General features: G+C 46.7%; 3 protein-coding genes and 1 non-coding gene across 9 annotated transcripts; 2 read left to right on the top strand and 2 right to left on the bottom strand.

Annotated features, from left to right (window-relative positions):
• Nucleotides 1-6,588: 6,588 nt before the first annotated feature.
• Nucleotides 6,589-51,511, top strand: FBXO34 (F-box protein 34). Of its 6 annotated transcripts, XM_086612985.1 has the most exons (4): nucleotides 6,589-6,629; nucleotides 22,286-22,364; nucleotides 37,796-37,995; nucleotides 48,704-51,511. In XM_086612985.1, exons 3-4 carry the CDS (start codon nucleotides 37,919-37,921, stop codon nucleotides 50,892-50,894), a joined length of 2,268 nt encoding a protein of 755 aa, XP_086469111.1. In that variant the 5' UTR covers nucleotides 6,589-6,629; nucleotides 22,286-22,364; nucleotides 37,796-37,918; the 3' UTR covers nucleotides 50,895-51,511. The 6 variants fall into 6 exon arrangements, with proteins under 6 accessions (XP_086469111.1, XP_086469112.1, XP_086469113.1 ...); XM_086612986.1 differs by lacking the exon at nucleotides 22,286-22,364; XM_086612987.1 differs by lacking the exons at nucleotides 6,589-6,629; nucleotides 22,286-22,364 and adding an exon at nucleotides 36,700-36,714.
• Nucleotides 51,512-55,690: 4,179 nt separating this feature from the next.
• ATG14 (autophagy related 14) lies at nucleotides 55,691-75,147 on the bottom strand. The gene is made up of 10 exons (XM_086612998.1): nucleotides 74,918-75,147; nucleotides 69,486-69,548; nucleotides 69,308-69,350; nucleotides 68,817-68,898; nucleotides 63,580-63,817; nucleotides 62,935-63,164; nucleotides 62,359-62,476; nucleotides 61,168-61,258; nucleotides 60,972-61,057; nucleotides 55,691-57,790 (listed from the first exon to the last, which is right to left on the bottom strand). The coding sequence occupies exons 1-10, from the start codon at nucleotides 75,145-75,147 to the stop codon at nucleotides 57,484-57,486; spliced, it is 1,488 nt and encodes a 495-aa protein (XP_086469124.1). The 3' UTR covers nucleotides 55,691-57,483.
• A 3,615-nt stretch (nucleotides 75,148-78,762) lies between these two features.
• Nucleotides 78,763-88,554, bottom strand: TBPL2 (TATA-box binding protein like 2). The gene is made up of 7 exons (XM_086613692.1): nucleotides 88,504-88,554; nucleotides 85,204-85,616; nucleotides 84,069-84,156; nucleotides 83,315-83,406; nucleotides 82,252-82,419; nucleotides 80,585-80,679; nucleotides 78,763-78,842 (listed from the first exon to the last, which is right to left on the bottom strand). The coding sequence occupies exons 1-7, from the start codon at nucleotides 88,552-88,554 to the stop codon at nucleotides 78,763-78,765; spliced, it is 987 nt and encodes a 328-aa protein (XP_086469818.1).
• Nucleotides 88,404-88,475, top strand: TRNAG-UCC (transfer RNA glycine (anticodon UCC)). The gene has a single exon. It is a non-coding gene; the product is annotated as a tRNA-Gly (tRNA).
• Nucleotides 88,555-120,934: the final 32,380 nt, after the last annotated feature.

The raw sequence follows: 120,934 nt of genomic DNA, 5'->3' as shown, positions 1-120,934 counted from the left end.
CCGGCGGCGTTGGAGGGTGGCTCTGCTCCTCAGGGATTGTAGCTGTTGGAAAAACGTCACCCCACGGTTCCCTGTATAGAGTGCTGGGGGAAATAGCAAAGATTCCCAAACTTTGGACATCTGGACTAATCCTACGATCAATGATTTACTGTAAGATAATAAAAGGTTAGTATGGGAGTTACTGACTGCTGCCAGGTTCCCCAACGGTACGGAAATGATCCCGTTAAACAACAGGAGTTCATATTTGTAGGCTCTGCCCACAGAATCCCATCCAACGCAGTCCTCAGTGTTCACTGATTCCGTTACTCCCCTTTTTCTCCCACGTCAGTGGAATTTGAGGGCATTTAGCGGTTCTACCTTACGGTATCAGGATACAGTCCAATGATGCAAGCCATGCTGAGTTTTAGGGGAAAAAAATGAATTCAGCAGTGTCTTCCTTTCACCTAAAAATCTATTTTTCTTACTGCATACCTGCTCTGAAGGACTCCTTCACGCTGAAACAATACTTGTTTGCTCCCTGGAACACCTAGACTGGCACATCTGCTAATTTCCACTCCTGTGGATGTTGATAATTTAGGAAGCCTGGCAGCAGTACAGCCGGAGCTTTAATCTCCCCGGCTCAAATAACGCCATCGGCGATATTGCAGCGGTACGCACTTCAGGGCACACTGGTAACCTGAGGATCTGCCTCGGGTCCTCAGCAGGCCGAGGCTCTGCCATGCACCTTCGCTGGCTGTTACCTGAGCTAGTAGCCAGGTCAAAGCCAGAATGGGTTTCCTTACCACGCTGCAGTGGCACGTTCCGCTAACGGTATCTAGGTCACCACAAGGGTCTTGGTGGATTTGAATCAGACTGGATAGTTGGGCTGAGGCCAATGGCATGAGCTTTAATAAGGCCAAGTGCAGAGTCCTTCACTTGGGGTATAAAAACCCCAAGCATCGCTATAGGCTCGGGGAAGAGTGGCTGGAGAGCTGCCTGGCGGAGAAGGACCTGGGAGTGTTGGTTGACTACCGGCTTGATATGAGCCAGCAGCGTGCCCAGGTGGCCAAAAAGGCCAATGGGATACTGGTGTGTATCAAGAATAGTGTAACCAGCAGGAATAGGGAAGTGATCCTGCCCCTGTACTCGGCACTGGTGAGGCTGCACCTGGAATATTGTGTCCAGTTTTAGGCCCCTCGCTTTAAGAGAGATATTGAGCTCCTGGAGCGAGTCCAAAGAAGGGCGACTAAACTGGTCAAGGGGCTGGAAAATAAAACTTATGGGGAGCGGCTGAGGGAGTTGGGGCTGTTTAGCCTGGAGAAGAGGAGGCTGAGGGGAGACCTGATTACAGCCTACAAATACTTGAGAAAAGATGGTGGGGAGGTAGGGGAAGGGCTCTTTACATTAGTGATGGGTGATAGAACAAGAGGAAATGGGCATAAGCTTAGTCAGGGGAGATTCAGGTTGGATGTTAGGAAGTATTTCTTCTCTGAAAGGGTTGTCAGCCACTGGAATAGGCTGCCCAGGGAGGTGGTTGAGTCCCCATCCCTGGATGTGTTTAAGAATAGGGTGGATGATCTACTTGAGAATATGGTTTAATGAGGATTAGGGATGGTTGGACTCTATGATCTCTAAGGTCTTTTCCAACCTAGAAAATCTATGAATAATGCCATGATTTTCAAGTATTGCAACGTCACCTTAAGATAAAGCACGGTAATCGGGTGTTTTCCAACCAAATTCCTGATTGCTGCTGATTTTATTGCATTAGGAGGAATAAATGTATTACCATTTAATAGAGCTAATCAAGCAATATGAATATATGAAGTCATTGTGCTGTACAGATGTTATACATGCCTGAAAGGTTAAACCTGCCATCCTCACACATTTCGGATGGTTTTGTGATAATATGCCTACATTTTAGCCATTGAAGCTTTGGGAACCGATTCGAATTTACCTGTTTCTTGACAATGTAACTGTCATTATCGGATACATTTTGTACTGAGAAGATCGTTTTGTGGAAATCTGCTGACTTGCTCTGTCTACTCTTGAGTTGTTCACATGGGATATTGTTCTTTGTGAGGGCGATTCTTGCATAAATGCACCTTACCGAAGAGCAATATGGAGCACGTAGGGAAACCTATTGCCAAATTTAGCCCTGACATAATTACGATTTCTGAATATATTTTTGGTGAAAGTTCAGGCAAATGGAGTTACAAAGCTGTAGCCCACAACACCACATACTTGCCACTTGCACGGGGTCAAAGAAAAGCCTCTGTATGCAAACTACTGTATGTGGAGCACAGCCCAATGCTGCAGAGGGCATGGAGTGGTTCTCCTGCCAAATTTAATTGATAGCCTCTGAAGTATTGAGCAGCAAAACCATTATGGCACATTGGCTCTTGTTCCCACTTCTGCTTGTGCTTTTCATCTGAACTGGTCGCTAGTTTAAAAACCAGAACGAATTCTAGGAGCAGAAAATGAAGCTGAATTCCTGTCTTACAGCAGCTAGGAAACGCAGCTACACCTCGTGCTGCTTTTTCTTGCTCTGTTCTTTGGGTTTCATTTTGCAGAGTAGCATGTTTTTAACAAGAGAGTGAGACAGCCACCCACCAGACCCGTAATGCCTCAGGAGGAGGGTATGGTCTGAGCAAGTAGGAGAGAGATACATTTGGATTCTCACCAGGATGAGCTTGGAGAGCGTCTTCCCTTTCCTGGGTATTTGCTCTGCTGCCCAGATCAGCACATACAACAAATGACATCAGAGGCAAGCCCTGCAACCCACAGGGTTAAAAAGAAACTGGCAACCTTGCTCCATTCCTTCAAAGAGCACGTACAGACTCCTAAACCTTCAAAGAACACGTACAAACCCCAGATGTGTGGGCCTGGGATCCCGAGCCGACAGAAACACCTCCACGCTGGCTATGCAAAGCAAGTCTCATACATCCCTTGTGTGATGTTTCCTACAACCACGTCTCTGCTCGGCAGGAGGGAGGTTCCACTCGCCCTTGGGACGTGTCTGACACTCTCCAGGCTATAAATGGAAACATGAGGTACCCGACTTTGGGTATGATATTGCACTCTGGCAGCCTGACACCCAATAGCGAGATGCTGTGGCACATTTATGAGCTCCCAGCTTCCACTGGGGCTAATCTAAAATGCAAACTAGCAATCTTAAAATGCAAAGTACAGTTGGAAACAAAGTCTGGGTAGTTTTTATCTCAGCGTTTCTTTACATCCTCTGTTATTTACGGTGCGTTTACATGGAATGCTCCCTGCTGTTACAGATTTTCGTCAAAAACACGCACCAGCGCTACAGGTGAAAGCATCCTGCAGTGGTTTCATCCTCCAAGGCCCAATGCCACATTCTTAAGGAAATGGCACTTGTTTCCAAACAGGCTCAAACCTTCTTGGTTTTCTTCCATGGGGAAGAGAGGAGCAGGAATTAACCCAAGAACAAATACCAGATTCAACCATAAGCCACCGCTGAGTTGAGACCAAACTTTTTTGTTGTTTCCAGGGACTTTGGTGTGGGTTACTGTGGGTGAACTGTACTTTTATCCCCTTTAGCAAAAGTGGACGAAGAAACCACTTAATGTGGTGGGTCTTAGACTATGTTTCAGCAGCACTAAGGTTTCTAATCGAGTTAGGTCAGGACCATTGCATTTTTGTTTGAAAAGAGCATCCTTTTCCCTAGTTTAGACAAGACTTCTAGTAATTTTTTCTTTTCAGGTAGTGGGTAGGTTAAAAAACATATGTATTTTTTCTCAGCATGCATCTCCTTTGTATCTCCATTGCCCAGAAGCAGAACATCTGCATGGAGGTTGGATGCAACTGCTGGAGTTAAGTGTTTCATGGCTAAAGCAAACACAAAGGTGATAAGGAATAACCCGGTTTAGAGAGGACAACACAAAGCTTTGAGTAACATGACCGTTAATTAAGATGGAAACAATAAAAGAGCTATAATGACTTGGTTAATCCTATGTACTCTGACAGAGTTAAACTTCTCCAGGTCTCCGATTAGATAGGACTCGTTTTCTTTATTGTTTTTTTTAGTGTTCAAGGCTACTGAAATGCAAAAGTGCCAGATGGCCATGTAAGCTAAACAATGTGCAAAATCTTTCTTATATTATCACTAAATGCCCTGGGGGGGTGGGGGGGGGGGAAAGGTTATTTAATCATTAGAAGTCACTTAGCAGCAAATGGCATTTAGCTGTCTTTATCGACTTACAACAAAAGATTGGGTGTCTGCCCTTGTGGGGCCTTTTTCTGATATGACAGGGCACATGTTTTATTCCCCTTTAAGTCATCTGTCAGTAGGTCGGGGCAATCCCAAGCACAAGTACAGGCTGGGCGGAGAATGGATTGAGAGCAGCCTTGAGGAAAAGGACTTGGGGTGATGAGAAGCTCAGCATGAGCCAGCAATGTGCGCTGGCAGCCCAGAAAGCCAAACATGTCCTGGGCTGCATCCAAAGCAGCGTGGGCAGCAGGTCGAGAGAGGTGATTCTGCCCCTCTGCTCTGCTCTCATGAGACCCCACCTGGAATACTGCGTTCAGCTCTGGAGTCCCCAACACAAGAAGGACATGGAGCTGCTTGAGCGAGTCCAGAGGAGGGCCATGAAGATGATCCGAGTGCTGGAGCACCTCTGCTATGAAGACAGGCTGAGAGAGTTGGGGCTGTTCAGCCTGGAGAAGAGAAGGCTCCAGGGTGATCTTATAGCAGCCTTCCAGTACTTAAAGGGGGCCTACAGGAAAGCTGGAGAGAGACTTTTTACAAGGGCGTGTAGTGACAGGACAAGGGGCAATGGATTTAAACTGAAAGAGGGGAGATTTAGATTAGATGTAAGGAAGAAATTTTTCACTCTGAGGGTGGTGAGGCACTGGAACAGGTTGTCCAGAGAAGTTGTAGATGCCCCATCCCTGGCAGTGTTCTAGGCCATGTTGGATGAGGCTTTGGGCAACCTGGTGTAGTGGAGCGTTTCCCTGCCCATGGCAGGGGGGTTGGAACTAGATGATCTTTGAGGTCCCTTCCAACCCAAACCATTCTGTGATTCTATGATTCTATAATCTTGCATGTCAGTGTGTGGCACTATGGTAGTAAAAAGGTTTTTTTTCCCACATGCATAAAAAAAATCACTATGGTCCTATCCCAAAACCCGGAAGTGTTCCCTGGCACACATGAAGTTACTGTGTCAGCAGCAGCTAAATCCTCTTGTTGTTCTGTGGTTTTGTTACGGTCCAGAGGAGAAAGTACTGGAGAGATGAGGAACTGGAGGTTCTGTTTTCCATCTTGTCACTGATCTAATATTTGACCTTCAGCAACTCATTTTACTTCTGTCTTCCCTCTCGTCCTCGCTTTGTCTTTGCATGTAGTGGCCGTAGTCAACAGGGACTCCAGAGACTTCGGGAGATTCATCTCAGCCATCTGAGACGCCATGTTAATGTGATCCTGCTCCTTGGCTAATTAGCTGTGCCCCTCGTCAGGACTACTGCGGCACAGTGTTGTGCTGACACACTTAGACTGCTTTTTAGCTTGAGAATGGTTTCAAGGATCTTCTCACAGTATTGCCTTACACAGAGTAAGTCACGTCTCCACTGCTGCCCTCCTGCAGGTCAGAGGAGCCAGGCCCATTCGGTGTGCTAGCCCTGCTCTCACCCTGGGTCATCTGTGGTCCCCGCGGGGACCTGCATCCCTCCTCGCTTCCCTCTAAGCAGAAAGGAACTGCTGAAACCTTCTTTTGAGAAGGGGGGAGGCTCCTTCTTTCAAGAACCCCTTAGGCTCAAGCTACCATCTGGTGCCACCGCTTAATTCCCCTTTTCCCAGTGTGTTCCCTTTGCATTTCACTCTCGTTCTCAATACCTTTGGTTTCGGAGGACTTCTCTGGTGCCCGTCTCTTTCTCCCTGCAGGCTGAGGACTTTGGGAGGACGGCTGGGGTGGTGGTTGTGTCGAGAACCATTTCCCGGGATCTGCGCAGCCATGACTCCTAGGACATGTCTACACCAGGGACAGCAGCTCATGTTTTCTTCTGCACAGAAGATGGAAAAGGGGATTTAGTGATTGTCCCAGGGAGGAAACACTGGCGAAACAAGCTAGCTGGCAAGGCTGGCGCACACTTGGTGGGGTCCCAGTACCCAGAAGGACACCCCTCCACACTCCCAGTAGCCTCCCAGCAGCTCTTTTGGCCCTGCAGTCAGGAGTTAGGTACATTTTAAAGCCAGAATGTCTATCAAATCAGCTTCTTTGGCCTCCTGCGGAGGCCCATATCCATTTTTATGCTGTTACCACTGTTAAATCCGCTCCTAAGCTGCTAGTGCCACGCAGAGGGCTGCAATCTGCGGACGCCGCGACCCCAGCAGCCCCGCCCGCGGCCCGCAGCGCCCGCCCGGCCGTGCCTGGCGCGGCGGGGCGCCCGGTGCCTGGCACGGCGCGGGGGCGCTCGGCGGCGCCTCGGCCCTCCCCGGCGGGCCCGGGCCCGCCCCGCTCCGCCCCGGGCGCGGATTGGCGCGGCCGCCGCGGCTCCTCCCGCCGCCGCGGCTGGGCGCAGGGGGGATCCGGCCGCGCCGCGCCGAGCCCAGCCTGGCGGCTCCGCGCAGCTCGCCGCCGCCGGGACGCCCCCTCCTCCCCGCGGGAGCGCGGCCGGCCCCGCTCCGGGTAGGCTTCTCGCCGGGCGGGCGGAACGGGGGGGCGGCGGCGGCGCGGCTCGGCTCGGCGCGGGGCTGCGGGCCGGGGCGGGCAGGTGGGCGGCGAGCAGGCCCCGCACGCAACGCCCGCTCTCCCGGCCGGCCATGGCGGCTCCGGGGGCCGCCGAGGGGCCGCTGGCCGTCCGCCGGACGGGGCTGCGCGGCGCCAGGCCCCGGGGAGGGCACCGGGCCTCGTCGCTCGCCCAGTGCGTCGCCTCCCCGCCGCCGGCCGCCCCCTCCGGGGTTTATTTTATTTTGTTGTGTTCCCGGTGGTCCCCTCCGCGCCGGCAGCCTTCCCCCGTACCGGGGCAGTGCGGTGCCGGGGGGGGCCGCCTCGCTGGTGGTGGTGGTGGTGGCGGGGGGGTTTATCGCGCTTCCCGCGCTGTGCCCCCTCCGCGGCTCCGCTGGCAGCGCTCCCGTGGCCTTCCCGCCTCCCGGCGGGCTCGGCCCGGCGGGTCCGACAGCGTGAGCCCGCTGCGGCGGTGGTGCCGGTGGCGGGGGAGGACCCTCCCGGGACCCGGCCCCCCCCCTCCCGGGCCCGGGTGAGGCGTGCGGGTCGCGGAGCATCTCTCCTCCCCGGCGGTTGCATAACGCGGCCGTCCCGCGGGGCCGACCCACGCGGGGCGGGGGTCGTCCGAACCCCCCTGCTTTTTGCGGGTCGCGGTCTCTTTGTGGGCCTGCTGGCAAGCACGCAGGGTTTTTCTTTTTTTTTAAAAAAAAAAAAAAAACAAAACCCCAGCAAAACAAAAACCCTGCCTGTTTTTCCCCGAATTTTGATCTTCTGAGTGCTGTCACTTCCTGAGCGTGTTTTTCTGCCTGGCTTACCCTGTGCTTCGTACATCTCTCAGGCTTCCAGAGGGAGGGATTGTGGAGCTCGGCAAACATAAACAGTGATCCAAAGAGAAAGCTTTAATCGTTATTAGGTATTGTACATGCTGCTTCTAACAACGTCTTCGCGTGGGGATGGTGTAAGAACCTAAGGAAAGGTTAAAAGTACAACTGCGGTGGAAGTGATTTCTTCTCAAAATTACTTCCTCCAAGGCCTTACTCGAAACAATAAGCGTAGCTTTGAATTTCTTCAGTAAGCCGAGGTTATTGACTTGTGCTGTGTGGCTTCCAGTTGGAAAAAATCTCCTTGTATCGGCTGGAGAAGTGGATCTGACGCTTGTTCTGCGAGGTGCTTTGTACGACGCCCGACAGCAGCGTACGTCTCTCTGCTCTGCTTCTAAATAGCCGGGTTGGATGGGGCTGTGAAGCGCAGCCACGGCAGCTCGGGGTGTAAAACACGCCTGCAACACCGTGTAGACACTCTGGTGGTTCACCCCCCTGCACTGCGTGCTGTCTTGGCTGTGCCGGGGCTCTCGGTATCTGGTTTTGGTGGCTCGAGATAGCCGGGCTGGCTTTGAGCCGGCTAACGTGCGACGCAGGCTCGAGTCACAAGTCTTAATGAGTGTTTGCGTAGCGCTCCGTGTTTTCTCGGATGAAAGGTTTTACATAATTGGCCATTATAATTGTCTGTCAGCCCTTGAGAAGAGCCAAAAAAAAAAAAAAAAAAAAAAGAAAAAATAAGCGTGGAGGTAGGCAGTTGTTTTGGAAGTCCAAAGTCTAAACCCATAAATGCCTGGAGGTTGTTACTGCTTAACGCAGAGGTAGCAAAATGACTTGACTACAAAAATTAATCTCGTTCTGCTCTCCTTTCGAGCCGTTTGAGCAGCATCCTCCGGACAAATGACATCCTGCTTACGTTTGAGCTACTTGTTCTCCAGTGCCCAGAAGAATTCCTGATGCGACTCCGGTTGTACCGGAGTTGTGGGTTTTTGTTGTTTTTTTTTTTTTTCTCTTGAAATCTTAACTGGAAGCCTTTTACAGTGTTTTGATTCCTTTTTAATAAATGGCTAATCCCTTGCTGCAGGGAATGGGAGTGTTTTGCGTGCAGCGTTTTTGGGTCCTGAGGGGAGGGGGAAGGGAGCGTCTTGTGTTGCTTTCCAGCAGCCACCCGCCTTCCCCGGGCCTGACTGAAAGAACCTTATTGACTGGTTTTGAAGGTAACGTGCCCGATTCTCCTCTTACATGCTAAAAACCATAAATTTGCTGGAGTGCAGAGCCTTTGAGGGGAAGAAATGGAATGTGAAGGAGCCTGGGCTTCATCGCGAGCAGCCTGGTAACAAAGGCGGTGGCTGTTAATTGCATCGCGCTTATCAAAATCTCCCCTTCTAATGACAGCGTTCCGTTTTAATAGGTGTGAAAAGTTGTGGGATTTGATTTAATATCGGTGTCTGAAAAAAACATCTCGCACGCTCCGTATGACTAAGTTGTCGCTTCCATATTTAATTGGAGAACGCGCAGAGGTGGCGGAGGAAGCTGCGTACGTTTCACTTGCACTAAACGCTCTTGAAAAATCTTTTCTCCGTTGAGATAAGGATCGTGAAGGAGCGTGAGGGACTTGTCAAGCGCGAAGCTGCCACTGATTTTCTCACAGGCATCTAAAACATCTTTCCGTGTCCCTTAAAATCGGAAGCTCATCTTGTGGCATGCTGCGGGCTGTACCACGGTGTTGGTGAGCTCTCTGCCGGCGTGAATAGCAGCGAGAATGTGCGTTCCTAGAGATTTGCCCGTCGTTCCTGTGCCAAGAAAGGCTGCGGTTTTGGGGTACAGAGGTGCCAAGGTCGATTTCTGGAGCTGTGAAGTTGAATACGGTGTAGTAGACGCACGATAGTATCTAGGTACTAACTCTCCCTGAGGTTCCAGGTGTCAAGGTATTTGCTGAAACATGTTATTTTCACTTCTTGTTGCCCTGTAGTGTAACAAACACGTGATTTGGTATAACCCTCACATGTTGACTACTTCATTATGGCAAATATGGCATATTTCAGTATTCCTGTTGCTTCTTTTCTTCCCTTTCTTCACCAGAGAAGTGCAGGTTTGATACCTGGTAGCTTTTCTCACACCCAGTAGTTAAGTCTGTAAGGAAAATGTAGGATTGCTCCTAAGCCTGTGATTAAAAATAGTGTAGCTATGGAAGCATGCCTCTCTCTTGTCCCTGTCTGCTGCTTTTTCTGGGTCTTGTGGATTGTTTGGTCGTTGGATGTAATACTAGGTGTTGCTATCTGTACATTTTAAGCCTTTGAAGGGGATCTTACTTTAGTGAAAGTTGCTGGTTAGAGATCAACTTCCCAGTTTCGTAAGCTGTGCAGTAAGGAGGGCACAGGAATGCTGCTTTGGTATGTGTGGCTGCTCGGTTTTTATTTGTACCATATTTTAGCGGTTTTGTTTTCTAAGCTATTTTTATTCTATTAGCTTATTAAAGTTGGAATCTATTAAAGTCAGTGTGACAGACTTTTTTTGACATCTGAAGGTTGTCCTTTTTTTTTTTTTTTTTTTAATGTAATTCCCCCCTCCCCAAAATATGAATCGGGATAATTGCCCATAGTGCAAATGCTGGCTGTAGTTGTGAGGTTTGTATTTGGAATTTGTATTTGCAGTTGTGGAATTTGTGTTTATTCCCCAAATAACTTTCCCTTTTTGTCTTGTTGTGGAAGGGCAATATCTGCTGTATCACTTGCTAATCCTGCTGTTGCAGTCTTATGCCTAGAGCGTAACTGGAGATGTGTTTACCGCTGTAGGCATGGTGGTTAGTTTTTATCTAGCTATTTTGGGTATCAAATGCAGAGAAACCGCAGCAGGAGTGGCTTTGGTATAGGGTGGGCTTGTGTGACTCCCATCAACTCGCTTGGGCAGCCAGTTGGTCTGCAGCGTCATTGCAATGGGTATCGGAGGCAGATGGATAAATATAGCTCAGATATGCCTAAACATGTTGCAGTTTACCTCCTGTTGCAGTACAGAGGTAATATGGATGTTTACATAGATCACCTTCCTACACATCGGAGCTTCAATTATATCTGGTGGCGAGTTGCTGCTGGGCAGGCGCATCACTACTTGATACTGTTTTGAGAGTGAAAATGCATCGTAGAGGGACGCAGAGATGGCTGTTCAGAAAAACGTCAGCTTTTAAAAAAATATGTATGATTTGGAAATGGCTGACTGGTATCTTGGGGTGCACAAAGTAGCATTATTTTCCATGCAATTAAAAAAAAAATAGTCCCTCTTTAGAAGCTGCTATGCCTGCAGTTCCTAGCAAAGTAATGGCATTCAGGTAGCACAGAGACTGAATTTCTGCCAGTTAAAATCTCGCTGTCCTAACGTGCCGTTCTGTACAGCGCTTGGAAGCTAATGTACAATGTTCTTCTGCCTCGCAGCAAAACAACTAGTGATTAAAAATTCAGCAGATATTGTGGTTCACTTAACTGCTTGTTCTTGCATCATTCAGGTCATATCACACAATTAATGTTGCTAATATTCAATCTAGCTTTTTTTGTTCTAAGGATGGAAATTATCTGAACTGCCATGGGATTTACGGAACTGTTTTGGCAGGAACTGGGCTAAGCAAAGTAAATTATTCAGAACTGCTTTTTTTCCTTCTCCTGACTTGGAGAATCTTCTTTTGATTTCTCAAATATTATTTGTTCGTGCCAAACAAGGCTTTCGTTTCTGCAGCTTTTCTCACTATAAAAATTGAAGTGTTTTCTTTTGATTGCTTTGAGATAAATGAGACTCCCTAGTTGAGAAGGGGTGGGAAAAAAAAAAGCACGATAGGTATAAGTGATTGCTTTCTTACTTAAACTCAGTATTTAATTTGGCCACAAAAGTATTTTTGTATGAGAAGTCTCGTTTTGTTTCAGGCAGGGTTTCTGCTGCTTTCAGTGTATCTACTTTTAATTTGCACAGTTTTGGTTAATAGTTTTCAATCCAGTGTGTCACTTACTTGACTTTTGAATGGGAGTTTCACTTACCTTTCCGCTCCTGATGTTCCTTTAATTATGTAGGTTTGGGGTTCTTTCTGCAGCACACGCAAGTTCTGGAAATCTTTTCTGGGCTACCCGGAGCTACAAAGTGATGTTGGTGTGGCAAGATTTGCAGTTTATTTTCCTTTCCTTCACCACCTTTCTGTTCAAAAGCTGGTGCCTTATGGCACAAGAAGAAGCCCATCCTCTCTCTTTGTGTCGAGCGCAGTAGCTGTGGTTTTGGGATGCTCCTAGTTGGGTGGCTTCTAAACTTGACATACGTCTTTATGGATCGTGGTGCTATAAGCATGATATAAATGCCAAGGTTAAGGCAGGCAAACAACTAAAAAAATAGCTGGGTCTTTCAGTGTCTTTGAGAGTAACTTGCTATACTGGGGCAGGTCTTGGCTCAAGTGCTTAAGAGAAACTAAATTCGGGATGTGGAACGCAGGTGGAGTATTTTGGTCAAGGGCACGCGCGAGGTTCAGCCATCGCTCAGCACGTTGCTGCAGGTAGCTTGAGAATAGCAGGGCTCAGGAGAAGACTATAGCTCTTAAAACATGAAGTGGCAAATCAGTAACAGGAATGGAAAAGATGAATCTGTGCGTTACGATATACGATATATGATGCATATGCCTGTTAACCAGGTTTTGGGGAGGTAATGGGTGAAAACTGGAGACTTTCAGTTCATGCAGTGTTGTTTAAACTTGCAGTTTGGATGACTTTTTGTGATCTGTCAATTAGCACATCAAGAGGATGTATTTTTAGTCAAGGCAGACATTTTTCTTTGGAAAAACCTGTTTGGGCTATTAATGCTAATGTACTTTGAGGGAACTTGTTTCAACTAAATTGTCGGCAGCTAGTAAATCAGTTTGAAAAATGAAGTATTAAATATGTAAACTCTCCCCCACCCTCTTTAGTGTCCTGTTTAGAATGATGGAAAAGAAGGATTCAGATTGTTTTTTGCATATTCCTGATACCATGTATGCGTGTATCCAATATGCTGTACTTGCAGAATTGATATTCAGGATAATATGTTTAACCTCCCATTGCAAAAAATAACTTCACACGCAGCTAATTCCATCTGTTGGAAAAATAAGAGCGAGGCTAACTTCATCACTTTTTTGGGACCTGCTCTTTGCTGTGCTCATTACTATGTATGAACTTTGGAAATATGCATAATTTTTTGGCAAACCTAAGCGGCAGCCATTTAATTTAGAATTTTATTAACTTTAGACATCCCTAGCAACTCCTGAGCTACTTGTAGTTCATTTTGTGCTTTTGCTGTTTTACAAGCTTTGCTTTAGTAAGCTTCAGTAACGTGTTTTTTTTTTTTTCTCCTTGCAGTGACTTTATGTAACAGCAGCTTGCTGCCATTTCCAGTAACTTTCAACCTGCAATCTAACGCAAAATTCCTTCTGTCGTTCAAGTAAAAGAAAATGTTGAAATTAAATTCTTGTAAAACGAATGCTAAAACAGTAAAATTAGAAGTTAAGTTTTGGTCGCTCTTCTGCAGCGTGAGAAGAGCACTTGAAACATTTTAAGTGTAGACGGTTTTCAGAAAGTAACCTTGGGGAAACTGGGGCATGTTAAGTCTGGTCCTAATTCTGCTAAAAGCTGGTCTCATGATGTGAATTTTTAAGCTCCAAAGAGTTTGGATATAAAATCATCATTGCAGAGAGCTACTAGATGTTCTCTCTCACTAAAAGGCTGGGTTTTGACACGTTTTCAGCATCTCAAGGTGTCTAGAAGTGCTTTTTCCGCTTGGTTTGCTTTTGTTCTTGTGACCTCCTCCTTTTACTGATTTTGCTGGTTGGCAGTCAGTGGAGGCGTATAATCGGTGAAATATTAAAACGATTGGAATTTTATAGTGAGAAATACTGTCTGCTTTATTGGAATGCTGTTATTTACTGGGTGATTTGAATGCCATAGACTGGATTAATTTTAAAATCTGAACTGTTCTGTGTTATGGTCTGAGCCCACTTTCTGTCTCAGTACTGTAAGAAACTTCCTATTTCACTATGTGAAGCTGCAGTCCCTTGTCTTTTTTCCCCCCTCTTTCCTCCTCTCTCTTATTCCGTTGATCACTTAAGAATGCAGTTTCTTCCTTGGGATGAACAGGGTTATATTGCTAGGCTCTTTAATTCCTCTCTCCTTGGCGGAAAGCCAAGCGTAAAAGCTCGTTCATAAGTCACTCTAGAGATTTCTTTGTACATGCTATTATTTTCTTTGCATGCTAACATCACTGAAAAAATATATATATATAATTTTTTTTTTTTTCCCTCCAAGTCTAGACTGGGCATAATTATGTTCTTGTGGATGTGTAGGCTTGGGTGTTGCTGCTCTGCAGGCCAGCCAGCAATTTGAAGTCCTTGGGCAGTTTAAGACCAAAATTTCTTGTAGCATCAAAGGCAGCAGCTATCCCTCTGCATCTAGGTAGGTGAAATAATTTCTGTTGTGTCTGAACTTCAAAGACTTAACTCATGGCTTGTGCCTGTGGTTTGGCTTTCTGCAATGTGTCGTACTGGAGGCTATATTTAAAAAAGAAGAGTTTGGACACTGGGTTCAAACAGGACTTGCTGTGTATCAAGTGATAGTAGCTCGTGTTGAATTGGGGTTTGTGTTTGCCAGTTCACGTGCTTCCAGAGGCAACCTGGATCCCTTTTGATTTATAAAGCTCTTCACTGAGGTCTTGGTTCTGAACTTTGCCTCACCTAAATCTTCATTGCAAAGCATAAAAATCCTTTCCATCATGAAACCTCTGCTCTGGCGCTGGATCTGCTGTCGTAATGTATTTATGTCTTCAGACCTTTTGTGCATCCTCCTGTCCTGACTCCTGAGGTTGGGAGAAGCTCCCTGTAAACATAGATGCAAAGCTGCCCCTTACTCTCTTGCTGGTAGGCTTCTCTTGCTTTTGGTATCGTGCTGCCTATCACACTGACTGTGACTTTTCTCATTAATTTGCCTTCCTGACCACTTGCACGTGTCCCCGTCCTGGGGAGAGGACGGCTGTCCCTGCGCAGGATGCTTGTGCCCAGGGCGATCCCCGCTGAACAGGGCGTGCAAGGCATGCTTGCTTGGGACAAATGTCAGGAACTTGGTCAGTGAACTCTGAAGTAAACCTTTAAGGAAAGCCTGTCCTCTGGAAATGGGTTTCTGAACCTTGATTTAACCATCAGGGCACCAGAACTTGCCATCGAGTGTGGGACAGACTGTAGGTTTCTTTCTTTTTCCCCCCGCCTCCCCCATTTAATTTCCTTTCTAAAGGAGAATGGCACTCTACCGTTGTTTTTTGAAAATGAGGTAACTTTATCTTAATAAACACATGAATGAAGTGATGCAAAGTGTGCTTGTTTATGCATCTGAAATCTAAGTAAATCTGCCGCCGCTTCTGAAATTCAGGCTGTGGGAGGATTACTGATGGCAACGAATCCGTGTTCCATGGTGTTGAGAAAAAAATCCTTGTGTTTCTCTTAGAATGCTTATGGATTATTTTTTTTTTTAGATGCAGTAGGGACTGCAGATGTCATATGAAAATGTATAATAACTTGCTTTGAATTGGTCTCGCAGTAGAAGCAGTTGGAGACGTGGCTTTGGTACGAGTTCCTGGGAATTCTCTGTTGATGCAGCTTTACAGCCTGTGCTCAGAGTGGTTTGATCACGCTCCCTCCATGGCCGGTGCATGGGATGCCACTGACAGCCGACTAAACCAGTTTTCCCAACAACTGCTTTGTTGGGCTTTAACAGCGTATGGGATTGTTGAAGTGATGTGTCAGCTGTAGGCTTCGGGGTAAATTATAGGATAAATAATAGTAGTTTACGTACCTTTGAAGCATGTGTCTCTGCAGCATTCTGCGTACCTTGCCTTAAAAGTTTGTTTGTTTGTTTTTCCCCCCCCTCTTTTTCCTCTTTTGGATCAGTAGATGTAGCCAGTGAGGAAGGAGTTGTGTGTGGATTTTGTGAAGTTAACACGGCTTCATCCCTGGCCTGACTGAATCCAAGGAAGCGAAGGCACCCAGATGTCCTGTGGGGATGACCTGTTCCTCTTTGGGAAAACATTTTTAAGAGGTTGGGAAGATCTTAACTCGGAAAACAGTCAAGCTTAAAATTGTTGCATCCATAGTGGAGCTATACAGAACAAGTTCATTGATGTTGCCGGTTGCTGTAGTACTGGTTGTACAGTTTGAGGGGTTTTTCTCTTTTTTTAATTCTTTTTTAGGGCTGGGGGACAGAGGGGATCGGCTCAGCCCTCCCTTGTGTTACAGCACACCAACAAGGAATTGTTTTTCATCAGGTGGCTGTCCAGGTAGAACATAGGCAGTTAAGGACTGAGGAATCTGTCAGGCTGGTTTCCGTTTGAAGAAGCCTAGAGACTAAAAAAAAATAAAAATATATATATAATAGAATCATACAGTGGTTTGGGTTGGAAGGGACCTTTAAAGATCATCTAGTTCCAACCTCCCTGCCATGAGCAGGGACACCTTCCACTACACCAGGTTGCCCAAAGCCTCATCCAGCCTGGCCTTGAACACTTCCAGGGATGGGGCATCCACAACTTTTAAGTTGGTGATGACAAATAAAGAAACTTTACTGGGGTATACGTGAGGCAAAGGCTTTTGGGAGAGGGAATGTCTTTAATTAGACCAGCTGGTGTTGGTGCGGTGGAGGAGAGGATGGATGAGCTTTTTGAGTGTGAATAAATGTCAACATGTGTTTTATCAGAATTGCAGTTTGGAAGAAGGGATTGACCGTGAGTTGCCATTTGGCTTTGGGGTCGTTGCGTCTTCCATCCCTCAGTCGCGGTTATGGAAGAAGCTGTGGGTAACACTTTCCGAAAATAAAGCACAACTCTTTAAGGGAAGGCAGGGTGCAAATTTCTCCGGTAAAATGAGCCAGCGTTTTGAGGCTGGAGTCAGTAAAGCCAGACTGAGTGCCGGCGAGCAATACGTGTGTCCTGAGTTTAATATATTCACTTCCCAGTGGTCATGCCCGGGAGGATTAGTGAGAGATGCTTTAACTTAAAGCTGGTAACAACAGCAGTGCTTTTTTTCCTCTGAAAAGTGATGTGCCTTTACTGGAATAGCTAAATGCAGACGTGTTAAGCTTAATACATGCATGTGTAGGTAGGTACCTGAGAAAACATCCCATTAAGTAAATCAGTAACTTTCTTATAGAATCATAGAATGGTTAGGGTTGGAAGGGGCCTCAAAGATCATCTAGTTCCAAGCCCCCTGCCATGGGCAGGGAAACCCTCCACTACACCAGGTTGCCCAAAGCCTCATCCAACCTGACCTTAAACACTGCCAGGGATGGGGCATCAACTTCTCTGGGCAACCTGTTCCAGTACCTCACCACCCTCAATGTAAAGAATTTCTTTCTTATATCTAACCTAAATCTCCCCTCTTTCAGTTTAACTTTTCCCCCATTCTTTTGGGGACATGCTGAGAATATCACCTTTGCTTCCAGTTGGGGCCACGCCGGGCTTGTTAGCACCTTGTAAGCAACAGCCCTGCTTTGCTTTGTAGGTATTTTAAGTGATGAGGGTAGCAGAGCTAGAGGGAGAGGTGATAACGTCCGTGCTGCTTTTTTTTTTCCTTTTTAGAGGAGGAGGTGGGACTAATTGCATACCTTCCAATTCCAGTTACTTCATTGCTGAATAATCGTTGGAGCAGCCCTGCAGTCTGCTCTGATAGCAGATAAGTGGCGTGGCTTGCGGCACTTTAATCTAAACAAAACTTAAGTGCTTTTTCCTTTTTTCCCTGGAGTGAAACTGTAATTTCGTTACGTGAATGTAAGCCAGGACAAAGTATATATATATATATTTTTTTTTTTTTTTTTTTTGCAGCTGTCATGATGCTTCTCTGGGCTTTGTGCATGTTAGAGCTGTGTCCCCAGTGTACGTGCTAAAAATACCCTAAAATACTGCATTCCCGCACCTGGCAGGTCCAGTTGAAGGTTTTCCAAGTGTTTTGCCAGGGGAAGATCTGTTTGGCATTTAGAGATATTTCCTTTCCATAGTGATAAATGTTAATTAGTTTCTCTGTCTGCATTAGGAGTAGTGAAGTAAAACAGCCCGAGCAGACCTCAGCTACCAAGTCTGCTGCTTCGGAACATGAGTCCCTGCAGTGACAGTGGTCATGTTGATGAGTTTGGGGCAGAATTGCGTAGTTCCGATTCTGAAGGTTCAGTGGCCTTACATAGAATCATAGAATGGTTTGGGTTGGAAAGGACCTTTGAAGGTCGTCTAGTCCCCTGCATTGAGCAGGGACATCTTCCACTAGGTCAGGTTGCTCAGAGCCTTGTCCAGCCTGACCTTGAGTGTTTCCAGGGATGAGGCATCTACCACCTCTTTGGGCAACCTGTGCCAGTGCTTCACCACCCTCTGAGTGAATAATTTCTTCCTTAGATCTCATCTGAATCCATCCTCTTTCAGTTTAAAGCCATTGCCCCTTGTCCTGTCACTACACACCCTTGTTGTATCGCTACACACTGTGTCCAAAGCCCCTCTCCAGCTTTCTTGTAGACCCCTTTAGGTATTGGAGGGCTGCTAGAAGGTCTCCCCGGAGCCTTCTCTTCTCTAGGCTGAACAACCCCAACTCTCTCAGCCTGTCTCCATAGCAGAGGTGCTCCAGCCCTTGGATCATCTTTGTGGCCTCCTCTGGACCCACTGCAGCAGCTCCATGTCCTTCTGATGTTAGGGACCCCAGAGCTGAACTCAGCACTGTAGGTGGGGTCTCACGAGAGCAGAGCAGAGGGGCAGAATCCCCTCCCTCAACCTGCTGCCCGTGCTGCTTTGGATGCAGCCCATATGATGCAAAAGAAAATTATTGGTCAGAGGTTCAGAGAGGGTTTTTGTCTGTCTTTGAAGGAGAACAGAAGTGCGTTTGTGCATCGGGTTGAATCCTGATAAAATACCTTCTTGGGACTGATGTTTCTGAAAGGTGGTGATGTTGAGGTACTGGCTTAAGGCTGTGAGAGCACCACAGATGAGTGCCTGGATTTTGCACAGCGTAGTACTGGGCAAAGCTTAAACTCTCATCAGGCAAACTTCTTCTGGACTGCCAGAGAACCGCTAAATCTAATGTATTCCTAAAAAAAAGACAGCTGACTGTGCAGTCTGAGCCACATACAATTCTTTGTCTCTGCTTTTGACTTGAATGGAAAAGTCGTTTGTTTTCGCAGTAAATCGAACTGGCCTGTCGCTGCCCCAGAGGGGGTCTGTTCTTGCAGCTCTGCGTGGACTCCGGAGCAGAGCGCTCTTGGCTCTCGCCGTTTTGTGCTGGAAGCACGGTAACTCAAGTCAGGGTGATGGGAGGATGGTAGCCCACTAAGGCAGATATTTTGTTGACGAGTAAAACATCTTGGGGAAGGAAATGTAATATGCTTTTTTTTAATGTTGATAGTTTTTGTAAGTTTGGGATTGGTTGTGTTGGTTGTAGCTGGGCCGGTGGGGTTAATCATGTAGAGCGACTCCGTATGGATCCAGCTGCGGTGTTTCTTAGGGTGTAGTGATAGAGAATTTCAAAGAATTAAAGAGTATGAAACCCCTTAGTTGGGTCTTGTATTTATAGGGTGGCTTTCAGAGGGAAAGACCCAAACATGCTTTGTGAACTGGCCTGTGCATCATGCACTGGAGTGGATCCATGCTTTGTTAGGAACAATATGGGTTCTTTTGATGAGATGAACTGCATCACCTTTTTTTATGGAGGTATTTATTCTTATAGGGGGAAAATACTTGATTCTTGTGAGCATCTGTAGTTGACCAGATTGCTTCATCCATTTTTAGCCACCTATACTGCAGGAACAGGAGGCTGGTAGGCTGGATTGGGTTTTGCCTAAATAAAAACTAGGTTCAAGCCTGAGATGTTACCTGGCAGCAGGGCTGCCTGAGCCCCAGCCCTCTGGACAAGTCAACCCAGCGTCTTCTTTGCCACGGTTTCCTTGGGAGAAGGTTGTAGGACATAGGAGTCTCATGTGGGAGCACGAGTGCCACGCAGCCTTTTGAGAAGAGGTCAGGGACTTTGCCTTTGTAGGGAAAAGAAGCTAAAGGATGGGCTGCAATAGCTGTCTCATGCTAGCCAGCCTGCTCTGAGGGTGATGTAGGTGGAGAGGGACTCACCATGGACAGGAGGTTCAGCTGGGTATCAGGAAAGGTCTGCAAAGCACAGCACCTTCCTATGGGTGGGCAAAGCTTCTCCACCTCTATGCTTGCGATGAGGGTAAACACCATTGCTCAGAGCAAGAGCTTGTCATCTCCTGTGCTGAGGTGGCCTGGTGGCTGATAAAACATCTTACAGGTGTCTGATACTCACAGTGCTGGATTTTGCGTTGTCAGTTGTTGAACGATTGTGTGTGGTTGTGTTCCCTTTCTCCTGTAAAAAAGCTAATCGCACATCTCAAAATGGTACATCTGCCTCCCCGGTGTTGCACTTACTATTTTGGAATCACCCTTGAGTCTGTGCAAGTTGACAAGGCTCCTGTGGCCATTTGAGGTGGTGAGCAGCCTTCCAGTACTTAAAGGGGGCCTACAGGAAAGCTGGAGAGGGACTTTTTACAAGGATATATAGTGGTAAGACAAGGGGTGATGGCTTTAAACTGAAAGAGGGGAGATTTAGATTAGATATAAAGAAAAAATTTTTCACTCAGGATGGTGAGGCACTGGAACAGGTTGCCCAGAGAAGCTGTAGATACCGCATCTGTGGAAGTGTTCAAGGCCAGGCTGGATGAGGCTTTGAGCAACCTGGTGTAGTGGAGGGTGTCCCTGCCCATGGCAGGGGGGTTGGAACTAGATAAGTCCCTTCCAACCCAAACCTTTCTATGATTCTAAGTTGCCTCTCCCACATTCTGCTTCTCCTCTTGGAAGTTTGTTAACCAAGCTTCCATGGCAGCCACCCAGTCTTGGATCTTCTCTGGCTCTTTTTGTAGCTCTTAATGGTTGAAGCATGCCCTCCGTACTTCCTCTCTTTCTTGTGTTTGTCTTGGGGGTTTGATCACCGGTTTGAAGCAACGTGTTTGCTTAAGTCGGCACACGTGACTGGGAGGATAGATGATGAGTGTCCACAGGTCTTTGCACTGGTGTGTTCACGAGCTGGGATGGGTGTGCTGGGGCAACTTGTGTGCTTCAATATCCAGTACTTAGTTATGATTCATTTTGACCGTAGGAAATGAATTGAATGCGAATTATCCAGTACTGGAGACTTTTCTGGGGGAAAAACGTTTAAGCAGTACCTGAAGGGCCACAATTGTGTAGATTGTGTGTGGTGTCATGTAGCTGTGAGCAAGTTTTCCTTATAGCAGAAGCTGGATTGATTCCTCAGGGCTGGATAGCATCTGATCTTTATGCAGAGGGAGGGGGGGAAAAGCTGTCCGACTTTAATGTGAATTTACTAGGTAGTTAATAAGAAAGACCTCTGCCCTGAGTAACTTCTTCAGCCTGTGTTATGTTGCAGGAGCTCCATGGAGATGAAGCCTGCTGGCTTTATTTTGCACTGAAATCCATTTGGCTTAAAGTTGCCTCCATAATCTCAGCCCCCACAGCACTTCAGACCTGCAGCTGGGTAACCTGCTGAGGTTGGGGCAAAGCCTGGACACTTTGGTGGCTGAGAGGTGACATTGGCACGTGGAACTTGTCATTTAGGCGTCCTCATGATGAGAGCGGTGTGCCTCTTGCCTGTCTCTTCTTCCCTTTATAACTTAAAATTTGTATTTAAAAGTAAAGGGGTTTAATATTTGTTTTCTGTGCAGTTGTGGTCCATAGGAGCAATTAACTGTCGTGGTGTTTGGCACTGGAGATGCTCGCGGTGGCCGATTGCGTAAGCTGGTGTTGCTAAACCGAGCAGGGAGCAAGTGAAGGTATTTGCAGCAGTCATTTAGAAACTGGTATAATTCAGCTTTGAATCAAGCTCAGGCTCAAACAGGTTGTGGAATTTATTTATACAACACCACTGGGCTGCGTGGCATTGGAGAGACAAATAAATGGTGGTTCCCAGCCCTGAGGCTTGTGTTCAGTGTTAGATAACGAGGCATGGGGTAATTATAGCCAGGGACCTGGGTGGAGGGGTTAGGAGAGGGTGAGGGTTACATCCGTGTAGAGAACATGAAATGTTCCTTGTTGTGCCTGCAGCTCGTTAATGGCACTGTTAAGAAATTGTGGGTGCGTCGGAGGTTATCGGAAGGATGGAGGTCAGCTTCGCAGGAGGAAGCGTTGAGTGAGTTATAGGAGACGCGTGGATTAATGCGAGAAAACGGAAGGAGGTGAACTGAAGCCAGTCAAGCGTACGGGGAGTGGCTGGGTTTGCACGGAGACTGAACACGCACAAGCCATGGCACTCGGGGGTCTTGGGGAGTTTGGGTGTTAGAGCAGCGACTGGGAAATCCACACCCACACCCCTAAACACGTGTGCTTGATGTGAATGGAGGACCAGGTAAAGAAAGGGGTCCAGCGTGGTTATTGAGAGCTTTGTGGTCTCCCTCTTTGCTGTCCCTGTGGCCTGGGCTCCTGCGATGCCAAAGCAGCTTCTGCCCACTCAACCCAGCAGGATTCTCCTTGTGGCAGGGCAGCCACCTTCGGCTGTAGGTGCTGGGCTCTTCTTTGGGGTGTACTTGGTCAGTCGGCACCGAAGATCTCGAGTTGGCGGTGCTCCATGTGTCAGCAGCGCACTGATCGTTGTTGCCACGTGCCCTTTGCGCTGGGCGATCTGAGTCTTTGGGTGTGAAGAGCTGGTTGGTAGTTGTAACACCGTTAACGTGTAACTAATTTCCTTTTTCCTTCCCTTTTGCTCTTCAGAAATGCCATTCTCGTGAGTGTGCAAGGAACCTACAGAACTGTAATGTCTAACCCTACATGGAATAACAGCTCTTTGAAGGTACCACCCTTTTTTAACTACATGGCTTTGTTATAGGTTGGGTTAACGATGCACTGATCTCTGCTTCAAAGCTCGAAATTGAAGAACCGTGTCTTATGTAAAGATGCCTCTTCCAAAGAGGGAACAGTGCTGTGACACCCCGCTGTCTCTGGTTTCCAGAAAAACTGCGTGTGACCCAGCACGTGATCCGGGGTGCCAAGGGACCATCCCTGTTTCTCTGTGAACGATCTCTTTAGGCAGGTCTGGTGTTGTCTTAGGAACAGATGGTGGTTTCTATTCAGAGAGCTGAGCTGAGCTTTCTTCATACTTGGTGGCCATCCTTGGAAATGCACTGCCCTGCTTTTTAGTGGCGCATGGTGGCTTGCCTGTTTGTCTTCAACTTAATGACCTTCTGGATCGCCTCTCTTGACAAGAGGCTTCTAGCCGTGTTTAGGAAGAATATCGTGATAAAGTGCAGTTATACTTTAACGTTTGGATTGAAGTGTCCTAGCACTTTGTGCTGCGTTAACCAGCTCTCGGGCGTTGGCTTGCTCTGCTGTCTGATCCCGCAGTGATGCCATAATACTGAATTTTGGACTGCCCTGTACGTTACCATGGCAACAGACTGATGTCACAGACTCAAGGACATGACTTCAGCGTATGATCATGCAGAGGCACGATGAGATTTGTGAAGGAGAAAGCTGACTAATGCACATCTCAAAAGCAAACAAGGGGAATGCAGGTTACAGCTGACCAAGCAAGGTGCTTCGGTATGAAAATTCCCCTCTTAGGCAGAGGAGGGGCTGATCACGTCTTTAAGACAGGAGCAGTCATCGTGATGAGCTTCTCTTTACTGTGGATAAGCAGACATCTTGCAGGTATCCTGTATCTTTTAAACAGGTGGTGTTCTGGGGTGGGGAGACTTGCTCTCTGCTTTCGGAGCTCTGAAAGGGCATTTTCTTGTTTTAATTCTCAAGAACTTCTCAGTGGTCTTGTAAGCACACTGAGAGCGCTTTGACTTGCTTAATGTTGTTCAAACAGTTTAATTGGTTTTCCAAAGCTTTTATTTTATCCATAACATTGGAAGGTGAAAGGGGAACTCTGCATCTGCATTATGGTCACATTTTCCTATATCCTATTAGCAGATTCCAAGATTGTTTAATGTGATCTCCACCCATTTCATTTGGCTGCAACCTTTGCTCCCATGAAAACAAGGCTGATTGTTCTGAATTGCTGCGTGTATGTGCTTTGGCACGGCATGAAGGTACCTATAATAACACAACCATTGTCTGGAAAAAAAAAAAAGCACTTTTCAGTAATAACTACAAATAAAAGGGTGCAGTACTGGGGCAAGACAGATAATGGTCGTTTTCTCACCCATTACGTACAGCAGATTCTGGACATGGACACCCCTCGGCATGACAGGGATGTGGGCTTTAATGTAGTATGTGAATATCGGGAATAAGGGACTGAAATATTTGCATGTTGTTCCAAGTTTCTCTTTCCTGGACTCAGTTCCATTGCTCGTATCTACGGATGGGGAGGCTGAATGACTTTTGCACAATGCAGTGTTTTATTTGCATGCTGTGAGCAGTTTAACAAGTGTGTGTGCTAAATGAAGCATTCCCACTTTCAGTTAGCAGCTGATGCACCCTTAAAATTAAAATAAAAAACCAAGTTGAACAGTGGGGTTTTGAGGGTGACATTGTGCTGTGTGTTTGAGCGGATGGTCGGTCGTGCCAAGCCTGAATGTTAACTTGAAACACTCTGGGATTCAGCAAAAAAAAACCAACTAAAACTCCTTTGTGCTGAAGTAATTTTTGCTCATCTCTGCGCGTTGTGGAATAAAAGCTGTTACAGCGCAAGGTTGGGAAGCAACATAACAGTTTTAAATGTTCGGTGTCGCAGGAATTGAGGATATTTAACAGAAACTGGCATTTCTTACAGCAGTTTGGTTGCCTCCCAGGACAGGAAGCTGCAGAGTGTTAAAAAGAGGCAGAGAAGGGGTTTGACAACCCTCTCTCTAAATCAGGATGCTTGGATTCGGTGCCTGGCCTTGAGCTGAAAGGGTTGGAAGCTCCGCAAGAACCAGTGATTCACGCTGCCCAGTGGCAAACAGGAAGATAATGGTGATGGACGATGGAGAAGGCAGCCTTGCTAAAAACAGAGGCTTTGTGATACGGTAAAGGGGAAGGAAGTCTGGAGAACCTAGAAAAGGAACAGATGTTTTTGGAGGTGGGGAAAAACTGAACTATCCATGTAGTTTGCTCTTGCAGCGGAGCCAGCAGAAGGAACTTGATACCAAACAAAAAGTAGGCACACCCAGTATTTAGCACAGGAACCCTGGAAAGCTGCTCTTTGGTGTCGTGATGCTTCTCTGCTTGACAAATACGTTGGACAGTGACATCTTGCAGAGCCTGAAGTGAATAATAAAAGCACTTGGGAGTTTGTGCGAGGGTACGTACGTGTAAAAGAGGTTGGAGCTCTTTGATGCTTCTCTTTAACAATAAAAGATCCCAAACATGATGGATGTTGAAAATGCTGCTCAAAGCCAGAAGCCAAGAGGGATGCTGTTCCCTGAGAAGGAAATGATGACAGAAGATGCATTAAAAAAGAGGGAGAAGTTGCTTGTAGGGTGTGTTTATGGACTGTGATGACTGCGAGTGTGATAAAACAGATCGCTGATCCTGTGTATCAAAGTACTAGTGGCAGTGATTTTTCAAGTTGTTGAAACTTGCATCCCCCCAAAAAATATATTTTGCTCTTAGTAATAGGTTAATCCACTGTAATTGACTGTGAAATAAACCTGGGGGAATTTTCCCATCTGTATGTGAGGCACAGCCTCTTTGCTGTCTACTTGGCAACAGTACCTTCAGATAATTAAAAGCTGTTTTTTAAATCCGCTCTTCTTTCAACTGTTTGGGGTTTTTTTTGCATCTTACTACTTCTCTGAGAGCTGTCAGTCACTCTTCTGGCTATGGTGTAAAAACCAAGATAATGTGGTTTTATGAAAGGAATTTTTTTTTTTAAAGAAAAAACACAAAAACTACAAAACTGGGTGAATGCATGAGGCTTTTTAACATGCACATCACTGCTCCATTTCTAAAAATAATTTAACTTGCCCAATCCAGTGTGGAAAACTGTAAGTTCACTTCGACTTTCTAAGATCTCATGCCACTTGCCCCTCTAAAATCAATAACCAAACCTCCATGGCTGCCTTTGTTTAGGCAGCAGTTGTAATTACCCCGAAATTACAGGAGTTGTTCAGCACAGGGATCCTCTGGTTTCAGCACATAGTTTCATCACTCTGTAGTGTTTTGAGAGGCTGAAGGGTGGGATGCAGCTACAATGAGTTCCCAGATTCCTAACAGTGTGAGGGACTGTTTTTAATAGTGATGATAAAAACAGCTATTCCCAGTTGGAGGTTAGTCAGTGGTACAATTATCAGAGCTATGAAATAGTGCAGGGATGGCTCGGAATGGAAAAACTAAGGCTTGGAACTTATTTTCTTGAGGGAGCTGTTATTTCCTGCAAGCTCATAGAGAATTAGTGAGGGATGTTAAATGATGAGAGATCAAGCTGATGGGGCTTGGTGATTACTTGGGTAATTTAGTTTTCAGGCTGGCAAACTTCAGCTGGCCTTTGGGAGAGGGATTTGGTAGGGATTTGTTGACGAAAGGCAGCGTGGTGAGTAGGAGCTCTGGAGCTGGCGTGTTTGATTTGTAAGCTTATGGTCTTCTGCTGTATGATGTGCTCACACCAGCTGGGGAGCCTGAAACTGGGCTGAGTGTTTTCACAGTGCAGCAACAGTCCCCAGCTCAAAATCTGTTTCACTTAAACCACCCTGTTAAAAACGCAATCGTGAGTACCTTATTTTCTGCTTAGTTTCCTGCTGATGTGGTGGTTCTCATTCATACTTCCTCTGGTTTGTCCAAGAGAAGGAAACTTGGAAAAGAGAATATTGATTGTATTGGAGAGGGAGCAGTGGGGAATACTGAGTTAGAAAGTGATACCTTTATTTTTCCGTGTCTGTCTTGCTTAGAAAGCTGGTTTTGCATTAATAAGTCTAAAAGGAGTGTGAAACAAACCTGAATCTGGTATTTTCAGATGAACTTTTCGGAAAGTTTGTACTTCTAAAATGGTTGTTACCTGGAAAGTATTGCACCCGAATTATTTCTGGTGTCCTGTTGCTGGTCTAAGCTACTGAATTTTGAAGGTGAAACATGAAAAGTGAAAGATTTGCAGCAGAAGTTCTCACAGTCGTTAACAAGGCACTTGAGCGTGCAGAAGCTACTCTTTACTGAAATTCAGATGCTATTTTGGGGCCTTTCTTTTTTTTCTTTAAAGAATGAATTACAGCAGAATTCGTGCTATTCTTGGAATTTCTGAAAATTTAATTGTGTTAGTTGCTAGGCGTGTCAACTACAAAGCTCTGAAAATATAAAACTATTTTTTTACTTCAAGTAACTCTTGAGTTATTAATGGAAAAAAAAAATCTTTAAAAACGTAGCCAAAAAAAGATTAAAGATCCATGGGATTGGTAGGTTTCAAAATTAGCTTAGATCTTAAAACAGTCTTTTGAAACAATCATGCAAGAAGATACCAGATTGAATGGTGGTCTCTACTGCAGGTTACCTGCCAAAAACCCAAGCTTATCTGTACCTGAGTTAGTTCAGCAGATGATGTTCTCTGTGTGTTCTTTTAAGAATTTGTGTAAAACCAAGTGGATACTTTGGCTGGGAAAGATTTTTAGTGTGTACTATTGCCTGTCTTTTGGCTTCATCTTAAGCAATTCAGCCTCAGCGTGTCACCGGTCACACGCCTGTGCTTTTGAGTGTTCAAAATCCTTTCTGGTCTCTCTGAGCAGGTTCTGTGTTCTGCAGGCTGTCAAGTGGTGGTGAGAAACATCTTTTGCCTCCCGATGCTGTTTCCCAAATGGTTCACCTGCGTTTGCTTGGCCCCAGCTCCGCTCCGCGACGCGCCGTTTCCTCCCTGGGCTTGCTCCTGCTGAGCCGTGTGCTCTTGGACGAGCTCTGCCCTGGGATGGCTGCAAGCACCTGCTTTTGTATGATGGATAACTAGGGGGTCTCCTTGGATTGTGACATTGTGCCAAGTGCTGTTGTGAGCCTCATCTGCATTGCTGTGGTATTCCTTCTGCACTGGTTTGGATTCCCTCTTCTATTTCGCTGACGTTGACACCCTGCTGTCCCATTTCCTTGCCGTGCACGTGCATGGCTTCGTGCTGCAGGCCTGGAGCTGTTGGAGAGATGCTAGCCCAATGCACGACGGTAGGCAGAAAATACACTGTTGGATTGAAACGATGGGGCCTCATCCTGCCTGTGGTGAGCAAATGTCTCCGGCACCGTGGCAGATTAATCTTCTAATGAAGAGTGAAGATTGGCGGCCTCTGATGTGCAGTCTAATTGAAAATGTGTGATTCTTACGTGTGGTGTCAGTTAAACAGCATGAGCCTTTAAAGGCAGAGTCAAGTAACTTTAATTTCTTTAGATTTTGTGAAAAGTTGTGCGGTGAGTTACCTTTAGCCAACAGCCAAACGCCTACCCAGCTGCTCGCTCACTCCCCCTCCTCAGCAGCACTGGGGGAGGATGGGCTTAGAAAGCTTCTGGGTCCAGATAAAGTCAGGGCAAAACAGAAAAATTAATTTATCGCCAGTTAAAGTAGATTTAGGCAGTGAGAAACAAGAAGATAAACATTGAACCAACACCTTTGCTCTCTTTTGCTGCAGGAGAATACCTGCCCTGCCACGGAGCACTCCTCCCTTTCCTTCTCTGACCTTAGCAGGTCCCCCCCCTTTCTGTTGAGTGGTTTTTTGCCTTTTCTTAAATATGTTTTCCCAGTGGTGCCAGTCGCCTGACTGATGGGCTTGGAAAGGGCATGGGACAGCCATGACTACCTCCTCTTCCCACAGAGGCCGTGTTAGGACTTGACACTAGTTAGTGTTTTGTTTTTTTTTTTTTTGTCTTAGACTGTAGCCTGTTCTTTGGCGGCTTTTTGATTTGTTTTGTAAGACACCACTGGAAAGACCAGTGAATCCAAAGCTTGTTGAGAAGGTGTGAGTGATGGTGCGTCTTGTTTGTGGGTGGGTTGTTTTTAGATTCTCCTAATGAATCTGTTCTAATAGAAGTTTTCTGTCCTCAGCAGAAGTAATGATGCATTTTGTTACAAAATGTTCCATGAAAAAATAGTTGGAGCTTCCTTTTAGATGAAATCTGTCCTGAAGTTGGGTGTCCTTAGTATAACTGTTTTCCTAAGTTTGCAGAGCACATTTTTTTTTGTAAACTGCTGCTGTATAAATTTGAAATTTCAGTGGTTTTTGCATTGTCTTTGCAAGACGAAAGATAGTTTTCTCTGAAAACGTGATGTTGGGGCATCAGCAGTGTCCTAGTTTAAACAAAAATTTCAAAGGATTTCAGATTTCACGACAAATCACGAGACATTGGTGCAAAACATTGTGGAAGATGCTCATACGTGAAAACAGGATGGGTTCAGGAATATGATGGAAAAATTTGAGCATTTTAAATTAGAGAAATAATTGCAACTAATGATACAGTTACTTATAAAACTTTTTTTTTGAGTACTGTTACATTTAATCTAGGTGTTTTGTGTTGCTGAGCAAGGCTTCTGGTTGTTGAGTTTGGTTTTGGAGACCCTTAGGAAAAAAGTGGATGCTTTAGAGATTCCCAGTGAATATTGTAACCTCTCAGCTCCACAGTGGATTGGTGAAATGAATTCATATGGACAAAATGATGTTGTTCTGCTTTGAGTCGTGTTTTTGTGTGTGTGGTTAGTGTTTTGTTGGTTTTTTGTTGTTGTTGGATTTCTTTGGGTGTGTTTTTTTTTTCTTCTTCTTTTGATTTGTGCCTGGGTTTTGTTGGGAAAGTATCCAGTGGTACAGGACCGAGAAATCTACAACATAACTTTTTGGATAAAGAGTAAGATTCCACAGAAGTAAGCAAAAATGAATTACACCTTATTGTGCTAAACTCTTCAGCGCAGGACTTGTGGTGGGGGTATCTGGGGCGGTCTGTGTGAAAAGAGAACTGTTGTCTCAAAGAATAGTCCAAACCAGTTAGAGCCATGTTTAATTCAGTGAATTAATTTTCAAAGCTGATAAATTTAGTGTTTAACATTGGGTCACCTACGGTGGGGTTTTCCTTATTAGTAAAATACTAAAGAAGGAACCGTATTTTTATTTTAGGATATTTGAAGTTAGCTGTAGGTTTGCTCTTCTACTTTAGAAGCTGTTTAATACCCCATGGAGAGATGTACAGCAGCAATTATTTCTGTGTATTGTGTGCCCTGGTGAAGAGGAACTTCTTGCCTACATATTGTCGACTATGAGCTTTTTGATTTCCTGCTGACTTTTTATTTTGCGAGTATGTGCCTATAACATAGCCAATCCTATGCTGGAGTGCATAGATTCAAATATACGCTGGTAATCGGAGGAGTATCGCTAACGGGTTTGTTCTCACCGTGTTGTAAGAGCTGCCACAAAAAAGGCAAAGAAAACTAATTTTAAGCATTAGAGTGGGTCGTTATGTGATGTCAATGTATTAGCTGTCGCAGCAAAACCGAATCTACCAAACATGTGCCAAAATGAGTCAAGTGGACCTCTCCAGCCAGAATCCTGAACATCGGCGGGCGAAATACGGTGATGAAATTATTGTTGACAATCCCAATCTGCCACGTCAGTGTCGTAATAATAATCAAGATCTTCTTTAGCAAACTTAGCGTTGTGTTCTTGAAAAAGATGGGATTCTTCTTGCTGGTTTTAACTGGCTTTCCCTCAAGGTGGGACAGGTTGGCTCTCTATTTGCGTTCAAGCTGATCTCTTTCATGTTGGCTGGCTGGTATTTGTCCTCAGTCATGGTTTAACCCCAGCCAGCAACGAAGCCCCATGCAGCCACTCGATGGGATGAGGAGGAGAATTGGAAGGATAAAAGTGAGAAAACTCGTGAGTTGAGATAAAGACAGTTTAATACTGGAATACTACGTTCAGTTCTGGAGTCCCCAACACAAGGAGGACATGGAGCTACTGGAATGGGTCAAGAGGAGGCCACGAAGATGATCCAAGGGCTGGAGCACCTTTGCTATGAAGACAGGCTGAGAGAGTTGAGGCTGTTTGACCTGGAGAAGAGAAGGCTCTGGGGTGATCTTATCGCAGCTTTCTAGTACTTAAAGGGGCCTACAGGAAAGCTGGAGAGGGACTTTTTACAAAGGCATGTAGTGATAGGACAAGGGGCAACGGCTTTACACTGAAAGAGGGCAGATTTAGATTAGATATAAGGAAGAAATTTTTCACTCTGAGGGTGGTGAGGCACTGGGAACAGGTTGCCCAGAGAAGTTGTGGCTGTCCCATCCGTGAAAGTGTTCAAGGCCATGTTGGATGAGGCTTTGGGCAACCTGGTGTAGTGGAGGGTGTCCCTGCCCATGGCAGGGGGGTTGGAACTAGATAATCTTTGAGGGCCCTGCCAACCTGAACCATTCTATGATTTGAAAAGGTAAAGCAAGAGCCACCTGCACAAGCAAAGCAAATGAAGGAATTCCTTCACCGCTTCCCTTTGGCAGGCAGATATTCAGCCATCTCCAGGAAAGCAGGGCTTCACCACTCATAACAGTGACTTGGGAAGACAAATGCCATCACTCCGAATGCCCTCCCCTTCCTGCTTGTTCCTCCAGCTTTATACGCTGAGTATGACGTCATATGGCATGGAACACCCCTTTGGGGTTAGCTGTCCCAGCTGGGTCCCCTCCCAACTTCTTGTGCACCCCCAGCCGCCTCGCTGATGGGGTGGGTGAGAAGCAGAAGAGGCCTTGGCTCTGTGTGAGCACTGCTCAGCAGTAAGGAACACATCCCTGTGTTACCAACACTGCTTCCGCCACAAATCCAAAACACGGCCCCATAGCAGCTACTGTGAAGATTAACTCTGTCCCAGTCAAAACCAGCACATCCTAGAACTCCCATTTAATGCCCCTTCTGCATTTTGCAGTCATTTCTGCTATTCTTTGCGTGTACGGGAGCAATCCAGCGAGACCTCAGCCTTACAAAACGAGGGCACAACATCTCCAGAGCCCTGGGAGTGCTTCTCTACTATTTTTGGAACCAACTCCATTGCTTCTATAATAGGAGGGCTTCTGGAAGCTTTCTCCTTCCCTTCTCCCCAAGAAAGTAGCCTTTCAGCCGAGCTTTCATTAACTCAGAATCTGCGTGGCAAAACAAATCTAGTTTTATAGGCCGAATAATTCCGATGCGGCTCGTGCATCGCGTGGCCTCGAGCCCGCAGCGTTGCAGCGAGTATCTTCACCCGTACCCGGTAACCCAAGGGTGCAGCAGCTGCAGCCCCGCTCCGGGGTGCTTAGCTACCCGCTGTTTATCATTCGGGGCACAGCGTGGATAATGCGGTGACACGGAGCGCCAAAGGAGGTGGTGGCTTTCTAGAAAGCAGAGTATAGAATCAGAGAATGGTTTGGGTTGGAAGGGACCTTAAAGATCATCTAGTTCCAACCCCCTGCCATGGGCAGGGAAACCCTCCACTACACCAGGTTGCCCAAAGCCTCATCGTAGTATGAGCAGTGTGTGATCTGGGTGCGTTTGTCACCAGCGCTGCAGCAGCCTTGGCAAGTAAGGGATTTACTGGTTTTGTTTCCCTCTTGGATCAGGCAGAACAAATCTAATGAGCCAGTTCTTAACTTCTTCCCACTTGAGCAACAGGTGATGTCCTTACCCAAATTGTGCAAGACAGCTGAAACCTTTCAGGAATAGTTGAACAAGGGAAACACTTGTGATATTATTTTTTTCCCGGTATTAAAACACAGGGTTAACAAGATGCAGCAGAGCTTATCTTTCCTTTTTCTTTTTCCCATTCGAGATTTTTCTTTCGAGGGGAGAGCAGATGACTTAGTCCTTTCAACGCTAACCACACCTAGAGGAGAGAAATCATGACAGCTACATAGCCGAAACTTTTCATTCTTTATCGATGTGATCTTGGAAGCAAGACAGGTCCACCCTGTAGTGATTCATTAGAATAAGCATTTCGTATGCTTATCGGTGCAGCAAGTAGTGGTGGTTGATGGCAGTGAAGAGTCACACGTTGCCTTGGAGCCCTACATTCTTGTCTCCCCGCTTCCAAAACTCTCTGCATTTTGCACACTGTGCATTCAAAAATGTTCCTTTTTGCTGACTTGAAAGAAGCTAAAACCCACTTTTCAGCGGACACCTTTCCTGGCATGATTCAAGATGCAGATTGGAGACAGCTGAGTCCAGCCTGAGTTGCTGAGGGCCTTGTCCCACCGGGCTTTGCTAGTGCCTGCCACATCTGGGAGTAGGTGAGTTCAGGGAGTTGACCTCTTCCAGGTTAATTTTCTCCTAGTTCAGCCCCTTGACCTGCTTCAGGTAAGAAATCAGATGGGAACCAGTGCTGATGCTGGAGAAGGGCTGGGAGGAAGAGAGGGATGAGACCTCAGTGTGGCAGGAATTAGTGACCGAAATGGCTGTGGGGCTGTGTGGTGTTTGAGAGCATCCACATGCTCCCTGCTGACATGGATGCCCAAGCTCAAATTTCCATGGGAATCTTCAGATTTCAGTTAAATAACTGCTCTGTCTGGTGTTATCCCAGGGTACAGAGTGTGGATGGGAGCTTGGTGGAGCTTTGAGAAGGGCTGGAGTGAATGTGGTGGGGAAATGAGCCAAGTGCTGTGGTAATGAGGTCCTGCCCCTTGGCCAGCTCTGATTGCTGGTGCCTAGAAGAAGCAGTATCAGCAGGTTTTGGTGCGTAAGCAGAGACAGGAGGCTCCCCCTCTGTTTATTCCAGCTGGAGCCCCTGTGACAGCTGTATTGCTTTTAGATTAGAATCATAGAATGGTTTGGGTTGGAAGGCACCTTTTAAGATCATCTAGTTCCAAACACCCCCTGCCCTGGGCTGGTCTTGAGCACTAGGGGGTATCTACAGCTTCTCTGGGCAATCTGGTCCAGTGCCTCACCACCCTCGGAGTGAAGAAGTTCTTCGTAGATCTCATCTAAATCTCCCCTCTTTCAGTTTAAAGCCATTGCTCCTTGTCCTATCACTACACGCCCTTGTCCAAAGCCCCTCTCCAGCTTTCTTGTAGCCCCTTTAGGTACTGGAAGGCTGCTGGAAGGTCTCCCCAGAGCCTTCTCCAGGCTGAACAGCCCCAACTCTCTCAGCCTGTCTCCATAGCAGAGGTGCTCCAGCTCTCAGATCATCTTTGTGGCCTCCTCTGGACCCACTGCAGCAGCTCCATGTCCTTCTGATTTTAGGGACCCCAGCGCTGAACGCAGCACTGCGGGTGGGGTCTCACGAGAGCAGAGCAGAGGGACAGAATCCCCTCCCTCAACCTGCTGCCCACACTGCTTTGGATGCAGCCCAGGACACAGTTGGCTTTCTGGGCTGCCAGCGCACATTGCTGGCTTATGTTGAGCTTCTCCTCAACTAACACCCTCAAGCCCTTTTCCTCAGGGCTGCTCTCAGTCCATTCTCCGCCCAGCCTGTACTTGTGCTTGGGATTGCCCTGACCCATGTGCAGGACCTTGCACTTGGCCTTGTTGAACTTCATGAGGTTCTCACAGGCCCACCTCTCCAGCCTGTCAAGGTCCCTCTGGATGGCATCCCTTCCCTCCAGCGTGTCAGCCACACCACACAGCTTGGTGTCATCTGCAAACCTCCTGAGAGTGCACTTGATCCCACTGTCCATGTCGCCAACAAAGATGTTAAACAGTAGTTCTTTAAGGTGTTTAGATGCTACATGAAGAACAGTTAAGAAGAAAGGGCTGTGTTCCTATTGGTGGTTAAAGGACTGAGTATGGGGACCAGATGTATCATCTCGCTGTCAGACCTGGTCTGGGAGCTGCTGTGGGTTGCTGGTTGTGACCATGAAATGGGGAATGTTGGGACTAGGGAAAGCTTTCTGCCAAAGCCTCTTGCTCAGGAGAGTCTAGTGCTGTTATAGGTGTCCCGAGGGGGTGTTTGGGGAGGGAGGGCTGGCTTGGCTGGGCAATGGCAGAATTGCATGTCTGGTGAAATACACTTTGGGGCAATATCATGTCTTCACGTCTTCAACTTCAGTGGAGTGGCAGGGGAATGGACAGGCAACTCTGTTCTTGCAAGAAAACAACGGAAAAACCCACATGGAGATCTCTATTATAAAGCCTCAGCACTTGCTAGCTAGCTATTTCTTTATTTATCTATTTATTTTAAAGGATTACCTGTCCCTCATAAAGACTGTGTTTTGGTATTAACTCTCCTGAGTTCCCCTCTGAAATATTTGCCGTTGCTTTCTTCCGCATCCTGAGCGCGCTGATGCGCGCTCCATTGCGATGGCCCATGCAGAGCGTCCTAAAGCTAACCCTGCCTGGAGGTGGAGTGGTCAAACGTGTTCCTACTACACGTTTTACCACCACGATTGGTGCTCAGAACCAGTCTTGAGGCCATGGCCTCCTTCCTAGAAAGCAAATTTTCGGAAAGGACGTGCCCATCCTTTGGACTCCTTTGGTGATCAGTTACTGTTGTGACCGTTTAAAACACACTTGACTCCTGCAGGAAAACTTCAGCTCTCAAAATACCAAGAGCTGTAGTGTGGTGCTGCACAGATGAAGAGACCTTGACCCTCCCCATGTCCACGCTGGTTAATACATTTGTTTTCCTGAACCGCAGCAGCGTTCAAAACGGACGATAAGACGAGGAGTTTCGTGGGATCGTTCAGGGAACTGCTGCCCGTTGCTGAGCGGACGTGACGCTTACTGCTGCCAAAATCTGCGTCCTTCCCACACCTTATGCATAAAGGCATATGTTTGGGGGTGGTTTCAGAAAGGGAGAACGACACGATTAGGTTTTTTTAACTTCCTCTTCTGTTGTGTTTCTCTGTGCATCTGTATTTCAGTTTTCGGGCTGTACCCAACTCTGTGCAAAACTAACAAATCCGCTGAAGCACCTACTGATAAGGATCAGCCTTGGTAAAGAAAATACACAGTGGTAGTTAAAAGGGAGTAAGTATCTCTGCGCTAGCTTGGATGCTGATTTTTTTTCCTTTTTTTTTTTTTAATTCACAAGCACAGCTTTTCACTACTTACACAGTAGGAATTTGTCAGGAGCTTGCTGGCATTAATAGTCTATTTCAGCTCTTTTCTATAGCCTAGCAGCCAGAGGAGGGGGGGAAAAAGCATGCTTTGTATGGAACTGTGTTGGGATCTGTGCTGCAGTGCCCATCTGAACTTGTCTGCCTCTATTCCATCAGCTTTTGCTTCCCTCTAGTAGGTGCTGGTCCCTTTTTAAACGCATGACATCACACCACACGATGCCTGTGCTTGGATCAGGGTTGTGGCTGCCCCTGAACTGAACGAATTCACTTGATGGTTTTGCTTCTCAAGCCCTTTACTGCAAACAAGATGATTTTTAGTTTTTTTTTTTTATCTGGCTTTTTATCATGTACTTCTCAATTGATCTGCAAAGGAGTAGGACAGAACACCTGGTGCTCCTAACCAGGGATACATGGAAAGAGTTTTAGGTGTTGAAAAAGTGACTGGCATTCTTGAAATTGTATGGTTGCGTTTATTTGGGTGTGGATGTAATCATGTTTCTGTGATACAGTTCCTGCTGTGTCTGAAATGCTTGTGTCAGTAAAGCCAGAAGGAGAAGCCAGACAAAAGCCTGGATAAAAGTCAGAATTTCAGTGCCTCTTGCTGATGGTTCGTGGGAGAGTAAGGATTTTGTGTTTGACTTTCGATTTTCATAAAGCATGAGGCATAATGCTTTTTTTCCTCTATGCCGGTTGGTGAATATACATTTTACAGCTCACAAAACATCAGAAATGGCTGATTTTTGTGTCTAGGTTTCACTCTTGTAGGTAGGTCCTTGTTACAGGCTCCAGGAATGAAAATGGTGTTTAACTACAGTTTCCATTTCTGCTGCTGTTTCTGATTGATGGAGCAGAGGACACCCTCTCATCCTCCAGCTCTGCCGGTGCAGCGCCTCCATCTTCATCCGACGTGTTTCTTTGCCTTGCTTAGAGCTCAGCAGAGATTTCTTCATGAAGACAGGAACGTGTTTATATAATATTTTTATATATTGTTTTAGGCTACTGCTTACTCAGATGTAGGCAAACCATTAACCTCTCATTCACCGTCACTGAAGGAGTTGTGAAATTGCTAAGAGCAGACATCAAGGCAGCTGGATCTAAACGAGCTTCTGTTTTCCCCACCTGGAAAGTCATCCTTCATCACTTTCTTGGCGAGCATGGCTACCAAGTCGGAGCAGGCGTTCCAGGCCAGGAATGTTTAGTGGCAGCGTTGAGTTGTAAACCACCTCGGTCAAGCAGTGGTTAACTGAGCCGTGCGTAGGTAGGTGCTCCGCTGCGTGGGAGTTTTTTCTCTGGCAGGTGTTGTGAAAGGGGTGATGTGAGCAGCTCCTTCTCGGCAAGAGCTTGGCTGCCGGCAAGGACAAAGCTCTGGCGAGTGCCTCTGCCAGGCTGCACGGTGGAAATGCCGCTGTAGGAATAGGGCAAAGCTGCCGAAAAGGAGCGAGCAACCCGTGACCCTCAATCACAAATCCCCTGAGGTCCCAGCTCTGTAGTTAGCATCTTCAAGTGGCGTTCCTTTATTACAGCATCGTTGTTGCATTAAAGCAAATGATCTTTAGAACAAATCTGCTGGCAACTCAGGCTCGAGTATTTTTTTGCGTTTTTCCAGGGCTCTTTTCCTGTGTCTCTTTTTCCTTTTGTGTTCCAACTCAAAGGTGGTTGTTCTTTCTCCGTCAAAGCACGTTGAAGCGCCGGTAATAGTGTCTACTCCAAGGACACGGCGTAGAAGGCGGCAACCTAGCGCGGACGAGAGATACTGCGGAACGGTTTTGTTTTGGTGAAATCTGCTCTCTTATCTGCATGTGATGCAAAGACGGGGCGGTGTTCACGAGGCTCGAAGGCTGCATGGTGGCATGTTTGTTGTCCTTTGTGAAATCCGCTGCGTTGCTGTGATTAGAACGCTAACGTAACTCCCGGCAGCGTCAAACCTTAACTGCTAGCAGCGATTTCCCTCCGAAGCTCGATGCGGTGCTAACGAGCAGAAGGATCTCGTGCGTCCTGTTCGCACGGAGCTTGGAGGACAGCGTGTTCCGTGGGAGGTGCCAAGGCAGTGCTGCAGTCGTATATAAGGTGAAAAAGCGTCGTATGTGCTGTTGTGCGGGGCGTTAATTTGTATTTTAACGGTGCTCAGAAACTCCAGCTGCAATAACGGCATGATGATGTTAAGTTCTTTTATATTTATGTATATATTTTTATATATATATGTATGTGTATGCGTGTATGTGGTGTGTGTATATATTTATTTTTTTCTCTCTTGGGAAAGAGTCCTCGTCCTGATCATCTGTGCTTCAATCACTGCTGCACTTGAACGCGATCTCCTTATGTACCTCTTGTTTGTTCAGTTTCTAGGTGGCAGAGACACGGTGAAGCTGTGTGTGGGGCGAGGAAAGCTGATGGGGGAGCCTCGTGCGTAACCCAGGATGGACTGGCTGTGACGGCGTGCCTTAGCTGGAGAGGTAGTTACGATGAAGAGTTCCTGCAGAGCTGGCCTCCACAGGGAACCGCTCAATTCCACATCCTCCACCTTCCATCAAGTCAAACGGTATGAACAGACCGGCCGGGCTGCCTATGGTTAAGTATTTATCACTGGTTTAGCCTTCTCCTTACTTCCCTATTGTCTTGCACATCACTCAAATGTTTGGACTAAACTCTTACTTTCAGATAGTGTTTAAGTGAAATGTTGGAACGGCTTAAGGGCAAAAACGTTCTTTGACATTTTTATTTGATAATGACAACTACAGATTCACTACAGCTGGTACTGTACTTGGAGAAATCTTTGGGTTTTTTAGCAACAGCTGTAAATTAATTTGGGAACATGACTTCGAAGTAAAACTTAATTGGAGAACGGCTCGTCATAGTAGGCTTTAAAACATGCAGTCAGCTTAAAGCGGGCGGAAATACTGGCAATCATTGTTGCGGTTTGTCTTACTGTGGAGTAAGTAATTAGATTAGTTTAAGCTCAGATTTTTTTATTGCTCACTCTCCTGTGTCTCTTATTAAGAAGAAATGCATGATTGATTTCAAACACTTGTGCTTATGTGACAATTAAGTGAACGCCTCTCACTGTGTCTTGTTATAGGAACACCGTACAGAACAACTTGTCCTTATGCAAATGCAAGAACATGCCAGTTCGTTTGAGTTCAAGCTACTTGAAAATATATGTCTTTTTTTTCTTTCTCTGAAACCAAGACTCTTAAAACTTCCTTAGTCTGGAGGAAGAGCGCCAGCTTTCTCGTTTCCAAAAGCTGTGTGGGTTTAAAGCAGACTTTAACCTTTGTTCTTTGTGGTTGTGTAGACAGCATATACTTGCTATGTTGGTCCCGTGTAAGTCTCTTGCTAATTTAGTGCTGGAAAAAACTTCCTGGATCACCCAGCTCCTTGCTTTCCCAAGCAGTGTCTCATAATCCCTTTTGTAAATTTAGTCTAGCCTAAAAATGACTACACCTTTTCTTCTCTCCTCCTGTAGATTAAGCCATTACTGAAGATGACAGATCTAGCTGTGCAATTAGGAACCTTCTTTTGATTTCCAGGCTGAACCTTCATGCCAACTTATATACTAGTTTGAACTTGTGTTGCTTTTTTTTGCGTAAGGACGGATGTTTATTTTCAGTGGTTTACCTCTTTTGCTGTATTCTGTAAAATGTGGTTATGTACCCTCACCTGTGGTTTTGCTGTGCTGAATGACCCAAGTGTTATCTAGTAGCTGCTTGAATAATGACTGTCATCGTCATTCTCTGTCTGCGTGAATCTGCTGCGACTCGTGATAAAAAGTGTGTGCTGCACTCCAGAGCAGATCTGGCAGGACGACTTTTCATAGAATCATAGAATGGTTTGGGTTGGAAGGGACCTTCAAGATCATCTAGTTCCAAGTCCCCTGCCATGGGCAGGGACACCCTCCACTACACCAGGTTGCCCAAAGCCTCATCCAACCTGGCCTTGAACACTTCCAGGGATGGGGCAGCCACAACTTCTCTGGGCAACCTGTGCCAGTGCCTCACCACCCTCTGAGTGAATAATTTCTTCCTTATATCCAATCTAAATCTCCCCTCTTTCAGTTTAAAGCCATTGCCCCTTGTCCTGTCACTACATGCCCTTGTCCAAAATACCTCTCCAGCTTTCTTGTAACCCCTTTAGGTACTAGAAGGCTGCTGGAAGGTCTCCCCAGAGCTTTCTTTTCTCCAGGCTGAATAACCCCAGCTCTCTCAGCCTGTCTTCATAGGAGAGGTGCTCCAGCCCTTGGATCATCTTCGTGGCTTCCTCTGGACAGGCTCCAACAGCTGTATGTCCTTCTGGTCTTGAGGGGCTCCAGAGCTGAATATATCACAGAATGTCTTGAATATATATCTTGAATATATCACTGCTGCCTTGAATGTATCACAGAATCACCTCCCTCCACTTGCCTCTGTTCCATCAATGTCTCTGTGATGGCCAATGCACCTTTCTCAGTTACCTCCAAAACTTAACTGGTATTGAGGTTGCTGGTGCATCACCAACTCTATTTCAAAACTCTTCTCCACGTCTGTTACTCGGTGCTTTGTGCCTCTGCTGTATTGGCAATGTCTTAATTTCTGTGGGTGCACCTGTAGTACTTGTGCTGAGGTCATTCCTAACAAAATCACATGTTCCCGAGGCTGATTCTTGAGGCTTGTCTTTGATTTCCAGGCTGGTATTTTCTTTCTCAGCATCATCAGGGGCTGTCTGCTGCTAAACCAGCTCCTTTGTCTGTTTTCCCATTCCTCTCCCAATCTGTCTTAACCAGTAAATCTCCTTGTTCCTTTGGGAGTCCATGTAAGTAAGATGTAGTACATTTGTCTGAAAAGATCACTTATTTGAGAACCTTCATGTTAATCTGGCATATTGAACTATTCCCTCTTCCTCCTTTTTCTCTGATGTTGCCTTAATCCTCTTTGCTTGCAAAGCACCTTTATATTGAAGTCAGACTACCAGGCATGGAGAGGCTGCAATCTCTCTCCCTTATCTTTCTGCCCTGCAGTGCCACCTCCAAAGTGCCATGTGTTTTATTAACTCATATTGTTGCTTTTCAAGAGGTTTATAAATCTTGCTTCGTGGCCTGCAGTTTATGAGCCTGTCTGTTTTGGATTCTAAAACAGAATGAGCTGCCCCTCGCGATTTTCATTAAGCTTTTTAATCTTCCCCCTGCCAATGTTCTTGTTCAAATTAACCCCTGGGCTTTTGTTCTCGTGGTCGCCCTTATCATCCCTCTTTAAAAACGATGCAAAGTCAAATTTTAGTATTTTTTGCTCTACCTAGGGTACTCATAATCTCTGCCCTGACCTTGGTTGAAGCCCTGTTTCACTCCCTGTCCTTTCTCACAAACTGAAGAACCTTTTACTGTTTCTTTGTTTTTAAATATCTTTGCAGGGAATTAAGGCTGCAGCAGTTCTCATCTTTATTCCTAGACTTTTTAATCTCTAAGATACAACTTTCCAAGTGATGTGAGCTGGTGACTTTAAACCTGTGCCTGCTTTTTGTGTCCTACCTGAAGAAGGAGCGTGTTCAGTTGGAGTTTCTTCTGCCCTTGTTTGGGATGTGTTCTTAATAACGAAAACACATTTTGACTCCTGGAGATTGCCTGCTGGGTTGTGCCGTCTGCAGTGAAATCCTCTGCACTGCAGTACGGCTGACTCCACGAACCAGTTCCTTTCGGTCATGGAGTTGCAAAAGAACAACCTGATGGCTTGCCTGCAGATCTGCTTTGGCTTGTTCTTTCTTTTGAACTCCAAGTCTCTTAACGATCATGTGGCCCAAGGTTAACTTAGAATCATAGAATGGTTTGGGTTGGAAGGGACCTCCAAGATCATCTATTTCCAACCCCCCTGCCATGGGCAGGGAAACCCTCCACTACACCAGGTTGTCCAAAGCCTCATCCAACCTGGCCTTGAACACTGCCAGGGATGGGGCAGCCACAACTTCTCTGGGCAACCTGTTCCAGTGCTTTGCCACCCTCAGAGTGAAGAAGTTCTTCCTTAGATCTCATCTAACTCTCCCTTCTTTCAGTTTAAAGCCATTGCCCCTTGTCCTATCATTACACACCCTTGTCCAAAGTCCCTCTCCAGCTTTCTTGTAGCTCCTTTAGGTACTGGAAGGCTGCTGGAAGGTCTCCTTGGAGGCTTCTCTCTTCGAGGCTGAACAGCCCCAACTTTCTCAGCCTGTCTCCATAGCAGAGGTGCTCCAGCCCTTGGATCATCTTCGTGGCCTCCTCTGGACTTGCTTCAGCAGCTCCATGTCCTTCTTGTGTCGGGGACCCCAGAGCTGAACGCAGTATTCCAGGTGGGCTCTCACGAGAGCAGACTAGACAGGCAGAATCTCCTCCCTCCACCTGCTGCCCACGCTGCTTTGGATGCAGCCCAGGACACGGTTGGCTTTCTGGGCTGCCAGCGCACATTGCTGGCTCATGCTGAGCTTCTCATCCACCAGCACTCCCAAGTCCTTCTCCTCAGGGCTCCTCTCAGTCCATTCTCTGCCCAGCCTGTACTTGTGCTTGGGATTGCCCTGACCCATGTGCAGGACCTTGCACTTGGCCTTGTTGAACTTCATGAGGTTCTCACAGGCCCACCTCTCCAGCCTGTCAAGGTCCCTCTGGAACTTCTGCAACCTTTCCTGTGTTCTGATTATGTGTACACAAGAATGAAGACTAAATAGCATCCTTTTGTGTTGGTTCGTTAGCTGTTTGAAGAAATGTGTTGCACCACAATATTAATAAAGATCTTGGTCCTCTCAAAGTTAATAAATTGGAAAACAAATGAGGAAGAGAAAACGTTTCCAGAAGGAAACATGTCACTATCTGTGCTACTCTGGGCAGCTTTCAGCAGAAGCCCTACAAAACCACCACTTCTTTTTGGTTTTGTTACTGTCCTTCTGCAATTTTCTTAGCTGGTTCCACCACAGGCATGCTTGCTCTCCCATCATCTTTAAGCTAAATGTTTTTGGAGCAGCTAATAACTTTGAATACCAAATCTTTCAGTTTATTTTGTTCCCTTCTGCTTTGTCATCCCTATGTCTTCTGTAGCGTGGTTGGGAAGTGGGGAGCACGGGTTTGAGCTTCCTCGGGCTGAAAAAAGAATCGCTTCTCCGTCAGTGGCTTCATGGTGAGTGCTTTTACACAAAAAACTGGGAAAGCAGTGGCACTTGTGTAGTGTTTGGACAGTAACCCAGGCTGCTGAACGGTGTATATGTGTGTGCGTTGACTTCAAAATGTGTTCAAAGCTTATTCGTGGGTGGGAGCCCTCAAACTGGAGTTAGTCTGTGCGTTGGGCTCGGATGTGCAATCTGTGACCCGAAAGCGCTGCGTGGTGAAGGCGACGGATTTTACGCACGACGGATTTTATAGCTGCTCCTGTGCGCAGCTGTATTTGGGTGTCGTCTCCCCCGAAGTCAGGTTATTTGAACACCTGACGTGGGTGAACAAGTGGTGGGGGGGGTCTAACGTTAAGAGTTAGGTGCCTGTTTAGTTCCTCAGCTCTTCCGGGCCAGCTGTGCCTGGTGGGTTTGGCTTGCTCCTGCTTCCCCCCAGGCCGGCTGTTTCAGCAGTCAGATACCTCCTGTTCACCCTCAAAGCCTGCGATAATCCTCTCTTGCTCTCCCGACTGATGCAAGAGGCAGTTTCGCAGGCGTTGGGAGGTGGGCTGGGAGCAGTTGCTTTAATTTGAAGTTAGTGCTACGAGGGAGTGGGTTTTCTAGAAATCGGATGCCTCTGCAGCTGCTGAAGTCAAACCCGCCCCTGGTCTGGAGCATCGTGCTTCCCAACCCGCCTTTCTCCGAGCTTGGACACTTGCCACGCACCAGAACAAGTTTCAGTGAGTAGCAGAATGTCGTCCATCCCAGCTGCTCGACCGGGACTTTCCCGCCCCGACAGAATCCATGGAATGCCTTTGAAGCAGCTCTCTGTCTGCTTTGCATTGCCCCAGCAGTGCAAAGGGGATGGAAATGGTATTGGAGATGGAGCCCAAAGGACCCACCAAGCCCTTCCAGAAATAACAAGTGGTTGACCATAGTTTAACTTGCATTCAGTACTCAGTCCTTCATAATTGTCTGTGTCCTTTACAGAGGAGCTAAGCTTTATAGACGGAGAAATGGGATGCCAGAGAAGAGAAATGCCTTGCCAGAGGTTATGCTTGGTGTGGGTTTTCATTGTGGTTGTTTTTTTTTCTTGCCTTTTTTTTTTTTCCTTTGGCTTCTGCCTTCTGTTAGTGTGTCCTGAGGGTTTTTTCAGAGTTGTAGTTGGCACCGTGTGTGCAGTCAGCAACACGAGGAAATTTTGTTGACTGGAGTTAAGTGTTTACAAAAAGAAATTCGCAGGAAACTTTAGGGTTTTGATGGAAATTTTCTTCTTAATAAAACCTTCCAGTGCTTTGCCTGGAAAACTTGCAGTGTGATTATGTTGTTTGAGCAGATTACACTTGTTTTTGTTGTTGTTGTTCTTGCTGACCAGCGGAAATCTTTGGCTTTGCAGGGCATCCTGAGAGTCTGTGACCCAATTGCAGTGAGGGGCATCTAGGCTCTCTGTGGACCTTAGGAGTTGTGAAAATTGAGCTTTTTCTACCAGTTTTCCTAAAACTTCAGAGCTTCCACTAAAGGAAATGTATAATTTTTTTTTTTTTTTTTTAGGCTGCTGTGATTTATAAGATATATAAATACAAAAGGATGCAGAAAGATTCTGGCCAGCTTGGCACAGTAGCTTATCTGGGGTGCCCAACATAAGAAGCACATGAAGCTGTTGGAGCAGGTCCAGAGGAGGCTGCAAAGATGATCCGAGGGCTGGAGCACCTCTGCTATGGAGACAGGCTGAGAGAGTTGGGCTTGTTCAGCCTGGAGAAGAGAAGGCTCCGGAGAGAACTTCTAGCAGCCTTCCAGTACCTAAAGGGGCTACAAGAAAGCTGGAGAGGGGCTTTGGACAAGGGTGTGTATTGATAGGACAAGGGGCAATGGCTTTAAACTGAAAGAGGGTGGCTTTCAGTAAGATCTAAGGAAGAACTTCTTCACTCTGAGAGTGGCGAAGCACTGGAACAGGATGCCCAGAGAAGCTGTGGCTGCCCCATCCCTGGAAGTGTTCAAGGCCAGGTTGGATGAGGCTTTGAGCAACCTGGTGTAGTCGAGGGTGTCCCTGCCCGTGGCAGGGGACTTGGAACTAGATGATCTTGAAGGTCCCTTCCAACTCAAACTGTTCTATTATTCTATGGGTCTTCCCTTCAGTAGGGAGAGGAGGGATGTGTGCGTATCTGTGGATGTATAAAGGCATATACGTCTCTATCAATCCCATGTAGTAACTAACTTGATAAAACTGTAGTGAAAACAAGCTGTGGTTACAACTTAGAAAAACAGCAGTGTCATTCCAGGAGCGTAAGTATCCTGGTTTTCAGACACAGCTGATTAGAAATAGAAAAAGTGGGCTTTTTATTTCACCAGCTTAAGAATGGAATAACAGTATAAAGGCAGCACTGCCAGTTGTTTCAGTGCTGATCATTCCTGGCAGAATTCTCTCTTATCAGTAATTCAAAACCACACGTTAGGGATTGAAAACCTTTTATGCTTACTCCATGAACTTCTGAAGAGTCGTCATCTCTAAAGATAAAATTAGAAAGCTTGATAACTTAAAGGGTGGAGGAAAGCAAACAGAATTATTCTGGAATTAAGTATCATAGGGAGTTGTCGCTGACTTCACCTTTCAACAGCTATTTTTGGTGTTTTTAAATATTTAAAAAACTTACCTGCAGCTGCCACCGTTCTCCGCTTGCCAGCACTGAAATGTTGCTGAAATAAGGTAGTCTGTGGGTGGAAATTGGGCTCTGGTTCATCTTCAAAGCAATTTCTGCTGGGGAGCCTCGTTCCAGTTCTAGGAGCTAGAAACGAATTGTGCTGCTGACGTGCAGGGAAGACGCTATGCGTGTCTAAAACTTATTTCTTAATGTTCATAGCAAAGCGTGTGCAGAGTGGATGTTGGGTATTTTAGTTTTGGGGTTATTTTCCCCCATTTCAGGTATGGTCCATCACTAACATCCCTTTTAAAATGGAAATTCTCTTCCCCACTGCCCCAGAACAGGGAGGCACGGCGGCACTGCCATTCAGCTCCTTTCTAGCTGTCTGAAGTTGTTAAATGAAGATTTTCTTTAAATCTGGATCCATTAAAAAACAGTGCAACGATCTGAATGCTGAATTCAAATGAGGCAATTATTCTGGCGGTAAAACTTCTGACTGAGGCATAATTGTGTTACGTAAATTATAACTTTTCAACCTTAAATGGCATTGTTGGCCGAGCCAGAGACTAACTGAAACATAGGAGGAAATATAACCTTAAACGAGGAATCTGTAATAGGTGAGGCATAACTCTACCCTTTGTCTTTCTCCATAGACCAGAAATAGCTGGGAGCAGCTGAACCAACTTTGCTGGCTAAACATGTCCTCTAAGCATGTTGGGGTAACCAGTTTGGTCCTGTTTTCATTTGTACAGTACCTGGTCTCACCTTCATTTGCAGCTTCTCTTAATGGAGGGTGTTGAACCGATTGTGCTGCTGGATTCCTGAGAACTGCCTGAAGAAAGCCTTCTAAAAACGCATTCAGCTCATCTTTCAAACACCTTGGCATGAAAACTCATGAATGAAATTTGATCTTCTGCTCGTAGCTCGTGAGATTTCGACGTGCAAAGTGGTGTGTTTAATTGTATTCACCCCTTCTCCCCAGGGTACCGTGATGGGCAGCCATTGGAGCTTTTTCTCTCTCTAGAGTGAAAAGCATCGCTCCAAAATGCCCGTCTGGATGGGGAAGGGAGGGCTGCACGGCACCGTTCCTGGCAGCTGCTCGCTGCTGTGGTTCACCGGCTGTTCTTCTGGGCTGGGCTCTGGCACCAGCGCGTTGGTGGCCTGTCCCTGCTTAGCTCTAAAGTGCCACTGAGGTGAGGCAGACCCTATGGAAAACGAGGCTGAAGCAAACTACAGCAGCCTCGATTTCCTCTTCTCTCTTTATTCAACTGTTTCAGCACCTTGAAGTTCTATTTTTGTCAGGTTATTTTAGTTGTCAGCATCCAACTGAGAAGGCAAACAAAATAGCTCGGGTTCGTTTTGCAGAGGAGACTAAATTGGGAGGTGACCCAATTCCAACACGAGCTGGAATTAGCACGTAGAAGGCATGGGGAGAGAATTAACCCAGGGACATGGTGGGCGTATCTGCAGTAATGGGAGCTCTCTTACCGCCGCAGTCTGTAGCTGAATTGCAGATGGTTTTAGCACTGGTTGAAGAGTGACGTGATGATCTTCCTAGAAAGTCAGGAGAGACAAGGACATAACAGCATCCTTTGCAGTGTCTGCCTCCTGGACTTCAGAACACTGCAGGAGACCAAAGGGGTCCCCTTGGTTTTATGCACGTTTGTAGAAAGGTGAACTAAGCCCTTCCTCTTGAGGTACCTCCCCGAAACCCTCTCTGCCCACACTTGTCCCCCATCCCCTCGCTACTTATCACCGGGGCCAGAAGGAGGAGCCAAAAACCTCAGGGGAAAGCCACGGTTAAGCAGGGCAGGAGAACTCTGCTCGGGCAGGGACAGGTGGTGCCTGGCCGAGGTGTTGTCCTTGTGTACTCATGTGTTGTGTGAGCAGCTGGAAGTGGAGCATCTTGCTTTCAGAGCCTTCCCTCAGCTGGCTCCAGTGCTCTCCGTTCTGCCGTTGGTTCCTGTGGAGGGTCTATAGCCCTGGCTAATCCGTGGAATTATGAAAATTCCAGGGCTGCCTGGAAGGTCCCCAAGCCGCACTCTGGGTTGCTTGTACAGCACGTCCATGTGTGTTCTTGGTCAGCATCTGCTGTTACGACTTTCTTCTTGCAGCCATCCTGTGCGCTCTGATGGGTCTGCTCGAGGGGTGGGCGAGCTGGGTTCCCCCTTCCTCGTGTGCCAACCCCACGGGTACCCCGTGTGGCACTGGCGAGGGTGTCTCGAGGTAGGTGTGTGTCCTGGTCGCGCTGTGGCACGGCGAGAGAGAGCCCAGCTGGATTCTGGCTGCGTCTGTCCGATACAAACCTATCGGGCGTGCGAACTGCAAGTGTTAACGACTGTAAATTTGTCTGACTTTGTAGATGTTACGGCTTGAGGTTTTTAATTAAAAGCTGTTTTCAGGCTTGAATCGCGGCACTAAAGCAACTGCTTTGGCGGTGGCTGTCAAGGGAAACGTATTCAGTGTCCGAATGTGTCCGTATCAGCTCCTGATAAATGCGGCGTTGAACCTGCTGCTCTTCAACTGGCAAGCATGGATTATCCCCGTTTCAAAAAGGAGGCTTTTTCATGTAACAATTCAAAGATTACCATGGAAACATCACCTGTAGTTAGTTCTGTAATATGCTTATGCGATACTCTGGGGAGAAGAGCCTCAAGCCTCCTGATAATTGCATCCTGTGTGGCAGTGCCCGGGGCTTGCGCGTTTTTGAGCTGTGAATCGAAGATTATTGCGAAGGTGTGATGGGAAAGAGGAGTCGAGTGCCCGGGACTGCCGCAGGAGTGGTGCCGCTGCGGGAATGGCAGCAGCATCCGAGTGTCTCCTTCACAGCTCTTAAATTCTGAACTATAAAAACCTGTACTTGGAAGTGGTTCTCTTCAGCTGTGTGTGATGCTTCTGACACTTTGGGAGGGGAATCTGATGTGTAGCGTAAGGACTGGTATGGGAAGGTACACCAAATTCGCCGTTACTGGTACACTGAGGGATAGATTTCGTTCTGGGTGGTGTTAGGAGATCAGATATCTGCTGAGATCTCTGATGAATATAATTACACTTGCTAATTTCCCTTTTCAGCTTTGACTGTACTTTTATCTACTGAAAAGGGAAAAAAATACATATTTGGTAGCTAATGTCAAGATAAACCGTTGGACCCTCATGTGCCTTACAACTGGATTAAGAAATGAACGGACAGAAGGATGGCTCTAACTCTAGAATGAACCTCTAGCTATGTTTGCACAACGGAGAGAACTTAAATGTTAGGATTTCTCCTTGCAACTCCCTGGAAACAGATTTCTCTAACGGGAAGATCTCTGCTATCCTTAAGATTGTAATCCTGTTGCAAGACGTGAGTAGAAACTCTCCGGGGGTGGATGTTGCAGCCTGGTTGCTGCTTTTCCTTTTTCATGTGGTTCCTTTTGAGGTGTGGGCTGCTTGATGTAGAGTAGGAGGCATGTTGGTGCCTACTCTGGGCCACCTTCTCTAATTCCAGGCAGGCATATTTTGCAACTATAACTTCTTCCCTTTCTGTTTTTCTAGGGTTTCTGGTATGCACTTAAAGCCATATCTCAAGTTACAGAAGAAAGAGCGATCTCCAGATCTAAGCCAGGATTCCCTGAGAGGCCCACCTGCGAGCCATCAGAGATCAGCACGAGAAGAAAAATACACCACCAACTGCACCAAACTGAGCGTTTTCCCAAAACCCTCCCTCGTGACTCCATCTCGAAAACTCCTGGGGATTATTTATCCAAATACTATGTGCAATATGAACGGGAAAGGTCCAGCGGATGGTCCAAGTGCAAGGGAAAAGAAGAACGCCCTGTCTGCAACCATCCATCAGGGAGAAGAAGGGGAAGGGCCTCTGGATGTGTGGGCCGTGGTGAAACCTGGCAATACAAAGGAGAAGATCGCCTTCTTCGCAGCCCAGCAGTGCAGCAGCAACACCCGGCTCGGCTCTATGAAAATTAAAAGCACGTGGGATATCGACGGAAGAACAGCCAAACGCAGGAAAAAATCAGTAGATCTTAAAAAAGCCAAAATTCAACTGGAAAGAATGAGGGAGGCGAACGCCAGGTGCTCCCAGCCGGAGCCTTTTGCTTGCGGCATCGAGCACTGTTCGGTGCATTACGTGAACGACAGCGGTGAAGGTGTGTTCCCGGGCCGGTCGCTCTCGGTGATCGAGATGGTGGCCTTCCTGGAGCAACGAGCAAGTGCTTTACTGGTAGACTGTGCGAAAACCTGCGCGCCTGCTTCCGCTACGAGGCTGAGCGCTCAGCCTAAAGCCGTGCTTCCCGGCTCAGACCCTTTCTCCTCCGCTGGGGCGTGCGAGGTACACGCGGAGAGGGGACCTTGCGGCAATAGCGAGCAGCAGCAGAGCGAGCCCATGCGCGTGCTGGACATGGTGGCCAAGCTGGAGTCGGAGTGCCTGAGACGGCAGAGCGAGCGGGAGGCCGGGAGCCTCTCACGGAACAACAGCTTCCGCAGAAACGTCGGGAGGGTGCTCCTGGCGAACGGCACCCAGCCCGAGGGAGACCAAGGGAAGGTCTCCTCAGGGGTCCTGGCTCCAGGGGATGGCTTGGAGGAGGCAGGGGTGGCAGAGGCTGGGTACGGAGGACGGTGCAGTCCTCTGGGTGATACGGAGTTGTGGGATGGCATTGCCTCTGCTCGGCGGCCTTTTCCTTCTGGGCTGGATACTCGGATGGGGAATGTGAATTCAGGACTTGCTCATGCAGTGTTGGCAATAACCGCTGGCAGGAGCGACTCTGAAACGCGAATTGAGCCTCCCAGACCTCTGCCGTCCACGTGTCCAGCTGCTGCCAGGTTGCCACCGGATTCCTTGCAGAGGAAGAACGCGACTGTTGATTGTATGTCGAAAGAGCCTGTAATTTTCCCAAAGCAGAGTCTGCATCCTGCTAGGAAGGAGCCCTTATGCATCAGTATATCGGTCACCAAGACCGAGAAAGGATGCAGGAAAGAGAAGCTCTCTAACTCCAGTTCTAGTGAAGATCCGCTCCCAGGGAGGCTGTTTTTCCTCCAGGCTGACCAGCCGGCCGCTCGTGAGCAACAGCCACTACGGGAAAGCACCCAAGGAAAGCCAGGAGAAGCAGCCCAAAACGAGGATGAGGATGCTTTGGTGTCTGACGGATCGTGCGTCAGAAACGGTGTCCCTACAGAGCCATCTGCCCTTTCTGTTCCGCCAGCAGACGGGGCTTTGCAAGTACTTGATGCTTCCTGCTTAAAAAGGCAGGTTTCGCATGACTTTCTGGAGACCAGGTTTAAAATTCAGCAGCTTTTGGAGCCTCAGCAGTATATGGCCTTCCTGCCTCACCACATCATAGTGAAGATCTTTGGTTTGCTTCCTACTAGGAGTCTGGTTGCCCTCAAATGCACTTGCTACTACTTCAAATTCATCATCGAATACTACAACATCAGGCCCGCAGACTCCCGCTGGGTCCGCGATCCCCGCTACAGGGAAGACCCTTGCAAGCAGTGCAAGAAGAAGTACGTGAAAGGGGACGTGTCGCTGTGCCGGTGGCATCCCAAACCATACTGTCAAGCTTTACCCTACGGGCCTGGGTACTGGATGTGCTGTCACCGGTCTCAGAAGGGCATCCCGGGCTGTAAGTTGGGTCTTCATGACAATCATTGGGTTCCTGCCTGCCACAGCTTTAACCGCGCTATCCATAAGAAAACCAGAGGAGCGGGAGCCGAGGTGGAAGAGGAATATTAGTGCACATACACTTTCCTGTGAGATTGTTTGGGGTAGGAGGAGATTCTCATGCCTTGTGCTGTTTACAGTGTATATAATTGTCGTGTTTTTTTTTTTTCACAGGGCTATGAAACTGCACATACTTAAACACAAGAGCCTTTACCTTTTAGATTGAAGATAGCTTTTAGTCCATCTGTGTAAATAACACTAGAAAAACTAATTGTACATACAGAGTCGACAGCTGGCTGAACAACGTAATCACTACAATGCAGCTACGATAGTGTTGCGGCTATAGTTGTGTGTGTTTTTAAGTGTCTTGTTTCAAAATCTGTATATCCTGTATAATATATGAATGTTTCGGAGAAGAAACTCTAAATAGGTAAAGGTCAACTTGTTTAAAGAATCTTCAGACAACTTAACTGGACAACCTTAAAATTAGACTAGAACAGATCCATTATAGTAGTGTGGCAGTGGATAAAAAAAAAAAAAAGAGGAATATTATTGTATAGTCAGAATATAAAAAGTTCTTGTCTACCTTACCTATGTTGTCTGTTTGGTTTTGGTTTTTTTTTTTTTTTTTACTTAAATAAAATGTGCATTCTAGATCTGCCTTACCAGACTTTCTCTTGTAAGACTTTTGCCCCAAAATAAAAAAACTGTAAAACACGTGGCAGAAACTTGGTACTGTGATGTAGTTCAGACATGCATTGTGCTTCCTGTAGAAAATTCTGTCCTCCTACTAAAAAACAAACAAACCAACCCCAAACCTGTGTTTCTTGGAGAACTCCCTGCTGTAAGGTTCACAAATTCCAGCTTTTCCTTTCCCTCCCATCAGCCCTGTGTGCAGCAGGAGCTCGACAGAGGCTCCTGTGGTCCAGAAAGCTGGTGCTGGGTGTGTAAAACTTGCAAAAACGGGGTTTGAGTCCTGCTTCTCACCTCCTGTGTCAGCCCCTCGCCTGTGCTCTGGGTGCTCGAGGACGGAGTGTGGGTGCAGCAGGATGGCAGTGGAGTTGCCTTGGCTCAGCGATGTGCTGGAAGCTTTGCCGGCTGCTGTACATGGAATTTTTTGCTTTGTAAGAGGAATCCGTGCAGGGCTTTGCTCTTCTCTGCTCCAGTGTCTTGTTTCTGAGGTGCGAGTCGGTGCTTTCCAAGGGGAGTTGTGGATGTTTGTGTCGGAAGCGCGGGTGAACGGTAATTCCTTGAACTCTGAAGTGGAGCTGAGCACGGCATCGGTTCGAGTATTTCCTGGAACACCTTCTCCAGTTCCAGCCCTCCTCACGCCCAGCAACCTGCCTGAGGATGAACACTTTGGACGTCTGGGAACGTCGCCTGGACAGTTCTGGAGTTGCTGGGAGCGGAGTCAGTGGAGCAGCCGCCATTTTGCAGGGAGCCAAAGGGAGAGCGGCGGTGGAGCCTTTGCCCTGTCCGAGTCCCTTCCCTCGCCACACTGCGTGCCATTGCCATTCCTCTGCCCCTTCTCAGGACGAGCACGGACTCCTGGCAGAGACCTCTGAAGGTGGATGCTTTTATTCCCTCCCTTACCAGTGAGAGAAAGAAAACCAGAGCCCTTACAGTGCGAAACGTGGGTTTGGCACGCTCAGGATGGTGATGGTGGATTTAAAAGGGATGGTGGTTCCCCCCCCCCGGCCCCTCCCAGTCCTGCTGTACCTGCTGCTGCGGCTCAGCCACCTCTGCAATGCAGCAGACATGATGACAACCAGGAGGAATGAAATTAGAAAGCTAAAAGAAGGGTGCGGCTGCCTCGTAATCAGCTGGGAAGAGGGAGAGGAAAAGCAGGATCCCTCGTTAATTCGTGACTTCATTCTCTTAACGGGGGCTTCGGAGCAGCGATGCAAGGGGACGAGCGGCAAAACAATTTTCTGGCAGGAGCCGTCTCACCAAAGCCGTCAGCATCAAAGGCCTTCAGCCTAATTTCAATTAAGGAAGAGGGGGAAGAAACTGCTTTTCCTGCCCCCCGCCCAAGATTCTGGAAAACTTGCGATAACCCGCGCCAGGCTGACAGCAGCGAGGAAAGTCCCTGCGAGGCTGAAATAGAAGCGGCAGAGGAAAATATTTTGTAACTAGATAAGGGGCCAGTGAGGTCTTTTTTTTTTTTTTTTTTGGAACAGGGTGTAAGATTTTGGACACCTTCATTGAACAAGGGGAAAAATGAGAATAAAATAATAGCATTGAGCTATTTTTGTTCCTTGGAGCAGTTAAATACCGAGGACAATTTGCTCTCTAGCGTACCCCATCCTCACCCTCCCCTCAAGCTGGCTGAGGAACGTGGGCTGTTTTAGACATCATTTATTACATTGTTTGCTGGAATTATCCCTGTTGCACAGCGTTGCTGTTAAAAATTGTTTTACAGAACGAACTTTTGCATCCAGACGTGCGTTGGTTCTGAATGTAGCCATGCTGAGCTCCCTGCAAGTTTGTGGGTTTTTTTTCCCCATAAAGTAGTAAAAAGTGCAGATTTTTGTTTCCTTAAGGGCCAGCTCAGGGAGAGCCCAAGGTCTGATGAACTTGTTTTGTCTAAGAGGCAATTAAAAAAAAAAAAGTCCAGTCTTGGATTTACAAAATTGAGCATTCAGAAGAGCTGAAGGACTAAAGACTATGCCATGTGCTTGACTTCTCTGCCCGGGAGCAGCTGGCATAACCAGACTGAATTTCCAGATATGCCTGTGAAGAAACAGTAATAACGTTTCCATTGTTTGTAAGCTTCCACTTTTCCATCAGGCTCTGCGGGTCTCCTGTAAGAGCGAACGGTAACCCTCGGCGATGCGTTATCGGGGTTCAGCTCCTTTCTATCAGCCCCAAGTCACCTACTGCAGCGCCTGTCCCTGTGCCAGCCCCTACAACTGTCATTTCACACCTACACTGAAGCATCCAGTCTTCATCTTGAATCCTACTTCTTGCAAGGTGGGAATGGTGCTGAAGCCTCACCCGGGGCTGTTTCTCATCCCCAACCTGCGTTTGGCTGGTCCGTGCAACCCTGGAGTAGGGATGGGACTCAGGGCATCACGGGGCTGCTCTTCTGCCACAGACCAGTGCTGGCAGATGACAGAACCTCCTGCTGATGATGGCACTGCTTAAGCCGAACTGACCTAAGCAACTCATGGGCACAAGCTGAGCTTGGAGCCAGGCTTGGCTTGGTGTACAGGCTGCGTGCCGGAGCCTCAGGCTGTTGCTCCCACTCTGAGTGTGCAGCAGATGGGAATCACGAGGCATCGATCCTCCCCATCAGGTAGCTGCCACAAAAAATTAAGTTGGGATGGGTTGTTTCTCCTCCATCGTTCAGCAGCCAGTAAAACCATGGCCACCAGGTCCCGCGGGCAGGGTCTGGCTTTTCCTGATGAACATGGCTCTTTCCCATCCCTACTGGTCAGACACACAACGGTTCACTTAAGGAGGTAACTATTTAAAAAAGACACTCCTGAAACGCCCCTGTAAAGAGGAGGCTCTTCCCTTGCATGCAGAAAGACCCATCACCCTGCCAAGGAGCAGTTCAAAGCCAGGCACACGCCAAGACATTTATCCGTTTACATGTACATATAAAAGTGTGTGTGTGCGTGTTTTGCAGGATTCCTCTCCCTGCTCCAGTGGAGATGTAGTTATTTTATGTATTTTTTTGGAATGGGCATTGCTTACTCCACCCCTGTAGGATTGCACTGTAACAGGTCTGGTCCCTGCACTACTTGGAAGGCTGGAAATTCTTCTGTACTTCCCCAGCACCGTTAAAAACAAACCACACAGAAGTAAAAATTATAAATATACAACTTTAAAAAATTAACTGTTAAAGATTTATTGCAATAATACAATAAAGTTTAGAAAAAAAACCACACAACCAACCAAACGTTTGTGTTTAGTTACATCTAGTTCGGAAGTTGCAAAGAGAGGCCCCGACTTGTCGCAGGTGACAAGCCACCCTTGGGGGTCCCACCCGAGACCCTTCCGAAGCCCCTGATTTTCGGCGCAGGGCTGGGCTCTCGGCACCAGGCTCTTCCTTGGCAGCTCGGATCGGCCACCCCGGATCACTGGTCACAGACAAAAGTCACCGAAATTCCCGCATTCACACTACGCAGAGTGTTTTGTAAACTCTCAGCTGGGCTGTCCTCAAATATCTATAATTACAGATATTCCTGCCCTCCCTCCCCCGCCCCCAAAACGACCTGGAAAAGTAATCCTGGCGATTGCACTCAAGGTTTGGACACACAGAGTTCTTCCTTAGCTACACATGTGCAAAACACTTTAAACACCCCCCCACCCCTCCCCAAAATCCGTATTCTCTTACAAAAACGTTTCTCGGCAAGTCCTACCCCAATGCATTTTGCCACCCTCGCAGTGCCGCTGTGCACTTTCAGAACGTGACACGGTTGCAAATAAATTATTTGGAAAAAACGTGACGGTTATGAAGTATATGGCTTCAAAAGGTTTTTGTGTGTTGGTTTTTCTTTCCCTAAGGAAGTAAATGAGAGCGTACAAAGCTGAATCGTGGCCTGACCTTTAGGGGTTCAAAGTTAGCACAAAAATAGCAATGAAAGAGTGACTGAAATGCGTATTAAAAAACTCAACCAACTAAACAAACAAACAAAAAAAAGCCCCCAAAATAGAAGATATATGGCGGGGTCCAGTGCAAAATGAACAAGGAACCAGAAGGGGCTGTGCGACGCCAGGAGCCCGATATACAGTACTGGTATGTGCTGGTTGCTCAGAGCTGCAAAGGATCCGAGAGCTGCAAGGGAGTAAAGTGCTGGGAACTGAACAGCCACCAAACCCTCCCGGCCCTGGCCGGGGCAGCACTCGCTGCTGGGGGGGCTGGGGGGCACTGGCCCTGCTCAGGCTGCAGTAGTCAAAGGAGTCTTGGCTGTTCTCTTCAAACAAACCCAACTATTGGGATTCAGAACAAAAGAATGGTAGGAACAAGGGTGTCTTCATCTAACAACGTGCGTGCTGTTAGCGTGGAGTTAAGGGTCTTTGGTTTAAAAAAAAAAAAAAAAAATAAAAGAAACTACTGACAAAGAGACGCCCATCCCCAAGGCCAAAGAGAAAGAGCTGCTGCAGGAGAGGGCGGAGGGCTGGGAGACACGATACTCAGCCAGTACCCCTGGTGTGGAGCTCAGGGGGGTACATGAGTACCAGAACTGCTTTTCCACCTGCTCCTTGGTGGAGACAGGAGGCAGCACTGGCTGGCCTGGAGAGAACGGAGCAAAACCACCACAAAACATTCCATGAGATGGCCGGGTAAGGCAGCCCCGGAGCTGGGACTTTACACACACACACAGGATGCTGCCTGACAGCAGGGATGTGGTTTGGGTGTCCCTCCCTGCAGCCTCGCCGTGCCCCCGTCACCACGGGGAAGCTACAGAAATCCTTCTTGGAGGGATGGGCGGATGCTTTTATGTGAGTTTACCCCGTGGAGAAGCACAATGTCCCAACTATATGAAAATGTAAACCATACATTGGAAGCCTCGCTGAGCAAACCCATCTTTACGTACTACGCACCGCAAGGCAGAGGAAGAGGAGGGGCACTCGCTAACCAGCGCGTCTGTCGGCGTCGCACCTCCTGCCGTTTTACAAGCGAGCCGGCCGCGCTGTCAGCATTTCTGCAGGGAAACCAAATCAACTTCTTGGCATTCAGTAAACAAGAAAACGAAAAAAAAAACCCCAACCCTACCATAAACATAAAACAGACGCAGGGTTTAAAGACGCATGTAGTGTGGAGACGGCGTGACTTCATTAAACTAGCTTGAAATGAGGTTTTTCTAACATTAAAAAGTGGCAACGTGGTGTTACAACTGATGAGTATTATTGCAACAACGCAATCCTGTATCGGCGCCAAATGTGGGTCTAGCTAAGAGAACGTCCAGTGTTTCTTTGGTGTATGATATTCAGAGTAAAGAGCCTGTGTGCTTTGGACAGCACAACACAAAACTTCTAGACTACCTACTGGTGGAAGCAGCATGAAACAAGCCAGTTTTCTACAGCAAAACTGGATAAAGATTCACAACCAAATCTAAAACAAGAGCAATCTGCTGTGTGACTTCCTGTCCATGCTGATTCTTTGTATTAAAAATATGGCAACAGAGATTAGAAAACATGTTAAAAACGCATAATTTTCATGTCCTGGATGAAAAAAATTTAGAAATACGCATTTTTGCATTATGCAAGACAGATTTAAAACACACACTAACGAAAACCCTGGAAGGAGTTAAGAAAATGTGAACTGCATTTGCACCACTGTCCAGACTGCACACTGAGCAGCCTTCCCTCTGTTCTTGTCCCGATCCAAATGCTCCAAAATCTGTTTCGTCTTCAGAAAGTAGAGCTGCAGGCTGCCAGGTCCTTTTTTTTCAATACTCAACAACGCAGACAGAACGGAGACACAAAGTGCCATCACAGGATCCGTCAGAAGTACGTAGCTAGCTAATTTACAAAATGGTAGCATCACAGTCATCTTGGGTAAATAAAAAGGTTTTTCTGGTTTACAAAATGAAAGTCTGACCTTTTCTTTGTTCCAGGCACTACTTAACTGAATATGTAAGGTTTACTACAGCATTGTCGGGGAGGGATTCCTTCCACAAATCCTACAATCCTTTTCCCACGCTCGTTAGCGATGTCCAGTGTATGCCTTCAGCCACGAGGTCACCGAGGCAGCAGCGGACGAGATCATTCCACCAGCGCTGCTGCTGGCGATGGGCTGGGAGACCTGCGTGCTCTGGCTCTGCAGCATCTCCACCTGCTGAGAGGGGATATCGCAGAACCTGGGGCTGGGCAGATTCTCCCAGTCTGTCCCTAGGTCTGTCTCTTCATCACTGACGTGCTCATCTCCGCTCTCGTCTGTTTCGCCGGTGGCACTGGGATCCACAAACTCCATGGAGTCTTCAAGATCAGCGCTAATTTCGAAAGGGCCAGACCTGCGAACACGGACACGATGCTGTCAGCCTGTTTGGTGCCACCCAGGAGAGGGACTGTACCACCACTTTGCTGGTACAAGGGCATGTAGTGATAGGACAAGGGGCAATGGCCTTAAACTGAAAGAGGGGAGATTTAGGTTAGATATAAGGAAGAAATTTTCACTCAGAGGGTGGTGAGGCACTGGAACATTTTGCCCAGAGAAGTTGTGGCTGCCCCATCCCTGGAAGGATGGTTGGATGAGGCTTTGAGCAACCTAGTGTAGTGGAAGGTGTCCCTGCCCATGGCAGGGGGGGTTGGAACTAGATGATCTTTGAGGTCCCTTCCAACCCAAACCATTCTGTGATTCTATGGTACGAGCCCGAGGCATGCCAAAGCACCCCGCTCTGGCATGCGCACAGCAGAGAAATTAAAACACCTCTGTGTTTATCAGTTGGCAGAGAGAAACTCACTGGCTGCAGAGATAACTGTGTTATGACCACAGTGAGACGAAAACAGTCGGCCAAGGAAGCGATCGCTCAGTTCCAATCCACGGAGCAGGAACGGCGGAAGAGCTGTTCTGCTTCGGCAGCGGATAGTAAAACACGCACACAAAAGCCAAAGCTATCGATAATAACTCACAGCTCCACCAGTGGAAATCTCTGCTCGATGTGGAACAGCTTTTATTTTTAACACTGGCCCTGGCCAGGCCAAGACGGTGGCAGCTCTGCCAGCGAGGGGAAGGGCGTAGTCTATGACTTAACAGAACTGGGTTGGCACAGCTCACTAGTGGAGACTTCTCCCACAGCAGCACTTCAGCCTGAGCAACATCTCAAGATCTTTTTTACTGTAAGGCTGGTCAAACACTGGAACAGGTTGCCCAAAGAGGCTGTGGAGTCTCCATCACTGCAGATACTCAAAGCCTCGCTAGCCACAGTCCTGAGTAACCTGCTCCAGTTGGCTCTGCTTTGAGTGGGGTGACCGGCTGGATCTCCAGAGGTCCTGGCTGAAACCACCTCCACTGTGACTACGAGTTCCCTGCTGCCACTGCCTGGTGGGAGAAGCAATTGCATCCCGCTGCTTTGCACTAGAGTACGGGCAGCCAAAATCCAAAATATCTTTCCTGAGCCAAAGCAGGTGGTTTCAGAAGCCTGTGACCCACGGTCAGAGACCAGTAGGTTTTCATGGAGGTGGTGAAAGGTGGATTCCCCACAGCAAGCAGTGTCCCTGCCAAAGTTCACTCCAAAGCAAAAAGCTGCTCAGTGAAACAGGAGCAAGAATTGAACATGGTTAAAAGTGTTTCTCCAGCTTTAGTGGGAGAAGGAGCCTGAAGCAGCGATTTAGCATGGAAAATTTTAATCCAAACAATTAAAGCTTAGTAAAATTTTATGTGTCTGAAAACAGTAGCTTACAAAGGAGACTATCAGGCAACTACAGGCCTAGATATCCAAAGGAAAATAAGGAGAGCTGGCTGCTGCAAACTTTGCAGACAGCTGAGAAATTAAAGGTAAATGCTCCTCTTTCATAATCGAGAAAGGAATGAGAGCGCTGCCTTCTGGCAAAGCATTTCGCTTAACGAGGCAACACAAGAAGAGAGTCATCAGGTTTAAGGCCAGAAGGGACCATTAGATCATCTCCAGCGACCTCCTCTGTAACAAGGGCCATTACGTTCCACCTGTTCCCCCCGTCCTGAGCCCAGGAACTTCTGCCTGATGAAAGCATCTATTCCAGCAGCTCATCCAGCCCTGACAGGACGACACAGGGAAGCAGAGAATCCCCACCTTCATTCTTGCAGGTAATTAAACTGCTAAGCGCACGCGCCTCGTTTCAACCTAGCTCAGACTCTGCTTCGTATTGTGTCTGCAAAGCCATTCAAGTAGCTTGTATTTTCTCCCCATGAAGATGTGGAAATCGGGTCATCTCCAGGGAGCTAAAACAGTTTTATACAGACTAAACTATTCCCCTCACTGGTAGGTATTTTCCCCAACTCCTTCCTGGAACCTTTCCTTTTACTACGTGGACCTGATTAATGCGTGTGGAGCTCTGTAACATTTGCACAGAGAAGAGAGACCCATCTCTCTGCTCAGCACTTTTACTTCACATCGTGGAGATCTATCAGGCTTAGCTTTTTGTCCACTGTGGCACTCGGCTCTTTTACAGCAGCTGCTTTCCAGGTCGCAGCTGTTCGTTCTCTGGGTATTTCCTGCACTCTCCTGGTTTTTAGGCAAGCAGCAGCAAGCACATCATTTTTTCCAAAATGAGCTATGTTACAAAGATTTGGCTCCCCGTATCTTTGGGCTGAATCAGTAGGGATATACCCAGAGAATGTAAGGTTAAGTGGGTAGAGACATGCCTTCAGGTCCTCTCAGTGGCACTGCAGGTTTTTAAATAAAACTAGATCTGTACATGAGAACGAAGTGGAAAAGTCGATTTCAAAACATTACTGTGTTTAAGGGAGAATAAAGCAGCAGTCAGATTAAACAAATATTTGCACTGTCTCAGGCACAAGTCACTTTGACTTGTGACTGGATTATCCCAACAGGAAATCAATGTTGTTGGCTTTCTTATATTTAAGCTGTAAAAAAAAAAAAGGGGGGGTGGGGGAAGATTATTAAAACTGGTGCATGCAGCCCAGAGGAACTGATGTTCTTCTCATCACGTATTAAGTTAACAGAAAAGTTTTTAATCTTGATTTACATAGAAGCTAATATTATTTCAAGTGTCAACATTGATCTACAGTGTTCATTGACTGGAAATATTTTGGAAAAGCTTTACCTAGTATTTTGTTTAGGGTTTATTTTGCTGGATGCTCTCAGGTATTTACATGCTGGCGAGATGTGGGTAGGGTCATATTTGGAGCACAGGCAGACTGCCTGGCATATGTACTGCTGTCCCCTGGAGGGAAGCAGTTCCTGCTTCTGGGCATAGGGGAAACAAGTCCATAATGAGCTACAGAGCCTCCAGCTGAGCCCACCACACACAGAAGCACAGCACACACACATCTCTGAAATCTAGTTTCCTACTCAGGACCCTCTTGTTCCATCCTCTCCTGTCTCCTCCTTGTAACTACCCTGATCTCTGATGTGCTGAGGACTGATCTATAGGTACAGCAGAAGAGAAGAACTTCCCTGATCACTAACAAGGCAAATGCGTAACTTCAAAAGGGATTCAGTCACAGGTGAGTTGAGACACTGCTTTTCTTACCTGCCCAAGTTCTCAGTGTCCGGGCTGACCAGGTACATAAGGTTCCTGAGCGTATGCAGTGGGTGCAGCAGATCTAAATTTACATGCTACCACGGGGAAAGTAAGAAAAAGACACAGTCAGTTACTGGAGGAAACCTGCAGGCACAGCTAATATTTTTAAAGCTATTCAAAGAACCCAAATGTGCATTGCCCCTACCTGAGAGAAGCAAAGGTGAAGGATATTAGCATTCAGCTTCTTCACTGCCCGCGTGAACCTGTGTCTGCTGAGATTCTCTCCACAGAACTCACTGTTGAAACACCACAAACACACATATATATACACAAAGCAAACTGCTGAGAAAATACACTTCCTGGAGACATCAGCATCCTGTGCCCTGGCTTCCTAACAAATCCCGGAGGAAACACCCTCACAGCGAGCACTCGTTTAAACGGTACAGCCAGTTTTAGAGGGCTCAGGAGATTCATTTTTCACCTTGCAAGACTGTGACCACTTCATCAACAAGCTCCAACTGCCCTAGTCTCACTGGTGTCAACAGGACAGGTGATGCAAACTGTCTGAAATTCAAAGAGCACTGCAGCCAAGCTATTTCAGCTCCCCTTTTAAATCTTGCATCATTTCCTGTTCCCAACCTTTTCCTTCTGTGAAGGCTGAGCACCCAAATAATAGTATAAAAAAACCTGCAGAGGCTCTACACAACTTTTGTGCCCTCATTTTGGCAACCACTATTTTAAACACTTAAAAGAATCTCATATTTGAGACCTCTGGAAGCCTAACCAGGTCTACAGCTTCCTCGGTACTTCTTCTGTACAGATCTCATCTGTTCCACAGAGACATTAAAAACCTAACAGTGCTTTTCATCACAAATGGGGTTTATGCAATACACTTCCAGACGTCTGGCAGCCAGGCACGTTCCCCATTGGTGTTCTATCCTAAGAAAATTACATCACTGTCATGCCATATTACAAGGCATTGTTCTACAGCACTTAACGTAGTGGAGCTCTTCAAGATGACCAAGAGTTGCTGAATTGGGCTGGGATTTTGTAAAGCACAGTAGGGTCTCATAAAATGAAAAGTGCTAATCGTGGACTGTTATATTTCATTTTTCATTTGAGGGTGCTGAATAGGTCAATTAGAAAGTTGTTCTTTTCAACTGTGATGGTTGGTCTACGCTCTCAGGAGCTAAAAAAGGAGGGAGAGACTATTAAACTGTGGTCTAAAATCCTACTACCCCTCCACCCAAAATTAAACAGCACAAAAATCCACGAGCCATCAACTGTTACCATAAAAGCTGTTCCAAGTAATGACTTCGTTCACAAAACCAAATGGAATTAAGATCAGTCAAAACTGGCCACGGATTCACCTCCTCGGAGGCTTGCGTTTACTTGCCTGTTGCAGAGCTTCTTGGGAAGATTCACATCAAGTATGAGAGACAAAGTGTTAACAAGCTGAGTTGCATAGCACAATGCAGCACTGATGGTGTAAGCAGGGTTGTTGTGTTCCATATCTAAAAGAAATAAAAACATCAGGAAAGTCTCATTTTAAACGAAGCCTCAGTGGGTGTGTTAATGTGTTACAGAAGTCTACTCTGGAAAATGACATTTTTAAGTATTGAGAGCAGCCTGAATCCCGCAATCATTTACGGTGAAATCTGTCAGAAGCTGGTAGAAAATAGTAATTCTTGGAATTTCTGTTAAAACGATGGCATGTGAACGATGTCAAAACTGTGAATAATTCACTTTATCTCTCTATTACATTGTGCTGCGTCCCAGTGAGCATTTCCTGCAAAAGAGAGGATTTCAGTGGACTAATCCCTATACTGGTATTTATTTCTGCTTCAGGTTTGTCTGGGTGAGAGCAAACGGACCAGGCTACTGCTCCTTAGTGCCTTCCGCTGGTATCCAAGGCTGCAAGTTCTATGGCTTCTGGAGTATCCCAGATGCCTAATCAGACCTTACTCCTTACCTGGTCCTTGTGTAGTCTTCTTCTCTTCCACCCAGTTGTAATAGGCTGAGTAGTCTCCGTTATTAGGAAGGGTTATCCAAGGTCCTGTGATACTGATGCTGGTGTCCCCATTATGATCATCACACACCCATCTCCCAGAGAGATACGTGGTTCTCCTGGCTTCCGCGAGCTTGCTCACAGTGCTAGAGGTCATAGCATTGTCACTCTCAGAAGACACATCTGCAGGATCTCTGTAGCGTTCAAAGAGGAACAGAGTGGTTTTAAAGAAGTTTTAAAAATATTATCAGAGATGTACTTGGCAGGCACTTAGCCAGATTTCACACAGAACAAAACGCTTGTAGACACACTCCTGCAGAATTCCTCATTCCCAAACCACTTTCCTTTGTTCTGAGATTTTTAATCACCTATTTTAAGAAAGTTTAACACTGGACACATCCCTCAGATCTCTCAGTGGGGAGATGATAGCACCTCCAGATTCTTCTATTCTGAACCTCTATCTTTGAGTCAGATGCTTTGCCTTTGGGAAACACCTCCTTCTCCCCACAGATGCTAACGGAGCCAGAGCATCTAGCTTAGACTTACATGACTCACTTCTGGGTGTCTAAAGCTAAGCAAAACGAGTCCAAAAGGATAAGCCTTCCGTACCTCATGCTTGTCTTTACTTCTTCAATGGGAAATATGACTGATGTTAGCTCCAGGATACGCGTCCGACGCAGTTTTGCCAGATGCTCATACTGGGTTTTCAAGTCACAGGTTTTTTTCTCTACCAAGTCTCCCAGCTTGCGGTTATGCCTCTGGATCTTCTCTTTCTTCTCCTGATGCCGTTGAGCCCTGCGATAATGCTTCTGGTTCTCCTCTTTAATTCTCAGAAGCCCTTCCGCATCTGCAAAAATGGCAGCGGATGTTAAGCCTTGGAAAAGGAGCTGCGAGGTACTTGTAGTAAGCTTGAGAAAAGCATTATCAATATTTATAGAAAACAAGATCTATAGCAGCTTAAAACAGAAGACCCTGCTAAACTCTTAACGTTTTCCAGCTGCTAAGTGGCACAACTTCTTAACCTCTTCTGAAGATCTCTAAAGAGACTGAAATTGGGATTATTCTTTCCCTACCTTTTACTCAACTGGTTTTGGATGTGGAGCAGAAAAGCCAAGATTTCACAGTTTAATTAAACTTCTGAGGTAATCATCATGACAGAAATAGCTTGACTGTACTTGTTTGCATGGTGCTGGCCAAAAAGACACACATTGCTTGCAGCCAAATCAAGAGCAGACAGCATCTTCATTCACCATTTCTGGCACCGCCGCTGCTATTAGCGTACGTTATTTGGGTTTCGCACTCATCTACGTACTCTTAAAGCACTTGGATGCCAACGGTGCAGACTTCTTGTTGCCACAAGGGAACACTGACTGTCTCCCTTCCCAGCTACAAAATGAGAAATGCACTTATGCACTGAAGTGCTGCAACCGCCCAAATCTACTCCATGCGTCAGGCACACTGAAGCTTGGAAAAATATCCTTCAAGAACATCTGCTGATTCTCCTATAAAATCAATGATTTTTCCACAAACATATGGTGCTAGAGAGAGTTAGCCACCTCTGTCTTTCAAAAGCACAGGAAAATATTTCTCGTACACACTCTCCAAACACAAGTCTAAAACTCTTTAAAGCACCCTAGTTTGAACGAGAGCCCCCATCTACTCACTTTGTTTTTATGGCTGAGAAGAGACAGTGTCAGTCAGGTTCTCTTACCATAAGGCATCACTTTCCCGTAATCAGGAAGTGGGATAACTGTCCCCTGCACGGAAGGGAAGCACTATACCTGACATCATCTTACTGATACGACACACTCAGACTGTCTGTCTTCCCAATATGGGAGCATAAAAATTACAGGCTTGGTCCGAAGAACAGGACCCAAGACCAAGTCTGTACCCAGCAATGCTTGGCCAGTACACGATACTCTCCTGCTAGTCCTGGTTTCCACCTGCAGAGTTGGAACTGCACAGATCTCTGTCTGATCCCCAGTCTGGCAGGGTGGGAGAGCTGAACTGCTGGTACCCCTCGGAGTATGCCTGCCCCACAGACACAGAGTGTTCACAGAATCATTTGGGTTGGAAGGGATCTCAAAGATCATCTAGTTCCAACAACCCTGCCATGGGCAGGGACACCCTCCACTACACCAGGTTGCCCAAAGCCTCACCCAACCTGGCCTTGAACACTTCCAGGGATGGGGCAGCCACAGCTTCTCTGGGCAACCTGTTCCAGTGCCTCATCACCCTCAGAGGGAAGAAGTTCTTCCTTAGATCCTATTGAAAGCCACCATCTTTCAGTTTAAAGCCATTGCCCCTTGTCCTGTCACTACATGCCCTTGTCCAAAGCTCCTCTCCAGCTTTCTTGAAAGTCAGGAATTATTTCTAGTCATTTAACTGATCTGTTGTGATCCATGATGTGTTTGGTAGGAAGAAATATCTGATACAAAGGAGATACAAAGTCCCAAAATAAAGAAGGTGAGAATAGCTCCCCTGTGCAGATAAGGACTAATAATCCTCAGATTTATAAAACAGGTGACCATTAGAGAAACCATAGAAAAACTGACTTTTCTCTGAGCAATACCAAGAATCCCTGTGTGTCAGCTAGTAATTCAGTTTCAAGCATTCCTGTAACATCTACAGAAAATCAATTAACACTTGCATTCATATTCCCAAACTCTCCCCTTGCATAATGAAGAAGAGACAGAGGAGGAGTAAAACGTCCATCTGTTCAATTTTCACATTCATGTTGTACTTGAAAGGTTACTTTTTCACAGAGTGAACTCTCTTTTCTGTAGGTCCAACAGCAATTAACTGAGAAGCAGGAGGAAAAAACTGCACACGCGCTTCCTGTTTAGCAGCCCCAGTGCAGGAACAATTGTCTTTTTTTTTGGCATAGGACCTCTGGCTTTACAAGGCGATTAGAATTTGTCCCCAGAAACATTTCCGGACATTGCTGTGTCCCACACATCTACATTGCCTGACAAATGCAAGCACAGGCACACCGATCTCTGTCCAGAGGGCTGTAACAGATATTTGCAGATTGTCTCCTTGAACTGTTCTCCACAGACAGAAGGCAAACACACGTATTTTAAAATCTCATTTTAAGAAGCACCCATTATTGAGGTATTCAGTCAACTGCAAAAGCAGGAGCCCCATGTTCTAGAAATTGTTCTTATTTCAGAAAACTAAACGATGCCATATCCAAGAGAAGAGAAACAACTTATTTGCATTTTCTAATGTGGTCCAAGAGTGAACCAAGTTGAGTTCTTGATCTATTGGCTACCCATGGCAAGAGTTCATGTTGGGTCTACCTGCAAGAGCAGTTTTGGGGTAACTGAGCTAACAACAGGTTGCTTGGGCAATAGTTAGGTCAGTTGATGGGTTAAATCTCATCAATTTCACTTTGAATCAAAGAAGTTGCAAAAGCTGCAGATAATGCACTTCAGAGAACATAAGAAAGGGAGAGGAACTACCCTCCCGAGTTGCTCCTAACATTTTGCCACCTTCGGAGCGGCATTTTGAGAAAAGGTGACTTAAGCTTAGATATCAGGAAGAATTTCTTTCCAGAGAGGGTTGTGAAGTATTGGAACAGGCTGCCCAGGGAGGTGGTGGAGTCCCCATCCCTGGAGGTGTTTAAAAACCGTGTGGATTTGGTGTTGAGCAACATGGTTTAGGGACCCTGACAGTGCAGGGTGAATGGTTGGACTCGATGATCTTCAAGGTCTCTTCCAACCAGACGATTCTATGATTCTATGTTCCTCAAAGTCACACTGATTTCCTCTTCCCCTTTCTTCACTGGCTAAACAAAACAAGTAGTTATTAACTCCTTCATAATGATCTTCTACCTACTGAAAAGCTTGTTTTCTTCACCTTCCTCTTCTCTAAACCAAATCAAACATGAATCTTCTCAGCTATTCCTTGTGTTTTATTCCTAATATTCTCCTCTGGACTTTCTCTAGTTAATTCGTATCTTTCTTAAATTCCTCAAATTGGACTCCAGACTTCCACTGAGGTAACACCAACGCCAGGAACAGCAGGACAGTTGCTTCCATCTTAAATATAATATTACTATAACCCAGAAAAAGGTCTGAACCTTTCCAGAACAGCATTAGATTGCATTTTTTTATTTAATTTACAATTCTCCAGATCATTTCCTGTGAGATCTCACCACCATCCCCTAATTTGGGTTTATATGTTTTTCTTTCCTAAACAATGTGCTCTCCGCTTTGTTGTTTTCAGATGATACTGTCAATTTATCTGCATGAGTTTGAATTTGATCCTGCTCTCCACAGCATCCACCTTAGCTTCCTCCATTTCACCTTCTATTCTACCATGCAAGCTATTATGGAAAACACTGAACAAAACTGGACCAGGAACCGGTTCCTGCTGGGCTCCACCTGTCTCACCTCCTCAGTTTGACAAGTATCACCACCCTTTGAACGTAGCCTTTTGTGCCAACCTTACAATGATTACATCCTGAGCAAACATCTTTGGTAGCTCATGAGATAGTCTGGGGGTAGTGCTCAATGGCACTTTCTATCTTTCCATCTTACTTCCCATCTTTCTCCTCCACTAGACCACCTGATCTCCAGACAAGGGGTTGACTTGACGTGGCCTATTCTTAACAAAGCGATGCCTATTTTTAATTACCTTACCTTCTGACTACCTAGAAAGTGGTCAGAGGTTTATAATAGGATGACTGTGTCATCAGTTCTTCCTCCACCCTTTGAAAACAGATGCTGGTTTCGCTCTGTTTCCTGGGACATCCTCTCTCCCTCATGTGTTCTCAAGTACTCCAGAGACTACTTCAGCTTGTTCCTTAAGTTCTCTAGGGTGAATCTCGTAAGGCCTTGCTGACATAATCAAAATAATATTTAGCTGGCTGTTTCCTTCCTTAGCCTGCAGTCCTCTCGTGATGTAAAATTTAATCAGGCTAAGCAGCTGATCACGTTTTCTTTGTGAGAAGACGAAGCAAAGGCGGCACTGAATACTTCAGATTTCTCTGCGCTGTTATTCACTCTCTTTCCTGTTAATTAACAGGCTTGTCTACTCCTTCATCTTTTTCTTATTATACATTTCTTATCATAACGATCCATTCTCCTTATTAACTGAAAATCATTTTGCATCTGAGCCTTTTTGATGTTATCACTGCAAGCTTGTGCCATTCCTTTATAACTAAACTCAAGCATATGCCTGTGCTTCCACTCTCTGTATGGCTCCTCTTGAATTCCACGTCATAAGAATGTTTCCAAATCAATCAATATTCTTCTAAAAATGCTTCCCCTTTCCTTTGCACACAGGTTGTAAGGAGTGCTGCCATTCCTGTCTGAAAAATGACCCTACAAATCTCTCATGTGTAAAATATTTAATGAGTTTCAAAACCGAAGCTGCCGAACGGTAGCAACTCACCAGCCTATGCTATGTTTTAGTGAGTCTTGCTCAAGTAGGATTTTAGGATTTCTAGGCAGGTGTGGGTTAAAATTCATCAGTTACATGAAATTGGTAACAGCTGCAGAGCTGTTTGCTCCTCTCTATCACGAGGAAGCGATCAGAAACACGACACTGAATAAAGCCATCTCTAGGGACAAAGCCAAAGTCATCAGCTGCTAAGCATTTACTTTTAAAGCTGTTGCAAAGTGATGTCCATCCAGCTGAACAATGTCTACTGTTTGCTAATTAAAACCCAGGCATTCAAAGGCTAAAATCCACTCACCGATTTGCTTTCAAGCTGATTTAAGAAGTGAAGGTTTGGAAATTCACCGTTTTTTGAAAACTAACACTCAGATTCAAATCGATTGATTTTTCACTGTAAGGCACAGAGTTTTACACATCACAAAAGCACCAGCGTTACTCACGTCTTGTCATTTCATCATTTTCTTTGCAAATGGTCTGTTTCAGCTGCTCAATCCTCATCTTGCAAGACATTATTTTCCATCTCTGAAAAAGAACATTCAGCAACTCTAGGGCACAAACGACTTCAAACACACTGACTAATGATTAACAACAAAGCCAGCAGCTTTAGTGCAGAAGTAGCAGGATGTTCTTAATTGGATCAGATGAACAAATAAATATTTCATATACTGTTCTGTGCACAGAAGAATGCCACAAACAAACCGAACGCATAGTATAAAGTCAATCAGTATAACAAGTTATTGAACAAATATCTAGTAAGAAATTAAAAATATTGATGATTTGGAGCACTCTGCTTGCAGAGCCAGTTTCCATTTTGTTTACAACAGGCTTTTTTGGGAAAGCAACACAATGCCCTCAAGGTAAATCGTAACTTTAAACTATGAGATCTAGGAATTGAGAGTTGAGAAACTATGGGACACTTTGAACAACTCACCAGCTGATCAGTTATCTCTTTCCCTTCCATGGCCTTCAAAACACTAGAGGAAAAAACATGATTGAAAGTTTTATGACTATCTGGACTACGTCTGTCTCCAGCAACAGTGTGTTAGAGAGACTGTTTTGTTTTTCTGAGAGTTCTTATAGTTTATTTTCATTTAATAACTACAACTTACTGGTTTTGGAATTCTCTCTGTTTGGTTTTAAGATGCATCAGCCTTTCTTTCTTGTCGGAAAACCTGGAAGAGATTAAATGTTTTTATTGATATTTTGCACAATATGGCATTGTAAGTTGTCTGAAACAGTAAAGACTGAAGCTTGTGGGAGTCTTTAAACCTCAACTATCTGCCTTAATCTTTGGAAGTAATGGCTAAATGTATAAAGCTCTTGCAGAATTCTAGAGCATGTGTCTCATAGGAATTGCAACAGAACCTCTAAGCTGAGGAAACGTCAGCTTGTCATATTATCAAACTTGTAAGCAAATTACTTGCTATTTCTAGAAGACTTATAGCTTAGCAATATCAATATTTTGCGTATGAAGAAAAACACATAGTACTCTAAAAACCTTTAGTCACTGGAGAAGTTAACAGCATCGTCTCAGGCACTGCAGTGAGTCTGAACTGTGTTATTTCACAAGCTGTGATGGTTTTCATACACTATGCACTGCATTTTCTCCCTTCTAACGTACAAGTGTCTCGCGCTTTACTCTTTACTGGGTCCAAACAGGACAGCACTCTCTCAACATCCAAATCTTTCCTGTATTAGTAACAGCACAAAGTTGCATTGTCTTCTGCTTATTTCTACCAGGCACTTGTAGCCATCACAAGTCCATGACCCAAACGTCTGCTTGAGTTCAGCTTCACCGGATGGCTGAGGCATGGGAACTGCAAAGAACTGAGCAGAAGGGAATTTTTCTAGGATTCATCATCCTGTGTTTTCACCCTTTGAATACGCAGCAGCCATGTCCTGCTCCTGTCGATGTTCCACAATGTATTGAGAAATCCATTTACAGAAAACAGCATATGAACGGTGCATGTTGAGAAATTACAATGAAGCATGAAGCGATGAAGCTAACAGCAAGAGCAAACAGCAAGAGAGACAGACAAGAGATTTAGATGGCATAAAAAAATAGCAAACGTGCTTTGTTTTCTGCCAGCATATGGCTTCCCAACTTTTCTTTGTGCTTGGCATGTTACAGCACCATCCTGCATCACACCTCAAAAGCGCATCTTGGGTGAAGTCCATGTATGGAAAAACAATTCATTAATTTCCCTCTGGAACATGTAGAATTAACAATTTCATCCTAACAGAGGTCTAATATTTCATGTAAAACCCACCAAGTCCCTTATTTCAGGAATAGCTAAGCTTTAATTAGAAAGAATTATACACTAAGTCTTGACAGGATGGATCTTGGGCCTCTCTCTCTCTCTCTCTCTGCTCAACTCCATGAGTTTGATTTCAGGTAAAACTTCAAAATAAGCGCTTCATTTTTGTCCTTGAAGTGCTGAAATCTGAAAACTTGGAGACTAACTTTGAGTTTGGAAAGTGTGTAATCACCCATCCAGATGACATTAGCATTAAAACAACAACAAAACTACTGGCTGCTGCCTTCGTAGTCCACCAAAACTACCTGTTTTCCTTCCAAACCAAACCCAAACCAAACACAGGTGCTCGGCGTAAAAGCCAGAGGCCACGCGTGAGCCGGAGGAATGTGGTGCAACTGGAGCCCTCACCCCACCAGTCATCATGGACATTACAAAAGCACCCTGTGCTACGCTCCTGTTTACCTCGGAGTAACGCACACCCACTGCACCTCTGACCTTTGGCTGCAACTAAAAATTCCTTGGCCCAGAAACACATCGCTCAGCAGCCACGCGGCGAGAGCGCGCTGGGGTAATTTGGCAATTCTCGTTTCCCAAGCTGGATTAATGGGCCCGGAGTCTGACTAAACACAATTACCCACATCACGTCCATCACATCAGCGAAAAGTTGAATGATCTGTCAAGAATCTGGGACCAAATGAAGTTCGTACTGGGGAGGGAAAGATAGAAGTATTTGTGAGAGCCTGCAAAAATTACAGCTCACCACGCGCTTCAGCAACTACGTCAAACAGCTCCTACAAACTTTTTTAGCAGGTTTCTCCTAGGCAAACATTTCTATTTCTTTATATAGCCCTAACTGTAACTGAATTGCATCGTGTAACTAGTTTTTCTCTATGTATCTACAGCCTTCCAATTTGGCAAAGAAACAAAACTTTGAATGAACTATTAGAGGCACTCCCATAAAATGTAAACTGAGAGAAGCAGAGACCTCAACATCTCAAATTATCCATTAAATGTTTCTCTTTCCTCGAGTCTTATCATGTGAAGCTGAGATTTCCTACGGTTACCTGGTTTATTTCTGCATGCTCATAATTAGAGAGAAGCAACCGGAAAGGAAGACTTCCTCATCTATAGGAATTGATTAACGCTGAAGGAGTTGAGGACAGCAATAGGTGCATCCATCACTGTACCGATTCACTGTCATAATACTCCATTGCTGCAAAAAGTCACTATTCCTAATCATAACCCATAGCTTGGAGAAGTCAGACAGGCTCAGACGTCACGATTATACTGTCTTTGGCTTTTGCCATCTGCAGACACTTACAGCAAAGCAACTCGGTACGCTCGTAAAATACACTCTGCAGATCTACACGTGTGACAGGCTGGAGAAAACTCCTGAGAAGAAGAGTCTCTGAGCTGAAACCAACACCAAGATGCCAGCTTGTGAATACACAACACATTACTAATGAAAAGAAGAACGTCAGCGATTATTTTACTGGAGGACTTCCGGACTACTCATCCTTAATTGTAGCTGTGCTTCAATAATTAATCTTAACAGCTCCTCAATCTCTCCCCCTCACAGATACAGGGTGTGATATTTGCCAGACATATGAACAACCTCAATCTTACTGTAGCTTTTATAAAAATCAGCACACAAAACAGTCCAATGAAAAGAAATCTGAAATAATTCTTACTGTTAGAACATGAAATAATTTATCTTCTTGAAAGGAAAAATCACAAGGAAATTCTACAAATAAACCACCAGTGGATACAAGGAGTCACACTTGCTTTCTTTACTTTTCACAAGAGAGAGAATAATCCTTTTCCCCAATCTGAACACTCCAAAAAGACAAAGGGGAGGCCCCAGTGACCCCCCACACTTCCACGTTCTGAACTGCTCACACCACGCTTACAAGTGAGACACGGAAAAGCCCTTGGTGGCCTCCTCCGGCACCGGCCGAAACGCCGATGTAAAATTAACCCAGGCACTACTAGAAGGCATAAAATAAATAAATCAACAACAGTGATGGCAAACACAGCCTGAAATCCAGCCAGTGAACTGCACCTGTCCCTGCCTGACTTGGCCATGGCGCGCGGTCACGGTTTAAAGAGTCGCCCCCTCTCTCCGTGCTCACATCCGAGAAGAAGTCCGCTCGCTGCTCACACAGGGGAAACAAAGAAAGCCGACCTCGCGAGTGACAGGCTGTTCATCTCTCACTTCAATGTCAGTCATCCCGAGTATTAACTACAGAATACAGACAGAACATTTCAAGCACGGTTTTAAAAATAAGCAATTCCGTTATCTCCAGAAGAACAAGAAGAAAGGGAAGCTTTACAGGGCTTTGGCCCTGCACCGAGCATTCCTGCCGCAATCAAGCGCGCTTCTGTTATCCACATGGTGTTATTCATGTGCGTTATTGCTGCTCCTTTAGTTTGTTAATATGAAGTGACTGTTTCCAGTGAATCGCACTACTGCTTGGGAAGGTTTTGAGCAGCAGGAGAAAGAAAGCCGAGGGAAACTGAGGTGTACAGGGAGGCGTTCCAGAATGGAGGCTCCAGGAGAACAGAACAGAGGAGCGATCCCCGCAGATGGAACCACGATGTCCAGACAGAGGGGGAAAAGAAAAGGCATTAAAAAGAAAAAAAGAGACTTACTTCCTGCAGTTAAGAAACACAGTGTATACATACAGAACATTTTCTAGCCACAAACAAACGGGACAGTTAAAGCATCTTAGGAGGATGCAGTGAAAACTGTCAAAGTCTGATCTTGTCTCATGAGAAGACACAAGGAAGGTAAAGAGGGTTTTGTTTTTTTTCCAAGAAGCTGTTGCTTACTTTGGCTAAGGCTGCTGCTTTACTGTTGCAATTTTCTGACAAGTAGAGAAACTTCTTAATCCAGAACGACAGTGGTTCCACTATAACGAAAGCTACAATTGAATTTCTATGATTAAGCCTGATGTTTAGCCAAAATCTTAAGGCTACAAAAGGGGCAGGAAAAAAGTAATTGGTTTATGTTCCAAACTCCAAATCCAATTTCTTCATGGAAGCTCCAGATAACCCTGAGCAGTCTCGCACAAACACAAGTTTTCCATCTATTTTAGAAAGACTAAATACGGTCAGTGGTTCTACGATGCAGTTTTTTAAGGTAAAAAAAAAATCAAAAAAAAATAAATCAAAAGAGCCCATCCAGGTCTCAATTTTGCAACCTGATTCACACCAGCTGACACCCTACGCCTGTTCCCACTGACATTAACGGAAGGAAGACACCATTGATCCCTTGGCTGTTCCCGCGTTTGGCAGAAGGATGCGAAGAGCCTTTGGTGCGAGGACCCTACCGCACCACACGCTGCTCACCACCTTCCCAAAACAGCTGGAGAAATCGCTCTCAACAGCTGTTAACGACGCTACGGATGAAGGACTGCGAACACGGCGTCAGCCAGAAATCAGAGCTATTCCAGAGACGGTGCCAGGCAGAGTTTTTCAGAATCTGGGATGGACACTGTGAATGACAGCTACGAGGGGGGATCTGAGTCATATATTGAGGATATTTGCTTATTGACGTGATGCTCATTCAGCCGCCCTCCTGTAGAGCCATCGCTGTGCGAAAAGGAGCAGGAAGGTGCGTGATTAACTTAAGTGCTTTTTTTTGTAATTCTAAAAAGCAGCTCGTGATTAGAACTATTTATATGGGCAGGAAAAGAAAAAAAAAAAAAAAAAGGGCCGTTTCCTTACACACCTTCCTGCTTTTGTTTAACGATTTAGAAAACTACATGCTGCCAAAAACAGATACGGATTTCAAATATCCTACAGATCTCTCTTTGCCCTAAACTGTCTGGAGCTTCTGTCAGCTGCGCGGCTGCTGACAGCGGCACCCCACCAAGTGAAAGTTGGGGTGCTTTAGTATTATTATTATTACCACCATCATCATCATCAGTGCGTTGTGGGTGCTGCACCGCCCGCCCGGGGCGGCCCCCCCGCACACAGCCCCGCGGTGGGCCCAGCAGCAGCAGGACCGTTCCCTCGCCCCACATCCAGAGCCCACCGACCCCAGTTTACCGCCTCCCGCCCCCGGGGGGGTTGGAGGGGGGCGACTGAACGGCGGGGAAGGGGGGACGACACACCGGCCCCTCCTCCACCCCACCCCGCGGCTCGGAGGGGAGCGGGGGAGGGGCAGCCCGACGGTCGCGGCGCGAGTCGGGCGGGCGGCGACGGGGCAGAGGAGGGAGAGGGTGTCCCGTTCCCGCCCCCCCCCCCTCCTCTCTCCGCTCCCTCACGGCCGCCGGTACCTCTCGGAGTCGCGGCCGTCGAAGAAGACGAAGTCGCCGCTCTGGACGCACTTGGCGCAGGTGAGGCGGCGGCGGGTGGTGTTGCAGAGCGGGCAGCGCTCCACCGCCACGTACAGCCCCTCGGCGTCCTCCTCGGCGCCCCGCAAAGCCGCCGGGCCAGCCCCGGCGGCGTCGCCGCCACCGCCGCCCTGCCCGCCGGGCTGCGACCGGCTGCCGCTGGGAGACGCCATGATGGGCTCCCCGCGCCGGCGGTCACGTGGGGCGGTGTTTTCGGGCATTGTGGGAAGCGGGCGCGGAGGCGGCGGGAGGGCCCGGGCCGGGAGAGGAGCGCGGCCTGTCCCGCCCGGCCCTGAGGGTGAGGGAGAGCCGGCGCGCTCACGGCCTTAAAAATAAACATGTCGGTTTGCCTTCCCTCAGCCCCCGAGCCCGGCCGCCTGCGGCACCCGCCGAAGGGAGGAGAGCCGCCCCCGCGCCGCTCCCTGAGGAGAACAGGGCGAGCAGGCCCTGCCCCACGGCAGGCGGGTCAGCCAGCCCCGCTCCAGCGAGCCTGGGGAGGAAACCGGGCGGTTTTCTTTGCAAAAGCTGAAGTAAAAAATAAAAAAAACACAAAAAACACCACCACGCACACAAAACCGCAGAGAGCATCCGCTGCGGATCTGCCATCACGCTTACTGAAGCCTGCAGTAAGAGGTAGGGTTGTATGCTGCTCCCTGGAATGGCTGGTGCTCATGTGAAGCTATTAACAAGTGCTGCTGGTCTGTAACCTCGGAGAGGCGTCGTTCGAGTTCCCAGGGCAGGACACCCTGACCTGCAGCAGGGCAGTGGTGTGGCTCCAGCTGCAGGTAACTTCATTGCAGTCCCAAAGGGACCATCCACGCCATAGCCAGCCAGTAAGAGTGCCACATGGACTACACATACCTACTAAACTCAGTCCTTTGGGGTTATATGTACAGTGCCAAGAATAGTTTGTGTAAGAAAAAGGGGAAAGTGCTGATACACATCCTCAAGAGTGACAGGCTAGTAGGATTCCTCACCCCAGCCTCAAGGTTGGAGACAGAATCAAGGGTTAAATGGGTATGATCAACTAGGAGCAGAGAACCAGACCCCTGTGTCAGGATATAGTGGGAAACACCAGGCAATTAGGAGAGAGAGGGCTCACACAAGCCAGAATAACTTCAAGCCATACCTCATTTAAAAAACCCCAACCAAACCAACCAAAAAACCCAAAACAAAACCACCAACCCAAAGCAAACAACCCTGCAGTTTAAAAAAAAACAAACAAACACAAAACAAAAGAATCCCAGACTATATTTTTCCCCCTTCATAGTGCATTTAAGTGCTGCAAAACACTAGAATGAGCAGCACTGTGTAGGTAGAACCAAGACAGTTAAGACAAGAGTTACCATAGCAAACATTAAGTTATCAGGAGCTCAGTGAAAAGGCACAGAGCCCATTTCGTATCTTAAAGGCTTTATCCACATGTTTTAAAGAGCATTAACTTTACTCATTAAATTATATGGCAAGCTCTTAATGAAAAAGCAATTTCTTGAAGAGGGCTCATCTTAGATAAACTTTCCCCCTCCCCCCATCCCAGTAAGAACAGGTTGTTTTTCACTTGAAAAAGAATTTTGTAACTCAAGCTTATCAGCTCTTACAGCTACAACAGAAGTCCAGCGCATAGCTGTGGGAAGTCTACAGTGTCAGAAAACAAACAGAAAAGTAAGCCTCTGTTTAGAATAGATTTAAGTGGAAATGCACAGTTTGACTGTGACAAAGAAACTGATAACATAGTTAAGACCAGTTTATCACAAGGAAGTGCATGAAGTTTTTCAAAGTGTTTTCCAGAGGAGCAGAGCGACAGTTATGAAAGCACTCATGAGACAGATTACAGGCACAGAAGTTGAAATCACATCCTCACCGGATCAAAAGCAAACTTGCGACAGCAAAACTAAGCCCAGCAAGACTATAACACCCTGTCCCGTGCTAAGCCCATACTGGGTATTTGCATCAAGAAGGACAGAAGCAGGTTTTGGCCTGGGCTACGCTTGAGTCATCTAACAGCAACCTCTAGTGGCACAGGGAGCTTCCTGACAGATCTCCACTCTTCAGCAGGAAACAAAGGGACAACACAGACACTCCAGCAGCATTAAAGCCCTGTTGGGGGAGGGGGGACACAACAAAACACAGCTACAAACAAACAAAAAAAACCCAAACAACAAACCAACCCAAAAAACTTGCTTTCAGAGAGTCATAGGAGATACCAGAACAGTCAAGGGATAATCTTGCCACTGGTTCCTAGTCACATCAGCAGTCTGAGCATGACACCTTTTGTAAAGGAAGTCTTGAGTCACTTGGGAGAAAAAAGTACAAGAATCCCATTGTTTGAGCTGCAAAATTACCAAATTCGATGCAGTGCTATTGGCTGACCTCTGGTTAAATAACCTAGATAAGTCTTGGGTGTCCAAGAATTTTTGTATTTTCTTCAAGTCCATTTTAAAGGCAGTTCCTAACTAACATGTTTTTCTGGAACAAGCAATAAACTCCCATCATCTGAGGGGACTTCAGTAAAACAAGTGGGTACCACTTTGTTAAAATCTGATTTGTGTCATGACAAAGTAGATAATTTGCTTAGTTACTCCTCTACCCACAAACTTTCTAGGTATGTTCCAGCACTGCCCAGGGCCTTGATCATCTCTGTAAAGGGAGTAACAGAAAATCACAGAACAGTTTGGGTTGGAAGGGACCATAAATATCATCTAGTTCCAACCCCCCTGCCATGGGCAGGGACAACTTCCACTAGACCAGGTTGCTCAAAGCCCCATCCAGCCTGGCTTCCAGGGATGGGGCATCTCCAACTTCTCTGGTCAACCTGTTCCAGCACCCCACCACCCTCAGAGGGAAGAATTTCTTCCATAGATCTAATGGAAAGCTCCACTCTTTCAGTGTAAAGCCATCACCCCTTGTCCAAAGGCCCTCTCCAGCTTTCTTGTAGCCCTTTAGATACTGGAAGGTCTCCCTAGAGCCTTCTCTTCTCCAGGCTGAACAGCCCCAACTCTCTCAGCCTGTCTCCATAGCAGAGGTGCTCCAGCCCTCAGATCATCTTTGTGGCCTCCTCTGGACCCACTCCAACAGCTCCATGTCCTTCCTGTGTTGGGGACCCCAGAGCTGAATGCAGTACTCTGGAGGGGGTCTCACAAGAGCAGACTAGACAGGCAGAATCCCCTCCCTCGACCTGCTGGCCACACTGCTTTGGATGCAGCCCAGGATACCAACTCCATTACATACAAGAGTTTATCCAGCCGGTAGGATCAGAGAGATTCCATCCATGTCCTCTACAATCACTGTCTTCGAAACGCTGAAAGCAACTCATGCTGGATTTTGTCAGCTATATTGTAGAGTAAAAATATATTGAGTTTAACTATGAAGAGACACCCTTGCAGGAGGTAGGTTTCAGTGCACTTAAAGCTGAGGATTTTCATAAAGCTAGTTTGATGTGCAGTGTCGATTCACCTGATCAACAAGGGAAGAGACACATGGTTTCCTAAGACAGAACACTTTTCAGTGCCACTTCAGTGTGCCTTCTGTTAAAAGTACATTCATTTGCCAAATATTTCAGCTTAACAGAAGTTGTCAGAACTCAGGTGGATTAGACAGCTATCTGAAAACAAAAAAAAAAAAACACATTCCACAAACTGTAGAAAGACATCAGCATTTATAGCATTCTGAATAGTGTAATATTCTTCATAATCCACAACTGTACAGCTGAGTCCAGGAATACCCTTGCTTCTGTTCCATGCACAGCAATACAAACCCATGGAGTACTCTTAGGTGCTTTATGGGCCATGTTACGATGCTTTCTTGAAACCTTTTAGAATAGGGTAGATGTTCTCAAATGCCTCATAGATTTCAGAACGCTCTTTTGCTCCTAGAAAGACATTGAGGAAAAAGTAGGTTAAGAATTAACTGAATGCAACTCCAACCTAGTAAGATTACAAACCATGAAGACATAGGAGTTTAAAAGCAACTTACTATTAGTTTAAGGCAAAATTTCTACCATACTTCTGACACCTCACAGAGAACAATTTCTAGCTTGCTTTAAGACTAGACTAGTTTTGTTTAATCTGTGGAATCAAAACAGGAGCTGGCTGCTCTTGACAGGTGCAAAACATTGGCTTTGGAAAACAAACAGCAACTAAGAGCACTTTGGAAAACAAACAGCAACTAAGAGCCATGGCATTATCTGCTTAACAGTAACAGCTCTGCCTGTTAAGGCAAGCAGAAAGATAGCAACAAGAAAGGAAAAGCATTTATTCCAATACTGGAAGTTGATCCATAGTTTGAGAACTCCCCTCCTCCAGTTCTGAGAAGCTTTGTTAGGGCACCTGTGATATCAAAGTTAGCATTTTCCACTCTATTACAAGCAAATCTTTAATACCAAGTCCTGTACACTAACTGTACTGCAGTAGGCAAAACCATTCCTTGCCAGTGACACGACTCTACCATGCTAGGGCAGCAAACATCAGCTAGAAGAAAACTGCATTGAACTAGCAGTTGGATTAAGTAGCACTGAGGGTGTGTAAACCTTTCTCTCAGAACATACTTGGGCATGACTAATTTACCTGTGGTACTACAACTTTTACCTTCAAGGGTAAAGTTACTTTCCTGGTCAGGGAAAAAACACCTTGCAGCTCAGCAAATTCAGTTTTGTCATTGCAGTTGAGCCCAGTGTTCACAGACAAGGACTTTCATTAGTCCCTCTGGGCCTGCTGCATGCTCTAGAGGGTGTTGCAATTAGTGTACCCCAAACCACAAGTATTGGTGGGACAGAACTGGTCAGTATGGTTTTACTGAACCCGAGAAGGTGGAGGATGTTGGAGGGGAAGCATTGAAGCTCTGTACTGAGTGCCCCATTCTTCAGTCAGCTGAGCTCATTCATGGTTTATGACTGTGAGAATCTCTGGCTAAGGCAGGCATTTCTCTTGTCTTCCACATACCTCAAAGCTGTGTTATGAATATATGTACAGCCTCCGAGTCCTCTGAGAACAAGTACCATTTACCTTTCAGTACATCCAAATAAGTATTTTCATGAGCTTTACAAAAAAATGTGTAGGAACGTGCGCTCAGGAATTCAGCTTTTTTGAGAAGGGATCTGGGGCACAGATATCTGCTGAGCACTCAGCAAGGTTTTTGCCTCACGAATGTTTTGCCAAGCAGTCTGGAACAAGTTCATCAATCTCCACCCTTTCCTCTAATAATCCCTACTAAATGTTGTCAGTGAAGTGTTTTAAGAAGTTTGCTTCCTGTCTGAACAATTTTAAATTGCTTATTGTGATATTCATATTTAAGTGACTGAGTAGTTACTAGCACGTCAGCGTCCTGTTGGGATTCCGTGCATTGACACATGGCATTATACTTTGAATAAAATAAAAATACTCCAGTTTAACAACGTAGAAATCTGAGACACTGTATGAAGCAATATGAGATTCTAGTGCAGCAACACCAATACTGTTATCTGCAGAAAACACAGGGACACTGCAGTAGGCATTAAAAAGATCACCAAGTGGCTTTACGGTGGCAAGATGTTAGTTTATCTAATGTTCAATTTAAACACTTTCTCAGAAGATGGGGTGGCACTTGATTGCAGATATGCAGAGGAAGACCACTTACCAGTCAGTACAACTTTTCCAGACACAAAGATAAGCAGCACTATCCTTGGTTTGACCATCCTATAAATAAGGCCAGGAAATAGTTCAGGTTCGTAGCTGTTTCAAAGCAAGCAAGTAAGGTTAGTAAAATGCAAATACTGTTTCAATGTTGTATGCATAATGTGTTCTTTAATTGCACTAACACTTGAGTAATTAACCCCACAGATTTTAGCTAGCTACCCAGAGAAAGGCAGGTCAGATTTTAGACATCTTCGAAACTCGGCAATGCCTGCTGGAGCTAGTAGGAGTTCTTCATGCTTACTTTGAAAGACTTCTGAGCCACTTCTGAATGTGATTTTCCATAGTACTGAAACTTATTTTAATCTTCAAACAGTACTCAAATCCTTCTTAGTCTGCAAAGAGCCCTTATCAGGAAGCATCTTGTGCAACTAAGACAAGATGACAGCCAAGTGAATCTTAATACATATTTAGTCCCCAAATTAAATGCAAAATATTAAATGCAGTGCTAATAAAAGATACAACTGAATTTTGATTTTGTCAGTGCTGAAATCTTCATCCTTTCCTCAGTGATGGCAATAACTAGTTCTGAACAAGCCCATCTTGAAGGCACAGCATGCCCATCATTCAACTACAGGTTTACTTTAACTTGATGGCTAATAGACATCCAGACGTAAAGAACTCAAGCAATATTCCAGCAACATACTATATTTTCAGTTCTGTATTTTGCAGCTAGAATCCAGCTTCATGCCTGAAGGTTAGAAACCTTATCCTTGCAGAGAGGCATCTGGTTTGACAGGAGTTGAGACCCACTTCGTATTAAAGGTTCACAACAGAGCAAAGGCATAGACCAGGTTCAAATAACTTAAGTGTTTAATCAAGACTGGTTATTTTCTTATTGACATGGCCTGTGGTGAAGAAAAACACCCAACTAAGGTTTGATATTGCACTTAGCAATAACAGGATACTAGTAAAAATCTCATCACCAACACTGCTTAGATTAATAAAAGTCTCTGGTGCACGTTGCTGATATGCAACATCACCAAAGATTGTGTCAAATAGCAATAGTCAGAGTCAAAGAAAGCTTTTACAGAAGAGAATCTCTTCATTAACCAACTGAGCAAAGACCCCAGGAGCTTCTTGCAGTTCTTCAGCACTTCCTCTTAACCAGATCTAATGCACACCCAATTTACCCCAGTAATGACCAAACACCTGTTTAGTACGCTCTCAGTTGCAAGGTTTCTAACACTGGTGTTTGTGGTGTCCCCACGAGGAGAAAGCAGCAAACACCACACAGGAGGGCAGTTTAGGAGAGACCTTTGCTGTTGAACGGTCTGGAAAAAAGCACTGGAAGCTTTACTGCTAGCTGCTGTACATCATCCTGACAATTAAGCAGAGGGTCATTTTGGCCTGTGCCCGACTCAGAACAGGATTTATTGCACAAGATGAACCTTCTTGTCTCTGTTGTAACACATGGCATCTACAGCCACTTCATGCTTGCTGAACCAGTGAGCGTATCTCCTGGTGAGCAGAAGACATGCTTGATGTTCAGTATCCAGTTAATTATTACTCTTTTGCCAGGCTTGTACAGCCTCAGAATCTGAGTCTGTGTGCAGCTTACAAAGACACTGCTCTAAGCTGCATGGGGTTGTAACTCTGACTTCCACATACCTGCTGAACTGCTGGTGCGTGAGAACCAAGCCTTCCAGCCGGATGGGGAACCTCACATCACAGCTCCCAACCATATTCTGTATCTTGAAGTCCAGAAACTTGGCAGGGAACCCAAGCTTCTGCACCACGCGTGCATATTTCCTGGCTGCGAGCCGTGATTGCTCTTCGCTGAGGGAAGAGCAGAAGGGGAAAGCAGCTTTGATTAGCGCTTTCTTCTGCTCTCAAGCTGCAAGTCAGCTTAGAGCCACCACCATGCTAATCTGTCCTCCAGAAAAAGATATGCTACTGCTCAAAATAGCAAGCCTCTATCCCCAGAATCACTTCAGTGAGCTAAAAGGAAAAAAGGCACTTTGTCATTCCCGTTCCTGTGGTCTATTTGAGCACACTGGAGCATGTTGCATCACTCAGGAGTTCCTCTCTTCAGAGGTTTCTTTCTCAGTTCCTTTGCAACAGCTTCTCAGAGCTGATCCAAGAGGTAGACCGCAGACACCAATGCAATCATCTAGCTAGTTTGGGATGGTGGTAGGGGTTGGAGAAGAAATCTCCAAAGGTGTAAATTAATGCATTATCTCATTGACAGTTCAGGGACATAAAAGTCAAGGGAGCTGAAGAACTTGAGGAAAAGAGCTTCCAAGTACAAAAGTAATCTTTGCTTTTCTCCAATTCCCGTTTTCTCTAGAGGCAGATGTGTTGACTAGTGAACACAGACACTGAAGAGAGACTTGACAGACACAAGTTCCATCCTAACTCACTTTAAAGTCAGTGAGAAATGCAAATAACCCCTTAACAATTCCTGGGCATTTTAGCAGCTTTTCTGCTAGTGTCTCTCAGCTCAATCTATATTCAAGGACAGAAGCACACAGTTCAGTAATTACTAAACTGCTATCATGAAGAAAGCCAGACTTTTTCAACACCTTCATTTGCTTCATTTTTTTCCTTGCAATTATGACAGCCCTTTACTAAATAATTCAAACAAGGTTTTCTGACATTTTTCATCTGAATATAGGCATAGCTGCAAGACCCAGACCTTTAGGGGGAGAGAAAAACCAAAAAACCACAACACCTTTTTGCTCCTGTGCAGACCATTTTTCCTGAGCTGAAGATGAGGGCTGTTGTTCGCGGTTCCCTGATTCTCATGATCACAGCAGCAAACCTCTACAAATTCAAAGGAAGATGTCACAGTCCAGCTGAGAGATTTAGCTAGTACTGTGTTTCTCCTGATTCTTTCAAGAATTGTCATTTTCAAAGCTCAACATAGCATCCATTTGCTTTGTAAAAGCGTTTATTTACCATCCTGAAGTTATTTCCCATGCCCCTAGGACCAAGTGGCTTAAGATTAGTCACAGGACCACTGCCTTGTCCCTCACATTTTGAGCAGACTGGAGTCTATCTATTCCTAGTAAGTTTCTGCAGTCAAGGCCACTTGTTAGAAGTATCATGTAATACCAGTCTAATTTCACTAATTCTCTTTCCCTCAGCCAAGAGTTTCATGGCAGGTCTTTCTTCCCTCCAGTGAGGGCTGCTTGAGCCATTTCAGCAGGAGGGAGCTGGCCACAGGTGGGAGAGTTCATCTCCTTTCTTAAACACCTTGGTAACATCTCATTGCTAGGGCTTTATTCAAAGAAAAAAAGTAATCTCCTTCTGGTCCCCTGTATTTCTTTCAATTTAACAGGCCCAAACTGCACATTTTTTAACTTTCCCCATGGATCAAGACAGTGCTATTCAAAAAGGGACAAAGCTCATGGCAAATTTGTGTATTAGAACCTCTCAGCAGAGAAACGGAAGCATGGGTAAAACTTTGAGGCCTTAAGACTTACCTTTGGGTTATATTCTGCATTTCTGGCATGCAGAGCTATGTTCTTCAGATCCAGTTTACAAGCCAAGTTTACAGTCGACACTATATTCCTGAGGAACGAGAGAGGAATTTTCTTATTGCAAAAGTAAGCCACTGCAGGACCAACTCCCAATATTATGGGCTTAATGTGAAGTCACACTCCAATTAATAATTGCCATCAGCTAAGTTCCTGCCCACCTTTTTCCCACTGTAGCATTAAGCTACTTTTGGCAAAACTTAAGTAATTCAATACCAAAATTGCAGTTTCTCACAGGAGGAGATACGACGAGGTACAAAATTATTAGTCCCTCAATACTAAGTTTGTGTGTCTTCCAAGAACTATCTCACTGAAGTCTTTTACAGCTTTGAATTGAACAGTTACTGAGTGTTTACCGAATTACTACAGCACTCTTAAGGTAGGTGAGGGTATGTTATTCTCTACAGGTGTAAGCTACTCTATAGTTGCTCCAGCCTAGACAGAAGGCCAGAATTTCTCTCACTTCTTTTTACACCCCTTTCCCTTGCTCAGTTCAGAATGTTTCTGCCCTCAGAAAAGCAGACTGACATCTTTAAACCCCTGGAGCCTGCTGTCATCCATAACGTTCTCCTTGCTGGAAGATTTCCTCCTTTTCAAGTATTTTTGTCTTTTCATCCTGCAGACTGAAGTAGCTAGCAGTACACTCTATATATAAATAATTTCTAACACCACTTCTCCCATGGAGAGACTTCATCCCGTCTCCCAGAAGAGACTTTTCCCCCATAACAAGCCAGAGGCATTTCAGATACTCACTCACCCAGCATATTTATCAAGTCCACTCTCCTGTTTTGCTCAGCTGCGTATTGTTCTGTGCCACTTCCATTTTTTTATTGCACTGATCAGCACAGTATCCAGTTGCCTTTCAGTATTGCCAGTTCATCTGCTCCACCTCTCCTCAAAGAGGAATAGGTGCCCCTCTAGTTTTTTGGGTGGGCTTATTTTGGACCAAACACTGCTTGCTACATTCTCTAAGGGAGAAGTCAGAGCAGTACCTTGAGGCCTTAAGATTTGGCCTCAATTATGAAGCCATAAGTGATACTGTGACTATTATATAAGCTACATATATGATACATAAACTTACTGTAACTGAGGAACTATACCAGAGCTTTCTGATGCAGGTGTCACTGGAGTGATAGGAGTCATTGGTGTCAGAGGAGGACACATGCCAGATGAAGCATCACCAGGGGATGGTTGATTTGTATCTGGATACGACAAGCTGCTTTCATCCATGAAGGTACCACTGCCCTCATTTCTTGATATTGACCCATTGAGCTCTTTTTGTATTTCGTTACTATCTCCAGACAGATTTTGTTCTCTGTTGTCTTGGGTAATATCTGGAAGAAAGCTGAGATCCACAGAAGAGAAGTCTGCAGGAAGCTCTTCGGGCTGATTAAATTGAGAACCGAACAACACATCTTCAGTTGTTTGAATTGGAAGGTCTACATCATAAGGGCTCATGGGAGTAAACAGCTGAGGACTAGTTGAGAGGTCATCCTTGAATTAAGAAAAAGCATCATTAAGGATCTCGAAACATTTACTTTAACTGGGAGACTAAATTAAGATAAATCTTCTATTCAATGAGGACGTTTCAATCATTTTTCCCCCATACATATTATAGCAAAGAATACTCTTAAGATTTGACAGTGTCATTTGCTTGTCTGTCAGCATATAAAAATCCAGATAGCTTCTATAGTGGAAATATACAATTTTTTCCCCCTGCACTTCAAAGGCAGTCTAGAGTACTCCTGTAACACCACAAACTGAGAAATCCTATGTTCCTTCAGCAGCGAGCAGAGGAGCAGTATCGGCACTTCACCCTCTACCAGCGTTGTCGTGCTGCAGTTATGCACCCAACCGACATAACTGCTCACGAGTTTTTCCAAGGAAGACAGCTGGCATTAACTCCCACTTAGTACATTACAATTTCCTCTCCCTGCTACCCGGGGAGAGTGTCAGTGTTGTATTGGATTTGTGCAACAGAGGGCAGCAGCTCACAGAATCACGAGCAGTTTATTCTTTCGAGCACGCCACACATCTGCAAGCAAGTTTTTGCATGCTAATGTCCTTCTTTATCAGCTATTTGTTATTAAAAGCTATTTAAAAGGCATCATAATATCGAGGAGGCAAGAATTAGCAAAGGATTTATTCCCTTATCCATCAAGGCATAAGCTTCTAGTGTGGAAAGCTTCTTCCAAGAAGGTGGTTTCTGCCAATACCCACCGCAGGTGATAGCTTGGACTAGATGATCCATACAAGAGGTTTTGTGTTCATTTAGGCATTTTGAGGCTCAAGAGCCAAAAAGACTTGAAAAGTCCAAGCACAAATTGAAACAGGGAACTGTGCACAAGACTGAGGCCCTTGAGTTGGCAGCAACTGCCTGAGCTCCAGCGGGAGCAGGGTTTCCAGATCAATGCTTCTCAGCCCTGAGCTAGAGCTGCTCTATGTTCGGTGCTAATCAGCTCACTTAGCAACACAACTATGTGCACAGGGAGATCTCTGCTCCGACTTTGAAGTATATTTGCCTGTAGACACTTGGAAAGCTCTAAGTGACAAATCCCCCCAGAGAACCCGTACTAGCTTGGATACAGATGTGATCAGGTCTAGCTCTGAAAGCACCATGAACCCCTAGGTTCGAAACTGTTTCTAAAACCAACTTCTAGATGCAGAGCCCAATCTGAGATCAGTTGGGGCAGAGTGCTGCTGAAGAAGACTAGGTACTGCTTAACCCCTCAGCTCTTTGGAAAACAGGATCCAAGAGCACTCTGAGAATTAAGAGATCAGATACAAACCTATTCACAGTTACAAACAACAAACTATGGAATAGCTAAAATACATCTGTTTAAATAGATATTTTTCAAGTTAGCAGCAGGAAGAGGAAGGCGTGGTCTCAGCAAGACCTCCAGTGGACTAAGGCTTAGCTGTACAGCAGCTAATAGGAAAGTTTTGTAGGAACCGTGACACAAAGATGGTACAAAAAAGCTTCATCACTGCAAGCCTGTAGGACTACTCACACATCATACTAGGGGCAGAGAATGTGAGAAACATAAGCCAAAAAACCACATGTAAAGCAGACAGTTTGTGGCATAGCTTAAAGACAGAAGCTGATGGAGAAAGATGTGGTATATGAAGCTGGACACATTAAGCAGCTGAAAACAAATCAAGAGCAGCAACGGAAAGTATACTGCACAAAGTAGACAGGAAGATTTGCCTTCTGCTTCTTCCTCATCAAGTTTCCATATAACTGGTCTAGGAAAAAAAAAAGCCCTTGTAGGGTTAAGCACCAGGGAAGATGGCCACCTTGTTAGACAGATGCTCTGAGGCTGTGAAAGGGGCACAAGACCATGTTTGCATTGGGCTGGCTGCCAAGGGTTAGTGCTATAGTCTCTGGGTTAATTGACTTCACTGAAGGCCCCATCAACTGCGTAGCTTTGGACATCTCCCAGCAGCCCCAGGAAGGAGATTTCACACATAGATCCTGCCTGACATCACTAAGTTTGGGGCAGCTTGAGGGGAAACAGCCATTTTCACTTCCACTGCAGGAATCCCTGCAACCCAGGTACACATAAATCAAATCCAGCTGCTTCAAGTAACAGACTTTGATTTTTTTTTTCTTTCTGCAGTGATATCCCACACATCTGCTATTATCAATTATCTCAGCAAGTCTGAAATACAAAAAGCTGAGTAGCATTTGTAAAACCCTGGTTCTACCTCACCGCATTATATACTTTCTATAACCACATTCAGAGGGCTTCACTGACTGTCACTGGGAGGTCTCTAGATTTAAACAGCCTGTGCTAAACCCATCTTCTGAGCTGACACGTGGTTTATAACAGTGTGCATATAAAAAAGTTCTGTTCTCTGGGTGAAGATGATGCTCAGCTGTGGAGTCCAGCCCTCTCCTAGACCCTCACCCTGTAGTCTCTGCAACCACCTGAGACCAGGAGAACTATTCTAAATACCAGAAATTTTCACAAATATTTGCCAACTAGCACAAAGAGATCTGAGCCTCCTGCCCCTTCAGTACCAACACACCCCAGTTACACAGGCTGACCCTCACAAACACCACAGCAAGAGTTTGAACACAGCAGCATCCCTTTTGCAGCAGCTAAGAACACCCTCCCCCGGCAGAGCAGCCCTCTCGGTGCTCCCACCAGCTCCGGACCACTATAGCCCACTCCTCAAGGCTGGGCTGGAAATAGCGGAGAAGCTCCCCAGGATGAGGGAACCCCCAGAAACCCCAGCCTGGAGTTGTGGTGCGAGCAGGAAAACAGTATTGTCACAGCGTTGGTGGTATAGTGGTGAGCATAGCTGCCTTCCAAGCAGTTGACCCGGGTTCGATTCCCGGCCAACGCAGTTTCTCTTTTTAGTTTTTCTTTCCTACCTGCCCGCCACAGCGCTCCAGGTACTGCTCCAGCGGCGACGCGCCGTCCATGGGCGCAACCGCCCGCCCCGACACCCCCAGCACCACCCCCAGGTCCGGTTATAAGCCGGACCCGGGGGCAGGTGCGGCTCGTCAGGGAGCAAAGCCGGGCGCAGCTGGGTTTAAACAGGCGAGTTTTGTGATTTTTTTACCCCTTTGAGCCTTTCGCCTGCCCTTGGCAGGGCTGTCCGTGCGGGTTTGCAGACAAATCGGGGTGCAGAGAAATGGGGGTGCTCTCCTGTGCTTTAGTTGAGCACAGCAACACACCAACTCCTGAAGATAAATGGGGCATCGGAGCTGGGAGTTAGGCTTTGCAAAGATAAAGCTTCACCTCCATCTGGGGCTTTTTAGGGAGCAAGCATAAGGTGCTCTTAATTTCTCCCACCTGCCTCATCAAGTGCAATAAGGCACATCTGGTCCTTTGAGAAGGCCCCCCCCCCCCCCCCCCCCCCCCCCCCCCCCCGCCGAAATTAGAAACCTCAAAATCAAGGTATTGCGATGAAATGGCCTGTTCTCAGCGGGGTGCTGAGGGGGAGGAAGGCATTACCCCTTACAACGCTGCTGTCCTCCCCTGGCAGACGTTTCCCTCACTGGTGTCTCCATTTCTGCCCCTCGTGAGGGATGATGTAAGGCTGTTCCCTTTCCAAAAGACTCGTGTGCGGAGGGTTGTGGGTGTGAAGCAGCGTGTTCCCAGGAGGGAGGTCGTGTTGTGTCGTGCCTCGCTGATTGATGCTGCGGGAGTTTCGCTCGACTCCGTCCGACTTCTTCCTTCTCTCCTGCCCTGTTGCTGCGTGGTGATGGATGGATGGCTGGCTGGCTGGCTGGCTGGATGGATGGCTTTCTGCAAAGGGGCAGCTGGGGACACGTCCTTGTCCCTGTCTGGGCTGGTGGATGCGCTGACTGCCGTGATCAATGCACCTGTTGCTCTGCTAGACAGGGCTTTGATTTCTGCTGTGAGGTTTACTTGCAAGCAGCTGGCTGAGCTGAAGAAACCCTTTGGAAGAAGATGTCCTAGCCCAGGCACGCAGCAGCCTGGGAGGTGCTGCCAGGCTCTTCTCACGGCTTCAGAAGTGGAAAGGATTAGATTTCTCCTCCTTTATCTGTGGGGCAGAGCGTACGTGGCTGACGAGCATCCTTCCCTCCTTGGCACAGCCTGCTGGGCTGGTTTTGTGGTATTTCTGGGATTCATCTTGCCCCAGCACTTTACAGGTGTCAAACTCCCCCAGCCTGAGAAAAAAAACAGCCTCAAGCATGTGGATTTACATCACACAGTCCCTCCTGGAGCACCCAGGAGGCAAGTCAAGTAGCAAAGCAAGGAGAGGATTTGCTCCAAGTGTGCACCTTGAATTACAGAGGCTGGTGGAGCTATCTCAGACCAGATCAAGATGGTTTAAACTAAAACACCCCGTTTAGGGCTGATGGGTGATTGGGGTGGTTGCAGACAGCTCCATGGCCTCGGCTGCTTTTGCCAGCACAATGGGACAGGATGCCAAGGGCTGTGGTGGGAGTCTTACTTCCACAGGCAGCAGCAAGCCCAGCCCTTGCAGGCTCCTTCATGGCAACACGGGTCTGTGTTGCTCAGGAAGTCATTTAATTCAACACAGGGATTACACTGAATTTTGTTTTGTTCTTGTAATGACATCTCTTAGGGACAAGAGATTGGTGCTCTCCAGTGTGGGAACACTGTTGCTGTGCTTAAGTTGGGAAACTGGAGTATTGCGGTGGTCATGGTGTTTCCCTGGTGTGACCCTGCCTGTAGCATCGCAGCTGTAGTACCTTGAGTTTCCTCATCTAATTAATCCTTCATTGCACTGCAGAACACCCTGGAGAAGAAATATGTTCATCCTGCAGCTCCTGGGGACTGACTTGTCTGCATTTTGTGAACCTGAGATGGAAAGGTCAAACCACGGTGTTTAAGTGATGGAGAAAGGCTACATCAGAGATGAACATAAAATACAAATCTCTTGATGTTGCTTCTTGCCTTGGATAGGGGCATCTTGCAAATGGCGTGGGCACCAGCGGGAAGTAATGTGATTTTGGGTAAGTCATGGAGTTTGGTGCCTCCTCTGTTAAATGGGTGTAAGATTGTTTACCCATCTTGAGGGCGAGAAGAAGGGAAGCTGTTTAGAAAGCTGAGAGATCATCAGATGAGTTGTCATATTGTGTGAGCGATTCAAGCTCTCAGGATTGCTTTGACATAGGAGAAGGGTCTTCTGGATACTGCATAAGAGAGGGGAGGCAGGGTTGTGCCTTGGAGGGTTCTGTGCTCACAGCCTTGTCGTCAAGGCTGGGCATCCACTCGTGGAGGGTCAGTGAGTGGGGAGCCCCAGTGAGTGGAGGCTGAGGTAGAGGGAAGTCCAGAGAGTGATGATCCAGCGAGCAGGAGGGACGAGTCTCTGGGCTTCCCCCTCCCAGGGTTTCCCAGTCTCCAGGCCTCACCCTCTCAGTCATCAGAAGCATCATCCTCTTCGTGCTGCGAGGTAGTGATCTTCCTTCCCTCTTCAGCAGGACACTCTGCCCCCTGTCATCAACTGGACAGATCTAATTTAAAATATATCATTTGGAACCCGTGAGACTTATCTCCTTGGTTTCTGACTATCCAGGTCAAATAACATAAGAAAGAGCAACTAGTTTTCCCATCCCAACTTTAAAAAAAGACTGTTTCTGTCTCAAGCTGCCTTTCTTTTTTCTTTTTCTTTTTTTCTTTTTTTTTTATTTCCCCTTTGGAAATAAAAGCAGCCGCTCGCAGCCAGGCCAAAGTGACTCATGAGCTCGGAGCAGGGAAGGAGCCGCGCTCCCTCCTGCACGCTGGAGGCAGCCATTACACACATCCCCGAGCAGCAGGAGCCAGTTACGGAGTGATGAATCATCTGAAGTGCACAGTTACTGTAATGATGAATTGTCATGAGTCTTAATTAGCAAATTGGTTAATTTTACTTAGAAAGTTGATGATTAGTACAACAATAAGTGCTTTGTGCATTCTTTGTAAGAGTCATTCAATCTCGTTCTTCCTTGGATAACTAATTGGAGACGACTATTCCACAGAGCTTCTACTACCATTCCTGTATTGGTCTCTTAAACATTTCTGTAGCAGACATTCCTGCATTTCCTGCATTCTGAGGGCTGGAGCACCTCTGCTAGGAAGACAGGCTGAGAGAGTTGGGGCTGTTCAGCCTGGAGAAGAGAAGGCTCCGGGGTGATCTTATTGCAGCCTTCCAGTACCTAAAGGGGGCCTATAGGAAAGCTGGAGAGGGACTTTTTACAAGGGTATGTAGTGATAGGACAAGGAGCAATGGCTTTAAACTGAAAGAGGGGAGATTTAGATTAAATATAAGGAAGAAATTTTTCACTGTGAGGGTGGTGAGGCACTGGAACAGGTTGCCCAGAGAAGTTGTGGCTGCCCCATCCCTGGAAGTGTTCAAGACCAGGTTGGATGAGGCTTTGGGCAACCTGGTGTAGTGGAGGGTGTCCCTGCCCATGGCAGGGGTGTTGGAACTGGATGATCTTTGAGGTCCCTTCCAACCCTAACCATTCTATGATTACCTGGATGCTGTAATCTGGTTACGGGATGGGATTAATCAGAGGAGCCTTCATGTCAGTAAGGAAGTTCTACCTGTTTTATTCATTATTGCTCTCAACAGCTGCCTTCTATTCTAGCACGCCGTAAATGCCTTGCTGCTTGCTTTGAAGTTGGTTAATCTGGTTCCTCTTTATCTTATCTTTGTCAGCAGCCCGTTCGAGGATTAAAAGCTCGTGGCTGACAACGTTCTGCTTTCTGCTCTCCTGAGCTTTATGCTAAACTTTTATAGCTGTAATTGTCTCTGAAGAGTGTAGCTTGCATCTCCTGGTGCCCTCGCTGCCTGCAGCGTTAAAGCCCTGCCTTTGGAGGAGGTAGAAGAGCAACTGTGAGCAGGATCGTGTTCCAAGAAAAGGGCAATATATTATGCATAAGATGTCTTTGAATGCAGCACCTTCCAATTACCTCAGGACTCTGTGCTTCTCTATCAACAGCAGAATCCAAGTCTTGTGAAGGTGGTTCCTTCTGTTCCATTTAGCTCTGTTTTGGTCCCTGTGCCTTGATTCCCTTCTTGCCAAGGGAAGCAGAGTGATGTGCTGAGGGGGACCTCAAAGAGGGGTCAGAGAGAGGAACAGGTGAGCTGCAGCAAGGTCGGCAGGCTCTGCAGGAGCAAAGGATCTGCGTGGAGCTGGCAAAGTTCTCAAGAAGCAGCTGGAGCCCAAAAGGCAACTCAGAGGTAGATTCTGGAATGCCTATGGTCAGACAAGTGTGACCATCACTCTCTTATGCTTATTTGTCCCATAATACTCCATTCTAGACCTGAGCAACACTTGTTGGTGTCAGTAGATACTGGATTTACTGCCAGAGAAGGAAAGAAACGACCAGGACTGTTCACCAAGCAAAAGCAAGTAATTTGATTTTTAATCGTGAATTATTAAATGTATCATCATTAGGTTATGCTGCTATAAGTAAAATCAGAATCAGGTCTGTTAGATTTGATATTTGGTTCTAACTTGCCCCTGTGAAAATCAGGAGTAACCCTCTTAGAGAAGTGAGGTTACAATGATTTGAAATTGGGGCAGAGTCTAGTTTAATTTTCCAGGTTTATTGGGCGATGGGAGGAAGGGCCATACCTTCCCATCTACCCCCTAGTGCCATGTGTCTCCCCCTGCCCAGGTCACACAGTGGTAAAGCTGTCTGTGCCCTGTCCCAGTTAACCTGGGGCTCTTTTATTCCCTGGAAAGGATAGTAATGGGGGATTTGATATTCTTTGCAAACGTTAGCAGTCTCTCAGCATTTGTCCTCTAATGCATGCGCCTTCCATGCTGGCTGGCAGAGACCAGCGTGAGGTCAGTACTCAGCATGCATTGACTTTGGGACCAGGAAAGAAAGTCACTCTGTCAGATGGAAAAGGGGTAAACTGGCTAGAAAAGAGCCATTTTTTCTGGCTGCTACAGCATTATTATGTGCGATGGAGACACTGACTGCCCCCACATCAGAGAATTGCTGAGAACCAGACCCAGAGAGGATTGCCAAATCCTCCACTGAATGCCAGAGGAAGCACTGTAAGTAAAAGCCATCTGTCTCAACTGAAAGGCTGAATGGTGACTTTAAAACCATACAATTAACTTCATTTAATTTTCCTATCTGTGCATAGCAACAAACTGATTAAACGGAGGCATTCTGTGTGTTGTTTGCATAGAAATCCACTTGTCCTGGCCCGGCCGTGCTCTTAAGCCTTGCACTGCGGTGTCGGGGAGAGCACATCGGTCTATTTTTATTTTTTATTCTGTGTTGCATTTAAAATAGGGCCAGAAAAAGGGGGGAACTGGGGGCCTTTAAACGTTGGCTGCCACCTTAATTTCAACCTAGTAATTAATGGCTAGAGACTTTCTTGGACAGCTCCTGCATGAATGTCACATGCAAATGTATCTGACACCTGAGTGCAGAAGTGTTCTTCCGTGCTTTTTGTTAAGTCATCTTTCTAGTTTTTGTGCCAAATGGTCTGTCTAAATTGAATTGCAATTAAATGAGGTGAGTGTGCGATGGATCATCTGACTGCTGCTGCTTCCCTCCAAGTTTTGTGACAAATTGCTCTAATGCAAACACCGTGTCTTATACCTTGAACTTACTGCTGCAATTAAATACTGATCCTTTAAGTCTTATCTGGAAAGAAACAATATAGCAATAGCAGTCCTTGCACAGAAAAGCAGAGGGGTGTGCATATAGCAGCTGCTAACAGACCTCTATTAATTTAGTTTGCAAGGGTCACAGTAACATTGAAGACACAAGCAATGACATTAGCATGTCTAGGACCTTCAGGGCAAGCTCTCCAGGAGTTAGAGCATATACTGGGATGCCTTCGCTGCTGCATCAGCTGGGTTACAGAATCATAGAATCACAGAATCATAGAATGGTTAGGGTTGGAAGGGATCTTCAAGATCATCCAGTTCCAACTCCCCTGCCATGGGCAGGGACACCTTCCACTACACCAGGTTGCCCAAAGCCTCATCCAACCCGGCCTTGAACACTTCCAGGGATGAGGCATCCACAATTTCTCTGGGCAACTTGTTCCAATCCCTCACCACCTTCATCGTAAAAAATTTCTTTGTTAGATCTCATCTAAATCTCCCCTCTTTCAGTATAAAGCCATCACCTCTTGTCCTATCACTACACACCCTTGTAAAAAGTCCTGTGGGTTATGCCACCACTGGAGTTTTTACTAGCATATTGTAGAGAGGAGGATGACTAAATACTATGTAAATCCAGTGAGCCAAGGAAGGGTGCTGACCAGTCACTGAAAACCCTGTAAAACTTAGTTTAGTCTGAGTGATCAGCAAAATGTAGTGACTGACACAGGAATGAGTCCGCAGGGTGCACAGCTTGGCAATCAGTCAGTTCTCATTGCCTCTTCCTCCAATTAACGGCACGCAAATCAGTGCTCCTGAGTCAACGAGGACCTCAGGAGAAACTAGACTTCCCAAAAATGCTGCCAGATGTCAGCAGAAGCTCTGGTCCCCCCAGCCTTGACGTTTTTGTACTTTTCACACACATAATTAACTGTTAACACCATCATGCTTCTGTCACCCTAGCCCTCCGTCCGTGGTCTGCCAATAAACGCTATTGGCTTAGCCGTGCCGAAGGAGTCCGTGCCCAGCTCTGCTCCTGCAGTTCATCTCATTTCCATGCTCATCCCAGCCAAGCAGGAATCCAGGCTGAGATCCCTTTCAGTAGAGCCTCATCCTTCCATTTGGATCTTCCTCCTTCCTCCTTGCTGTCTTCGCAGTTTCTGTTGTTAGTAAGTCTACTCTCAAATAAGTCATGGCATTGCACTGTGGGCATCATGCTTTCTTATACCTCAGCTTTTATAGTCAATGTATGGCAGTGGAATATAATTAATTTTCCACATAGAATCCCATATATTCTTATGGGATGTTTTTACCTGGTTTTGGTGTCTGCAAGCTTTGGAAGAAGCTGACGTGTCACAGTACCCTTCCTTATGAAAATGTTGAGTTTTTCCTCTTTTTTTTTTTTTCTTTGGTTCACTTACCTGTGACTCGTCAGAAGTAACTAAATGCTGTGATTGCTTTGGCCTCCCTTCTTTGGACATTTCCCCAACTCATAAATACAAGAGCAGCTTTCCTGAGCTCTGTTTCCACTCAGACCATTTCACAGGGCTCAAGTAGGGTTGCTAAGGTAGGCTCGGCAATGCTTTGAGGAAAATGAGGAACTCAGATGGGCATGTGTTTGGGAGGGTCCTAAGCTGGCCATTAGGTTTTGCCTATTAACATTAAAAATACTCCCATTTATCCCTAGATATTTTTACAGTCTCCTTTACTCCTGAACTGGCATGGGCAAAGCTGCTGTCCAAAATAAATGGATAGTGTGAAGACAGACAGTTTAAAGACATTGAGGAATGCAGCTGTTTCAGACCTCTGACATCTCACTTGACTCTCACCTAATTTGTTAATGGGTGTGTTTTTCCCAGTAGGACAATAACGCTGTTCTCTGTGACGGTTTTTAGAAAGGACCTTCCAAACCTCCTTTTGTCCCTTTGGGTAAAATCACTTGAATTGGCTTCTTTTCTGGTGCCTTTTTATTTTCCCTAGGGAATCCGAGTTGGTTCTTAACCCGTTCTGTGCTCCAGGTCTCATGAATGGTATGATAGAAACGCTTAGAAGTCTTACAAGTTTAGACACAGCATGGGCAGACGGTAGGTTCACTAGGGAGAGGCTTATCACTATCTAAAAAAATTGGATATATGGGCAGAGAGAAGAATATTTGCTCATTTAAAGTACCAGGAGCTAAATTAGCAACTCGCAGAGGGATGTATGGTGAGTTTGTGACACCGCTGGGAATTGTCGCTGGATCTCCTGGGGCACTGGTGATCCTTATGCTATCTGCAGGACGTCTCCTCGAACCCAAGGATTTGCAAACGTTTCCAAGTCTCCAGCCACCCTTGGGAGGCAGGTGCCTGTCACCACTAGCGGTGGCAAACTGGGGGCCTGAGAACGAAGATTCCCTCTGGCGTGACACTCATTACACCAGGCAGGTGGCCGCATCCCTCGTGTAGCTGCAGACAAAATACTTTAATATTAACTTACTCTGCAGTGCCATGAACAGCTGGGATGGTTCCTGTGCACTTTGATTTATCCAGGCAGGCTACAAGCATGTTTACTGTACGTTTCCTTAGAAGTTTGTCACAGCCTGACACACGCTATTCCCGTGATGCCTCGCAGAGCTCAATCAATGTCCTTCCCCACCTCCGGGAGGAAAACATGCTGAGCCAGGCTGGTTCAGCAGTGAGACAACTTATGCTCGTACTGAAAGAGCCCTTGGAGCAGCAGATCTGTCTGACTTTCCCTTTTTTTTTTTTTTTCCCTCGCCCATCTTTCCCTGCATATTGTTTCTCTTTGCTACCCATCCTGCTAAGTTTTGGATGAGTTACAGGTCTGTGTTTAGGAGGGGCATTGCGTTGCTGTTGCAAACGTGTTTCTTTTCCAAAGGAAAATATCGTAATTCCATAGATACTGATGAAGCAGAGTATTCATTTAAAACCTGCTATAGATTAATGCAAAACAGCATAAAAAACAACTGGGTGCTACAAATGATGAACAGGAAAAAAGATTCGAATTGTCACTGTGATACCACACAGGAGACAAGGTATTTTCTGGGTCATTTCTTCATTGGCTTTGCTTAACAATACCCACCTCTTCAAAAATCGTCTTCTGCTAGGATGCCACCAAGAAAGTGGAAGGATATTTGAAACTTGCTTTGAAACAGTGCTCCTAATGTTAACTCAAAGCGTGGTTATTATTGTGCTGCTCGGAAAGCTGCTTTTCTGCCCAGCTTCGCTGCAATCCCTTTAGCTGTATCTGATACTGAAGGCTTGAAATCTCCAGATTAGAAATTAAATTCCACCTCTGTGGCCCAGACCTGATGACCCACTGGAGTCACAGCAAATAGGTTTTCCTTTACAGTGAGCTCTTCCAGCTAAATCTGTTGCTTCTTGGTCAAGATTGAACTCTTTTGGAACTTGGAAAAGGTAATTAAAGCCATTCTATACAGGCGCAAGAATAATTAGTGCCTTGAAAATGAGTAGGGATTATTCAGACTGATGGCAGGCCCTGATCTTGCAAGGATTTAGGTGCTTGTTTCATTTTGCTTGCATGTGTTAGCACATGGGAGAGTTGGAAGGGCTCTGTCTCGGGCTGATGGGGGATTTAGGGTGGCTGTGACCACGGCCAGGGGCGATGTGCTGTGCACTGGGGACAGCTGGGTGGGATACAGCGCTTACGGCATGAGACAGCAATTGCTGCTGTGTTGGGTACAAGCCACAGCGTTTCAGGAGCAGACGTGTGCGCTGCTCGGGTGTCTGGTACAGGAGCAGCAGCCTGGAGAGGGAAGGAAAGGGGCTTCCCATTGGGATTTCCCATGGGATTTCCATTTTTCATTGCAAATGCAACAGCTGAGAGCGATGAGCCCCTAGGCCTGTGCTGGGTGGTTAGAACTGACGAGCCTGAAGGGAAACGGTCAGAAGTCATGATTTAAGTCTAATCATTCCAAAAACCTTAATCACTGAGATGGGCACCGAGTTGTCTGAGGGTCTTTAATTATGCTGCTCACTGTTGGACTTCTTTTGAACATGACAGAATTGAACGGCAGACTCGTAAACCCCATTTTGGGCTTTTCGATGCTCTATTTTAATGGTGAAATCCAGGAATGGAAGGTGAATGTAGTTTGTAAATACACAGTTTTTTTCACTGAGCTCTGAAACAGCTTCTAACAATTCACTTTATTAGCTGGATTTTCAGCAGTACAAAATGTGACCGTGATCGTCTCGGCTTAATTAAAAACATGTCTACGTTGTGTTAGCGCATGGATTATGTGGAGACTTTTATGAGCCCAATGGATTTTTATACTGGTCACATACAATGTCATGGTTTAGACGGTTGTTTTTTATTATGAGCTTTTACTCTTCTTGCAAGAGTTTCCAGCATAATTCCTGCTGACAGATGCTGTTTAGGACAGATGTATTTTTATTCCCTTACAGTTGGATTGAATCAAACGCCTTTTTCCACGTATCTCAAGTTTCTGCAGTGGAGTTACTCCTAGTTTATTACTCTGAGAAGAAAACCGTAGTAATTTTTGTGACCTTCTTTAGCAGCAATTGAAATCTTTCTGGCACATGTGTGTGTGTGATCTATTAATTTCCAGTTCCTACCAGTTATAGGAATTCATGCTTGTAAATTGTATTAAAAATATAATGCGGATAACAAGGGACAGAGAGAAAATCCAGGGTTTGGTCACCTTTTTTTCTCTGATCTGGAAAGAGAGGCTGTTTCAGCGAGGTGTTGAAACTTGCAGCGTGTTTGTTTCTGGCATTGATAAGGATCGCTCACGTTCTTATATAAAACGCTAAATTAATAATAATCAGTTCCCATGACTTACAGCCCCGCTAAGCGCATAGCTTGCCTTTCTCTCGGGCCTTCTCTGAATCCACAGATCTGAAGGCTTTTTCCCTCTGATCTGAGAAAGCAAAATTCCTGACAAAACTAATGACTCGGGGCTCCTGCGGCATTTTAAAACCTTTTCTTTTTCCCCATGAGTGGCTGCCTAATGCGACCGGGATTTCGGTGACTGTTTGCATTATTTCCTCCCTGCAGTTGGGGATATTCAGCATCATTAGCCTGGCTGGCTGATCTGCACAGCGGTAGCTCTCTGGCAAGTTTCTCCACTGCGTTTCTCAGTCCACATAATCTAGGTGGTTTATTGCCTTCCATATTGGGCAATGGTTCACAACATAGGATTTAAAAGCATTTTCAAGTCCTTATGTCACTCCTTATGCTGTGATGTTGTGGCAAATGTATAAGACACTTGAAGGACCAGAAATTTCTGAGCTGGTAATATGCTCTTGGTATGTTCTTGGCTGAGACCCCTTCGGAGCAAGCAGAGACCAGAGAGCAGGGCAATTGCCTCTGAGTCCTGGAATGTGGAGAAGAAAGATCTTCTGTATCTGTAGCTGCTGGATTTGCACTCTGCTCTCCCATTCCTGCTTAGCTCCCAGCAGAATGGGCAGCCCTGTCCCCCCTATCCCCCTTCCCAGCTCTCAGCCCCAGGTTTTCTCTCCCTGTTGGCAGGACCCCCCGTCACCCGTCTGTGGGGTGGCGAATCTGTTCCTGCTCCTGGGGAATGGTGATTTGGTTCTGATGCCAGCTGGAAAACTTTGCTGTGGACAAAAGCAATTAAACATTGGCAATATCTTCTGCTGCTGAGCACTGCCACAACCACTGCAGCTACCGAAGTGATTCATATAAGCCAGATTCGCCTTAAATTTGCACCTTGCAAGCATAAGGTGTGGATGCTGCCTTTAGCTGGCTCATGTTCTGCTCTCACCAGTGCTCTGGAAAGAGCGGAGTGACCGGCCGGGACATGCTGAGCCAGGGAAGCTCTGGGATGAAACAGCAAAACGCTGCCTTGCCAGCTGATGGCAGGTCCCACGTGGTGTGCCACCGGCATGGCCTCGCCTCCGGGCCCGCTTAGCCTCGCGTGCAAGGCACAGCTTGCACCAGCATCTGCCTTGCGCCGCTGCCTTTGTTCACTCCGGATAGTCTGGACATGCAGCGTTTGCACAGTGACACACACAGCTGGTGAAGAGGGTGGCGACGAGCCCCCAGTGCAGCTCGATGAAAATCCTTTTGATACCGAACGCTGCGGAGCAGTTGATTTCTTGAAGATGCTTTGGGACAAAGAAGTAAATGGTTTGCTCTGAGTAAAGGGGCCTGGAAGTTACACCAGAGGTCTGTAGAAATGATAGGAGAGTGCGTGCAAAGCCCTGGGGTGATACCAGCCTCCTTGTTTCGTTGAGTGGGATAACTCCCTTTTGCCTCTTGTGGACAGGATACTGCTTTTTCCCATTGATGTTTGGGACTTTGGGAAGCTGTGAGTTAATGTTAGTCCCCCAGCGATGGAGCTGGACCGATACCCTTGGTGGCTTCTTGCACTGTTTCGTTGTCCCCAAGTAATTATAAGACAGACCATCAGTTTTCATCCCTGTGGGTACCCACAGATCTGTGGTCAGCTGCTGATCTTATGTGCAAGCTGCTGCCATGTTTAAGGTGAAAGAAATCTGCCTTAAGTGTACCTCAGGAAGGACCTCTTGTGAGACACCCCCTGCAGTACTGCGCTTAGCTCTGGGACCCCCAACACCAGAAGGACATGGAGCTGTTGGAGCGGGTCCAGAGGAGGGCCACAAAGATGATCCGAGGGCTGGAACACCTCTGTTATGGAGACAGGCTGAGAGAGTTGGGGCTGTTCAGCCTGGAGAAGAGAAGGCTCCAGGGAGACCTTCCAGCAGCCTTCTGGTACGTAAAGGGGCTACAAGAAAGGTGGAGAGGGGATTTGGACAAGGGTGTGTAGTGATAGGACAAGGGGTGATGGCTTTAAACTGAAAGAGGGGAGATTTAGATGAGATCTAAGAAAGAAATTCTTCACTCTGAGGGTGGAGAGGCACTGGAGCAGGTTGCCCAGAGAAGTCATGACTGCCCCATCCCTGGAGATGTTCAAGGCCAGGCTAGATGAGGCTTTGAGCAACCTGGTGTAGTGGAGGGTGTCCCTGACCATGGCAGGGGGGTTGGAAGGTGATCTGGAAGGTTCCTTCCAACCCAAGGCATTCTGTTCTATGATTCTATGACTCTGTGACTCCATGATTCCATGACTCTGTGACTCCATGATTCCATGATTCCATGTTCCATGTCAGAGGGAAGAAGTCAAGGCTTTAAGAAGTCAGAGCTGAAGACACCAAGTTAAGCTCCCTGTGACTGCAGATCGATGGAGCTGTGATTGAGCGAGACGATGGTACTTCACGTGCTGTGAGTTGGGCTGGTCTGTGCTGCAGATCCTGACAGTTTTAAGGCAATTAAGGGAAATTTAGGGGCTACTCCTGTTTCTGGTCGTGGCGAGGTGTCCTCCGTGTCCTGGGGAAGGCGCTGGGATGCCTGCCTGCCCTGCCAGCTCCGGAGGTGGAGAGGAGTGTGGTGGGGGCCGCTGGCACTGGGGGGGTTAATTAGGGAGCGTGGGTGGCATCTGGTCCCCGTGCATGAGTGGGGGATCCCTGCTCACGGAAGGTCTGGGAGGTGGGATCTCTGCATCGGGGAGCTCTGGGGGGCGATCCTCATGCACAGGGGAAGGGTCTGGGTCGATGTACCCACACTCGCCGGAAGCCTGCGTGGGAGGCTCCCTGCGCGGGGGAGGAGGTCCGGGTGGGCGATCCCCGCTCCCGGGGGTATCCCTGCCCGTGGGGCTCCCCACGCGTGGGTGCGCTCCGGCAGGAGCATCCCCGTGCGTGGGACGGGCGGGTGGGCAAGGGACCCTCGCGGAGGGGGATCCCCACGGGGGGGGCGTGGGGGCGGGCGGTGCCGGGGACTCGCCGGGTGGGCCGGGGGGGAAGGCAGTGTCGGCGTCGCGCCTTTAACGGGCGGGCGGGCCGGCAGACGCGGCGGACGTGCGGTGCCGCCTCCTCCCGCCCTCCATCCCTCCCTCCTTCCCTTCCTGCCCGCCAGCGCCGCGCAGGCACCGGCTCGCTGCTGCCGTTCCGTCCCCGCCACCCCGCTCCGCACGGCCCGGCTCGGCCCAGCCCGCCGCGCTCCGCGGTAAGTCCCGCTTGGGGAGCGCTCGGCCCGCCGGCGCGGAGGGCCGGCCCGGGGCCGGGGCCTGCCCGCGGCCTGCCCGGTGAGGGGCGGCGGGCCTAGGCCGCGGCGTGGCCGGGCCGCGGGGCGCGGGCGGTGCCGGCAGGTGGGCGGTGAGGCGGGCGCCCGGCCCCGGGGCTGTGGCCCGGCCGGCGGGTTCCGGTGGAGCGGTCCCCGCCGCCCCGGGGGGCGCTGAGGGCGGGGGCTGAGCCGCGGGCCCCGCTCGGTGGGGAGCAGCCGTCCCCACCCGCGGCCGTGGGGCGGTGGGGTGGCTCCTGCCTGCCGCGGGCCTCCAGCCGCCGCGGCTTTGGGGCAGCCCAGTCCCGGCTGGTCGCGGGGGGATCGGTGCCTCCCGAGCACATCTCCCGAAGCCAACTTAACCGGGAAAAACAGGAAAAATAAAAAAGTATCGGTCGCTTTCTGTAGGTCTGCGTCGCTACCTGCCCTCCGCCAGAGGCACGGCCCGGCGAAGGGCGGCTGAGCGAGGCTAAACCCTTAAAATCTGATTTATAGGAATTCCCCGCGGCTCCCGGCGCCCCGGGTCGCGCTGGGAGCGAAGGGAACGCCGCAGCCCGGCGAACTTGGATGGGGCGTTGCGTTGGCCGGTTCGAACGGTCCGGCCCGTTCTGCGCTCCCGCAGCGGTGTTAACGGTGCGCGGCGCAAGGCGCTCCTTTTCCCCCGTTCATGGGCCGGGGTTGTCAGGGCTGTTTGATTTTTGTCTTTTAAAATCGCCGGTGCCCGCTGGTGCAGCGCCCGTTCGGGCTGCATGCAGCAGTTTTAACCCTGGAGGTGTTGATACCTCCCCCGCCTCTCCTCCTCCTCTGCTCACAGCTTACTCCATTGCTGGAAGCCTGCCTCTGGCTTGCAGGTTAAGAGGGGAATTCTGGTGGGGAGGAAGAAGAGTTAAGGTGGCAAAGCTGCATCCTTCGTACCCAACTAATTTCAGTTGATGAAGTATTCTAATTGAGTGGGTGTTTATTAAGAATAACGTAGCATAGCGTCTTTTCTGCATTAGGCAACGCTGAGCGCTGCTTCCTAGTGACTTGCACACACCTGCGTGTTACAGGCTTGTCAGTTCAAAACCTTTTTTCCCCCAAAGGCTCTGCTGTGTGTTTTGAGATCACTGCGAGCAACTTGAAGATCATTTCTTCCTTTGTGGGAGCGAGTTGTGGAAGAGGAGCTGAGCTGATACTCTGCTGTAGTTCTTTTCTGTTTGAAATTATCTTTTTTTTTTTCCTTTACTGTTTCCATTGCTGTCTCTGTCCAGCAACACACACATGGTATTTAGTAGACATAACTGACAGGTTCTATTTAACATCTCTTTACATATGACAAGGCAGAAATCCCTCGCTAGAAAGTCGGAATTGATTGCTGCGAAAGTTAAAGGGGATTCAGTTCCCACATTCCACCTTCTTTCCCCTATTTTTCCTGCCCGTTCTCTCAGCGGATTGCTAATGTCCTCCTCTTTGGTTTGGGCTGGAAGCATTTCTCTGCCTTGTGGACCTCTTCCCTATAACTGCACTGTAATTTCTGTCTGCGAGCAGGCCATGCAACTCGCTTTACCACATATTTTTTCTCTTGCCTCATATGCTGATGCTGCTTTCTGCATACTGTGATTAAAATAACTTTTGTGTGTAACTGCAGCAGGGAAAGGTTGGGGTTTGGATAGGAACACTAATTCTCTGTTAGAGTTATTACCAAATACCTTTTTTGTTAGTTCTTTATTTTTTCCCCCTCCCTTATCCAGCCAGTCTCAAGAAGATGCTTTCTGCTCTCAGAAGTAGCAGTAGTAGTAGGATATGAAGAACACAATTAGTTTTGAATTTGATCCTTTATCCCCCGCTGCCGTAAAACCCCTGTTACAGATAACTTGGCCTGCTGACTACTTTGTTTTTGAAACCCCTAGAAGAAAAGGGAGAGACTCACTCAAGCCTGTATAAAACTGGGATGTTACTCAGTTAGCCATGTAGCAGCTCTCCTTTGCATCATCCGCTCTTACTGTTGATTAGATGGTTATGGCTCAAAAGTGTCTAATGATTGCTCCTGAACCCAGGGCTAACAAAATCCTTCGGAAACTGACATTCCCTGTGAATTTCAGAGGTGATGGGTATAGACTAAATAGGTTTCGGCCCAGACCCTTCAGCTTAAGGACATGGAGGGGAGAGGACGCGTGTTTTATTTTAAGCATCGAACTTGGTTGCTCCTAATCCCCTTCCCCGCCTGCTGCCAAGACACCCACCTCTCGCCATTGACTTCTCGGGAGCTTCAGCTCCCAAGTTTAGTTCCCTGATCAGACCCCAATTACGTGCCTGAGTAGATAGCATGAATACCCCCCGTGCCGTCCTGGAGGGGTGGAGAAGAAGCCGAAGGCGGGAGGATAATTCTTCATTCCCGCTATCTGCTCCAAAAGCCGTGACAGCGAGCGGAGTGGTAAGAACCCGAGAGCGGAAGAGAGCCTCCGATCAAGTTTAGTTTCCCCGTTTATAGCACCCATCCATGCCGTGAATGCCTTTCGTGACATAATCGCTTTTAAGATGAAACTTGATCGGTTTATTCTTTGCCCCCATCTCCGCGGGGGAGCTGTCGGAGAGCCTCCCCTAAGTCTTGGAGCGATCGCTGGATTTCCATCCTCACAGTGTTTATGGCCTGTTGGTATAATTTGGTTTTCTTCTAGCGTTGCCATTTCGTTTAAACGGTTATTTTCCCTCCCTGATGTAATTAGAGGGAGCAATCGGATCCTCTCTTGACCACTTGTTTTGATAGGTTAAACAAGTCAAAGTCTAAGTCTCCTCCTGTTGTTCTCTTACCAATGTTCCCAGGATTTCCTTGTCAGTGAAAACCTTTTGCCTTACCCATCAAAACCTTTTTAATATAAAGGGAATTTTATGCATCTGTGTTTAGCTCTTGAGCTTCCTGGTCTGTATTGGCAAACAAACAGGATTTGGACTGTTTTTGAAAAATGAGTATTTTGAGGGGCCTACTCGCTGCACTAAGTTCTCCAACTTTTTGACCTTCCTTGGGTGATTGTTTTAGGCTAACGAGACATGAAGTTGTGGGGCTAAATCTGTCCCAGACAAATCACTTCTCGTTAATGACTGTGCATAAAGTACAGAGAGATGATGATAGATCGGTGAATTATTAGCTCATGACTCTTAGGAATCTGTTTCTTCTCTCATCGTTATACAAGATGTCCAAGCAAATAAAACACATGATGCCTTTAAAAAAAATAGTATTTATTTATGTTTTTAGAAATGTAAAAGCTTCTTCCTGTTCTTGTGCCTGAACTACAGCTGGCTGCAGGAGAGGGGTACTTGTGAGCTTTGGAAACTTTCTATTTCTTGCCAGAATGGAGCCTGGAAGATAATTTCATACAACGTGGGCTTGTTGAAGCTTTTTTTCCAGGCTGATGCCTGCGGTCTCTGCTTTGGGAACGCATCTGTGCCTGCTGGTGTGAGATTCCTACTTCTGACCCCTGGCACTTAATGGCGGCGGATATTTCCAATGAGTTCGGAGCAGGAGCAGCAGCCCTTGCATTTAGTAAGCACTGTATGTTGATTTGGACTCCGCTGCTTCTTCCAGTTGAAGAATTGGACTTTAGCTGGTGGAGGGGAGTAGCAGAGGGGAGTAGCAGAGTGGATCCGGGTGCTGCTCTGAGCAGGGAGACAGTACACAGGCATCTACAATTCCTGCCATTCCTCTGCAAGGGTTTTTTTTCCCCTCCATGTGAGAACTAAAATAGCATCTGGGCCAGGTTCTCTGCGTTTGAACTCATCCTGTCTTGGTCACTACTCCTGCCTCTGTGCAGGATTGCTGTGGTCTAATTAGATTATATTAGAATGAATAAGTGAATCTTAATAAATGAGCTTATGAGGGCACTGTCAGGTCAACTTAGGCCCTAAATATAGGTACTGGGGAGAGTGCAGGCTTGGTGCGGTGTCTATCCTTACAGCAAAATTAAACAGAGATCTCCTGGGAACGTGCAAATTCTGCTGCCTTGCCATCTTGCGAGCCTGGATGCTCCGGTGTCTTGATTTTGGCATTTCTCATACCCACTCAAATATAGGCATTCTTTAATTGAAGCTTGTTGGGGTGTTAGAAGGGGAAGTCATGGCTGTGGAAACTGTAATAATCTGAGGTGCTAAAGAATGCAAATCTCATGATCCTTTTTAATGCTTTCCATTTAACTAAAGATGATTTTTTTTTTTTATTAAGTCTCTTAGGTACTGTGGAAAACAGGGAAAAAGAGAAATGGTTTCTGTTGCGCGTATGTGCGTGAAAACTGTGGAAAGCTGCTTCTCTGACTCTTTCTGTCACAAAGCATGTTGTCTCTTCTTGCAACTATACGATGCAAAGAAATAGTTTAGAAGCTTCAAGGCTTGAATTTTGCTGTGTAATGCGTGGGAGATGGGAGGGAGAGGAGGGACAGGAACTGTAAGGTTTATGAGTTAACCAGAACTAAAATAGTTACTTTTACGCAGCTCTCCTTGGTTTCTGCATGTGGTAGGTTGGCACTGGCTGGTTGCCAGGTGCCCACCAAAGCTGCTCTATCACTCTTCTCAGCTGGACAGGGGAGAGAAAAATACAATGAAAGGCTCGTGGGTTGAGATGGGGACAGGGAGAGATCATTCAGCGATTACTGTCACAAGCAAAATACTCAACTTTGGGAAAATTAATTTGATTTATTACCAATCAAATCAGACTAGGGTAATGAGAAATAAAAACTAAATTTTAAAACACCTTCCCTCCACCCCTCCCTTCCTCCTGTACTTAACTTCCCTCCCGATTTCTCTACCTCCACCCAGCAGTGCAGGGGGATGGGGATTGCGGGTTGTGGTCAGTTCATCATACGTTGTCTCTGCTGCTCCTTCCTCCTCTGTGGGAGGACTCCTCACACTCCTCCCCTGCTCCAGCGTAGGGTCCCTCCCATGGGAGACAGTTCTCTACAAACTTCTCCAGCGTGGTCCCATCCATGGGGTGCAGTCCTTCAGGAACAGACTGCTCCAGCGTGAGTCTTCCACAGGCTCACCAGTCCTGCCAGAAAACCTGTTCCAGTGTGGGCTCCTCTCTTCATGGGTCCACAGATTCTGCCAGGAGCCTGATCTGGCACAGACTTCCTGTGAGGTCACAGCCTCCTTCGGGCATCCACCTGCACTGGTGTGGGGTCTTCCACAAGCTGCAGGTGGATCTCTGCTCCACTGTGGACCTCCATGGGGTGGAGGGGGACAGACTGCCTCACCATAGTCTTCACCAGGAGCTGCAGGGCAGCCTCTTCTCTGGTGCCTGGAGCACCTCCTCCCCTTCCCTCCTTCTTCACTGACCTTGGTGTCTGCAGAGTTGTTTCTCTCACATCTTCTCACTCCTCTCTCTGGCTGCAGTTGCTGTGTGCGGTTCCTCCCCCTTCTTCTTAACTATGTTATCCCAGAGGCGTTGCCACTGTCACTGATGGCCTTGGCTGTCTTGGAGATGGCTGGCATTGACTCTGTTGGACACAGGGAAGCTTCTAGCAGCTTCTTACAGAAGCCACCCCTGCAGCCCCCCTGCTACCAAAACCTTAACACACTTCCATGTTCTTTGCTTTTGTTAGCACTTCGTGGCTACCTTGCTTGTCAAAACTCACAGCTCTAAATTCCTGTTACTGAAGAGCAGTAGATGAAATTCCTTCCCATGAAGATTGATTTAGAAGAATAGAAGGGTTTTTTTTTTTTTTCCACTTTTCAAATGTAAACCTCATCTTTGCTTGTAGGTCACTGAGGCTGCATTATAACTCGGAGAAAGTGTCTGTAAATTAGTAACGTGAGCAAGCTACTCGCTTTCTTGCACTAATAATTCCTATTGTAAATAGCGTGGTCCTCCGCTAGCGTTAACACCTCCCTGCTGCCATCACTGTCTGGTGTGCAGGATTTTCAGGTCAAATATGGAAAGCATCACTTCTTGCAGGTTTTTTCTCTTTGCTGTTGGACACCTTCCCTCCTGGCTGGATGTGCTTACAGCCAGGCAATCCTGCAAATCACTGCTCTGCTTGGGTACAGCCGGGTCATGGCTAACAGCTCCTGTGCTGCAGGAGACATCATTAAGCCCTTTTATGCTGTAAAGTTGAGGAAATAGAGCAAAACTCCTGGTTTCCTTCAAGTTGGAGTTGAAGGACTAATTGAGCATCAGGGAGGGCTTTTTCCGTCTCGGGAGAGGTGTGTTGATGTTGTATTAATTGAATAGCTCACCTCTGCAGCCCGCCTGAGTGGTGTCCAGCCCGTCAAGCATGTGTTGAATGACCCAGGGAAAATAAAGCTGGAGTTCAGAATTACGTAGGTGTCGAAGGCTTTTAAAGCCTGTTATATTTACGCCCGTGATTCATGGTGCTTCCAAAAACAATCCAGCTCATCCTGCAGAGGGGAAGTACCTCGGTCCAGCGTTATCATCTTTCGTTTAGCTGTGTCACCTGCCAGAGCAATATAAACTGAACCTGGGTTATTTTGGGCTCCTTATTCTTCTGCTTTCAAATCCCACCCTGCAACTGTTTCTTGTAGAAGAAATGCTGGCTTAATTCTACTTTATGCTCTCCCGTATGGGCTGAAAATGATAAGCAGGATATTTTATTTCAGGGATGTGACAAATGGTAGCACATCTTATTCCTGCCTGTGGTGTGAAAAGGTGTCTTTTGTCTGCCTGCAACTACACAGGAAGGAAATTGTTGAGTCCAGGAGATAAAGTGCTATCTCCTCCTCCCCTGTGCCGGAGTGAGCTGCCTGCTCCTGGGCTTGACAGCCCTCTGCTTATGTCCTGCTTGTAGTAGGGCGGAGGGGAAAACTTTCATGGGAAAATGTGAGTGGACTTGCAATCTGTCTGCAAGTGCGTAGCTGTCAAGGAAGATGACTAAGCTATTGCACAAGATGCAGCTCTTGGGAGAGTGTGCCAGGATTGGACCGGATTGTGACTGACTGATAAGAGAGCCTGTAATGTTAGTCAGCCGATAATTTTATTATTACTGGTTTAATCTGACCACTGGCCACGACTGCTTTTTTCCTCAGCCTATTTGCTGTGAGGTTTTGACTTGAAAAGCCCATACTCGGTGAGTACAAAGAAAGAAAAGCCCAATTTATTGGAGGAAGTAAACGGTTCCTGAGCCTCTGGTAGGGAGTCCTGGGTGACAGGAATGCTTAAAAGCCAATGACTTGCATTCAAATTGCATGGATGTCTCTCTGCCTGCCCTCTGCCTTTCGCCACTGCCAGGCTCTCACACGACGTTGTCCACCTGCCCTGGTGCGCGGGCAGGATGGAGGGCACTCACCCTCCCATTTAACAGAAGGGAAAGCTGAGGCCCAACACGTGCAGTTGAGGATGCTGAGAGGTTACTAGCAGACCAGCTGCTGATGCTGTTCTCTTGGTCCCATTTGTGACCTGGTCCCCAGGGCCTGCTGCCGCGGCAGTTAGCTGGTGGGTGAGTGGGAAACGACTCTTCTGCGGTGACCAAGGCTGTTCCCGTATGCGTCTTCCTTTCAGGGTCTCTGCTGCAGTGTGTGTGAGAAGCCAACCCTAGTCCTAGAAAGTGATGTTTCTTCTTGCCTCCTGAACCAGTTTGAAAGGCTGCCAGGATGATTGGTGCTGCTTTGTCCCCCAGGTCATTGCTTATATTGCGTGGACATCCCAGCTTGGCTTTTACGTAGGCATTGCCTTTTTCTTAATGCTGTGCTGTGCGCAGACCTAAAAACAGGTACGTGAAACCAGTTGTGGTATCTTTTCTGCCCTTCTCTGTTCAGCTCCAGATATAGAATCGTAGAAAGGTTTGGGTTGGAAGGGACCTTCAGGATCATCTAGTTCCAACCCCCCTGGCATGGGCCGGGACACCTTCCACTACACCAGGTTGCTCAAAGCCCCATCCAACCTGGCCTTGAACATCTCCAGGGATGGGGCAGCCACAACTTCTCTGGGCAACTTGTTCCAGTGTCTCGCCACCCTCATTGTAGAAAATGTTGTCCTTAGATCTCATTTAAATCTCCCCTCTTTCAATTTAAAGTCATTGCCCCTTGTCCTATCCCTACCTGAGAGCAGCACCATGGCTACAGCAGATCATACCCAACTGGACTTTCACAGGGCATCTTCATGTCTGAGAAATAATCTGAGAGTAATGGTGCTGTGCCAGGAAGGGCCCTTGGCCCTGGGGCTGAGCGGGGGCTTTTCTGCCTCCTTTATCTTGTCATCTTCTGGGGAGACTGGGCATATCATCCTCTCGAACCGGAGAGCATCTGCAGTTCTCGGTGGGGTGTGGTGCTGGGAAGCTGGAAGAAAGTGGAGCTCATGGGTGAATGCTGTGTCCCATGTCACACCTACTGACCTTTGCTTGTGTAAATACCTATTGGCAGCGTGTGCGGCTTCAGCTGTGATGGACCGATAAAGGACTGTGCTGCTTTTTCCCTTTACACTGCCTTGTTTTGTATTTACAGCAGTGGTGGTGGAGGTCCATCAAAGCTTTGCTTCTCCAGGTTCAAACTCTGACCAAGGAGGAACTGTTTGCCCTAGTGTTTGCTGAGAAGGTGTCCTCACCAAGCCTGTCCTAGTGTGCCAGAAGAGAGGCAGAGGTTGCATCTCAGCCTTGGAAACACTGCAGGGAGGATTTATGGAGGGTGTGTTGGGATTTTACTGGGTGCCCTGGGCTTTCCCACAGCAGGGAAATGGGGGTACCAACAGTTGTCCCTTCACCTAAGGTCATTTCCATATCTACAGCCTGTGCTACACGACTGCTAGGATTGGGTTGCGTGCTAAATTTAGTAAACCTCTTTACAGCTTAGTGTGTGTGTGTAAAACCAGATTTTTTTTTTTTTTTAAAGTAGCTTTTAATGGGTTAAAGCCTAGTTCAAGATGCCCAACAAAGCTAGGCTTTCTCTGCACGGGTGACACCACAGCAGACCAGCTCTGGGAGGAACAGGTACGCTTCTTCTCCACCTCGGTGTACTTCAGCACATGGATTTGGCGAGGTGCGGAGCGCCGTGGGAAGGAGGGAGGGTTGCCGAGGCACAATTACGACTTGCGTAACATGGTCTGCAGCCCAAGACATGTGAGAAGTGCTAGCGAAGGGGTTAGGCTTTAGAAGTTTTAAAGGCTTGTGAAAATTCTTGGTCAGATGTTTCCATTTTCAGCCTGTCACCTTCAGTCTCCCAGTTTCTACCTTTTTTTCCATGCTGTTTGTGTGCCAAAAGAAGAATTTCTTGGCTTTGGGTCCGGTGTACCTAATTCTAAGTGGATTTCTTAATCCCTACTCCCCATTACTATTACTGGAGTAATAGTTTGAGGTGTAACCAAAGTTGGTGGCAAGTGAGTTTACATCTGTGGGGTTGCAGTGAAGTTTGTTCAATCCTCACATGCCAAAGCAGATTGTAGGACAGCAAAGCAAGGAGAGTGAGAACCTGCAGAAGCATCAGAGGAATGACCTCAATTACTCTGTGTTTCTGTTACGGAGCCTTTTTAGGTCTTTTTAACAACCTGGCATGTTCTCGACTTCAGATGAGTACTGTGCTGATCCGTAAAGCTGTGTTGGGCTGGGTGTGCGTGCCTGTGTTATGAGGCCATTTTCAGGGAAGAACTTGGGCATGTTGGGTTATGGACTTGAACTCAAAATTCTGAAGAAGAGACTTCCAGTATACATTTCACTGTTAGGAAATGCTTACAAGCTTAGTCCTGATGGTCACAAGTGGAAAAAAACAGGAAACCCTCAGAGATGCACTTTGAACACATCTTTTGAAGGGGTTCTGGTGTGGTATTGTCCAGCTCCCAACACTGCACTGTATGTGGGGTTACGCAGTGAATCGGATTGTCGAACTGGGACCAGCATGGCTAAGGGGTGTTGCAAGGTCTGCTGGGCTGCTGCTGCTCAGGGGAACATCAGCCAACCTCAGCATCACTCACCTGGGGAATCAACAGCCACATGAGGAACATGGTGAAAGAAAGCTCCTTCACCATGTGGCCCAGCTGGGATTCAAGTATGTTAGCAGGTCTGTGGAGGAGCTGGAGCCTTTTCCCTGATGCTGGATGGGAGCTTAGTCTCCTACGCTGGGTGTTTAAGACAAGATGCAAATATTGCCTTGGAATCTGCTGGTATACCACACTGGTTCCTGAGTGCATGTGACTTTCTTGAGCTGCCTGCCCAGATCCCAAAGGAATACACTGACTGTGTATCGTTTCTTCATGTGTGAATACCTTCAGCAAACTGTTAAATGAAGCACAGAGAGGTTAACAAGGTGAAAAGAAACCTTATGGAGAGGAATGTGTGGTGGTGCCATTTAGGAACACGCATCCTCAGTGTGGAAGCTGAAAAGATGGTGTCTTGGTGGAGCTACAGCCAGTGACGTCCCTGCCGTGGTGCAGGAGATATTTGGGATGGGCGGTGAGGTGAGTGCTGCCCTCAATAAATGGGCTACAGGCAGCGTCTCGGAGGAGAGCGGAGAAGAACCTTAACGTTTCACCTGTCTTGGTATGGGAACGACCACAGTTCAGCAGCAATTTCTTAAACTTCATATTATGCTTTTAAATTGAGTTAAAAGTTCCAGCTCATAATGCACTTTATGCTTCAGAATACGCTGGGGTAACTTGCACGGTGCTGATGCTGTGGGAATTGCTTCTAAAGCCCCTTTTTTTCCTTAATCATTTTGAAACAAAACATTTCTAAGAGTATCAGCAGCTCCATGTTTTCTAGCTTGTATACAGAAGTGCTATCTTTGTGCCAGTGTGATAAGATACTTTATCCTAAACGTTGAAGGACAGCTTTGCTATGGAGCAGTCAAACTGTAACTCGTATCTGCTGTGGAAGTTTTGGCGACGGGAGTCTGTTCAGCCTTCAGCTGGTGCAAGTTTATGCTGGAGCAGAATGTCGAAATATCAGTGTTGTAGGAAGCCTGTCATCATCAGCAGCTTCTGTGGTCCAGATTCCATCCTGAACATACCTCTACACATTCCTTGTGTTTGAAAAGTTTTATAAATACAGCAGGAGCAATGTTTTAATTTGGCAGGGGATTTTAAATTTAATGCACAGATGTAATAAAATCCAACCCTCTTTTGCAGGTGTCGTTCCTAATGTGACTAAGGATTAGAACTCATTGATTGCTACTAGCAGAAGAGTGGTAGATGCCTCTTGCATGGGATAAAACGTGCTCCCTGCAGTCCTAGGGCTCTGGCTCACCGCTGTAGCGAAGCGGCAGGAGCGATGAGCAGGAGTTGGTGCTGCTGCGTGGACAGGTGAAATAAAATAGGGCACCCGGCTCGGTACGGAGGCTGCAGATTCACCGTTAGGGCACTGAGCACCTCGTTGGGTTGATGGTTGAGAGGGTTTTTTCCAACTTGCAGGCAAAATGTGTTCCTGGCCTGTTAGTACCATTTGTTCCTGTGCCAGCATTGTCCTCTGGCTTGAACCCCACCCTGCAAGGTATGAGCTGGAGGAAGCCGATCGGTTGGGTACGGCCCCGATTTGCTTGGATGTAGTTCAGAGCAGGGTAGCTGTACGTGCACAGAGGGAAGCAAGAGTAGCAAATAATGCCTGCTCAAGCTTGACTGTTTGGATTTTCCAATGGTTTTGTGTCTTTCTGAACTGTGACTGTGGGTTTACAGGAATAAAAGCTAAAATAGGCACGCTGATGTAGTGGTTACCCAGCTGTGCGGGCTGAAGAGGAGGCAATTCCAGGCTGGGGAGGCGCTTGGTACTCATACTTCTACGTCCTAGTTCAGTAGTTGTGCTGTGCATGTCGATGGTAACTCTGTTTATGATGCCTCTGTCAACTTATAGGAACTTTGACTTCTGTATGTTGAGTCTGCATTCCTCCTATCATCTAGCCTAAACTAAAGTCACCCTTTTAAACTCTTGGGGTTGAGAACTGACTGCGTACCCCTGAGTCTTAAACTCTTGGCATATTTGAAAATTTATTAGTGCTCTGTGATCTTTGATTGTTTAACTGATGAATACGTTTTTCTACTTCTTTTTTTTTTCACCATGCTATGCGTGGTGAGAAAGGAGAAAAATCTTGCCTGTTGATTTCATCTCCCTTTCCAGCTGAAGAATTATCAAGACTTAGCTTAATAATGGGATACAGCAATGTTGTTTCAAATGCTGCTTTCTGATGTTCTTATTTAGCTAGGTCTGTGCCACGTTTGCAGTAACTTTGCAGTAATCAGTTTCTTTCCCTTTAGAAAAGACTGAAATCACTTAAATTCTTAGACATAATGTGTGCAGTAAATAGTATCTTAAAATTTCAGGTAGTTAGAAACCACATGAAAGCATCCAGATCTGATAATGATTCACAATCACTTAAGAGTTTTGATTTAATTTGAGAGTTAACAACTCTCTCTATTAACTTGCAGCCTGTTTCCAATGCATGTCAATCTCATTTTCCTCTTGGAATTCCAATAGTGAAGAGTATCCGTCTGCTGTTGGCTTCTCCTTTTGTCCATTGCTGTTTAACAATAGAATTGTTGAGTCACCGAGAGGTTAACGAAGCACAATTTTTTTTCTTTTTTTTTTGTCAGTGGTCCAGTCTCTTTGTATAGTTGTGTCGAACAGCAGACTGAACAGAAATAATGGGAGAATCTTGTTGGTGGAATGACCAGGGTTGTCATTTTTGCAATACCAGGGTAAAGACCTGCTTAAGCTTCAGGCTTCGAGCTGTGTACGAGGTGGCTGATTACAAATACCTCTGCAAGAACATTAAATATTGGTTCCTCTGCATCTTTTGTGCTTAACAGCGTTGGAGCTGGGGGGATCCGAATGATTACGGTTGGTTCAGCAGTAGCTTCCCACTTAGTATTTAAAATGGTTTTGTTACGACGAGTCTTTTGGGGTTTGGCATTAGGAAAAGGGTGAATTTTAGCCCTTAATTATAAAGTGTGGGAACAATCGCAGCCGGACAGACAGGCAGCGGTCCAGCTCCAATCTTACCGAGCGAGCGATGCTTTTGTGCCGAGCCATCCCGCTGCACAAATGACCGTAGCAGGCTGTCGCTAGATTGATTGGTTTTGATCTCTTTTAGGAAGGGGTTTGAAAGCTCTAATTTTGGATTTGTCACAGTAGTCCTTCAGGCTTCTGCCCTGTTGCTCTGAGAAAATCTGTTACTGTGGCTGCCCCGAAGAGCTTCCTGTGGGGGGAGCGTGGGGTTAAAAACCAGCTGTTAAATCCAGTTGTACTGGGACACCAGTGGCTTGTCTTGTGTAGATGTCATGGCAAAGTAATTACGAGGAAAGCTTTGAAGGCACAACGTTTTTCTGGTAGCCCAGCCCCTTTGCATGTGCGAGGGATGGAGAGCTTTGAGGAGTTTGGGGGAATTAAGCTTGGGAAAGTGCGGGATGCAGTGGTGCGGCACGTGGGTGAGCTGTGACTTGCTGGATGCCACTCAGGGCAGGGAGAGACTTCTCCTTTATCAGCCCATGGATGAGGGTATCCCTTGCTCAGCAGGGCTGGGAGGCGGTGGGATTTGCAGGAGTGCCCGTTGGTGGCAGCGCTCCAAGGAACTGTCACCTTTTCCCTGCAGAGCACCTCTCCAGGCTGGATTTCTCCTACAGTTCGAGTCAAAGTGCACCCTGTATCAGTGAGATGTTTGCTGTTTGCCCCAGCCATACCTCCTTTCTAGGCGTGTCGTTAGGTGAAGACATCGTCAGCCAACTCACAAACCACAGCTTCCAGCAGTGCTCGTGCTGGGAAATGGAAAATATGGAACTCTTCTCCAAAACACAATTCCAGTTTGTGTTTTTTTTTTCTTTTTTTGCCTCTCGGGAGCTGCTGAGCCTCCGTGGCAGCTGGCATACGTATGGCAGTGCCTTCTCCTGTTGGGAATGCTAAAATACATGCTATAATTTTCCCTTTCCACATACCAAAATATATTAGTGTGCTGCTGCTTTGATTAGTCATTTCCTTTGTTCCTTTCGCAACAGGGTAAAGAACTGCGGGTGCGCGTACTTCAGGAAGATCTTGTATGGTTAAGAAGTCTGATGCTAAATAGATTCTCCTGGGTTAATACCTGTCTTTGTTGGTAGAAGACGACTTCTATTCTCAGTCCATTAAATACACATTTAAAAATAAGTCTGGATAAAGTCACTTTTATGATATTCATGCTAAGAATATCTTTGCCTGATTTATTTTTGTGGGGGAAAGAAATTCTAATATGAAGAAAGTTAATACTCCTACCATGAATTTAATATATTCTTGCAGGAAAACTCGGATGATACATTGCTGTAGGACAATTTCCAAATTCTCTCATTTATTTCAAGGGTTTTTTTTTGTCTTCCTCCTGTGCCATCACCTCCGTGCATGCCTGCTTACCCTCCCCAAGTTCCTACGAGTCCTTGTTCAATGTGGGCGAAACTCGGAGGAAGCACCAGCGCAGCACTGTCAGGCTGGATGCGGCTCCATTGTGGGATAGCTTTGGCAGTCTGTGCACCATCGGAGTGTGGAGCTACAAAGGTTGATTAATTCAGCTCTATGGACCTGCTTAAACATCGCTCCGAGTGACTTGCTAACCCTTCAATGCTGGATAGTTTTTGCTTCTCCATTGCTGCCACTGCTTTGGCAAGAAATTTGAAGAAAAGCTTTAGCACTGGGCTGTCTGGAGACCAGGAGAACAAGCGATAGGTTTAAAACTCCGTTTCTTGTGTGTCTGGAGAAATTCAAGTGAGTAGGCTGAAATGTCATCTGACCAAAGCGATTAAGGGCAAAGTTAAGTAGAAATTTGGAGAACTGAGCAATGAACTACGACAGACCTTTTTGTAGATATGTGCAAACTTCAGAAATAAGTCTCTTCAACAAAATGCCATCCTTGTTAGCAATCTGTCATCGTTTTTGTGTCGTTCTGGCGCTGGGGACATCTGCTTTGTCCTGGATTCCAAGGGAAGGACAGCTTGTGCCTGCCTGGGGAGGTGAGGCATGGGCAGCGGTGCCGCTCCTGCCAGGCAGCCGGAGAAAAACCAGTGTTGGTGGGGCTGAACGAGGCTCCTGGGGAGGTCATTACCTCTTCTGGGACGCACAGGCAGATAACACGCTTAGGTCTTTTCCTTCACTATTTGCAGCTCTTCTATATAAAAACCTGGGTTGGTTTTCTTAATGAGCATTAGCCTCCCAGTACTCGGATGCCATTCATGTTTCCACAGCAATCTGCAAAGGCAAAAGAAAAAAAGCTGGACTGAAGGCCTCTTCCTCTTTTGTTTATCTCCTCTTATTTTACGTTTATTTCTTTAAAATGTAAACAAGAATACGTAATACAGGAATGTATATTTAGATAGTTACATTTAACATATACACTGGGAAAGGGAAAAAGTTTTATTCCAGCTGTTTTTTCACTGCAGATTACCATGAAAGTATGAGAGGAATCTGAGTATTGAGAAGCTACTGCTCGTACCTGCTTTCCTCTGTCCTTCCGTGCTTGCAGAGACTGATTTGGATGTCAAGAGGTGAAAGGGCTGTCGCAGCCTCAAATTTATCAGGAGATGATCTTCAGAGTTCTTGTTTCTTGGAATTTGAGGCTGTGCTTCGTTTGTGACAAGGGGATTCAGCTGTGTAACTGCTGTGAGCATTGCAGAGCTTGTTTTAATCATATTAAAGTAATAGAGCCCAGCAAGGATAGGTACAGAAGTCTCAAGGAATATACTTCTGCTAGTGCAACTTATTCCTATGTCGGAATAGGATGAAGCTGTGCTGGTGTGAGCCAGCCTGATGCCCTCACAGCTGAGACCCTTCGCCTGCCTTGTTTTGGCAGAGCCGCGTTGGGGAATGACGCTGCAGGCGGTTGTGTCAGGGGATGAACTGGGTGATGAGCAGCTTTGTGACCCAGCCCAAGGATGTGCCAACAGTTGTGATGGTAACACAAAACCCCTGCGCCCTGGGAAAGGGCTGCAAAACCCCCGGCAAACCCAGCCGGGCTGCGTGGCGCTCGGCATCGGAGTTACTGTATCTGCCCCTGGTTTCAGAGGATGATGGCTGCGCTCTGAGGCTTTCTGTGGATCTGAGGTGAAGATTATACTGTGAATATATATTTATACAATAGACCACAACAGATGTCAAAAGGCTTTTGTTGAGGTGGATAGTGGCTTTAAATTTGTATAAATGGCTTTTGTGTGCAGTAAAGCCGAGCTGCTATGGACTGTCACATCAACTTGGCTTGTACAAACCTCTGTTAACTCTCCAGACAGCTAATCAGAATAACAAAACAGGCATGGCCTGATTCCTCCCGTCCCTCCAGGTGCTGGGCATGGATTTCAGGTGCAGTTGTGCATGTTTAATGCTTCTGCCTGGCTGACCCAAGAGTCTTGGCTTAAATCTGCACCTGGCTCCTGGGTGCTAGATGGTTTGTGTTGGAGCAGAGCCCTTGGTACTTGAAAACCCCATGACACGCAGAACTTCTACTCAGCCTGGTAATCTAAACTCAGCTTTGGTCATTAATCTGCCAGCTTTGTCTCTTATTTTTAGTATGTAATCCTGCATTAATATGGCCTTGGCAAAAACCCGAGTTCTAGCATTGCCCGCAAAGCCAGAACTAACGATTTAATCAGTGTTGGGTTTATTGCAGTGTTTTGTTACACCTTGAGCAAACCCGCGAAAGCATCCGTCGCAGCGCAGCTGGGCGACGCTGTGGTGAGAACAGCGAGGGTTGTTTTCAATCGAGTCTGTGTGTTGAGCCCATTAGAAAAGTGAACTTCATGATTTTCTAAAACGCGGCGAGAAGGTGCAGCTGCCTTGCTGGCTGGGTTGGTTGGCTCTATCTGGCAGCTTTGGAGGAGAAGTGAAACTTGACTGGTGACCAGCTTGCAGAGGCAAGATGCAGAGGCTGTGCCGACATCTTTCCTTGCCTTAACATCAGCAGAATTGTTCACGCCGGCGCATTGGTGTGGCTGCTTGTGGAGCCTTTATCACTTTTGGATGGTGTCTTCTGATGCAACGCACGCGGTGGCAAGTAGCAAATGTAACAGGGGATCTTCTGGCTGTTTGGAGCTGCTGTGTGAGGGAGTGAGTGACCTTGGCTGCTATCGCTGCCCGCTTGGGATGCGAGCAAACCGCAAGCTGAGAAAATCAGCGACTCCGTTGAACCTTTAGTTTAGATTTTGCTGCTCTTTGGCTCCTCGAGTTTGGGAGAAAATGCACTGAGTGGGTTTTTTTATTTATGTTTTGAGAAGTATCACTTCCCACTTCTCCGTGCACAGAAGTGAACGGTGATTGCAGAGCAACTGTCAGTCTGGGCTCTGCTTGCAAGTAGACCAGGGAAGGGGAAACACTGACCTAGAAGACCTTGAGCTTGCTGCTCGGGTGTGTAAATGCTTCTCGAATAGTTCACGGTGGTGTGGGCAGAGCACGTCTGTACATGAGCGTGTGAAGGAAGGAGCCAGGGAGGCCTCAGGGACTCCCTGGGAACAGCGATGGGAAGATGCAGACTTGCTGAGTCTAAGCCCTCTTGGAGCACAGTCCTCCCCCAGCCCTCTCCCATCGGAAGAAGGAAGCCTTTGATCCTGTACAGGCACTTTGGAAGAAGGTAGTGTAAAGGTAATTTGTTATCTTCTGACTTTGTAGGTAATAGACGTGTGTGTTTAAAAATTAGTGATTTTAAGAGAAAACTTGCAATTTCTGGAGTCTCGTGTGGCTGAGGACAGTTTCCTCTGGCCTTGATGGGTGCCAGTTTCTATCCCAAATAATGTCCCCTCCAATACTGCAAGAAACATTTTGGTTTCCTAAGGCTTTCCAGTCCTGAACAATATCTTTGTGCTTTGGTGAAGCCTCTGTGGTTGCTGGCGACAAGGGGTCTGTGTGGTTTCGAGGTATTTGGGCAGGAGGGCAGAGCGTGGTTTTCCAGCCTTTTCCTCGCTCCATGCCAACAACTGATGTGCACACTTTTTATCCCTGGATAAATGTGAGGTTGCTCGTTCCACTTTCACTGATGCTAATTCCAACTCTGGACTTTATCCCGCAGCCCAGGTGGTTTCAGGGCGTCAGCTGCCACACGGCGGATCCCTGCCCTGCCTTAGCTTGTGTGAACTTGCCTGGATGGCCGGGCTGCGGTGGAAGCCTCCCGCGTGTTCCCGGCAAACCCTTGCGAGAGGTACCCGGGTGCTCATCGCTGCCGGCGCTTGGACAAGAATGAGATGGTGCCAGATGGTGATGGTGAGGTCTTGTAGCCGTATGGCACTCCCGGCTTGCTCTCGGCATCGCTGCTGCGTTTTGTCAGGTGTTGGCTCTACAGATGTATTAAAAAAAAAAAAACCCAACACCTTAAAAGTAGAGGCTTTTGTTGAAGCAAAGCTCCTATCTTCTGGAATTTAATAAATAGCGTGTCTGTGTTAACTAACATCAAGCAACTGAGAGCAGACAGAGCCCAACAGATGGTACAAACAGCGGCATGTTTGGAATGGAAAATATTTACCTAGAGGGTATTTGAAGCACTGAGATTGTGCTCTGCAAATGGCTTAATTGTATCAGCGTAATCAAGTGAAGAAGAGCAAGATTTATTGACAAATCTTGTTCTCCTCTTGCTGTTAGCAGCTTGTAGGGGGTGTCAAGGACTGCTGAGCTTCACCTGAACAGGTCTCCTTCCCAGAGAAGAGTAACTTTAATACGTGAATGGCTCCGTCTGTAATTTTGAGTGTCTATAGCTTCCGTTGCTGCATAAATCATGCTGTCAGGGCAAGTATTTAAATGAAAGAAACTCGGAGCTTGGACGACTGTTTTCTATGCTTCCC

This window comes from Tauraco erythrolophus, chromosome 6 (genome assembly GCF_009769465.1).
Source record: "Tauraco erythrolophus isolate bTauEry1 chromosome 6, bTauEry1.pri, whole genome shotgun sequence".
Taxonomy (NCBI): Eukaryota; Metazoa; Chordata; class Aves; order Musophagiformes; family Musophagidae; genus Tauraco; species Tauraco erythrolophus.
Note: the sequence above shows the minus strand (reverse complement) of the source record. Positions and strands in the feature narration are given on the sequence as shown.

What these genes read in the sequence shown, in the direction of transcription:
- FBXO34 (XM_086612986.1), top strand. Translation starts at nt 37,919, where the DNA reads ATGAAGAGTTCCTGCAGAGCTGGCCTCCACAGGGAACCGCTCAATTCC. An exon ending in ACCTTCCATCAAGTCAAACG is followed by an intron (nt 37,996 to 48,703) that starts GTATGAACAGAC and finishes CTGTTTTTCTAG; the next exon opens with GGTTTCTGGTATGCACTTAA.
- ATG14 (XM_086612998.1), bottom strand. Translation starts at nt 75,147, where the DNA reads ATGGCGTCTCCCAGCGGCAGCCGGTCGCAGCCCGGCGGGCAGGGCGGC. An exon ending in AAGAGATAACTGATCAGCTG is followed by an intron (nt 68,899 to 69,307) that starts GTGAGTTGTTCA and finishes GTTCTTTTTCAG; the next exon opens with AGATGGAAAATAATGTCTTG. An exon ending in TTCACCTTTGCTTCTCTCAG is followed by an intron (nt 61,058 to 61,167) that starts GTAGGGGCAATG and finishes TCCCCGTGGTAG; the next exon opens with CATGTAAATTTAGATCTGCT.
- TBPL2 (XM_086613692.1), bottom strand. Translation starts at nt 88,554, where the DNA reads ATGGACGGCGCGTCGCCGCTGGAGCAGTACCTGGAGCGCTGTGGCGGG. An exon ending in GGTATAGTTCCTCAGTTACA is followed by an intron (nt 84,157 to 85,203) that starts GTAAGTTTATGT and finishes CTCGTTCCTCAG; the next exon opens with GAATATAGTGTCGACTGTAA. An exon ending in GTCTGCACAGGAGCAAAAAG is followed by an intron (nt 82,420 to 83,314) that starts GTGTTGTGGTTT and finishes CTCTTCCCTCAG; the next exon opens with CGAAGAGCAATCACGGCTCG.